The following is a 144,179-nucleotide window of genomic DNA, read 5'->3' as shown; positions in this document are numbered from 1 at the left end:
TAGAATTTTGCAATCCAAACAAATTGGAGGCCTTGGTACAAATACGTTGGTTATCAATCATAATTTGTGAGCAAGCACGTATATGATTCTTATGATATATGAAAATTACATGTGAATTCGAGTAATTTTATGAGTTCTTTCATTAGAGTAACTTTGTATACACAGTACTTGATCGAGTTTTACTCGAAGTGACAGCTCCATAGAGTAAAATTCTTTGCAATAGTCTTCAAGTTGCTAATTTTGCGTTTCACACATGTTAGTCTAAGATCCTGCTACGCAACGAACTTCAGCGACTGACTAATGAATGAAAGATATTTTTAATGAAATAAAATATCTCATTGGCTGATTTTTTTTAGACAACTCATCCGCAACTGACATATTTTGTTGGATAAAAAATACCTTTTATCCATTAAGTCCATTTTATCCAGTGAAGGTCGTTGTATAGCGGGATCTTAGACCATATAATTTTACTCGTGATCGAGTAAAACTATAGTATGGTGCTATAAGTGTGTACGGAGTATAATGTGTTATGACTCGTGAAATTAACTTGTTGCAATTGATATTAAAGTTTAATTTGGAAGATTAATTTGTTGATGATTTGGCGTGAAGTGTGACTTACAAATGTCTTAGAAGATTTCCATGATGTTATTCTTATTTGAATTTATAGCAGTCTTAAAAATAACCTTGAAGCAAATAATTTAGATCAGTTTTTATTACTGCTGCAAGGATAGAATAAAAGGATTTAACAAATGCTGTTTATTTGGCAAAGGACTAACAATTTATGACAATGTATGACAAAATGTATTAGGTCGGGGAAAGTCTTCGCATTATAGTGTGTATGAACTTGTAATAAAATCTCTTTGGCTTCAAGAATCACAAATGAGTACACGGTTCATTAGGTTTCTTTCAGTGAGCTCGTGAGGTACCCAAATATCGAGCTTTTGTGTGTAGAGAAAAGATTTTATTACAAGTTCATACATACTATAATGCGAAAAGACTTTTTCTCCGACCTAATATGTTTGTTAATAAACCAAAAGAAGTTTGTAAGAAGACCCTTGCCCGACAGTGGGACAGCGATGGGTAAAAAAGCAAGTTTGCAGGGATCGTAGCAAATGACGTTATTTCATCTCTGACTACATCTATGGGAAAAAGGTGTGGTTTTATGTGTGTTGCGATCAACACTATCCGTACTTTAACAAGCATTATTTTAATTAACTATTATCTAATTAAATAATGTCATAGTCCTGATTCATTTAAAAGGATAGGTACAGCTTATAATTGATGTCTGCAACCAGACCATATACAGTCAATAATTATTTCAACTATTTACTTTATTATGACATAACTACTTCCTGTTCGTAGAAAACTATATTCATTGTATTTGACATTTAGAAACAGGTGTTTTTCTTCTTATTGTAAAGTTAATCAAGTCCAATTATTTCGGTGCGTTGGCTAATTCATGTCGAGTTGCGATCTTCAAATATTTTAATTGGTGTGTTTATGTAATTTTGTCGTTAATTCTATAGTGGATTAAATTTTTGTGTTCGCAATACTGAAGCAATGCTTTGTGCACACACATTACTTTTATTTTGTTACATGTTTACCAAATCAAACGACCATTGAAGCAAGTGTAAGTTATTACATATTTTTATTTTTCCAGTACTGCTATCATAGTGTGAGATTGCATAAGCTTTTGGCCTAATTACTGAAATATCTACGCAAAATATTTGCAATCGTTTCGAGTATAGAATACTGTGTAATTGGTGCACCCTGTACCTACAATCGATTTAATCTTTACTTGGGAAAAGAGCCCAGTTAAAAACATTACATACCTTGCAATTAATTAAAAATAGTAATCGACTATGTTTTACTCAGTATCTTAAGGCAGAGGTTTGGCCAGCAAATATGTTTGTAGTAGGGTACTAAAACACAGTTTCGCGCATGCCTCCGGAGAGATGGGCTAAGCTGGTGACAGACTGGACACCACACGATGGACATCGTTGTCGAGGCCGACCACGACGTAGGTGGCATGATGATTTAACGGCATTTGCGGGTCCATTGTGACGGAGCATGGTACAGGACAGACAGATTTGGAGAGAAAAAGGGGAGGCCTTTGCCCAGCAGTCGGACACATAAGGGCTAATAAAAAAAACACAGTTTTCAAAATATACCACTTTAAAATCTAAAACAGACAAAAATCGCCAAAGCTTATGGCAATACAATAAAGTATCTCCTTGTCGCCAAAGCTGATTGGCAATAAAGTACAAAGTTCTTGAAATACACGAAGTATGAATACTTTCGTGTCAACATGATTGATATTGTGAATAATGTATAAGTTCACCTTACACTGAGAGAATTAGCATTGCGTCGTGATATGTAAAGGACGTAGGAATATCTGTTATAGTTTAATACTGGTTTGAGCTGTTCAAAGGTATTTTGATATGGCATATATTCGCTGGTGACACGGCCTTTGAATGCTACTTTACATTTAGTTTGTTAATATATTGACTATTTTCTGCCTGCAATTTTGTCCTATTGCAATGATTTTCCGAAGTAAAGTATCCTATGTATTCATCGAGTCTGTATATCTACTTGTATGCCACATGTTATCATAGTCTATTAAGGAGTTTTTTATGTACACGAGTAACCAAATTCCATTCATCCATTCTTGAAAATGATTTGCATTGGCCTGATGTAACTGATTAATTACATTACTATGAATCGTGAGTTTCCCAAAGGCAACTCAGTGATTTTTTAATGAAATCAAGCTCTCTATTGTAACCTTTAATTATGTTTTTAACACATTTCCAGTTCTAACATTAAAGATTTGAAAAAAAATGAAATTTGTGGAAAAAAAGCAGCTCCTGAACGGTTACTGCAGACGGCTGTATACTCGTATAAACATGATACATACAGTCCTTACGAACTTTTCCAGAGTTTTGTATTTGATGTAGGACTGCACGTACGAATAAACACCTCTGACTCTTATTCCCAAAGTTGAGATAAACAGTGTAAATATGATTAATTTAAAAAATTACATACTTTGTTTCGTAACTCGTTTGATCCTTAGATACTTCACATTGTTATCCATCTAAAATGACAACACATGAACTTCATAGAAACTTTCTGTTAATCAAAAATGTCACCGTATGCGACTTCGGTGGCAAAAACCTCACGTTTTGCAGTTAAACAATTATCATGTGCGGCATAACCCTTTTACTAATAACAATTTACAAACGAAAATCTACCTTAAAACTACTAGAACAACGTACAATATCCTACAGCAAATTATGTCGGAGTTTATCAAGAACTAAGGTGAAAAGTTTCTTGGGAAAATGGACTTTGTTGTTTTAGTGTTATGGTTTAGTTTAGCTTGTGTTGTTGTGAGATGAACTTTAGATAGGATATAGAGCACATGCCTCTGTAAGGTTGGTCCGGAACGACTGCTTCTATACGTTGAAAACGTTATAAAACCTTGACATGAAATAAAATTATAAACAAAATACATGATTATATTAAAAACTAGCTGACCCGCGCAACTTCGCTTGCATCATATAAGAGAGAATGTGTCAAAAGTTTCCCCATTTTTGTAACATTTGTCAATGGTACTCTGCTCCTATTGTCAGGAGCGTGATAATATATAGCCTATAACCTTCCTCGATAAATGGATTATCTAACACTGAAATAATTTTTCAAATCGGACCAGTAGTTCTTGAGATTAGCGCGTTCAAACAAACAAACAAACTCTTCAGCTTTATAATATTAACTAGCTGACCCGCGCAACTTCGCTTGCGTCACCTAAGAGAATGGGTCAAATTTTTCCCCGTTTTTGTAACATTTTTCGTTGCTACTCCGCTCCTAATGACCGTAGCGTGGTGTTATATAGCCTAAAGCCTTCCTCGATAAATGGGCTATCTAACACTGAAAGAATTTTTCAAATCGGACCAGTAGTTCCTGAGATTAGCGCGTTCAAACAAACAAACAAACAAACAAACAAACAAACAAACTCTTCCGCTTTATAATATTAGTATAGATAAGTATAGATATTTTTTCAGAAATTCACAGACTGTCTTCTGATTCTTATCTTGATGGTCGAATGCTCTAAGCATTCAGCTTCCACGACCGCATGGTCGAGGGCTCAGAACTGGTTTTGAAGAGAGTATATTAGAAATAACTATCCTTTACTTTAATGAGGAAGAAAGCCATAATGATGGAACCTTGCTGTCTGAGAGTACTTTTGCAAAATGTCTGAAGGAAAGTCAATTGCTAATTCCTCAACTAATCATTGTAGTTCTTTAACTGGTCAATATTGTAAACTAAGGTCTTCATTTATTATGGTCAACCAGGAGCTGCGCTAATAGGTTAAATAGACATCATCATAAAAATATTTCAAAATTGTTTTTGACATCACTTTAATGTGGCAGGCGCAGTTCTAAAAATCCATCGACCTCGGAATGTTTCAAATTATATTTGACATTTCTACTCAATTAGTCATCATTGACACAGTCACTGCCTCTAGTAGTTCAAAATTAATTGTAAAAAATTGTCTTCGCAAAAGGCCCGCTTTATTTCTAAAAAACAATAAACGGTAGCTTTGACATTCAAGAAGAATTTTTTGATTGTTAACACGCCTTCAGGAAGCCTTTGTCATTTCAACAATAAAATAACTAGATGCAGTTATTTGTCCTCTTTTAATAGGGGCCTTACAGCCAGCGTGGTCATCTAAAGCCTTACTGTATCTCAGAGAATCGCGATTCTCTACCACTATCGACTATCTGGCTATACATCGACAAATTTTGTATGAAAATCTAATCAGCACCACTAGCGGACGGCGGTAGAACTATTTTTGCAGAACATTTTGAATGTCAAACTCCCGATACTCAATAGTACCGACTGTAGAGAATCGCGCTTCTGTCCCCATTGCGCCATTGACTATGTTTGTCATAACACAAAAATCTATGCAATGAAGATTGAATGGAGCTTATAGAAACCTATAAGCTATATTCAAATTGACACGTGTCCAGTACAAATACAACACACATTTTATAATGAATTTATATGTAGTGGGTACACAAAAATGTACGAAAACATTTTTTGTTTGTGATGTTACGTGTATCTTATGCCACGTTATACACTTCTGTAATAAAAAACGGAGGATTAGCATGACCAATTTTATACGTCCAAATTACAAATATGGATTAATTTGATGGGCGACACGTGCTCACCTTTTCAATACAAGTGCTTTCAACCAGAAGATGGTAAACTATTTCACATAACTAAATAAATAAATCCACCAACTAAAAAGTTTGACAGACATTACATAAACTCGACATGGTTTATGCCACTTAACCTATTGCGTGGGTCTATGGCATGTGTATTTAAAAACATATGCATACCATAAACGATGATATTATTGTATGTAGTTATGTCGTTACCGAATTAGTAAATGTATCTGTCTGTCCGTTGCGCTCTTTCACCGAAACCGCTTCACCGATTTTGATGAAATATTAATGTTGAATTTTAAGAAAGGATACACTCAAGTAAGCCTCTTTGAAAATAAAATGGGTTGCTCTTTAATATAGATAAAATTTTCTCGTATGAAAAATTCATTTTTTTTATATAAAAGGAAGCTCACTCGATTTACAGAATATCTATTTTAATCGAAGTTTGGGTGGATTACGTCTTTATTCACACGTTCGTTTACGAGTATAATAATAGGCGTAATCAAAAATTTTGAAGCAAAATATATAAGATTAATTAACTATTATCCAAAGTTATTTTTGAAGCAACAATTTTTTTTGGATCGTAAATATTAAGTTCCGTGCAAGAAGTCACGGTTCAAAAGTAGTTAAGTTGCAAAATGATTGAAAGTAGCTATAAGTTTAATTGCAGGTTCTTTAAGTTCAACTTTGAACTATGTAACCGTAATGTAAAAATGGCATCATCTGCATGAATAGTTCAATCACTCTTTTTATATGTGATTATTTCTTTATTTTTCTATGGCTGTGAGCGATCGAGTTAAGTGTGCTACGTGGTTAAGTTTGTTGAATGACATTGCTTCGATTACTAGCCTTTAACGGATTCTGAAACTGAAGACCTTTGTAAAAAATGTATCCGATTCTACATAGAAATATCTTTTTATTTTTTCTTTTTTAACGTTTACTGTCGATGCAAATATATTTTTTAGCTACCTACTTTACTTGATTGTGCGCTAATTTCTGATTCACGGAAAAATTGACTTAATAAATGAATTCTATTCTGAAGGGGATAAATCAGTCTATAGAAACAGCTATATTACTACTGTACCAGTTTTCTAATGCAGTAAATTAATATTAAAGTGTCACGACCTTTTGGCCGTTCAAAGTTCGTGATATAATTTCAGCCTGAAGCAAACGAAGGCGTTAATTTTGTTCTTGCTTCCTGCTTAGTGAAATTAAGTGCAGTTTAATTTAAAACACATTACAACATGCCTTCGGGCTTTGTTTTGACGTGTCTATAACAGGCAGTGTTGCAGTTTGTTCGATACAATCAAGATTCTAATCATTTGTGTTGATAGAAATTCTCTTAACTAAGGAAACACACAGTTTGTTAAACCTTATCAGTTTTTGATTGAGTGCTGGATGTGATGTAGGCTAGCTTTGAATATGTTTTAATAAAACTCCAGAAGATATGATTGTTCTATGCCCGGTTTTTTGAATACATTTAGCGGTAGTTTATCTATTCAATAGCGTTTTTATATAAGTTTAAACGCTATTGAATAGATAAACTAAAGCTAAATGTTCTCAGAATGAACCTCAGAAACCGGAGGTTAGCCGACTTCGAAACAAAAGGACTCTATAATAATATGTTGTTCTATAACACTTTAAGTTTTTGTGATCCAAGTGATCACAATATAATAACGCTGAATTTACATCAATATCTTTACAAAATACATTATATTACCAACTTTTTACAACCGAAATAAAACACTTAAGATAACCAATATTAATTACTTCACAACCTCACCGATCATATCCAAATATCTTCAAAATCGTGAATCATTCAATTGAATTGAGTCATTACATTAATTTCTATCATCATTGCACCACTAAACAGTAGTTTTAAACAAAGGTTCAATTAAACCTATAAACCTATCAAAACTCGTACTTGAACTAAATATCGTTTTATTTGGAATATTTCAAGTAAGAGTTACGTTTTAATATTTAAGGTCATTGTTAAGTGCTATCGTTGTTATGCGAACATAATCGATTATTCTACAGCATGTTTGAAAAAATAAAATTTTGTGTGGATCAAAAACTGAAAAGTTTTGGTCGTATTGTAGATGTTAAATAAAAAAATGTGTGCCTTTTATTTGGCGTGAATTTGATTCGGTTGTTCGTGTCTAATTGTATGAGAGGATTCCGGTTTTATGTTTTTGACATAGTTTAGCCTGTATCTTTGCCGCTTAAAATATTATTTAACTTCGTGCAATGTGTTTTAATGTAACCGTTAGTAAAATGGCTTCTAAATTTACTTAATTAATTAGGTTTCTAACAAAAAATATAATGTGAGTACTTATTAACGTTTATAATATGAAAAAATCATCACTGGTATGAAGTAAATAGCAAAATCTGTCTTTATACCTATACCTATATTTTATTTGAATATTTACTATAAGTCCAAATAATAGAATGCTGAGATTTTTTGATGCAAGAAACGTGTCTAAAAACCTTTAACGAATTTAACATCAATATAATATACAACCTGTATATAAGGACGAGTGTGGTATGCGCTGCGCGGGCGCAAGTGGCAGCGTGCCTTCATCTCACGAAGCGATCACACGATCCAGATTCAATCGATCAATGTCAAATGTTTTACTCTAACTTATCACAATTAGGCAATTTTAGTTGTATCAGGGATGAGAGGTTTTTACCAATTTTGTTGATCGTAGTAAATGTTACATTTAGCCGGCTTTTCGGATGGGATTACATACTTTTATATCAGTTTTCTGAAGAAGTATATATTATGCCTAAAAATCGAAAACGAACAACGAGTGGGGAAGAGAGGGATTATCCGGAAGTCCAGAAGTATTTTCCGCAGTGGGGCTCGACACTTATTAAAACACCTTTATAATTCCATACTAATCAGTCTAACATCTATTTTCGTTGTGCCAGTTTTCGACCGGGCATAATGTTTATTATTTTAAGGGGTGCAATAGTAATTATACTCGGTGGAAAAAATACTATAATTTTCAATTCAAGATTCTACAAGGTTTTTTTGGATTTTAAGTGATCTTCACATAAGATTGATCCGATATTCAACAAGTTAAGATTGCGGTGCAACCCTAAAATATTTTGTAAGCGCGTATCACGCATAGGCCCTATTAATTTTATTACAAACGTTTATATGTTTGCTCTGAGAATTATGATCTATTAGTTTTCATTCGTGATGATATTATTGCGAAACTTGTTAATCTCTCTGTTTAAATAAGGACAATAAAACTCTTGTAAGAAATAATAACTGTAGTTGCCAAATTACGAATAACCGTCAGTAAACTAATTTGCTAAGTAATTGACCCTCGTTAGTTAGGTACTATAATAGTGTAAACTTACTTTCAATTTTTTTTTGTTTGATCCAGAACTCTTAATAATTACTGCGTTGCATACGAGTTGGTTTCTAGTCTCACTGGATGCAGTTAGATCGGACCTCCATAACCCATGATACCAATTTATGACACGATAGCCCTCAGTAAGACAGGTTATCAGACTTTCAAGTTACTGACTACTGGTAACGACTGTCAAAATCTTGTCAGAAAAGTGGGACACACAATTAAACGTATCTTCCGAAATTAGGAGGAACCCAGAATGAATTATATGGTCATCCATCTTCAGAACAACTTCGGCAAGTATAGCTTAATCTCTGAAATCTATACGCGCTCTACACTGGTAACAGGCAAAGTCAGCTGAAAATTTGGTTTGCATTGTAACCATAAATGATTTACTTTAAAAACACATAGCAACTTAAATACATAATACTTATCAAATCAGTAAAACAAACATCGCACGAGACATAAAGTATGTAATCGGCCTAAACTCTCTCATTGCATAGTAAAGTGACAGGTCGTTCACTCGTTAGCGTGGATTAGGTAATGTTACACACTTGTTTGACCGACCTTGGGTGTTCCTTGATTGAAAAGTATTTGAGCTTGTTATTGTAAGCACTTAGTAGATAAACGTCTGTGCTTATTAACTTAATTGGTAACAGCGGGGCTAAAATAAATAGGTAAGATAAAAATATTAGGGTCGGTAGGGGAAAAAGTCCTTTCGCATTATAGTATGTATGAACTTAATGTTTTTAAACTCTCGCGACTAGTACACATAATATTATAATGCAACGGGTCTTATACGCGATTGAAAATTTAAAGGTTTGGATACCTTATTTGCTGCCCGACGTTTCGATCGCATTACAACGACCGTGGTCACGAGCTGACTGATGTGGCTGCTAAGCGTCGTCTTCTTGCGGCGCGAGTTTCGACGCCTACCCTCACTTGGTTTTCACTTAATGTAGATTGTTCGGAATTGTCGGTACTTCGACACACAACACTAACGACGTCTTTACACTGGCGCGTTACGTCATGCCGGCGACGGCTGCACCTGCTGATGACAGGATTCCACGTAGATGATAAACGGTATCCCTCTTCACGGTTGAAATTGGGATGTTTTTTGATTTCAACCGCTTCTCGTACTATCCTGGAGTAATAGTGACGATCTGTGGAGAGGACCTTGACCTTTGTGATCGTGTAACATACAACCAGGCATCTCGTATTTACGATTTGTGCATTGCCCGTCACGATGCAAAGTTTGACAGATTATATAACCGTCGCGGGAAGGTAAACGGTACAACCCGAACACCGGCCACGTCTCAGCGTGATACGGTAATTAATTTGTCACGTTCGCCGATTGATAATGCCACACACAGTGTACTGAGCAAGGGGTTAAATTTCGCAGTAACTCCGAACCGGATTCCGTATGAAAATGTTATAAGTGGTGTTGAGGAAGTAATAACGCGTAACAAGGTGCCGTCTAACGATGCGGATACACTTAGACAGGATGTTGCCGTTATTCTACGAAAATCCAAGCCGCCGAAATCGAACGTTACTATGGAAGAGCGTCAAGCACTATCGAAACTGCGGGCTAATCGTGATATCTTAGTGCTTAAGGCTGATAAAGGAAACGCCACCGTAGTAATGGACTCAGAAGACTATGACAGAAGAATACGGAATCTGTTGAGTGACACTTCGGTTTACAAACCAGTGTCGTATAACCCTACTGCCAGAGTGACGAAACGTATACGTTCACTGATCAAGGACCATGAAGACCTTTTCGCGGAGGATGTGTTTCAACGTCTCGCAAGACCCAAGTGCGTTCAGCCGCCTAAGTTATACGGTTTGCCTAAAGTACATAAGGAGAGTGTACCGCTGCGCCCTATAGTGAGTCAAATCGATTCTCCCACCTATGATTTGGCGAAACACATCGCGTCAGTGCTGCAACCGTTAACAGGTAAGACTGCATCCTTCGTGAAGGACTCTCGTCACTTTGTCGATATCATCAAGACCATGAGAGTGGAACCGGATGAGGTTATGGTGAGTTTTGATGTGGAGTCACTGTTCACCAACGTTCCCATACAGGACTGTCTTGATGTCGTCGAGATGAAGTTGAGGGAAAACGGTCTGTCTAGTGAGTACGTCGTTTTACTGAAGAACTGTTTAGAAGGTAACTACTTTCTCTATCGTGGACAATACTACCTCCAGATCGACGGAGTGGCCATGGGTAGCCCAGTGGCACCGGTTATGGCCAACATCTGGATGGAACATTTTGAGCAATCCATAGATATGCAGGCATCAAATGTGAAGCTATGGAAAAGATATGTCGACGATGTGTATTGTATCATGAGAGGAGATAAACAGGACGTAGAACGGCTGTTGAACACCCTGAACTCCATTCATACTAACATCAACTTCACATATGAAATGGAGACAGACAGATCGTTGGCCTTTCTCGATGTCGAAGTAAAGGTGAGAACAGATGGTACCTTGGGCCACACTGTTTACCGAAAACCGACACACACCGATAGGTATCTCCACGCGAATTCGCATCATCATCCGCGACACCTGCAATCCGTGGTGGCTTCGCTGACAACTAGAGCATACGACCTTTGTGACCCTGAACACCTAGACGGTGAACTCTCACACGTTCAGGAGGTACTTAAGCGAAACGGATACAGGAGAACCGAACGACGTCTGAAGAGGCAAGAATGTCAGACTGGTGTTAGCAGAGTACCAGCTTTTATGCCCTACATAAAAGGAGTAACGGATAAAGTTGGAACAGTACTGAAGAAATACTCCATAAAGACTGTATATAGTCCGTTCTCCAAAGTAGCTAACCAGTTGCGCACACCAAAGGATGTAATTCCTCTTCAGACACCTGGCGTTTACAAGGTGGATTGTAGCTGCGGTAGTTCATACATCGGACAGACCAAAAGAACAATAGCTGAAAGGGTCAAGGAACATATCGCAGCTGTCAAGAACCGGCAAGTCAACAAATCCGCGATAGCTGAGCACTTGTTGGAAGCAGGAACCAATCACTGGATCAAGCTACATCAACCCCGGGTCCTCTCCACAGATCGTCACTATTACTCCAGGATAGTACGAGAAGCGGTTGAAATCAAAAAACATCCCAATTTCAACCGTGAAGAGGGATACCGTTTATCATCTACGTGGAATCCTGTCATCAGCAGGTGCAGCCGTCGCCGGCATGACGTAACGCGCCAGTGTAAAGACGTCGTTAGTGTTGTGTGTCGAAGTACCGACAATTCCGAACAATCTACATTAAGTGAAAACCAAGTGAGGGTAGGCGTCGAAACTCGCGCCGCAAGAAGACGACGCTTAGCAGCCACATCAGTCAGCTCGTGACCACGGTCGTTGTAATGCGATCGAAACGTCGGGCAGCAAATAAGGTATCCAAACCTTTAAATTTTCAATCGCGTATAAGACCCGTTGCATTATAATATTATATGTATGAACTTGTAATAAAATCTCTTTGGCTTCAAGATCACAAATGAGTACACAGTTCATTAGGTTCTTAATTATAGTGTCCGGGTGCGAATACCAGGTTAAAAAATTATGGTAATTAGCAATAAGCTCTCTGCTGTATACCAATATTAAAATTATGAAAACTTATACTATGAAAATGTGATGATAGTCCCTCTTTCTCCAAAATACTCTTATAACTTAAACAGCGCCCTCTAGATTTTTATGCAACGTTTGCTAAGTTACTATGATATTCAAGCACCTTGAAGCAAGCTTTGAAAGTATGTCTCTCTCTGTACAGTAACTTGATCTATTGATTACCTATGAAGTTTGCAATCTATTCGATAGATGGCGTTACTAAAAACATATTGAATTTCATCGTCCATGAGTTTTGTTCTTGTTTAATGAATGACTATAGCGTGCAGAACCTTATATTTTATCAAATCCATGAGGCGGGAAACTTTTAAGAGAGAGAGAAAATATTTGAGTGGAGTGTTTCATAGAGTAGTTTTGTCAAAGGCTCGGCTTTTGCGTCATTATGAAGTTTAAAGGATAATAGGCTGTATTTTGTCCATAATATCTGTATTAAAACATAATGTAGAATTCGGTTTAATGCATGTGGTAGATTCATTTAGCAACTATTGGCAAATAAAAAAACAGCATCAACTTATCAACACATTTTTGACACTTACAAGTTCCAATGTAACAAATAAATGTTATGCGCACACGCATCACTTCACGCAGACATGACCTTAAATATTGCAGAGATTGTCAACATTTGGTACCGTTACTTTTTTTAAGTAAAAACTTTAATGATGGTTGACAGAAACTTAATAATAAGTATGTGTTAATTGTGTACATTTACTCTTTCTACTGAAAGAAAATAAGGTAGTGCGACTTTTTTATGATGTCGAAAATTGTTTTTTTTACTACAAATACGGAACCCCAGGATCTCTGGTCACAGGTTAAGAAGTACTTACTAGACTATGGTAACATTAAAAGGTGGGAATAAAAACCTAAAAGATGAAAATTTCATAAAGGTATCATTTCTTTTATATTTGCGATTAGCCGATATTTTTACCCATATTATTACTTTTGTAAAACTGTAATGTCCCCTTAAGATCTGCGGTTCCTACTACCAAATACAAAATGTTATTGACACCTGATTCCATCTGTTAACACTGACAGGTGTACAACGCATACGCCCGTCACCTATGTGGGTCACCAATTCGATTCAGATTATGTAACTAATATTAGCGTACTTACATTTTTGTTGTAACACTTATCTTTTTTATTTATCTTTGCATTGCCTATTATAATTAAATGAGTCGTTATATCTTTTGGTATTTGTTTAGTTTCCACTCAAAACTGCAAGTCAATGGCAATTTTTTCTAAGATTTTCTCCAATTGGTTTCAAGTCAATCATAATTTTCGTATCTTTATAAAATGTGGGAGAAGAATCTTGTCTTCTCTCTTTAGTGATTAAATATTCGGTTTTTATTTTGGGATAATGTTGGCTCTGCGTTATTACATTACTAGATTTCGTAAACGTAAAGATTTCCCATAGTACACTATCCTATGTTTTAATGTAGGCTAAAAACCTATTTTAGTTTACCTATTTTTCTCTTGTCTACCAAATCTTAATATACAACGTGTAACGGAAACAACGCACATCCTCAGACACCCCAACAAGAAAATCCTTTTTCATTCACAATTAATGGATCAGTATAATAATTTGATTATTGTAGATATTGTTTATGGAACATATTGTTTTTAAAATATCCCGCAAATTCTATGCTCACAATAAACCTACGCACTCACGCACAGGCGCACACGAGTAGCGCTGGCCTACCTACCTAGGTATCTACCTAAACATGACTTTAACGTGATTATGAAGACAATGTCTACAATTTACTAACTTTCAAGTACATATTTCTAAACAAATAAAAATTTTTTTGGAAAGAAGTGGGATGGATTCAGCTACCGATTCTGAACTAACTAATTTCAGGATGTGCGTTAATTATGTTACAGGTTGTATATAATTCTTCTGTAAGTGTGTATGTCACTGAACTTCTCTTAAACGACTGGACCGATTTTGATGAAATTTTTGTGTGTGTTCAAGGGGATCTGAGAATGGTTTAGATTATTTAAAAAAGGTTTAAAATTTTCAAATTAAAGACGTGTAGACAGGACAACGTATGTCGGGTCCGCTAGTTTCTTTATAATTCGTTTAGTAGTTTTGGCTTGATTTAGTATTACATACGTTCATTATTATTATTTACAGTTCAGTATTATATACGTTTATTGAGACATCCAAACTAGCGCTCATAATATTAGTGGTAAGTTGCAAAATTAAATCATGCATAGCTTAAAAGCTATAAATAAATCTATAACGTCTTAAGTGCGTAGCTTGGGTGTGACCGTTAAGTCCTTTCAATAATTTATTGCTAATAAATAATTATAGCTAATATTCACACGATCATAATATATAAAAGAAGTGTAATTATTTCTTCAATAACTTCTATTAATAAATTATGTTCGATAATATCAAATATTTTGCAATAAACAGTTTCATAAAAAAATTAATCATATTTTTGTGATTTCAAAGTTGATTAAGGATTTATTATATGTTACTACATAAATGCTCTCAATTTGTAATTTAAGTAGATCACCAAAATGCAATTTAGTATTAACATTGAACGAGGTTATTCTTCGATATTTGAGTGAATATAGTCGCCTAATCACATCACAAAATAGGGTCCAATGGGTGCGAGTTCGATTCTCAGTCCAGATAAGTTTTACTATAGCTATTAGCTAATGTCATTCCTGATTTGCTCGTTGGCTACGGACAGCAAACCTCTTTAGTAAAAAAAATATTTTATTTTCCTGACAATTTTATTATTATACTCGATATTTAACTCAATAACGTCACTGCTGAAAATATGTTTCCTTTAGGAATTAAAGATGAGCTTGCTAGAACTGAATCCAGTACGCTGGCTATTGGCAGCAGCTGGTTGGAGATTTACTTATTTTACCTAAGAAATGATTATCTTCGGTCCTGTATGACAAAATGTTGAATATATATGATGCAAAGGAAGTTAGTAAGGATCGTAACGAGTGGCGTACTGTGGCCTCTGTCCCTATGAAAAAAAAGAGGCGGTTCTATAAATGTATGTAAATATTTATCCTTTGTCTAAACCTTAAAAATAATTTCTAGGAATACAAGCTCCCTAAACGAGAAGAGCGTGGGATTCAAAGCATCGAATCTCGATCTCACGATGTCTTAAAAACTGCATTGTTAAACTACATGTTGTAACTGAGCTATTATTCTTGTTAACGTCTCGGTTATATGGGCTCAATGAGTATAAAATGTGGAGAGGTGGAGTTTGGTAGTTTAGTGCCTATGACGTTCGGGCATCTATGAAGAAAATTGATTGAGGAGTAATGAAAATAATGGTGAGTTGGTGAAGATGATTGTGATTCAACTGGGTTGAGTTTCCTTTTTATTGAAGCAGGATTCTCTGTAAGATGCTGCACAAATTAGTTTAGCCTAATATATGCAGAAGACAATGATAGGTGATGGAGTTAATAGATAAAATGTATTTAAAATCACATTTGGTAAACCATGAGTGGATTTGCTATTTTAACCCATAACCCGTACTAATACGAAGTTTGAAGCAAGTGGAATAAAAATGACAACGTCTAACATCATTTTTCTTACAGTCAGAAAGATGCTGCAAGAAATATAGAAACATCATTTTAATGTAGGTACGACCAATTAACATCATACATACTTTATTACTATGTTGATATACCTAGATTGTATTTACGCAAAACTTTGTCGTCAATTTAAACTAGATTAATGAAAGTTTTTACTCCAAATTGCATTAGGAACAAAAAACCTACATTAAATTCCTTTCGTTCGATCAATCAAGCCCTCCCTAATCAAGGCGGTGTCAGTTCGCATATTATTATCGTTATGAAGACATAATATGGAAATGAGAAGCTTTCGTAAATGTCACTTGTAGGTCTATCCCATCGCTGTAGCGAATAAGATATTAAGTTTCATTTATGTTGATCCTTTGTTATACTCTAATGAAATTGTACCTGGATTTTTTAATGGTGAGTAAGCTATAGCAACTTGAGTATGGAGATTAATATTAACTTATGTTGATTTGCTTACTATACTCGTATTGTTATCGTTTTGCATGTATCTACTCAAAAAATTGTAATCCGACGAAAAATTTGATCATTCTCAAAAACATTATGGCCTGATCTATTTAGTTATTAAAAAAAGGCGGATTTTTAAAATCCTTCACTAACGATCTTTTTCGTATTAATCGGAAATTTTTATTCCACTTATAGATAAAAAACAGAAAATAGCACAATATAGGCATAACATTATAAACACCAGCCAAAAAATCCACCTGCTATTTTTTACTCTTTGCCAGGGTGAAGGCCAGCTATTCATTTGGAGAGGTCGCCCGCAACATGTCTGCTGATACTATCTCAACAACTAGGGAAATGTTATGATCAGAAAACAATTGAGATGTTTTGACATGTTATTACCATATACTTATTAAGGTGGCCTTTCCGAAGTGCGAAACATTTATGCAATTATGATAAGAATCGTCGCAAGAAGTAATTATGGCTCCAATTTTATAAGATTTTTTTTTACTATTTGTGACTTGAGTCACAGTTTAAGTACCTGTAGGTAAATATTGGTTAACGTGGGAAGATTTTTGTACATATCCTGTTATTTTATCTTACAGGTAGAATGAAGAAGAGCCTTTCCGAGATTTGTCTAAGCTATCCTATTAGCTTAATACATTTTCTCTAGATCTGAAAGTGACTTGGCTAGGTATACCTTACGCTTACATTGAGAAATGCTTGAGCTTGATGAATATTATTACCGTTTTTGTAACATTTTTCGTTGCTACTCCGCTCCTTATGGTCGTAGGTTAGGGTCGTAGGTCGTAGGTCGTAGGTCGTGATGTTATATAGCCTATAGCCTTTCTCGAGAAATGGCCTATCTAACACTGAAAGATTTTTTTAAATCGGACCAGTAGATCCTGAGATAAGCGCGTTCAAACAAACAAACAAACTTTTCAGCTTAATAATATTAGTATAGATTAGTATAGATTGATTCTACATTTTATGCGGTGTAATTTTTTTGGTGTATTTCAAAGCTCAATTTCAAAATACCAGTTTAAATGCCTATGTGATAGCTGAATATGGTCGCAAATCACGTTATTCATTCAGTAAGCAGTAGGTTCTATTCTTACACGGAACAAATATCATCTAGTCTCTGTTTTTTTTGTTTATTAAGCTCCTACGCAAGATAAATTGAAGTGCGGAAAATGTCTTCAATATGATTTATTTTATATTATATTTATTACCGGAATTACTCACAAAACTTGAGCATTAAGAAGTTACACCTTAAAACTGAAGGTTATTTGTATCATTACATTAAATATCAAATGATGTCCAAAATGTCAGATGTTTTGATAAAATTGTGTTATAATTGCAGTAGCTATTAGGGTTTGAACACAAAACTTCGAATTGGCGCGACTAAAATTAGCGCAGAGGCAAATCACTACAGTGCAACTATTGCTCTTACGTGCAGACTTCTTCCTTTCATAATATGAGCTCCCTAAGCATACTTCTTGTATAAAACAACATCGTAAAGATGCTCAATGTTTTTTGAACGCATAAATTACTATTATTCGTGTGCTGTATCATTTGGAAAATGATGTGGGCAACACTTTTAATTGGGATACTAGTAACAAAAGAAGTATGATTTAACATAAATCAGTCTTAGCGCTAAATTACTAATTACTTTTCCTTTAATTCTTCATTCATTAAGTTCATTAATCGTTTTATTAGTCCTGACACATAAATAAGATAAAAAAACATTGTTAGATTTAATACCAAATAAAACAGTAAGCAACGCGAAATCTCATCGCATATTTGTGTATTCACCTTTACGTTTTGATAATTACTCTAGTTTCAAATACGTCATGAATATTAAAATTGATGTTAAAGATGATTAGATATTGTAATGTTTTATGTTAAAACGTAATTGGATTTTACATTTGTTGGAAATAAACTAGTTTATAAATAGGTAAGATAAGGAATTATTCTTAATTGTAGTAGTCTGGTCAGTTAATCTTATACCATCTTAATTTATATCTCAAATTAACAATGGTTGTCATAAGGATAGCACTGTTTATGCCTTTGATCAAATTTTAATATAGTTTTATCTGAATCTCTTTCAGGATCTTTAAAATATCTTTTAGGAGCCAAGGTTTCAAATCTGTGGTTAACTGTAGCCACTTTAAGCAATTACGATCATGTCTCTAAAATAAAAATGTGTTTAAATAAAACTTTTCTGTTTCTGTGTGACTATTACTGATGGACAACGCACAGCCGAAACTACAGAGCGTAGAAAGTTAAACTTTGGTATGAAGATTCCTTAGTAAGTGTAGAGGAGCACTAAGAAATATTTTTTGGAAATTCAACCCCGAGAGAAAAATGTAGATAATATGTGTAACTGAGATAAGCATTAAAGACCTTGAAACTCTGTACTGTCTTTGCGGCTAAGATATGAATACCACCAAGCATTAATTGCAAAAATCAATTCTGATATTAATACAAGCATTGCGTATTTCAGTTCCTGTCTGGACATCAACTATTTAAAAAAATGCTTAAATATACAAACAAACCCGCAAACATAAACTAGTAAACCTAACTGACGTGTTCCAATCATAATCACTAAATAATCCATTATATCACAATAGATCTTCTATAGAACCCTCATTTGTTCCGCGTACAACATAATACGAATGAGACCTTTGATACCGACGTGTTGTAATTACAAAATAATTGCATTTGTATAGTAATTTAATTAAAGTATGCCTGTTATGTGCCGCGGGCGGAACGGGTGGTGGTTTTGTGATAACCTGTAGCGAGAGCGGAAGCGGGTTATAGCAAAAAACATAGACTTGATAAGGTGAAATCGTAAAAGCTAAGTATTGATTGTTATCACAGCGGTTTGGGGTCATAGATCGTATTCCCTCAGAAAATAAAAATATTGATTACCAAACATAATTATACTGATGGTGTCATTTTTTGTAAGATATGTTTGCTAAACTCACTGGCGCATAATATTAAGTTTTATTGGTTAGAAAGACAAATCCGTTTTTCCTTAATTGTTTATGGAAGGGAAAATTATTAAAAATTTATTTATGACGATTATAGAAACAGTGTATCTCACTCTCTCTCTGTTTAACATGTACACTTACGATAACAAAACTCGTTCCCCGCTCCGCTCATTACTTGAACTACAATGCTATAAACAACTAGATCACATACAACCTATCTTCAAATGCCACAACCTTGCGACCGGTACACTCGCGACATCTGACTCTTAGATCGTGGACTCTATCAAACTGTCCATACTCTTAAATTATTATTAATGCAAAAGTCTACGACGTCTAAGACGTTTATACGTCTAAATCCCTTAACTCGTTTTGTATAAATGTGGCTCATTGTAGAAGTTGAGTGGTAGAAATTGCCTACGATTTTAAGTGAAGTATGTCTCCATACCAAATTTCATGCAAATTGGTTCAGAAGTTTAGGCGTGATTGAGTAACAGACAGTCAGACAGAGTTACTTTCGCATTTATAATCTTAGTATGGATGTAATATGAAAATATAATGAAATATGACAGAAGGTATGGCTTAATAATCTCTATTAAACCTTATAGGTTAGTTATAAAGGTTCAGTTAATAATGCCAGCGTTCCAATCTAACTAACTTTGTAATTATAGTATTCAATGGTAATCAATTGTGATCGACTGATCGTAAGCGTTTAATTTCATAGAAGATAACATCTATGTAAGTTCATCAGCAGTTCAACACCAGAAAAGTTAAGAATTCTTTTTTTGGAAAATAAAGGAAAAAGGCCAAGCATTAAAAAGATAATGCAATTTAAAAAAATGGTAAAAAATAGTTTATACACAGGCTTTTTATTTTATCAAAGCTAGCCTACCTATGATAAAACATATAGAACAACAATATTATTGCCTTAAACAAGGCTGTTCTTTGACGATCCAAATCCAATAAACTTGAACCTAACTAGGTTCAAGTTTATTGGATTTGGATCGTCAAAAAGAAATACCTTTTCAATATTCAACCTCTTATTCATAAACTCACTATAAACCTATTTTGGTTTAGAAATTACTATTTTCATTTCACTAAGTGAAAGAAACACAACTCTATAAGCCTTTCATAACTTCATATATTTTTATGAATAAGAGGGTAAATGTTACTTGGATACAAATATTATCAAACCCCTTCATATAATGAACGAAATCAAGTGATCTTCACATCACTAAACAAAAATACTTAATTTACTGCAATTTTTCATTTGTTTAGTTTATCTGTAACTCCGACCTTACACACTCCCTATATTATTATTACATCAAGATTATCACTCAAAAGGTATCGCCTCAAGCGTATTTGTTTTATTACAATAATACATTTTAAACTGATTCTGTTTACGGATGCTTGGTTACAAAACAAAGTTCAACCAGGGACAAACAATTTCATCTTTTAAGTTAGAGATATATAGAGCTCAAAATTGCATGACAAATATCGTAGACTTTAGCCATAACATTTTCAAAGTATTACAAACTTTATCTTTCTGCAATAAGAATTGAAATCGTACAGCAATGTAGACTATCTCATGTCGTAACATCTTAAAGAAAATTTCACCTTATTAGATACCCATTAAAGTAGAAAATTGCTGAGCAAAGGTAAAATTCATGGGTGACCATGGTACACTGAACTTAAAAGAATAATGTTTTGTTGAACAATATGTTAATTTCTGACAGATCCTGGTCATCATGAGGTTGTTGGAGTGGAAGTGTTTATTTGACAAGGGTTCTTCATGGATCATAGGATTCTCATAGATTGTAAAAGAAACAAAAGGAAGCATGTGATGTGTTGATAATTTGATCATTAAAATTATTAATCATCTAAGATTAATAGTCTCACTTAAACGCCTTTAAAAATCTGTTTTGTTTTCGTTTTTAATTTACTTATTATTTTGATTCTATGAAAGTGGCCACTAATTTTGATCTTAAAGAATGCAGTGAAAGATAATGTCAGGTATTTAATTCATTACCGTAAAGAAAAAAAATTTTTGTACGTAATATTTATCCAAAAAGCTCTCGCTACAAACGTTTTCTGAAACACTGCACATCAGCAAACTGAGATTGAAAAAAATGCTATGTTTGCGTCTATTATACCAAAACGATTTAAAATTTTTAGATTGGTCATCTTACAGTAAGCCTATCTGAAATAATGGGTACAGTTTAATTCCAAATTCTTGTTGCATAATACCAAACTTTATCCACCAATGACATTTAGAAGCGTTCAACTAAAGCAACTTTGAACGCGTTTGAACTAATTTGTGATCATACGATAAGATAGCCGATGGCTATTTTCTTGCAATATTTGATGTTATTAGATTGCTATATGATTACTATACGTTAGGCATTTTATTTGGCGTGGGTCAAGTTTCAGGGAATAGTCTAAAAATGTGGTCTTAAGAAAAATAGACTTTTCAAGTACAATTCAGTGTTTTTACGAGACCGAAAGAGAACTAGTAAAATACATAATCCTTACGGGATAGTACCTATCAAAGAGCTATTGTTAATATAATTTTGAAGGTATGTTGAAAGATATTCTGCATTTTTAAAAGGTACATACGAACGTAGGATGCATGCTTATTCTTTATTTACTTTGTTAAAAAAGACGAACAAACGAATATCGTAGTCAAAAATAGCGCAATTCTTTACAGTCGGTACTATCGAGTATCGAGAGTTTGACATTTAAAATGTACTGCCAAAGTAGTTCTTACGGAGCCCAGTAGAGGCGCTAAACAGATCTTTGTAGAGAATCGAGCTACAAAATTGGAATTTGGACACCTTGTTAAGGCTAAAATATTCTAAGACACTACTTACTAGTGTAGCTTATTAAAATAATTTAGACTTAACCAGAGATTTTTACAATATTAAACCTCATTTATAGAGAAGACTAGCTGACGTTTGCGTTACATAAGAGAGAATAGCCCATAATTATTCCCATTTTTGACTATTACAGAGTAATAGTCAAAAATGGGAATAATTTTCCCATTTTTGACTATTACTCTGTAATAGTCAAAAATGGGAATAATTATGGGAAGGCTATAGGCTGTAGCCTATAGGCTACAGCCTATAGCCTTCCCATTCCCCTTCCCTATTTATGAGGAAGTCTATAGCCTTCCTCATAAATAGGCTATCTAACACTGAAATAATTTTTCAAATCGGACCAGTAGTTCCTGAGATTAGCGCGTTCAAACAAACAAACAAACAAACTCTTCAGCTTTATAATATTAGTATAGAAGTATAGATTTGTTCTACCAAACACACCTAACTTAAAGCTCATATTCATTCTCTTTAAACTAATTTATAAATGCTCTGATCTTAGATTAGATATAATAAATTACCCTTGGTTTCCCTCGCTATACTATTAAATGTTTGGCAATCCGTGGGCTCGTCTTTGAATGAATTTGAAGCGAATTTCATGCTAAATTAGTACGTAATATGATAGATATTTAATGGGATTCGTAATATTTTGTGATGTATGGATATTATTCGTAAGATTATAGGTATATTTTTTAAATTTTAGTTGTTTTTTTTTAATATTATAATGTAACGGATCGTAAATGCGATTGAAAATGAAAGGTTGGAATACCTTATTTGTTAACCAGTTAACATTATAATATTACTAGCTGACCCGCGCAACTTCGCTTGCGTCACATAAGAGAATCATAATTTTCCCCGTTTTTGTAACATTTTTCACTGGTACTCTGCTCCTATTGGTCGTAGCGTGATGATATATAGCCTATAGCCTTCCTCGATAAATGGGCTATCTATCACTGAAAGAATTTTTCAAATCGGACCAGTAGTTCTCGAGATTAGCGCGTTTAAACAAACAAACAAACAAACTCTTCAGCTTTATAATATTAGTATAGATGTGTAAGTACGAGTCGCGACAGTTTTAACTTGTTAGTTGTATATTTATGCGATAGTACGTCTACCGATATGATAGTCTTCCAGCTAAAATGTTGAAACTATTTCTATAAAATTATACGTGGTAAAAAATAGTTTTAGACCCAGTTTCCAAATACTAGGGCTAGGTGGTACTATTTTTTTGTAACAGTCACGTATAGCCCTAACATAAGATAAGCTTGCGAGCGGATCCGCTCTGTTCATCAAGTTTTCTTACAGTCAAATTTTAAATGCAAATTTAGTGCAGTAATATTTATCACATTGAATTGATTTACCAATGCAGGCTTACTAAATAAATCATTTTAAAAATAATATGATTTTTAAATAACAATAACAGACTAAATATTGAACCTATGTGTCACTTGACCTAAACAGATGTTTCACAAAAAGGTCACTTTAGACAGTGTTATTAACTGAACAATAGATACGTAGGAAGGTGCATCGTAGGACCTAGTGTTTTGTACACCTGACTAACACTGACAGAGATTGACAACATTTTTGAGAAGAATGACTACTCTGTTGCTTACGATTTATCACGAATCCCGATTTCTGACAAAGGCAATTGTTTCATCCTTTTAAAAGTATTAGAATTCCAACTACAATTATTTTTTTTAAATCACTGTAAATTCGAAATCGTGATACCTGTAGCTCGATTCTCTACTACTATCGACTACCGACAACCGACCAGTCATCGAGAAATTTTGTATGAAAATCTGATCAGCGCCCCTGACAGGTGTTGTAGGAAATATTTTGGCAGTACATTCTAAATGTCATAATTTTGAAATTTTGATACTCGACAGTACCGACTGTACAGAATCGCGCTACTGATGATAATTATAAGAATACTATATATTGCTGTCGTGTGTAATTTTGTGTGATCGCGTTGCAAGTAGTGTTACTAATTACACTGCTGCCCTGATAAAAAAAAATATGGATACTGATTAAAATTAAGCAACAATCATAATAATATGATAAATTCTCATCACAATAAACATAATTTTACTTCAAAACTACACGATATTCCCTCATCTCCATCTCAAAAATCATAATTATATCCAATTTCAACTCATTACAAACATTAAATCTGCTCAAATATAGATTCGATTTTGATTACGATTTTTATCAAAATAATTGTACGAAATCTTGTAACCCAAGGTTGAGAGCCACTGGCGCCGCCATATTTGTCGAAGGACACGTGTAAACACAAATTAAATTACTTTAATACGTCGGCCTTATATTAATCAATTAGTTGGCTATATTTGGAGTAAGCTTGGAGTTATTATTAATGATGTTCGATAATACATTTTATGTCTTAAGTATAGATCTTTTGTTATTTTGAGGTAGGCTTTATGGGTTCCGGAAGTCGATAAAGATTCTAATCCGTGTAACACTAAGCACTTGTAGTCAGTTTTACTCATCGAGTATAAAGGGCTTGATGTCTCACATACATAATATGTATGTGTGTGTAGACAGACTTTTACATCAGAAAATGTTAGTTACAGGAGAAATATTTCTAGCTATTGCGTGATTGATCAGCGCTAAGCAGCCGTGCTTCAAAAGGGCAAGTCTGAATGTTGACTGTCGATCATAACATCAGTAGTTGCGTCAAAGTCAAAAACTACCAGTAAAGTCAGCTTTGACACGAGTTTAATAACTAAGTAATTTTTTATCTTTTATCTGTAATATGGTAACTCTAAACAAAATATTAGGCGGTATTAACAGAATCTTAATTTAAAAAATCAGAAATCTTGGCCTGACTTTAGCCCTCTAACGACTGTTGATCAAAGTAAATCTAGTGATAATGCCATTCCAGTCTCTTTTTCCAAGAATACCGAATAATAAACAAAAATACACAACTGAGCAGTCTTATGTGTTACCAAAAAGTGACGTTTTCAACAGTAAATACAACATTTTATACCAAATTTTTAGCAGGAACTAACGCAAATGAATTTCAAAATCAACTTTCTGCATACATTTCCTAGGAACCCTATTTATTCTAATATATACAAACATATTCTTGCTATTTTCGTACACCACTAATTAGGAGAGTCTTCACTGTATAATTGCTTTATAACTATGTTTCATGCTTTCTATCCACAAGCAACCGTGACGTGATGTAACTGTGTGTAACAGCCTTATATTAAATAATTTAAATATATTATTCAACTCAGATTATAGTTATTTGAGAGTTGGTAAGAATCTTTTGTCAGCACCTTAGTTTTATAGGCGTGTTATAGTAGTTTTATGTCTGGTGTGAGAATGGGAAAGCAATAAAAATATGTTTTTTTTGTGTTGAACATTAAAATGACTTTTGACTTTCTTTCAGTGTTTTTTTCAACATTGTTACTTAGTGGACTGGATTATTTTATTAATACCAAAAAATTTTTACTGTTTTGCTTCTAACTTCTTTCATTGTTAATTTAGGACAAAAAGTTATGAAACATAATTTGTAGGCAAAATGATTTGCTACAAATTATGCTTCTACATTTTTATTGTAAGACGCATAGTTTCCGAGATATAGCAAAAAAAGTGTTTCCATCCCCTTTTCCAAGATGGCGGCTGGGGGACAAGGGTGGCGACCCCACAAACTTCAAGTTAAGCCTCTATTGACCCCCCCTACATGTCCCAAAAATAAAATTGCGTCCTCTAAGAAATGCAATATTCGGCCCGCAAATTGTAACATTTCAATGGACTAAGTACTTAATGGATTGATTTATATCTTCTGCTTCTTCCCTACAACTAGTTCCGTCATGTTTATGTATAAGTTAGGTTATTCACGTAAATTGTCTTAGAAAACGATGACATTTGATCTATTTACAGATAAATCCTGTTACTTTATTATAATTTTATTCTTAAACCTTTATTTATATAGGATAAAGTAATAAAATTTAATGACAGCCGTTAATCTCACTGCGATGTGTAAGCAGATAATATGAAATAAATGTCTTAATATTAAGTGCATAATATATTAATTATTTAATGTACAGTGTACGTAATTATATGCATTTATGTTGCGAAAAGGATATAGAAGGCTTTTCAAAATTATATATGGCTGGATTTTATTTGTATCTTAATGTGTTACTCCACTCTTCTTCTCTAACGTTATTTAACTATCTAATTTCATAGTTATATAAATATAAAGATTGTTAGTTAAAAAGTTAAACAACCCCATAACGATTCTCGCTCGATTCTCTACTACTATCGACTAACGACAACCTACCTGTCATCGAGAAATTTTGTATGAAAATCTGATCAGCGCCTCTGACGGGCGTCGTAGGAAATATTTTGTCAGTACATTCTAAATGTCAAAATTTGGATAGCTAGCCGGTTGTCGGTAGTCGATAGTGGTAGAGAATCGAGATACAGGTCAATAAAAAGATTTCCGGAAGCTCCTACCAACTGTAAGAAAAAGTCCTTTTTAACTATAGGACTATGGTAAAAATAGTCCATGTAAGTTCTTAAAACAGTTTTAGAAGTGGGGTCAAGTTACCAATACGAATTAAACGTGGTTTGACTGTATTTTATCCCAAGCAATAAAGTAGGGCTCAGATTCACATTAAGGAGAGATTACAATTGTATTTTTATATCTATTTTTCGAATTTCCTTCTCCAGAACTGAATGATTTACCTTCCCTAAAAATCTACTTACATTCTTCAACCAACATATCACTGCAATTCTGACTCATCACATTCATTACAGGTGCATCCGCGGGCGTAACCTTCCTTAATGACGTCACTCAGTATACCATTGAATTAATTAACGATTATTGTGATACAAGACAGTATAATCATAGGATCAATCATATTGAGATACTGATGCGATTTGTCTGTCTGTCTGATGTGTAGTGTGACAATGTTAGACTGGTTATTCGGACAGTAGCGCAGTTATGTACAATTGGTACTATCGAGTATCGAGTTTGACATTTAAATTGTACTGCAAAAGTAGTGCCCACCGCGCTCACTAGGGGCGCTGATCAGATTTACCACCGACTACTTGAGCTGCTATTATTGACTGTGCTATTGAAATCGAGATGTGTTTTAGAACCTGGGGGTCTATGATGTATCTCAGATGATATTTTTTTAAAGCCACTATCAATTTTTTATATTGGTAACATGTATAAGATATAATACAAGAAATAATGGCAATAGAACTGCCCCGTTTCTACGGACCAACATTATTAATGGCGAAACGTGGCTGTCTTTCATACACATCTGAATACATCTTCTCGTATTACAGGCCTAATATTATGTTCAAAGTCAAATATATTTAATTTCATACATTTTAAGAAGTATTTGAAATGGTCATAATATTTGTATCTACCACCGTTTCAGAAAAGCTGTTGCTCGTCAGAAGGAACGGCAAGAAACTCACGGCTTGCTCTTTTTACATGTCAATATTTTCATATACGTGAAGTGGTCAAAGATCGGGCAAAGTGGCGTTCTCTCGTGTCGGAGGCCAGAACACAATTTGGGCAGTTGAGCCAACGGAGTAAGTAGTAAGTATTTTCATATGCAACAAATGTCATATTAATGATTTATTGTGTGCAGTGTTGCTATGTATTATATCCTCTAATTCCTTAAACCCTGGTACTCCTAACTCCAAGACAGGAAGGTGTAGTAACATGATGCTTCGCCCACGCCAGCTCATCTGTTTACAAAGTAATATTAATTATTATGTATGTATTATATTATTGTATGAATGCGTATGAAGTAAGTGTGTGATTTTGGAAAGTCAACGTCTCAGTGGATAACTAGGTTTTAATTTTAGAAATTGAATTTTATATTTTATCTAAGTTCGGTGTTGCTCTGAATTACGTATTTATTACTTAGTATTAGACGCTTCAAGTTGTGAGACAGTCGTATTTGTGCTAAAAACTAAAAAAAAAAAACTAAAAAGGCATCTGTCTGGTTTACTAAATCACAAACGTTGTCCCCGGCCATCCTATGTTGTGTCCTGGTTTTCAACCACGTCCATGCTTAAATTCCATGCAAATCTTGTCAGTAGTGAAGCTGCTAATTCGTAACAAACAGACGAACGGACAGACGTTTGCATTAAAAAAATATTTCCACCTTAAAGACAGTTTAGAAGTTCGAAAATTCACAGTTCAATTAATCAAAACAATACCCAACTACAGCAGTACAACATACATACATGCAGACAAACATAGAACATGTCAAAATAAAGCTATTTACATACATTATGTGTGAATCAGTGCCTCGCGCGTGGGAGTAACAATGTTCGGGCGTTCGACTATTATGCTATTGTTTGGGTCATGAACAGTGGTTTAATTATGGTGTAGATGACGGTTTAGACGGCGTTATCCGCTACCGCTTGCTGTTATGGTAGTTACTCGGTATTCCTTACTGTTAACTATGTTGACAGCTTCTATGGTTCCGGGTAAACTACTGCTGATCAGCACAATACTGAGCCCAATTCCCAGGTGTGTAGTTTGTTAGGTTTTTGCTGAAATATATTTTCGATCATAGTAGCCTGGGGATTGGAATGGAAGCAATGATATGGCAATAGACTCGCTCCTTATTGTATGATATGCTATTCTTAAAAATATAACTGTAAACGGCGAAACGTATTCTATACGTGGTAGATAAAAAATATTTTGACGATTTCAAATACTTGTTAAAGTTTATGAAATAAAGAATATTTGACTTTGACTTTGACTTTGACTATAGCTCACAGTTTTAAGTTAAAAAAAAGTGAATTTATGCAGAAAACGAATGCTTATCATCAATTTCTAACAAGACGATTTTGGTGATACCGTTTAGGTACATGATTTTTTTTAAATGCCTGTTATCAAAAGTATTTTCACGTTCGCCACGATGTGTTTCGTAAAAATCAACTCAGCATTCAATGAGGAAGCTACTTCTCTTAAAGATTTGCCCTTATAAGGTGTTTTAGTGTTATGATATTATCTAAATACACTTTAAGTATTCTGCCAACAATCTTTTATTTTTCCCCTTCATTTACGACTTAAAGATTAAATTTTAAAAATAAATCTTGTTACATATTACATTTCGCGCCAACAAAAACGGACCACCTTTGGAAAATTTCTTATATTATTTTAATATAGTAGCAATAACATATTCTTATAAGGTTCTTGGCCCCACTGCTGTGCAAAGGCCAGCTTCCTGGTTTTCTGAAATTTACTGTAACTAATTGTTCCTGATCATTGTTCCTGGAATTCATCCGGATAATCCCGTAGTTTATTGATTGTTATACAAAAAATGTATAACAAACAATATTCTGATAAACTAACTGAAAATATGTGTTGTTTTTTCGACGCGAAGTGTATTTTAAAACTGTCATACTATGCAAATAGCAGATATGAAGTTTCACAGTAGTTTATCAGAATCATGATCAAGCTACTGGTTTGTATTTTGTACGTTTCGCGTCCGGGATTCAACTCACGAAATCACGATCGTGGTTTTGTCAGATCGCTATCACCTTTTCTTAGATGTTCACAATGGGATTATATCACTATGGAAATTACAAATTTGTTTTACGCTTACGGCATTTTACTGTGAAACATTTGTGATGTCAATTCATGTTTCTGTTTTATGGTTTACTTAACTTTTTTTATTGTTTATTTTTTATAGAGTTGTTGTTTGAAGTGCCATAGGATTTTAATCAAGCCTGCGTATTCCTTAGCTTTCTTTTACACTCGAATTGTCTTATCAGACTTAGACAGCTTGTTTAGAAGTATAAGTACACATTAAATTCACGAATGGCATACCAAACTTCTAAAATAGTTTAGGGTCTTTAGAACATTTAAACACAACAATAGGTTTTTAGACTTTGGAGATTTTCCGTAAATTGCTGTACCATTTTTGTTTAGGTGTATATGTTTGTGAGTTATGTGAATAAGTTAATGCAATCTTTCTTTTTTTGCGCATATTGTTTATAAATGTATATAACGCTGAACGTAGCACCATAAAACATCATACGGATGCCGAAGCTCGTATTATGGAAACAATAACACAGTCTTTATTCGTAATTTATTCATAACCCGGAATAAATAACCACTATTACAAAACACTTCCGAAAACACCAAAAAAATAAATATATAAAACTATAATAATTGAAATGTATAAAAACTGCTCATTTCAAATGAACTAATGGAATCAATTTACAGAATTATCTAAATATAAATCATGTTGAGTGCTCTTTTATTACTTAATCACGAAACGGCTGCATCGATTTTGATAAACGGGGGACATTTTGAAGAATAATACTTGGATTATAATAAATTATGTACAGAAGCTTGTTTGTGTGATGTATGGGTGCAAAATTGTGAGCTTCAGTTGGTATTTGGGTCAATTGTATGATAAATGTGATTACTAATCCTACTTAAATACTGTTTTAAGCATCAAATTTTGAACATAATTTTCGAGTGAATTAGACAAATAGTTCCCCATGCTATACAAAATAATTATTTAGTATAAAAAAACCTATATTATTTTATGTTTAAAAATATCGAGTTCTACAAATACTTTTATATTTCTACCTATTTCACCACCTCTTAATGAATTAGATTTCTGGAGATCCGTAACACAGGGATTCCCTATGGACTCCAATCCCTCTCAAAGGAGCTTGCTCTTTAAATTTATTTGTTAAATCAAAGTCTTAAGACACGTTTTATCGTAAGCTAACCTTTGTGGAGAGATAATAAATAAATTTATTTATTACAAGTTAGTTGGAATATTGCCAGATTTGCTATATATTTTCTATTTCTCAGTCGTAGGTAAAACCCACGCTAAATTTAGAGACACTGGTAATTTACAAATACGCAAATGAATACAGAGTAAACCCGAGATAATGACGTATCTAACGATGCTTATCAATTACACAAATCATATTTAAAACAATCAAGGTTTTTAATTGACAAAAACTTGTAATTGTAAATTTATACAGTTAAGAAGCAAAAACTAGGTTTCAGTGGTTAATTAATTCTACGAGTTTAAAATCCGGGTTTGATGTCGTTTTTTGGCCATTTGAAATTCCATGTAGGCATCCACTAAATGGTATAAATAAATAGACTGTATATACCTAAATACTTGAATAATGCCAAATTAGAAAAAAAATGTAGGTTATTGAGCATTGCGATAGGAAAGTTCAAACATAAAATATTAATATTTTGCAAAATTACGAATACAAAGTAAAATAAAAAAGCACAAGGAAAACCTGGCAGCTAAAAGTTCTATACAGTTTTTGAAAGAACACTATTTGTCCTAGGGGTACTTGTTTAGCGTAGGAGACACAATATAACCAATCTTTCGCTCCGAGCAGACACCCTTCTCAGTATGTTACAAACGTCCCATTTGGTGAAGTTATGTAGTAGAGTAGTATCTATCATTGTTTCAAGTCCTTGCTACCGTTAATATTAGATACTAGCTTTTGCCCGCGACTTCGTCCGAATTAGAACAGAATTTCCATACAAACTTTTATCTCCAATTTATCCCCATAGGGGTAGAATTGATCAAATTCCTTTCTTAGCGGATGCCTACATTATAACATCTACCTGCATGCCAAATTTCAGCCCGATCGGTCCACTAGTTTGGGCTGTGCGTTGATAGATCACTATGTCGGTCAGTCACCATTGAATTATATATATTTAGATTTAATAATTGCTACTGATTTTTGAGGTTAAATATTTTCATTGCCAATGGATGGGCAATACTCATGTTATATGCTAATATTTAAGTGTTAACATCCAAACTAGATCAGTAAGCAACACGCAATAATTCATTTTATAGATTTTATTATAATTTGCGTAACATTGCCAACTAAATTGATTTGTTTTTTTGAAACACATGTTATATATGAAATCAATACATCACTATGATATATGGGTTCGGACTCACCTTTTATTAAATTGGATTTTTGTAGTGATAGCCTTGTTAGTTATACGATTGATTTCTTAGGTGAATTCTTATGTCGCTTCAGGTATAACGCAATTTATTGTATGCATTAAAAGGTTAATTTTAATGCGTGGATGTAGAGAATACTAGGTACTGGGAACATAATGGTATGTCTCGCACGTGAGCAAAGTATACATTAAAATCAATTTAATCAATAATAATTGCACGTGACAATTGGACCATTTGTCCTATATAAGAAGCTAATGTTATACTAAATTCACTGTACCGCAATATTACGTTATTATTTCAATTCCTGGAATCAAAGAAATCAATATTAATATGTACATACATAAAATCAAACTTTCCCATAGGGGTAGACATGAACCAGATAATACCACTTGGTGCGATGCTTCCTTTGCTTCATTCACATCCATACATCTTGTCATACAGCCAACATTATTATTGACTGTTTAATACAATAATATGTCAAAAATACAACAATAAAACATTAAAATGACATTTGATTGTAAACACAATCTATTTCCTATTGACTAACAACAAACTTGGCCCCATTTCTCACAAAAACGATCTCAATCTGACGTATTCGGACTACTACATTGATTTATCTTTATTTTAACATTCATTGCGTAACGATTTGATTAGAAATTGTTATTTTAAGCAAATTTATATGTTAATTTGTTATTTTATTTGATTCGCTAGTTCATATATTTTTGCTGTCGAGTTTTGGAGTATTGTTGACATCGAGATGTACAATGTACCACAAAATGAAAAGCTACAGATATACAATGTCTATGGTATAGTCACTGGTCAGACTTAGACTGGTTCGAAAATACAAAAATTACAGGTAATGTTCTCAAATAGGAACACGGCCAAGTAAAGATATTTACTTTTTCGGAAAGTAAATTAATTGTTTCGTATCATAAATGTCAAATTTCAAATTAGTTCAATTAATCAATTACAGAATCCTTTAAACTATAATATTTCTTTGTGATTGATAAACCTTAATCAAAGTGTAACCTAAGAGAATGGGTCAAAATTTTAAAAATACTTGATAAAATATTATGTGAAATCATAATAATTTGTAGCCATACATTTTTGAAAAATGAAAGCCGTCTACGAAATCCTCGTACGTGCTGGCTTCAACCCCACATATGACTTTCAAACTCAAATTCCAGGACTTTGATATCCCGAAATATGAAACAATCTTAAATACTACTAAACCAAACTAAAACATCACTACCGATGCAAGAAAAAACAAATTGAAGTGCGACTATCTGATGCTGTCCATCTGTTAAATTCAATTTTGGGACAAAACTACACAACAAAGAATTGGTAAAGTATCAAAGAACGACAATAAATTGGTTCACAATAATATATCTTTATGGTGATGAAGGTAATATTCTATTTTTAAAGCGATCAGACCCATATAGTATTGGTAGTTAAATCTTGTTATATATTGCGTTATCATTGGTGTCAAAATGACCAAAATTTAGGCCTGTGACTATTTATATATTGATTTGATAACCTTCATTCAGTTGGTAATGACTTCGGAAGCCCTCTGGCGTTTTAGACTGGTTAAAGGTGTGAATCTTTTTCGCTTTTGTGGCTCTTTGTGGACAAAAAATGTGTAATATAACCTTCTTATAAGTAGAAAATAGACTTCTTAGCGAAGACAGAAGGCCTACGACTAGATGGTCGGATATCATCGTGAAATGTGGATTACTGTAATGGATGAGACAAGCGCAGGATCGTAAAATATTTCGTGCCTACTTGCAACAGTGGGTAAAGTGAATAGACGAATAGTAATATAGATAGATAGAATAAAACCGCCTCTATGGTGTGGGATAGGAGTGCATGCGACTGTTGATCAAGATTCGATTCCCGGATAGGGCAAAGAGTTACTGGGTTATTGTGACTTTTATTGAAATACCCTCAATAGTAGCTCGGAGTTTGGTAAAGTGCTGGTTATATTATGACAATAGATTCGTCTTATACTGTATGGGACTAACATTATAAATAACGTTTCGTGTGTATTTCATATACCAGAAGTGTTCAAATTTGGCTAAAAAAGAAGTGAACACTAAACGAATTTCCTAACAAAATACAAGTAACGCATTTTTGTGCATTAATAATGGACATTCTACAAATAAAAGAGATTCAATGTTCTTACCACAATTTATATCAAATCTTGTCCCAAGACGCCGTAAGAATGACATCATATTTTTCAATTTATTCTTACATCCTGGTTTAGAAGGATAGAAGTTCAAAATGGATTGATTTTATCCGTTAATTTAGAACTCAATTTTCAATATTTTCATAGAATGATACTATTATAAAGTTATATTAAGAATATGTCTGTCTATAAAGAACAGATTGATATAGCTGAAAGAGTGTTAACAATCATTTCAACTATTGTACAATGTAAAAAAGTACACAACATTTTAAACGTTGTCAAAAATCTTTACGTACAGAAAAAATACAAAACAGATAACTAACATCTGCCCGCGACTTCGTCCATGTGAATAAATTTCCCGGGATAAGAAATATTCCGCGTTAATCCAGGTTATAGACTAGTGTATAAAATGACATGAAAATTCGTTCATAACTTTATGCGTAAAAGAGTAACAAATATACACACATCTATCGTCACAAATTTTCGCATTCATAATATTCTTGAAAAACACAATGTATACCTTGTGCCTATTTGATATTTGCCAATAATAAAATGCTTATTACATTTTAATAGGGCTTACACTACAATCAATTGCGAGGTACGTAAAACGCAATCATAGTTATAGAAGAAGTTGCTTTTCCTAAAAAGCAAATATCTATGTGTCATATGTTTGTGAGTATTTATGTATTGCTTTGGTTTTGAAGCTTCATATTTTAAAACAAGTGATCGCCTAACAATGGAAGGTCGATAGTAATTCATTATATTTTATTTTACCTTTAACCCAAAGCTGTCCCACTGCTGGGCAAGTGTCTCCTTCCAAACGGGGACGGTTAATTCTAATACACATATATTATAACTTCGAAAATTCATTGGTATGATGCCTCGGGTTCGAACCGTCGACCATTTGAGTGGGATTTGCAATTGCATTTTCTATATGAACTTTTACTATACCAAATCATACAATCCTTCATGCGCACAATATGCTTAGTAATCGTTATTTTATCTTTACGAAATATAAAACAGAATAGAGTATAGGCAATGCCACAGGAAAAACATAGTCAACAAAACCATAGCATTGGAAACAATAATTTGCTTTTTATACATAAAAGACGGTTTTACGATATTTTTATTGTGTTTAATTAGTTTTATTCAACATCCGAGCTTTGAACTCTTGTAATCTATCATTATTGATGTATTTATTGAGTGTAAAATAGACATTTATATGTAAAGTTTGTCTGTATGTCAATGGTGAATTGAAAAACGGATTTAAGATTGATGTTAGGCTTAAGAAAAGGCTGTAATTGGCTGATTTGTGTCAAGTCAATTTACATTGATTCGTATAGTATTCGTATTAGTTTGATCACTATATGCAGTAACTATAGTTCTAAAAAATACCTACTGTAGCACGATTCTCTGTTACTATCGAGTATCGACAACCGGCAAGCTATCTTCAAATGTTGTATGATAGTTCGATCAGCGCCTCTAGCGGGCGCTGCAGGAAATATTTCTGCAGTACATTTTAAATGTCAGACTCTCGATCCTTGATAGTGCCGACTGTAGAGAAACACGCTACAGATTCTAAAATTATAAGAAAAACCTAGGCATTTAGTATTGACTACATGTTTGGGTGTGTGCGATGTTTAAGTTCAGTAAAAAATTGGGTTTTATATTATGCGCTTTCAACAAAATTGATTTATATCACATAACTGTAGACAATTTACTTTTAACTGTCTATACACAAGCCAAACCGCAGTAAAGCTATAGTTAACAGTACAACATTTTTCGCAAGATTTTCCTTGAAATACCCATAAATACTTATTGTTCGACATTAGAAATGATTATAACAAGAATTGATTGTTTATAATGTGTATGGTATTTTGAAAATACATACTAACATTACGTTTCTAACATTATTTATTGAGAATCAAATGATAATGCTTTATGCAATACACCTACTAATGTTCGTATCAATGCCTTTAATAATAATGATTAATCATTCATGGTGATTTTGTATACTAATGGGATATTATGTTCAAAGCACCATGTATTACACTGTTAGGACTATTCAGTAACTAAATTATAGTTAATTTGTCGTTTAATTATGGTATCCCATCGATTAAACCTCGTAAAAGATGGAGAGACGAGCTTGACTCCTACAACCCGAAATGGATACAGATCGCCGGGGATCGCTTGCAGTGGCCTTTGCCCAGCAGTGAGACAATATAGGCTTATAATAATAATCATATCGATTATGTTATATTTTCATGACTGTCTATGGTTAATCTTTACGAAATAGCCAAGTGGTCCAGGCGTTCGCCTTCGGTCGTGTCAGTGGTCGCTATACACGTAGCTGAATACTGGGCTGGCAGTGTATAGCAAGACAGAAAGTGTTATACACTATTTTAAATTAATATTATAATTTGTTTGCCATCGACACGCTAAGAAGAAGAAGAAGTGGTCGAAGGTTCCAACCTGACGCACACCAATAATTTTTCGAAATGTCGAGTCAAAAAAATATTTCTTTAGCTTACGGAGAAGAAAAACATCGTGATGTAAACTTGCTTACCTGAAAGTTCTAAATTACAGTTTCACTGAAAAGTCCGCTGTATGGGACGCAGTGGGACAGGAACGGCTTAAATTAATTTAGTTTTGGGACATATTGATTTAATACACAAAAATTTGTTTAATGCACTTATTGAGGGCATGCAAAGTCCCCAACCCGCACTTGGCCAGCGTGGTGGACTTAGGGCCTAACCCCTCCCTCATTACGGGAGGAGACCCTTGCCCAGCAGTGGGACAGTAATGGGTTAAATTTATTTATTATTTTACATATTGATTGTACATAACATGGTCAATATGGTCATTCTTTGGCCTCTTATTTACCATGCCTATTGCATTGTAAATAGGTATCTCAATAAATTAATGACAATGGGCCCGCCCTCCATTACACAATATTTAAACTTAAATAATGCAAATAATCTAATCTTTTGACAATTATTTAACATAACATTAATCAAATGAATTACGTAGAAGGTAATAAATTGTTTATCGAAATGAATCCGGAAACTTATCCACTGAAATCTAGAGGCAACGATTAATTTATAGGTATGTAAAATGTGTATGTTACCTAGGTCTAGTATACGACTTTGCCTGCATACAATTTTAGTTTTAAAGTAAGATACCATAGCAATTTAGTATCTTTTCTTTCCTAAAGATACAGCATCAACCTTTTTTGAGCTTGGTTACATCTGCTCGACTTGTAGTTGTTTTCCATTTTTTAAATATTAATTGAGTAAATGTGCAGTTGCAATTCAATGGTAGGGACATGTTTCGAATCAGTATCAAGAAACTTAAAAATACTGTCTTGACTAGTAAACGACTCTTATACTTACTCTTGTTCCAATTATAGCTATTAATGATTAAATTACCACAAAACACTTGCCATTCGTGCGTTCCAATGAATACGAGGAAAAACCCTTCTTCTTTTCACATACATCAACTATCCACTTACATTTTAGAGGGACAAACAGACGTATACTTACAAATTTTATTAGTATAGATCTATTTTATAGAAGTCAAATTCGTAATTTATAACTAGTCGTAATTTACAACTAGTACTATTAAAATACAAGGATGAAGTTGATCTAGTTGACATCTACATAATAAATGATTTTGTATGACTTTGTATGATCTATTTTAAATTTATTATCTTTAAAATTAACATTCATATTGTATGGAATGCAGCTGGCTGATTTGCAATTTTTTGTACTTTAAGTTACTTTTTATTAATGAAATAGAAAATAGCTAGTCAAGTTTTGACGCCCTGAAATCTTTTGGAAGACTTTTTAAGTGTATTTTCCTAATTAAATATTTTTTCTTTGAATATTCTTGTTTATTGTGTAAGAAATTCTCAAAATACAACTAATAAATATTTCAAAAGAGTTAAAATAGCAAAAAATAGTTATTACCAGATTGAAAATTGAAATTTTCATCATACACAAAGAAATCATATTCAGTTATATTTTGATATTCATCTATCCAGAAACAAAATTCTACCTATGATCTCACAACCAGAAAAACAGATCCTACTACGACCTCATTTACAGCTAATTACAAATTAATTCATACATACACCAAAAACATATCGACAAACGCCTAAATAATTACCCTACCTAATTAAAAACACCTTATCTCGAAAAAAAATATGATCAATTTGATCAGATTGTGATCAATTGTCCTTGACATTGTCGATCATCTCTCGTATATATACTGAACCGATCTGGCTGATCAACATTCCACGATCAGCAACTGAACAGATAGCACCATGAAACTGGTACGTTGATTGTGCCTAAGTGTTGTAGAACGGTAACGATTCGTGCTTCGGGAGTCTTTGTTGTGTATTGTGTTTCGACAGTGATTTTTATTTTTTTTCGAGTTTTAGTAATTTTTTTGTGGTTATTTTTCTATAATGTTGAGTAAAAAGAGTAGTAATGTTTTATTAATACTAAAAGGGATTTTGTAAAAAATATATACGTATAAGGGTTGAAATTAAATTTAAAAAAGAGTGCATAATTTTTTGGACTTTGAATAATTAAGTATTTAAATCGTCTATGATGATGATATAATCAAAAAAAGTAGCACATTAATGGTATCCTGTAAAGCTTTCGGTGCTAAGTAAAATTTATGAAATGAAAAGGATTGATGCTACTTTTCAGAAAGTGCTTAGTGCGAATAATATGCATTATTCATTTAAAATAATCTATTGTTTTTATGTTCTTGAGATGAGTAATACTTTTTAAAGCTTAGCCGTGAGTTACCACCCACTTTTGCAAGCTTTCAAAGCTTGTAGATGCATGCGGTGTGCCTTTATGATTAACTTACAAGTTAATATTGTTATGTCCTTGCATCAATCTTTCATAGCGCAAAAGTATTGTCAATTTGGAAATATTATTTTCGTGATTCATGGGACCTTTTTTATGTGCAATTTAAAATAAGCTCAACAATCTGTTAAAATGAAAGGGAGCTTGAATTCAAAACAAGATTCTTTCCGACATTTCAAAATCAAATTTCATTATCACCCCACTTTTTTCATGTTACATTTTGTATTTATACTAAGCCTCACTCATCAAGAAGAAAACTTCCACCTCGAATTCTTATAGAAGATTAGAATTCAAATGGTTTCGATAATTCCTGTATTCTATTATATAATAAACATGCAACTCGAAAGTTACAAACTCACATAAAATATCCACTAACACCATGTTCCACTTCCAGCTCGTCCTCTTCGCCATCATCGCCACTTGCTCAGCCGGTGCCCTACCCGGGTACGTGGCCCCTCAGTACCGCTACCCGTACTACGACTACCGTGCGAGAGCCGGCCTGGAGAGAAACGCAGCTATACTCCGGTCAGAAAACGAAGTCAATGAGAACGGGTACCATTATGCCTATGATACTGAAAATGGTGAGTAGAAAAATTATATTTATTCTTCAAATACCTATTAAATATAATATCCTTTGTTAGTAAAAAAACAATGTACTTACCACTGGACAAGAGTTTCTAAATTTCTACTATGAAGACAGGGTTGGGTCTTGAGCTCCAATATATTTGAGTATTATAATAATATAAAAACTAGCGGACCCGACAGACGTTGTCCTGTCTAATAAATTAAAAATTAATTAAAAAAACATTGTCCAGCGGACCAAAATTGTGAATCTAAACCATTCTCAGATCCCCTTGAACACACACAAAAAATTTCATCAAAATCGGTCCAGTCGTTTAAGAGAAGTTCAGTGACATACACACTTACAGAAGAATTATATATATAAAGATTTAGAAAAATGAAGATACCAAGTTTTGGAAAATTATAAATGACTAGATTGGCTACAGAAAACAGCCTTATTTGTCTAACAATGTCCTCAAAAATGCATAATCCTAATGTTATTTTGCGTATAAAGAAAGCTATAGATGTTTTATCCATACTAATATTATAAATTCGAAAGTAACTCTGTCTGTCTGTCTGTCTGTCTGTCTGTCTGTCTGCTACTCAATCACGTCTAAACTACTGAACCAATTTGCATGAAATTTGGTATGGAGATATTATAATACCCGAGAAAGGACATAGGCTACTTTTTACCCCGGAAAAATGACGCATTTCCCGGGAAAATTCAACGAAGTTGCGAAAAATCAATATTATAATGACATTGAATTAACAAAATTCCGTTGTCATGGCAACTGTTTTAATGGCGGATATGCCTTTGCGCGACTTCGTTATACTAAGAGATATAAATAATTTTGAAAATATTTTTCGTGAAAGAAAAGCATATTTTATATCATCACGCTACGACCAATAGGAGCAGAGTAACAGTAAAAAGTGTTACAAAAACATGGAAAATTCTGACCCATTCTCTCTTATGTGACACAAGCGAAGTTGCGCGGGTCAGCTAGTATTAATACATTTTAATAACAAAAAACAACTTGCAATTTGCCACGAAATGCATTGTCTCGACTAAGTATTAAACTAAAGAATAAGACTGTCCACGTTATTCTATAGTTTATAGTTCTTACTATAAAAAACAACAAACGAGCGATTTAACCTAAAATAACACGATTAATATACGCATTTACCTACTATAAGTGGATCATTTAAACTAATACAATCTACATTTCTGAAAGAGCGAATTCAAATCGAATTCAAATGATATGTTAATACACTAATATCATTAGTTATATATGGAGTTTATTACACCTACGATGATATTTGGGTGGTCTTTGCCGCGCCTATCAGACTATATACATACATACAAAACTATAATAGTTAGTTATAACATAATAGTATGTTATAACTACCTAATATCACACGGAGATTAATGTAATTAGGGGTCAACTTCACCTCTTATAGATAAGTATCAGATACATCTATCTAGTAGATAAAATGATAGCTAATTTGAGGTCAATTACACAGTTAATGAATGTGTCAGATAACGTTTTTGCTAGTTAAAGGAATAATGAATGTATAAAAGCACAGTTCAAAATTCCTCGTGATAAGTTCGTTACTCATTCAGATTGTGAAGCTAGCTAGTATGATTATTTAGTTTTTTACTGATGATCTTTAATCTTTTGTTTTTCTACTGATAAAGACGCAATCTAATTTACATATTTTTAATTAATAACAGTCCATTCAATTGTTGGGTATATTGTTTGTATGGTAAGCAGGTTAAATTTAGACCAGTATTTACTGGACTAACATTTTGATTCGAAAATAAACATGGAATAAAAGCATCATTTTAATAAAAATATTATGCCATCAAAAACATTCTGTAAAAACCTCAAGTCTCGCCGTAAAAAGTTGTGAGATCTATATAATACCAAGTCGATTAATCTATTTAGTCTCTACTAAAAGGATCTTCCGTCTTAAGTTATTACGTATGTTATTATCATGCCAATTTAAAAAAAATCCTTTGAAACAAATAGACCGACCTGGCCATCGCATGATGTGATCACACTACACAGCACGATGAGAAGTTAATGCTCCTGAAATGTTAATGACGAATTTGTGTTTTCCTGCGATGACCAAGTCGATCTATTTGTTTTAAAGGTATTTTTTTTTTAATTGGCATGATAATAACATACGTAATAACTTAAGACGGAAGATCCTTTTAGTAGAGACTAAATAGATTAATCGACTTGGTATTATATAGATCTCACAACTTTTTACGGCGAGACTTGAGGTTTTTACAGAATGTTTTTGATGGCATCTCACTTCTTTTTGTAGAGCGAACATAAGTCCAATTTGTATGGAAAGACTTTTTTTTTCATAATTCAACATATTTTCTTATGGGAATGTTGTTCAGTTTCATGGGCTAAACACCCTTACCCACCCTTTACCCCCTCCCGTTATGCCTCATATAGTAGGTACCTATTTACACCTATTTATTTTTATTTTATTTTCTACAGTAATAATAATAATTCATTAACTGCAAATGTAACCTTGTAATCTTATACATTTATATGGGATTACAAAGTTATTGTTGCAGTTGGTGTATTTAGAAAACTGGACCGAAATTAGAAAATATTAAATTTTTCCCATGATTAAGACACTAAACCCTATTTGTATTCTAAATTTTAAGCTTCTAAGTCTGCTAGAAGTACCTTAGACTTTTGATGATCGGTGAGTCAGTGAGTCAGTGAGTCAGTGAATCAGTGAGTGACAAAATTCAAAATTTTAACAAGTTGTCATTCTTAAACTACTGGTTCAAATTGACTGAAATTTTAAATATATCGTTTTTATACAATGACTGATTAGTTGCTGAAAATCCAGGCTTCTTGTTTTATCCACAATGAAATTATAGGGGTGTCAAAAATAGCCCGAATTGCTTCGAGAAAAGGATGTTACGGCCGTGCCGCTTTTTTTTTGCTCGACTTGCGGGGGCACTTCCGTGCCCCCAGATATAGAACTCTTTCGGTTATGCTTGTATAAAATTTTCTCGTGCATACATTTGATCAGCATACACAATAATTTCCCTTCGTGGCTCATAATTTTTAAGGACAGTATAAAATCCCTCCCATTTGGCTTGTTTTAATACTGGAAAGTTATGTTGAAAATTGGACAGAAACAAGGACGTTATTTCGCAAACACATTACTGTTCCCTAGAATTTGAACCCACGATCCACGGTGGGAGGTGAAATATTAAACCACTAAGCTATAACATTTACATAATTCAATCGAAATGCAGATCAGTTGTAGTAAGATGGTTATCTTATTGCTTGTGACTTTCGACACATGAGCGAGTTTAAGCAACATGTGTTACAAATTGTAATATTTTGATTTTAGTTCTTAATGGGGTGTGGAATTTTGCACTCGATATCGTGGATTAAGACATTGATTGTTTTGTATTTAAAGGCTTGTTTTTAAGCTAAGTCAGGAAATCCATACGCGATTTTGTTATTTTCTAAATAATGCAACTCCCGCTCTAAGAATTAATTGCTCTTGTATCGCGGGGATTTTTACAATTATGCAAACAACGGACACAGGGTGCAACCAGAAAAAAATATTAAAATTTGTTCATGGTAGGTACAAATAATTGTTTTGGGAATCGAACTCACGACCTCCCAACGCAATGGTGGCGGGGCGTGGCCTTAACCACTGCTAATTTAAATAAAAAATAATAAGCAATCCTTCTCTGAAGGAGACTTTAGTTAGCTTTCTTCCTACGACACTTATACAACAATCAATGGCTGAAACAGAACAACTTTAAAACAGAATTCATACTGTAAGAGTACCTCATTGATCTACATCTAAAGAGATGCTGCGTATGGAGTCTTTGTCTACGATTGGATACGCTTATCTTTGTAATACAACTTTTGTTTTTATGACAATGCGTTTTCACCCAGTATTGCTCAAGATTCATACGCACTTTGGTGAAAATGTATGAACAAATGGCTTTTAAGAAATGTAGTAGTTATATGTTACATAACTATGGTAATCTGAGGTTGGAAGCATGAGTGAAATATGAAACTAAATAATTCATAACCGGAGGTCTTTGAAATGTTACAGCATCAATCTTATAACTACAAAAAAAAACTATTATTTAAAGAATAGTTCTCTGTAGTCTGAACTTATTTCAACAAACATACGTTTACTCTCAAATAAATATTAGGTATCATAAATATCTATCTAAAACAGCGAAAAAATATTTACTAGAGCCTCATATTCCTCTCTCACATTACTGAAGTGAGACCCACGAATTTACTTTAACTCATATTAGAAACAATGCAAGATTTTCAAAAAATTATATACAGAGATCTATCAATCGTCTCCACAAGTAGTACTCCTTAAATAAAACGGCTAGAACCTATATACTCGTTGCTTATATCCTCCTGACTTTCTTCCAGGAATCCAAGCTGAAGAAACTGGTGTAGAAGCCAACGGTATCCAAGCGGCCGGCAGCTATTCTTACACCGGTGACGATGGCCAGGTGTACTCTGTGAGGTATACCGCTGATGCCAATGGGTTCCAGCCCCAGGGTGCTCATATCCCCACCCCCCCTCCTGTACCTGCTGCGATCGCGAGGGCGTTGGAGCAGAACGCGAGAGATGAGGCTGCTGGCATTTATGATGATGGTGAGGATATTTTAAATTTTGTTTTATTGGAAGAATATAATAAGAGTCAGTAGTAGGTTTTATAATAATCAATATTGAAGTAAACTCATAAATAATTGTAACGAAGATGATAGTTTTAATGGAAGCCGATTTGTGCATTAAGTTATGTGACGATAGAAAGTCATGGGTAAGAAAAATAACTAAGTGCAAGAAAATACTCAAAAAATTATAAAAAGTTAAATTTGTTTACATACTTTCGAATAACATCGTGGTAGAACTTATAAGTCAATAAGTAGAAAAAATCATTCTAACAATTTCGAAACGTTTAATTATTTATTATCCTTTTAAATAGTACTTCGGGAATTTTTTTGTAGGTCAGAATAATCTACAACAATTCTTGAACTAAGCTAGCTTGAAGAATTTTAATGACATGCTGCTCAAAATTTCATTAAATACGATTGGCACTTCAAAATAATTAACTAGGACAGCTGTCAAATCAAATTAGTTTCGCGATCAATATTCTCTCACGTGTGATAATCTAGATGTTTAATAAATAACACAATTATCGTACCGGCCTACATATAGATCGATTATATAAATATTCTATATGCATGTTGGAATCTGGTAGTATAATGAGTTGAGGCATGTGTAGTTTTAATTAGAGCATTTTATATAGTTAATATATTGACATAAATCTAGTTCAAAGATTTCCACTTAGAAACAATATGGAAAATACTTTGCAAAAGACATCAGTGGTTGTATGTTGTACACTTACTTAAAAATAAAGCCCGTTTAATTGTAGGCTATAATAGAAAAGGAGCCTAGGTTATTGAACTTCGACTTAGAATAGATTACGCAACTCATTTCATGGTACACGCAAACTACGACAATTCGTTTCTAACATAATATTTAAGCGTATTCCAGATAATAATATTTAGTTAGCTTCGTTCAATTACATTTTTACACAGTGTTACCTTCACTTTAGATATACAAGAATAGAAAAAAGAAAAAAAAGAAGAAAGATTCCTGCAAATTACTTTCTGGAAAACGTAATTTGTATTTATTTAACATTTCTGCAGATCTTGAGATTTCATTTACAAGACACTAATTCTTGCATTTAACCTTTCCAGGAAGCTACCACGAGGCGAAATACGCGCCCGGAGTAGTCGTAGCCCGCAACCCCTACAACAGATACGTGCACCCCGCCTACCGCAACTACCGCTTCTAAGCAAGACAGTAGTCAAACAAGACAGCGAGACGAAACAAGAATCTGTACAGTGCCATTGACAGTAGAATAAGTTTGTACATTGATGCAATAAACTTGCGATATTAATTTATATTATTGTTTTATTTATATTCGACCACTATTATAATGATTCCCTAATATGTCTTCATATTATAGATTAACAAACTTTCGTTACTTATGTAAAGCATCCTTTTTTATAAAAGTATAAGCTTAGCTACGTTTTTTTTATCAGTAATAGGCTTTAAATGTCAGACAAAAGCTGAGAATTATTTAAGTAAGTTAATAACATTTTAAATAATGAACAGGAGCTTACTTAGCAAGACAGTAGTCAAACAAGACAGCGAGACGAAACAAGAAACTGTACAGTGCCATTGACAGTAGAATAAGTTTGTACATTGATGCAATAAACTTGCGATATTAATTTATATTATTGTTTCATTTATATTCGACCACTATTATAATGATTCCCTAAATTGTCTCTATATTATAGATTAACAATAATTCGTTACTTATGTAAAGCATCCTTTTTTATACAGATACAAGCTTAGCTAAGTTTTTTTTTATCAATTCTAGGCCTAAGATGTCAAGCAAAAACTGTGAACTATTTAAGTAAGTTAATAATATTCTAAATAATGAACAGGAGCTTACTTAGCAAGACAGTAGTCAAACAAGACAGCGAGACGAAACAAGAAACTGTACAGTGCCATTGACAGTAGAATAAGTCTGTACATTGATGCAATAAACTTGCAATATTAATTTATATTATTGTTTTATTTATATTCGACCACTATTATAATGATTCCCTAAATTGTCTCCATATTATAGATTAACAATAATTCGTTACTTATGTATAACATCCTTTTTTATACAGATACAAGCTTAGCTAAGTTTTTTTTATCAATTCTAGGCCTTAAATGTCAAGCAAAAGCGGTGAACTATTTAAGTAAGCTAATAACATTTTAAATAATTAACACGAGCTTACTTTGCAAGACAGTAGTCAAACAAGACAGCGAGACGAAACAAGAAACTGTACAGTGCCATTGACAGTAGAATAAGTTTGTACATTGATGCAATAAACTTGCAATATTAATTTATATTATTGTTTCATTTATATTCGACCACTATTATAATGATTCCCTAAATGGTCTTCATATTATAGATTAACAAACTTTCGTTACTTATGTAAAGCATCCTTTTTTATAAAAGTATAAGCTTAGCTACGTTTTTTTTATCAGTAATAGGCTTTAAATGTCAGACAAAAGCTGAGAATTATTTAAGTAAGTTAATAAAATTTTAAATAATTAACACGAGCTTACTTTGCAAGACAGTAGTCAAACAAGACAGCGAGACGAAAGAAGAAACTGTACAGTGCCATTGACAGTAGAATAAGTTTGTACATTGATGCAATAAACTTGCGATATTAATTTATATTATTGTTTTATTAAGTTCCCGACCCGCAATTGGCTAGCGTGGTCTCCCCTCTCCCTCGTTGGGGACGAGACAAGGGGCTCGTGGGGGCAAGGGCCCAGCAGTATGTATGGGTTAAAAAAGCAAAAATAATTGATTCAAGATCGTAAATGGACGTCAAAATAGTTTGTCCTAAAACTCACTGTCAAAAAAATAAGTTGGATCAGAGGAGAGTTTGCCTTCCACAATCGACTATCGACAAGCGAGTAGCCAACTAAAAGTTTTGTATGATAAATTTATCAGCAATTTTTTCAAGTAACTTTAGTTCCCACGCTCGGTACTATACATATATAGTACTGAGAGCACGTTGCAATCGTTAATGACGTTATTTTGAAATTGCAATGCAAGACAGATGACAAACAAGAAAGAGCGTCGAAGCAAGAAAACATACAAAGACTAAAGAAAATTTTATTGAAACGTAGTACATATAAGATTAATATTATAGTCGAGCCAAAAAAGAAACTACACACAATTTAATAACAATAAAACAACTTAATTCACACATTAATGCAATATATTCGCAATAAATTATAATATTTTTATTGAAGCAATAAATATTAATAGACTAGTTTATAGTAGGTCTATAGGTGTTAACTACAATAGTTGAAATAGAAGTAATAAAGTTTTATGTAGGAAATTGACCTTCGGTTCCGTTTTACAACTAGAGAAGTGTTTGAGTAATTTGCATAGTTTAATTATACACATACATTCATAAATCACGCAAGTTATACTCGACGGTATGGACAGACGTATGAAATATGTCTCGCTTTATACTATGTTAATCCCATGTATAGTTTGCGTGACCCAGGAGTCGAACTTGAGACCTCCTCATAATTATTAGTCGTATGCACCACATAAGCAGTCAGTTTTTATTTTATCATCAATTTGAATTACTCATAATATTATCTATCAGACTAAGAAGGGTTCATACAGTTACAGGTCTAACACGCATTACTTCAATATGTCCGTACAGACACGCTGTCTTAGGGTATCTACTATCTAACCAATATAAAGTATACTATAATATATTATCTGTCTTAAAGACCAGTGAGTACTATCCTCAACTCGTGCTTGACCATAGCAGACTTAAGGTCAGAACACCTTTAAATTCAGTACCCTAAAAAGCGGGAAGCTGGTAAAACAATTATTCGGTTTCCACTTGGTCAAAATGTAGCCTTTGATTTGCTCTTCAAAACACGTTACTTAACCAAATCAAAAACTATCACACAGCGGCCGTAAATCAGAGCATTGCTAAAGGGCTAACATTTAACAGTATATAATTACAATAATTACTTTAATAATTAACTCGAATTATCCGGCGCCTATTAACACGGCGGCTTGATTAATCTTTGGGAAAAGCAATTAAGTTGTAATGTGATAATAATTATGTTATCTCTTGACATGATTTTATTATTGATGTATATCCGTCTTCGAGAATCGTCTTGTTCCTGTTTATAGCATCCAAGCTTACGTACCTACGCGTAATTTAAAGTGATGCGTATTTGATACATCTGTGCCTGTCTTCGGGAATAACAGGCGTGATTTTAAGTATGTGTTATCTATATTCACATTATATTACATTATCATTATAATCATATTAGTTTAATATGATAATAAGATAGAAATACAGTTGTTTTTGGAAAAGACGCAGCAAAAATTTTTAGAAATATTGGTTAAAGAAAAGGTGTTTGAGTAAAAATGTCCCTTGCTAGGTTTTGGTTATGGACAGCCGAGCTGTCAAATCAAATTAATTTCGCGATCAATATTCTCTCACGTGTTATAATCTAGATGTTTAATAAATAACACAATTATCGTACCGTCCTACATAATAATATAATCTGTGCCTGTCTTCGGGAATAACAGGCGTGATTTTAAGTATGTGTTATCTATATTCACATTATATTATATTGTCATTATAATCATATTAGTTTAATATGATAATAAGATAACTTTCGTAGTTAGATCGGTAATGAAGGTAAACTATATGAGCATTATGAGGTCTAGCATTCAGATTTCGAGCCAGGGAAGGCGCTATTGGGCTTTTCTTATTCACTAGATGACCCGCGCAACTTCGCTTGCGTCACATAAGAGAATCATAATTTTCCCCGTTTTTGTAACATTTTTCACTGGTACTCTGCTCCTATTGGTCGTAGCGTGATGATATATCTAGCTTTTCTCGATAAATGGGCTATCTAATACTGAAAGAATTTTTCAAATCGGACCAGTAGTTCCCGAGATTAGCGCGTTCAAACAAACAAACTCTTCAGCTTTATAATATTAGTATAGATATAATAATAATCTTAGTAGTATCTCAAAGTGCATACGGCAATAGACTCACTCTCTATTATCACATGGGACTAACATTGTCAATGGTGAAGTATAGACTTATTTCATGCATCTCTGCCTGCATTTTCAAGTGCAACAGGCTTGTTGTAAGAAATAAAAAGAAACTTCAATTTAAGTAATAAAGAAAATCTATGCAATACTAAGAAAAAAGCCTGTAAGAAAACATGAATTAGCTAGTTAAATTGTAGTTCACAATTTAATCACTGTACCTACAAGGATATAAAACACCTTTGATCTACATATTATAGTAAACAAATTTAAATTTTGCCACGCTCCTAATAACATAAATTCACAAACTACATCGATTTATCATTCTTCACTTATAATCAGAACGTATTATAACATCTGTCAACTCGATGTACTTACGACATTAATCATCTGAGTGACGCATGCTGAATACGGCATATTATTGGTCAGTCCAAATAATGTTTTGAAAAGGGATTGAAATTGATGTAAAGGTCTTGAGGGTGCAAAGTTAAATAGGTATTGAATTTATTGACCTATGAGTTATTTCTAGTCAGAATAAAGCGCCTACATATCTACGAACGGCTGATTTTATCGATTTGGAGTGTTGAGGTTCGATTACCAGGTCAGCCAAAGTAGTATTTCACCTTTTTAATTTACGTTAAAATATTTCTCAATAGTAGCCCGAAGTTTGGACACGTGCTCGATAAATGGCATTAGGCTCACCCCTTTTTCATGGGACTTACATTGTTGATGGTGAAACGTAAGCGTATATCAAGCACCTCTGCCTGCACTTTCTGGTATAACAGCCGTCAAATTATGAATAAAAAATAAATAAATATAAATATCATTGAACAACTCACACATGGTCATTTGATTCCAAATCAAGCCGAGCTTGTACTATGGTAACCAAATAACTGATAAACATATTTATATTTTTCTAAATACATACTTATATAAAAACATACTTATATACACCAGGCTCAGAACAGAACTCGTGCTCATCATACAAAGATTTGTACCGGATAGGATTCGAACCCACTACACGCGGCGCTACGGAAATTGCAGCGAGATGACCACTTTAACCACTGCGCCAATCGTTTAGCTACAATGTTTGTACATTTTATATAACCAATGAATAAGGCGACTGTTTACTCAAATTCCTTGCAAATTAAAGCCAAAAAAAACAAAGAGCAATAATTTCGTATCAATATCACAATAGAATTGAACACAATCGTAATTATTACAATTACTACAAAATGATTACACTTAAGTAGAAACAAACGTATTACTTAATACAAAAAGATCAAATGGTTTGATGTTCAAACAGTAAATCATTACGTTAATATGTTTTGGCATTCTCAAGGTTACCGTGGAACATTCTGAAGTGTAAAGGTAACGATCCACTGAAAGATAAGCTAAGCTTTTTAAATAATATAGTATACAGTGACCGTCTGAACACTTATGAATACCTTTTCGTACAAGTGAGTCGGTGTTGTTATTATATTAAACGAGCTGACAAGGTTTTGCCGGCTGACATAAGGACCTATTTTTTCCGGGATATTTCACTACCCTAACCAATTTAATCCCAATTGGTTCAGCTAGTTTCACGTGAAAATTCGTTAGAAAAGCAGAAATAACGGCACCCAGATAGCACTATTAACTATACTATAATAATAAATATTATAAATCGGGATTCTGTCCGTGTCTGTGTGTTGATTCGTGACTGATTTATGAATCATGTTAATAAGAAGAACTTTATTTAACAAATCTATTTTATTTCAGTGTAAAATATTTCAGTATAGTTTCTTATTTAAATTGATCTTACATAGCATGCACTGTACCGCTTCCCTTTGAATAATTGAAGATATAAAATTATCTAGAACAAAAAATACAATTTGTCAGTCGATAATTCATTAGGTACAAGTATAACCTATAACTTTATTATAATATATGACTTATATGAATATAGTTGACATTTTCAATCGTAGATCTGTTCATATCTACAGGCACTCTACATGACTGACCCACGGCCCGGAGTAAAAAATAAACTGTCTTTCTAATAAACGTACACCAGCGCGATTCTCTACCACTATCGACTATTGACAACCGGCGAGCTACCGAAAATTTGGTATGAAAATCAAATCAGCGCCTCTAGCGGTTGCCGTATGCACTGTTTTTGTAGTACATTTCAAATGTCGAAATCTCGTTACTCCATTATAGGTACCCATTGTAGAGAATCGCGCTACTGGTCAGACAGGCTTGACCCACGCGTAACGTTTGAAACATTACATAGGTAATGTTCTTTTTTGTTTAGACTGGACATGACGTGTTTCCAGATTTAAAGATATGTATAGCTTTAAACGAAAACTGACCAACAAGGATGTTCTGTCTTTTTTTGTTGAATAAAACTGTATCAAGATTGAGATCAATTTAAATAGGTCTTGTTTTAAACAACGGTGAGCTTGTTTTTTGAAGCGATATGATGATATAAATAGAATATTTTTGCTTGTTGTCAGTTGTAAAGGTTTGATATATGATAAAGTTAAGTATAATAATATTTTTGCATTTCTTGTCATTTGAAGTCTGCACAATTGAGATAAAAACATGTTTTCTCCCAGTTTCAACTACGTTTTTGCAAAATTTTATGAAAATCGGTTCAGTAAATTAGCAGCTAAAGCGTAACATACAGACGTTTGCATTAGTAATTATAGTTTTATGAGGAATGTAACAATCTTTAAAAAATGTGTTAAAAAAGACATTAACCCGCGAGCACACGCGCTATGAGCATTTCCCTCACGGTGAATAAAAAATTTCCGCAATTTATTGATTTCTTTGTCTACGGTTGTCATTTGCCCAATAGCTGAGTTTTATACTTCCCCTGTCCCGTGCATAACGGTTTTTTTATGTTAGTGTGCATCAATCGCTTAGTGGAGGTGGTTAGTTTCGGCGAGTCTCTTCGCGCGGCATTTTGCTCATCGCGCGACTAACAGCGTAAGTATTATTTTTTATTGCTATTTTTTTTTTCTTACCGTATTATACCTTATTTAAAGTCTTTATTTTTATTTTATTGTTGAATACTGGTGCAATATGAGTTTATTAAGCAGTTTACTTACAAATATAATAGTTTTTTTTACAGATGGATAGACAAAACAACAAATTTATTGAAAGTGATGGAGAGAGTGAGCACAGCGATCACAACACTGATACTGAGCAGTCATCTTTCTCATCCTCTTCAACAAATTATCAAAAGATTCACAAATGAACCTGGCTTTTCAGAGGATGTGAAACCTGACGGTGTGCGACCTGCGCGATCTGTCCATGGCGTAAAATTAGCAAGACAAAAAAGACATGTATTACATGTAAAAAAAAATTATGCACTGAACATGCTTTTACTTTGTGTGACATGTGTAAAGCTCGTGCATTTGATGAAGATCAATGATTTGTTGGTAACTCCTTAATTTTTTTGACAAAAGTTATTTTTTTTTAGTTTATACCAAAAGTGCATTTAAGAAATGCCAATTTAGTTCCTGTTTTTGTAATTCAAATATTATAGTATAACGAATGTTAAAGATTAAAAATAAATATTTGATTTGATTTATCACTTTCTTTTTATTATAATTAAGCAGTAAAATGTATAAAAATACTATAAATTGTGTACTTTTTGGTTATTTGTAAAACGTGAGCAAAATGCTCTATACGCGAGTGGTCGTGTAAGTTTTAAAGGCGCGTGTGCTCCCGGGTTAAACTTTACATTTAGTAAGTATCTTTTCAGACAGGCTTTTACACATTAATTACCACTAACTATCAAATACAGAGTTATTATCAAATATGGCTGAACGAATTGCTTCAACATGAATATTATTTACGTTAACCAAGCTGTTTAAGAAGGTACATTTGTTTGTTAGTAATTTATTTATTTTTTCACCCATTACAGTTCCACTGCAGTGCAAGGGTCACCTCCCAAACGAGGGGAGGGGTTAGGTCTTTAGTCCACCACGCTGGCCATGTGCGGGTTGGGGACTTTGCATGCGTTCAATAAAGTTGTTAGTAAATACTAGTAAATATAATTATGTTGGTATCCACAAATCTTACTCATAGATTTTGTTTAAACATGAAATGAAAAATGTCTTTATTGGACACTTAAGTACATGACTCTTGTTTTAAATGCATAAGCAGACCGTCCTATGTAATAGTGGAAATACCATTGGCCTCAGGTGTCCCAACGAGACCAATGTCTAAATTGTTAACAATCATATTTCCATAAATTTTGAAAAATTTCAATCATAATTTCCATGACTTGATAGCTCAACTCAATGGTTGCTTAACTTGGTTTCGATTCTCGACTCAGTATATTAATATTAATCTTCTAAAGACTAATAGCAGAGTTACAATAAAACGAGTAAAGTCGTGTGTAAAGTGTAGTTAGTAATAAAGTCTTGAGCTAATTGTCGCAATCATCATATTACTCAAAGTAAATTTATGAATATGTATTATGTTGGAAGACGGCCATTATAAAAGATTTCTTTACTAATTATATACTTCTGTAAAACTGTAACGTGTAGAGAACAAGCTTTGTTCAAATGGTTGTAATTAAGTAACATTTAGCTGTGTAATTAAGAAGCGACTATTTTGCGTCGATGACTATATCATTATATATTATAAAATAATATCCCTAGCAGCGTCCATCTGTTTGTCCGAGATAAACTCAACATCTGCTATCATGTGGCTTTCATCGAGAAAGATTTTACCGTATAATTTGTTGAGGCTTACCTGGTTTCAGCAAAGCTGTTACTTGAATATAAAAAAGTATTCAAAAGTCGCGGAAAAAATCGTTAACAAGTGGTAGTTATCAGAAACTTTTAAATAATTTTTGATTTTAATATGAAATTACAGAATCCATTAATCATCGTTGTCAGCCCTTATAAAATAATGCTGTACCAAAAATAAAGAGAGAGGTTATCATAAGAAACTAAATTAGGTTTTCCCCAAGTAAAAGTGCTCATAAATAGATCTCATTAAAGACAATATATCTGTATCATTAAGTCACGTGCGTAACTCGACCCACTTTTCTAAAGCACTGCATACCATTGCCGTAATTAGATATCTTTAATTTAATGATACAAGCTTGGCCTCTGTACAATTATAAAATTATGTAGTTCAACATTTTGAACTATATTTAGGCAGACTAGAAAGTAGTCAAGCACGTTCGTAACAACGCTATTAGGTACCTTATAAGGTAATGAAGCAATCATTAGGTATTATAACAGAGCTTTTATGATCAATTGATCACGATCTGATAAAATCAGATGCTATATTATTGATTTCATTATCTTCTGTTAAATAACTTTCTAGGTCGAAGTTTGTAAGGATCGTACCAAGTGGCGTTATTTGGTCTCTCTAACCTTCTCCTATGGGAAAAGGCGTGACATTATGTATTTACGCATAACGCCTTTTAATATAACTACTGAAAACGTAACATAAATAGGTGTAACTTAGATAAGTCATATAATATTTTCATATTTTAAAATCAGCTTCCAATCTCACTGGATGCAGTTAAATACCAGTATTTTAGTTATTTATTATTTTCATGGAGCGACTGCTTCTTAGACCTCAATAACCCTTCGGTAGGACTGGTTGTCAGGCTTTTAAGCTTCTGAGTACTGCAGTTAACGTCTGTCAAAGGTCTTTGAAATTGACTGCCGGGACCCACAATTTAACGTGCCTTCTGAAACACGGAGGAACTCGATATGTATGGGACGGTTATTCGTCCACAGAACAACTTCGGTAAGCATAGCTTAACCACAGATATCGATCTATTAAGGGGCATAATAACTATTAATATCTTATATATAACATTTCCAGGTCACAATGTTACAACGTACTCCACCGAAACGGCTTGACCGATTCTCATGAAATTTTGTGACCATATTGAGTAGGTCTGAGAATCGGCCAACATTTATTTATCATACCCCTAAGTGACACCTTTTTTTTTAAAATTTATATAGTAACAACATTTGCCGGGTCAGCTAGTAAGTTATAACTACGGACTATTTAGTTCATATATCGGCTTAACCCTAATCCGCAAACCCTGCAGCATAAACGTAACATACAGATATACAATAATAGGTGTGACTTACATAAGTAGGGTATAAGAAATCGTCCCTGACATAGTATTCGATCATGTTACATTACATAATTAGTTGATACCATTGTATTGAGTATTAGTTGATACAAATATTGAGTGTTGATCAAATGGACATGCTGTTGTTTAGATTTGGGCTCGTAGAGCTGTGAATGCGCAGAGTCGGCACGAAATTGATATATAAAAACTTGCTGCTAGTTAAGGTTGTTGAAGTATCGAGTAAAAAATTAAAAGATTATCCTATAAATGTTTTATTGATATATCAACGGTATGCAAAACGTACTGTTTGGCAAAGGTTTTCATTATCAGAATAAAAACTACATCATAAACAATCAAAGCTTAAATACATAATGTCTTTCCCGAAACTACTTCTCTGATCGGGCTATTAATATTTAGACCTAAAGATCTGTAAGCTTAATTCAGACACCTAGGATCATATTTTAACAAGCACAGACTTGGTGTCGTAAAAAAACTTTATTCGGCTGTTAAGTATACAAAAAATATTTAGGTTAAAAAATTAACAATGTTGTATATTCAATACAGTCATTTGTCTGACATGAGAGCACATTTCAAATTCCTTTCTAAATCATAGAAGTATTTTAAAAAGGGATATAGAAACAGCAGCTCGAGTTTCTACTAGTTTTGACTACCGGCTAGTTATGGAGAAATTTTATATAAAATCTTATCAGCCCCTCTAACGGTCGTCGTATAAACTATTTTGGCAGTACATTTTAAACGCCAAACTGTCGACACAACAGTACCGACTGTAGATAATCGCGCTACTGTAATAGATTATACATTCAAAAACTCTACTTTCCTACACCCGTTCTACGCAGGTAAAGCCACATGCTAAAGTCAGTATCACCATCAAACTATACATCTATACATTCTCCAGTCTATACTAACTGCTCTACTTGTGCAGCGGGTGCGCGCATCTCGTTACTCACTGTTACCTAACAATGCTCTCGCACTTGAATCTCGACCAATAAACACTAACACTGTAGAGTTAGGAACAATTTGAGTTGTGGTCGAGTTGAGTGACAGTTTTAAAAATGTAACTTGAGAAATCAATCAATCAATCAATCAATCCTTTATTTGCTATAAATAGTAGTGGGTACATAAGATGAAGTGGGTACATAACCATGCAAGTCAACTTAGTATAAGCCTATTTAGCTAGATATTAGTTTATAAGTTAGTTATATGCTTGTATTTGGGTCGGAAATGGCAGAAATCCTAAATTATTACTGGCATTTTCAACTGTCATCATGTTTGTTAAAGTGATTTCAAAAATACCTAGGCTTTTGTCAAATGAATTAAACGGTGTGTGTAAGATTCTCAAAGCGACCTAAATAAAGCCTTGGCCAAATGTTTCTGAATTGCCACAGTAAAAAATGTAGCTCTTGCATTAAATGATAGAGTTCCGATTTTATAATTACAAGAACGAAATAATAACTATATTCAAATAAAGCAATCTTTGAAATACCAGCTAGCAGGCAATTCTGGCGTTTTATTTGAACTGCGTTGCCGCCACTTGTCGATAGTTTGACACTCAACTATATAAATTAAGCTTTTATTTCTTTGTATTATTTATTAAACACACTATCAATTTCCCGCAAAACAAATATCAAAGGCGACTAGACAAGTTAAGTTTCCTAATATTAAAAACCTTCTCAGCAGACTAATGACAGTATTCAACACCACAAAAATTGTCCCAAGTCCAAAGTCTACGCACTTTTAACTATCATAAGTGTGACTTCATACACCTGTGCGTACAGGAAATTTTCGGCTATATAAACCAACGGAGAAATTATCAAACTCATTCCACATTCGGTTGCCTGCCAAGTACCATTTGTAATCGCAAACATGAAACTGGTACGTTAGTAAAACTAATTAGTTAGAAGACTTTTACTTTTCTTTATTTTAGTTTCAAGTGATTAGTGGTTTTGTGATTAGTATTTCTCATTTATTTTTCTTTGTTTTGATGTGATTGATTAGTTTTTCTTAGTGTTTATAAGTGACTTTTCAATGTTTGGGATTTCGGGATAACTGTCGAACTAGTTATTGATTTGCTATCGTTATTTTTTATTTTTTTCGTAATAGCCCTTTAAGTTTCCGATTCTTTGGAAAAAGCTTTTATTTTTTCTTGTCGATTTCATTTATTGTTTTAACTTTTTTCTTCTTTCTATTAATTAAATATATCGCGGAGAGTCGACCAAACTATTCCTTAGCTTATTCCAATGTACTTACACAAGTGACAATATTAACAAATAATAAAAAAGCTTGTCGTTTACCTTATATCGTCAAAATTACAAAAGTACAGTTTTAAAATAATTACAGCATATACTACTGATGATAGTTAAGGGCCTACTTTAGTACCAATGCCAATTTAGTAAACAAATAAATAAACAATGAATTTTAAACCTTCCAGTTAGCCCCAATTGCCGTTATCATCGCCGCTGCATCAGCCCGCCAGATCTACACCCAATCAGTGGAGAACTATGCTAACTCAGCCGAGCTCTACCAATCAGGGCTCGAGCATCAGCAGCGCGGGCTATATTCTGACCAATCACAGGGCCACGAGGGATACGAAGTAGAGAGCCATAGGCCTGAAGGAGAGAAAACCGCTAAGATTTTGGAATACCATTCCGAAAATGATGGCCATCATTATAAGTACGCATATGAGACTGAAAATGGTAAGTAGTCTTATATAATATAATTAAAAAATCTATTTCAAAGTATTCTCCCAGAAACAAATGCAATGGGTGACTTGATTTAGTGATCTATTGCAGTTCTGGATTAAAAAAAAATTGAATGCGATATGTTCGATAATACGATTAAAAAAATACTATATATAATATACTTATTTCACCATAAAATAAAAATAGTAATACTTTATAACTAATGCTTAAAGTTTAACATCTATTACTAGCAAAACCATTCAAATTACTCACACCTATTGATCGCGAATAAAAGTTCAGCACACACACAATAGAGGGCGTTGATTATATGTAGGTCGTACGATTCAAACGCCATCTATTAGTAATCTATTAAACTACGCAAAGATTTAGAATGTGTTATGAACCATACAATTTATTCAACTCTGTATAAAGTTTATTACTTTATTACTAGACGCTTCATGGAGAATATTTTACATCGTAAATATAAGTCACTTTTGACTAGTTTTATAAGCACTGCAAGATGGTCCATATTAAAGCATTTAAAAAATATTGAACTTCTTTTCAGTAGCAATTTAGAGTTTAGTTTTGTGATCAATCAATAATACAATACATTCACTCTTATAAATTTTACTGGAAACTTTTGTTATAAAAGCCACGAACATAGTGTAGGGTTTGCTATAAACACTGTATTGTTTATGTAGAACAACATAAATAAAGAGAATACATTACAGCTTGAAATATTGAAAAAATCTAAATGCAATCTTGAATTTTCCAGGAATAAGAGCCGAGGAACAAGGAGAAACCCTGGACAAAGGTACTTCAGCCCATGGTGCCTTCTCCTACAAGGGCGATGATGGCCAAGTGTACTCCATCACTTATACCGCTGATGAGAACGGGTTCAGACCCACCGGAGACCACCTCCCAACCCCCCCTCCAGTACCTGAAGAGATCTTGAAGAGCCTGGAACAGAACGCCGCGGAAGAGGCTGCGGGTATTTTTGATGATGGTGAGTATCATATGAATGCGTATCACATATCTCAGTTCACACTAGTGTACGTAAAATTAATGGTCACTATTCAGTACATAGCTGCTTTGACGTAACATGTTAATGACTGTAATGTAAGAGAGAAAACAATGAACGGCAAGGTGGCTTTCAAATAGTTGTCAATTGAGATACGTGATAGCCCCCCATTAGTTAAAAATATGACATTAGTGACATCTACTATACGTATATTAAAAATGCGAAAGTCTGCTAGTCTGTTACGGTTACACAGCTTATCTCATTAAACTTCTGTATCGTGAAATACATTCAGTAAAGGTATTTAAGGAGTCGGCAGTAAAATCGTTTATACAATTAGATGATATTTCTGAAAATCTATGTTACAATAATTGAATCTTAAACATGTGCAAACATACCTTATTGAAAATTATTCATCTCTACGCGTTTTATATTTACAAAATAATGAAAATTTTCGCAGCTATTGTGCCATCTACGGTAACTTCTGAGAACTAAAACATAATTATTTTACAAAAATGTTAATAATATAATTATTTCTTATATCCAAATATTAGCAAAGAACATTGTCACGTATATCCGAAATTAATCATATATTATTTGTATCTTCCAGGAAAATACCGCGAATACCACGAGCAAGGTCATCAGGACCTCCGTCAGTTCGACGACGGCCACCAGTCTGAGGGTTACCACTCGTCAGGCCACGGCTCCTCAGGTCACGGCGCTGAACTGGCTTACCACGCCCATGCCCCAGTCCACACTGGCCTCAAACTGGTCCATCATACCACAGGACATGGCGGCCATTCTGGACACCACGCTACATCTGGTCATGCTAGCTCTTCATACTTCTCTCACGGACACAGTGGAGCCAGTTCAGGACATGAAGCCAGTTTAGGGCATGGCTCAGCCAGTTCTGGTCATGTAGCCAACGTTGGTCACGAAGCCTCTCATGAGGAACACCAATCTGGCCACGAATCTGGTTCAGGTCATCAGTACATCCATCACGGTGTGCACTTCGGTCACCATTTGGACAGCCACGAAGAAACCGTGGGTCATCAGTCTTTCGGTCAAGAGGCTAAGTCGGGTCACCAGGGTTTGACTCATGGAGTTCATCTGCAGTCTGGTTTCCATGCATCGTCAGCGCCTACTGCTAACAGCTACACTTATCACTCTCCCTCAGGCTTCAGTGCGCCTTCTACCCATGGTGGAATTTCAGGTCACTCTGGATTGAGCTACCTTCCCCCTGCAAGCCATGGATACCATGGTCATTAGTGGTTTTATAAACAGTGGATCAAAGACATTGGAGGCAAAGTGAGTGGAATAAATAATATTAAAAAAATAGCTTGGGCAGTGAAGTAAGAAAGCAGTAAAACTGTTTTGTGTTAACTATTGGATAAGTAAATTATAAAATTCTAGTGTCGAAGATTTTAAAGGTAAGAACCTGTTATAGTCTTTTTCACTAAGAACACAAAAAAATATCAGTACCTAGCTAAAGCCTGAGCAGTCTGTTTTTGAACATAAACACTAGACTGATTTAAATCACATTACATTTCAGAGAAAAAACGTTCAAATGAAAAACTAAAAGTTTTTTAGGCCAGGAAATGTTACTTGCAAAATAAACCGTACCTGCTAATAAATTAGAATTAAAATTGTAAAATAATATTCTAGGGGTAAAAAACATTCCATTCAGCATTTTCCTCGTTGATAACAAAACTAGGCATGGAAATTTCTCATCATCACAAAGAAATGTACTGTGAAAATTTCTTTTAGAGCACAAAAGTTGAATTCGAATGATAAATGATCTAGCTGACACTTTCTAATTTCACTGAAAGGAAAGAGAGCAAAAATTCATAATCATTTGAAAGCGTTGCTTTTGTGAAATGAAGCGTTAAACTAGTTTAGTGATATGTTCAGAGTTGATTTAAAGATGCGTTGAGACGATCAAACACCTAAAAAAAGTCATTTCACTTTTGTGAATTCCTGAATAGATTTTTGTGACGGCCCTATTGTATGCAACGATATTTGTATAAGTCAGCCAATGACCACGGTCAAAGAAATTCGATCGAAACGTCGGGTAAACAAATAAGGTATCCTATCCTTTCATTTTCAAATGCGTTTAACACCCGTTGCATTACAATATTACGATGTCATTTATGACAAAATTTTCTTCTATCACCAAGATTAACTTTACGGTTGCTTTTGACTAGTTTCCAGCTTTTTTTATCAGGATTTTTGATCAAAATGTTTATTTGAATTGACGTTTCAAAGGCGATTGTTTAGTAAATCTTATTGAAATTTTATTTCAGTGGTTTGTGTCAACGCAGCTTTAGACCTAAAAGTTTCAAAATAGTAAAAAACCTAGTCAAATGAATTACTATGCAGATTGCTACGTTTTATTTGTTAACCGTGACTAATAATAAAGTCTAGTATTTAAGTCATTGTTGTTCGGAATTCTTAAGTTATATTGTTGCTTACTTTTTAAATAAATGTTTTATAACATTATTTTTTTTTTTTTTTTACGGCCTATTGTGTTGTTGTCGAGATTATTGACCTTGTAAACTTGTCTAGATTTTAACACTAGTATATTTTTGAGGTCTGTAGTATGAACTTCTGATATCATTTTTGTGAGGAAGGAATAAATCATATCAAAAGTAGTGGTATTGATATTAAATTTAAAACACATTGTCTATAGAATTTAAGCAGAATCAATTAACAATATTGATTATTTTGCACAAAGGTGTATTTTCTCATCTCAAAAAATTCAACTATTTCATCTCAATATCAAATCATATGGTATTATTAATCAAAAATAATATGGTATTAGTCACAAATTGGGCCAATCTTTTAAGTAATTTCAGTAACTCTCATCATTATTTACATTCCTAGATAAAATCTATCGAGATGACGAATCTAATTCATTATACAAACGACCACTCCTACTGAAATACATCTTGACTCGTTAGTTTAATGAGTGAATATGAATTATATTAGTATTAGCCTTGGTAAGGTGTGGATGAAATGCTGAGAATTAGGTCGAAAGGCGTACTTATCTCAGATATACATAATGCTGAAAACTAAGCTGCTGTCTACCTTGTCCTTGTATGGGGAACCCCCACAAAATAATTATGTTTTTTTTAATTGTTGGTATTTGTTGTTATAGCGGAAACGGAAATACGTAATTTGTGCAAATTTCGGCTTTCTAGCTATGACGGTTTCAGATACAACCTGGTGACATGCGGAGAGTTCCGTTTTCTACCTTTGAGTACGTGACCCTAAAAATGACGATAAGGTCGATGGTCTTATACGCTTTATTAGAACTAAGTGTTCTTTAATCTACTGGTGAATTATGCCTCTCTTGCACTTAACGGCCACCTATCGCTAAAAATGTCCATAAAAAGGTTGCTTTCTCCTCCAATCAATTTATAAAACAACAACCAAATCTGCTAAAATACGCTAAATATATAAATATTACTAAATAATTTACAAATAACACCTTATTTACTTACCTAACCTTCACCTATATGATTCACTATTCATGTACAAAATTCCTTGTACACCTTTCTCTTAGTACAGCACTCAAAATTAGTCTCATTCACACTATTTCAATCTGACAGTGACGTAACAGATATTAAACACTTACAACCTACGGGTGTATTGTAACATACATACTAGTCCATACTCATATTTAAATGTGTTTGTCTGTCCGTCTGTTTTACTTTCACGGCTTAAGTGCCTTGGACCTGGGGTTAAAGAAAAACAACAATGTTTGATTAAAATTTAGTCTTGGACCTGTTAATATAATTGGAGAATTTTATTGGCATGGAAATAGATGAAAACCTATGGTAAAAGAAAGGCTTTTCTTTTTTATTAAAATTAGGTCCGTAAGCGGCTGATGACGTAGGGGATTTTTTATTTGGCGTAATAATAAATAAAAACATTAGGTTGAACATAAGCTTCAGTTTCGAAAAAAAAATTCCACAGTATCAAATAAGGGATGAAACTTTGACAGCGCGCCACGCGGGTCGTCTAATACGACTAATATTATAAATACGAAAGTTTGCAAAGATGGATGTAATTTTTTTACTCTTTTACGCAAAAAATATTGTCTGAACGATTATCTTCGACAGACATTTTATTTTTAAATAACACATTGAATACTGTTTAACGCGAAGAATCATTTCACAGACGAAGTCACGTGCAGAGGCTAGTTCATACATATTGTTACAAAAGGTATACGCCACTTTGACCTAATGACATTCAGTTGGTGCCCGCGGGTAATATGTGGTTTACTTTTATTAGGTAATAAGTTTGGTAATATAACTATTGTCTGTCGTGTAGTTTAATTGTGACTTAGGACGTTATTATATTGTGTTATGTAATTTTTCCGCGGGCGATAATTATTGGTCTATTTTAGGAGTGGTTTTAGTTGCGCCTACCACGCCTATGGTCGAGGGTTCGTACACGAGGCAACACACCAGTGACTATTCCAAGTTATGTGTGGATTAAAAATAATAATCATTTATTATTTTTTAAAGACAAGTCCTGCACTAAGAATTGCTCTTGTGTCGCGGAGACTTTTACAAACACACAAACAACGGCACAAAGTACAACCACACCCGAAACAATTTGTGGATCGCTCAAATAATTGTCCCGTGTGGGAATCGAAGCCACGACCTCCCGACGCAATGGCAGAATGTCCCAAATGTTAAAAGAACACACCATGACACAGCCTTGAATATCTAAGTCTTAGATTAGTCCTTGAAGGTATGCAAAGTCCCCAACCCGCACTTGGCCATTGTGGAGAATTCAATTCCTTACCCCTCCCTCGTTTGGGAGGAGACCCTTGCCCACACTTACATGATTTTAAATGTTAAGTCCTAAAATCAATTGACTACACAATATACGTACTAATACGAAGGACATGATCAGACTTTCCAATCACCTGCTCCTCACAAATTGATATTAGATTAGTGCGTACACTGGTTTCGTAAAGAGGTAAATGAACAAGTTGCCTAACGAATCATTTGATTACAACTTTAATAGATGTATTTTGGCCTTTTGGGAATGATATTTAACTTATTATTTGTGCCATTTTAGGTAGTCTTTTTTGCGGTGCAGTAATAAAGTTTAATAGGCTTAAATCTTTTTTTTACTCATTTATGACATGTATAGAGTGCTCTGAGGTCTCTAATAGACTTGTATCAAATTTGAAAGCACAATTTTGAGAACCTATTTCAATATGACAAATAGCTCTTAACACCGGACATAACTGATACCAGTTTACTCGGACTTAAATCTATTGCATCCAAAAATAAGCTTGACTACCTCAAATATTTTTAACAATATACCACACACAATGTGTAAAAAGCAAACAAAAAATCTTATAGCAAACCAGATTTTACTAAAAACCTAGAATAATAGCGCGATTCTCTACAATTGAAATCAACGAATATCGAGAGTTTGACAATTAAAATATACTCCCAAAGTAGTTTCTACGACGTCCGCTAGAGGCGCTGATCAGATTTTCACACAAAACTTTTCGATAGCTAGCCGGCTTAGAATCGAGAACAGTATCAATTCAAATGGCTCAAAACGCATCACACCAGTATCAAGGACATTTATAATGTACGATCATCCTGCGCATTATGTATTACTCACTGCTATTGTTACATACCGAAATATTTGATACAAACGACAGGTGATGCTTTGTTCATGTTTTAAGATGAACTTTAAGATTTTGATATTGAATTGTTTAATAATACGGTTTGATGACAGAATAACTGATATTGTTATAGCTAAATTACCATTCAAATGGTTTTATTTTGTTAGGAACTAAAATTATTTGAAAAATATAAATTATTATATTGACTGACATATACCAATTGTGAAACGCAATGTGTCTGTACCGTAGAGCGATTTTGAACTCCCAATACCATGAAATCACCTTTATTTTTACATAATTACACTTGAATTAATAAAAAATAGGTCAGTTTCATACCCCCAATCTTTTGTTTAATCCATTACTGCCTACTACATCCACTGCTGCAAGGTTCTCCTCCCAAACGTGGGAGGGGTTAAGGCTTGAGTGTACCACGCTAACTAAGGCTTTACATATCCTCAAGAAATTTATGCAAGGTTTTCATTCACCTCCATAAAAAAAAAACAAAAAAAAAGTATTTAAATTAATAATTTGTGGTTCGGTAAAACCCCCTAGTTGACTTCACCTCATTATTCTTTTTTCATCTTTTTTTTTCAGTAATATAAACTTTAAACCTCTCAAAGTAACTACAGATCTTAAATACCAAAACACCCAGAGCAGCACACTTAACAAACATTGCAACAGATTCGACCGCAGAGAATTAAAGCGAGATAATGGCACAGCTATCATTAATCAAGTCCATGTCAGTGAACAAATTCACACGGTGTTGCCAACGTGACATTGCCGATTGAATTTGGACAATATAATGCATCTATTTTTATTTTTAGTGTGGGCTACTTTCTACTTGTATAGAACCTCTGGGGTTCTAACAGATTTGTGCGACTATCGATCGTTAGGTTTTGGCTTCAATTCTCAGGCAGAATTGGATGTTATCAATTTCTATTGGAATGTTTTCCCTAATAGCCCCGTGTATGGTTATATGCCTGGTATATGAAAACAGACATTCCTGTTAAAGCTTAGATTTTTTTTACATTTCCCATATTTATTAATTTCGTAAGAGGGAAGCCCTGCTGAAGTATTTATTCACTGAAAAACATAATTTATATGTTTTTCGTAAACGTAGTTTCTGCTAAAGTTAATTTGATTATCTCCACGAAACAAAATTAACTTTTTTATCCATTTAACTTTCGGTATAAGAATATTTTCGTTAGTTTATCCATTTTCATATTAAATCCTGTTCAAATCCGTAACAATCTTTGCTCTAATAAAGCACCAAACCTACGACCTTCAATAGCCCACAGACGGACATACCACGGTAAAAGTGTGATACATTAACATTTAACCTCTGTGGTCCCTACAGCCCTTGATCTTCAAGTAGACCTTTAAGAAGATATCTGCAATAGATATTTTTATTACTATACTAGGTTTGTGCTGCGGTTTTGTATGATGCAATTCTACGTAATAACATTTGTGTATATTAAAATTTAAATTTGTGTTTTGTGGATGTAAAAATAGATTTTAAATGAGATTCAAAGATACTCTTAAATGCAAGTTCAGTTTTCAGTCTAGAATCGAGTTTTGCTAAAGTGTTTTATTTAAAAAAAAATCAAAGAAAAATAACGCTATTGGTTTTTTACAACCAAACATGATTATCTCATGATGATTTGCGATCATTTATGTTACAATTAGTCTTACTAAAATTTGTCTTTGGCAAAATAAATAAGAGTAATTTTTTCGGTGACCTTGACCTCCGACCATTCACGTATCAAAGTATTTAGTAAGATTTTTTGCTTATTGCGTACGGGAATAGCCTCTAGTTAAAGTTAAAGTCATGGTGATTTATTGCTTTACATTCATATATAAAACGCCTATTGTACTTGAAAGTGCCTACGTTTTGCTATTGACAACGTCGGTCCCATTCATGAGGGGTGAATTGCTTTCAGAAAAAAATATGAGTAAAAGTTTAAACAACCTTGATATTAATATTTCACTACTAACAGTGTATCAAACGTACCGACAGACTTTCTTACGACATAAGGATGAATCTCACCTTATGTAAGGAATGTGACCTTTCAACGATATTGTTATGTGCATCAACAGTTTTAGCGAAGGTTGTAAAACATTGTTTGAATTGCGGTCGATTTGTTTCGGAAATTGTTTCATTGGTGTTGGGAAATGTTAGCCCTGTCTTTGGTTATGATGTTGAATGTTTTGGTGAATATTGTGTAGAATATTTTATTATCATACTTGCGATATGCTTCCTGGCTTCACCCATGTTCCGTTTAACAAATTATACACTTAATCCTTCTTTCAGACTTAATCAATCTATTCAAATATAAACTGTATTATGTGTGTGTCTGTGGGTACCGTAAATGTATGAATATCTTTTTAGAACAGTTGGACTTTATTGTGATCTGACTGACAAACACAGATTTGCGAGAATGTTTCATAGTCCATATTATAAGTTAGGAATAAATAAATATTTTGTGAATGTAGTGACAGGCTGATTCTCGCGGCCTCGCCTTCAAATTTTCCTCCCCGGTTGAGCCCCTATAGATGTGATTTTTGGAGAAGTGTTACCTATTTTTAAACCCAGGTCTTGTTATGTCTCTAAGTAATCTAAGTATCCATATGAATAGTATAACTATTTAATGATTCTTAGGAACGTTAATAACTTAATAATTTACAGATACAATAATGTTTGTAATGATTGTCAATGTATCATTATTATTAAGAAGTATAATCAGTATCTAATAAGTGAATTTTATTAAAATTGTACATTTAATTAGTTTTGTTTTATATCTAGTTAGTTTCTTTCCACGTCTTTCTGTTCGACTTTTACATGAATCTTTTAAAATAAATATAACCGATCCTATACTCAGGGTGAACACTGTCCGTCTGTTACAAAAGTACGATGAAGATTGTATGGTGCGACGACTTGATCTATCTATCTAAGGTGATAAGAAAGTGTTAGCTGGAGATAGATACGGCTAGAATAATATGAAAGAAACATTTTCTTAACTGTTGACGAGTAAAAAATAATCTTTAGATAAAATATTTCACATTTAGACCTAAGTTTAACAGTGTCACTGATTTATTGCTATTAATTTTTGATCGACATAATTTTTTGGTTAATGATTTCTTATTCCATTAGACAGACTGACCGACATTTCCAAACATCAACGAGTTATCTAATGAACAAGATTCCGTTACGCATTGTGCGTGTTAATTCTGATTATATATTACAATATATAATGTAATAATGTTATTATATTATTGTCTTGTCATAGTAATGGTGTTTGCATAGTTTACGAATTGTTATGTGAAGGTTATTGATTATAAAGGGACTATTAGGAGTATATTGAAATGCTTAGCTTTGGAACTAGCTTGAACGACTAAGCATTGCACTAACAATGCATTGTTTTTGTTATGAAGCGTATTCAAATAGAAAAAATAAAATTGCGCTCAATTAGGGAAACTCATTGTCATGTTTCGCTCAAACCTTGAACGTAAGGATCTTTCCGATATTAAAAACAATATTCTCAAATTCGGAAGAAAAAGTTTTAATTAATTACGAGCTTTTCTTTTAAATCATTCGATGATTAAAATGGTAAGAAAATCGTTTGGCATATTTTGAGCTGAATGCAGTTTGATACATGAACAGACACTATGGAAGGGACAATTAACATTCTTAATTCATAGGTAACTACTTATTAATAAAACCTAGTGAAGTTTAACTTTGTCTGTTGTTTGTTATAACAGGATTACTGGACTGGTTTAGTTCAACTTAGAGGCGGGAAGGACTGTATCCTGAGAAAAAACCTCGCCATATTCTAATTTATTTAACATCCAAACTCCGTTTATTAATAAAAGCAAGTGAAATTTAACTTTGTTCGTTAACCTGTTATGCTGTTACAACAGGATTACTGGACTGGTTTGTTCAAGTTGGTAGGGTGAAGGTTAGTATCCCGAGGAAGAACCTCGCCATATTTTTTTAAAGCCAAACGATGCACACCTTCTGCTGACTTATAAAATAAAAAATACGTACAGCCTAAACAAAGTTCAAAATTAAATGATGCAACAAATTTGATGTACGGCCTTCTTTGAAATTGGACTGAAATGACCGTTGCGTAATAAATGTAATTATAGGCTTTGTCATTTATAACTTTATTTAAAACTCGGATGAGTGGTGAGAGGAAATTAGTTTGAACACTTCCATTTTTATGTCTTCCGGCTAATTCTGTTGTTTACTGAGGTTTTATTAATTTATGGCTTAGCTTTTGAGCTGTTATATGGATACTCGCAATATCAACGTGGTAATGATTTTGACAGCCTCGGTGGCGCAGTGGTCACCACGCCGCTACCATTGCGTCGGGATGTCGGGGGTTCGTTCCGTTGATCGTATGTTTGTAAAAGTACCCGCGACACAAGAGCAATTTTTAGCGCGTGATTTTTCTTAAAAAAACCACAATGGTTAAATTGAATGTGGGTTCGATTATTGAACTATGCCAAATTTTGTCGATCGTATAACGCGAAAATAATAAAAGTACAGTGACAATTTGCCTTTGTTGCATTTGGTCAGAAGTTCGAACCGAAAACAACTCAGTAAAGACCTTTTGAAGCAACGCATGTATGATAAATACATAAATATTATTTTTAATGGTGACAAATAGTCAGAAGACATGTCCACAAGCGGTATTTAACCAGAGCATGCTGAACTTCATTTTTAAAGCTTTCCTTATTCTTGGAGGACACTTTTGCCCAGCATTAGGACAAGATGGGAGGTCCTACACCCTTCCTATATCAAGAGGAGGCCATTGCACAGCATTGGGGACGATTTTAAATCCTGCTAAATATTCACGAGTCGTTTGAGTTATTGACCACTGCGTCATTAAGGTGTTCCTTCACAAAAAGACTAAACAAATAATGATGCAACCTTCAAAGCTCCGTTATATATAAAATACAAGTACATAACTATTAATGTTATTGGAGTAATTACTTTTAACTTTAGATAAATTATCGTTTCAAGGTTTTTGCGGTTTTCTTAAACATTTATTTATTTGTTTAACTAAAAGAATAACGAGTGTCAGACTAACCTGTTAGCGAATCGTTAGTAGGTTAAGCAACTTATGCCGCGGACGCTTTAGAGATGGGTGGCCGTTTGGTGACCTTAGAGCTGAAACCCTTATGTATTCGTAAAGAAATGGGTCCAGTAACAGTTTTTTTTACCACTAACCATACAAATAAAGAAATAGAATTGTAATTGCTGTAATTTATTATGTACAAAAGGAAAATCAGAATCAAATCAAACTGTCTTTGCAAGATTACATTTTCAATGCTCCGCACGTATTATCAATAGATAAATTCACTGACTTCTTAATATAATATTCAAATTTAACTGCAATGCAATCAAATCACGGAAAATTACGTATTCTCTTCAATAACATTATAAGATAACTATTTATAGGCAGACTAGACAATTCACATGACTCGCCTTCAAAATTTTATCCCTTATCAAAGCCGATTAGGGGCTATTTTTGAAAAATAATTACGGCTTAACCCTGGTTTGTCCTATTTATGTCGATGTTTTCAAAATTTGTACAGGAGTTATAATGTACAGATACACAGATAAACTAACGCTAGTTTTATTATACTAGAAGCGTGAGTATTCAAAAACAATAAACTCACGTTAAATTATGTATTTACTTCAATAATATACGTATGCAAATATAAAATTGACACTGAAAGATGATGCGTGCCTATTATAAGACCTTTCTTTATTGGCAATGAATGTAACATATCGCTTGTACGTTAAAAGGTTAGGCAGAGGTGTATCACACCTACGATAAGATAGTCATGTCATTGTTTTATATCCCACGTGAGATAAGGAATTTTTATTTGCAAAAATGCGTTGAAGATTTTTGAAAGCCATATATGTACCTACGATTATAGTTACGAGTATTCCTTATTAAGCACCTTTCAGCATAGTAAAGTAATATTAAGTGTTTGTCAGTCTCTCTCGTGAAAACAGCTGCGCCGTTATGGGTGAACTAACGATAGTGCATAACGTGAAGAAGCACACAGGCTACTTTTTTTAAAATCGACACCTAAACTTGTGATATATGCTACTTTTTAAAATTAACCCCTAAACGGCTGGAATAGAACATACGATTGCAAGTGGAGCCATAAGTCAGCTAGATGTGTTATTTATTGACTGCCTCCGTTGCGCATTGGTCTAGGTCGCCACGCCGATACCATTGCGTCAGGGGGTTGGGTTCGATTCCCACACGGAACAATTATTTGTGCGATCCACAAATACTTAATTGTTTTCGATATGGTTGTACTTTGTGCCCGTTGTTTGTAAAAGTCCCCGCGACGAAAGTGCAATTGTTAAGGCGCGAGTTGTATTGTTTTAAATGAAATTCAGTTATAATATTCATGACATCAACCGACCGAGAAGGTTTAAACTTATTACAAATTAAATTATTACTAGTGACATTTTATAATATCTATGACTACTAGTTGGTAATTTATTGCTATAATAAATAAACTTATTGATATATAATTATTTGATTAATATAAAACATGCTTATATTGCTTATTCAAATCATATCTTAACAAGCGCTTGACTGCAAATGTAGGAATAAATGTTTTGGAAATTATCCGACTAAAAGTTCAAATCCTGGCCGAGACAATATTTTTTACGTAATGGTTAATTGAGAAAAATAATAAAAATTAATGGCTTTTTGTATGAGAAACAGACCAACCAAACGAATTTAAAAATACATAATATTCTTTATATAACCTACAAACACAAAAAAGCCATAACCTTGCACTTGAACATTTCATCTAACCAAAATGTCATATCTTTATGACTTACGTAAAAAATTCAATGTTTGTAAAACATTAGGTACGATCTGCACTGAATTTCATTGTTACACTTAAAATTTATATTTTTTAATATAAAATACAAGATTACAAGTAATTCGGAAAAATACTGAAAAATAATGTATATTATATAAATATTTAAAAATCCGTCATATTCAATTCGGTTCGTTACCTTATTTTTTTATGTCTACATCAATAGCAAATATTCTTACAAATTAAAATAAAAAGCACTAACATAATTATTATTTCGAACATATTATTATTAACATATTATATTATTATAATGAATAATGTTCTAAAAAGCCATAACCTTGCACTTGAACATTTCACCCAACCAAAATGTCATATCTTTATGACTTACGTAAAAAATTCAATGTTTGTAAAACATTAGGTACGATCTACACTGAATTTTGTAACCGTCAGATATGCATATATATAGAGGAGGAGACGATTCTAGTTACATTCGTGAACTCAACTCCGACCTACAACCATGAAACTGGTAAGTCGAGTCGATTGTTTAGACGATTATTTTATCGATATTATTAATCGATTGGGAAGTGTTAACGATTTTTGGATTGTTTTTTTTTTGATAAATGTCTAAAACTATTTATTTATACAAACTGAGAATATATGAAGTAGTTATTATTTTGTTTTTATTATTTAATTTAATTTTAAAATTTATTGGGATTTTATACATTAATATAGAAAAAAAGTAAAAGTGATTAAAATAATATTTATTTCATAAATTAAATCTTATTCTTAGTGCACTTTAATGTAACTATTTAGTGATTATTTTGTGTGTCTAAGCGGTTATTTTATTTATCTAATTCATAAATTAATGCAAAACTTAAAATAACTACCATAACAATAAAATACCATTTATCCATTCTTAAAAATACTTATAAAACATTTAAAATAAATTCAGCACTTTCAAACATATACCTACTTATTAGCATATACTTCTATATAATTAAATTATCACTAACATACAGTTTGTATCAATTTCTATTGAGTGTAACGTGTTGTGCAAACAATTGTCGAAATTTCACACGAACTAAACTAACATTGCTTTGAAACTCATCTTAGAACTAATTAAATATTATCTAGTCATCGTTTTTTAAAATAATATGTGCTCGTTTTAAATTAAAATAAATATGGAGCTGATTTTCTTTTTGTAAGTCATTTTGTTAATTTTACGTATGGTCAAAGTGTTTGTTGATCGTCTTATGTATAGAATATATTAATTCCTCGATTGCTTATAAAATTAAAGTTTACAAGAAATCTAAAAATCTTGTTCAAAAAATTGTTGTTGTAAAGTGCGCGGACATTTTAAAAAGTGAATAATTGCAGTAAAAACATACTTAATTTATAACAATCAACTTTTTCTAACTAACTTCCACATAGAAATTCAACTACAACTAAAAACAAAACAATCGCTATATTTTAAGCAAATCCAAAAGTTAAACTAGCATGTCACAAATGTGTTACTATTTCACTGACACGCTAGCGATGAGTCTCAAAATACGAAAACAATGGACATTTTGAGAAAATAAATCTGTTTGGAACTTTTTTAATCTATGATTGTTTCATCAACTTTTTAAATAGGACTTAGTTCCGTACAATATAAGATTTCGCGTTAATCAAATATTAATTTATAGGAAATTTTCCCATAAAAAATCAACTAAAAAAACTAATGAGTACTAATTATATATTATTTATTGTCAATCAATCTGAAAGCTATTTGATGAAGATAATATACATATATTATAGTACAATGGTTTGAACTATAGTACTTTTTATACATGTTTCCGTTCTTTTGTGTATGTTATAACGAGTCTATTGTTTGTTATTATATTGTGGGAAAATTATAGTAATTAAATAATTTTCTATAATATAATAACTCAGATCTAATTACAAAAAACTCATGTGCATTAATTTACTTCCTCATTAAAAAAGGATTGCATTAATATTAATACTCATTAATACTCCTGGTGACACAACAAAGACTAAGTTATAGGGTCCTGTTTTTACCCTATGGGTACGGAACCTTAAAAAAGGGAATACATGTTTAATTAAGACTTATTATAAAAATATTTGACTTATTATAAATATACAAAAAAATATTAACTTTTTTGTTCCAATCCTTATATACTTTTAAAACTTTCAATGAAGTCTATAAAATTATAGTTACTACACAATATCATAAGGTATAAGCATGAAAACATTTTATGTCCGACTACCTGTTAGAGAGCCTTTACACGCAAAATTTACCTAGATTATAATAAAAAATTCTGTGTCTTTCCGGAGTAAAATAGTAGTTGTATCAAACAGCCACGGTCTGCCACATAAGTAAGTTGCTGGACTATAGTCTACAAACCCATTAACCTTTACTTACAAAACTTCAAACTCATATTTCACACATTAATCTCGATTTCAGTAATGATCAGCAGACCTTAACAAAAAACCATTAAAAACTGATCAAATTTTGATAAAATACAAATTAAGATTGAGATAAATGAATGTAATTGAATCTTTGTAAGATTGCGGAACCCTAAAATTTACGCATAACTTTATGGTGTAAACTTAGTGAATAACAAATGTTAATTAATGTTGTATAACATTACAGCCTATGTAATTATGTAAAGTTGTTGCATAAAAATTGAGTTAGAAGGTTTTGAATTCTTGTTTTATCTATACCGAAAGGATCACTTGACTGATGATTTAGTAACCGTTTGTATAACTTCATGCTGGTTATAGCCAAACAGAGAATCGATATACACCAAATTTTAGCCATTTGTCATTTTTGAGGACGCGTTTTTTCCAAAATACCAGGCTTATAATAAACATCAAGACAAACGTTGAAAATATTTCTACAGAAATGTAAAAGTATATCTACTTGCTTAAATATCACTTTATATACTACATTTAGGACATTTACTATACTATATTTGGGAATTGAACCGAAACGCAGTTACTATAGATATAAGCATTATGACCTCGTTTACTACAGGCGTGGTATCAAAGTGCCATAATTATAACGTTCATCTTTTAAGCAACTCACAAGCCAGTACTAAAAACACTCTTTTCTACAGCTCCTGATCTCCGCTCTCTTCGGCATCGCCGCCTCGGCCTTCGCCCCCGCCTACCCTGAACAGTCCAACCGTCCTCAGGCCTCCTTCGAGAAGAATGCCAGGATCATCGCCCTGGACTCAGACGTCAAAGAAGACTCCTTCAGATACAACTATGAAACTGAGAATGGAATTAAGGCTGAGGAGCAGGGCCGTGAGGTGAGTGAAATATTCACTTAAATAATCACCTTTGAAATTGTTTCTGGAAGGAGGTTAAATAACGACTTTATAAGATAATTGACCATAAGCAAAATATCATGCGTATTTAGAAACAAATTTAAAAAGTTGTTCAGGTAGATTTATGGGGGTGGTACATCTTGCTTATTATTGAATGAATGCTAAATATTCATCAACAGGGAATAATAGATTTTGTATCGAGTTAGTTAATACTCAAAGAGTTACACGTACTATCGAACTGTGCCAGAAGTGACAACTTGAAATGACCATACAAATTATAATACTATGACCATAGAGTAAACTATAATGGATATAAGTAGTACAAGTGAAGTTATTATTAGACCGCAATATTAAAATATGTAATAGGCTGCAAGGCATAAATGTTTGGTATAATGATATGCAGAGATTCACAGATGGCTTTCAATGTGGGTGTACGTTGGTGTTCGATAAGTCAGGACTTTGGAATTTTGTAGTAATTGTTCGTTTGAATCATAATAAGTTGAGGCATAGATTAGCGTAGTTATATGACAATTAAATATCATAATATATGTCGGATCTTTAGATTTAACTATTATATATACTTAAAATCGCTTGATGTTACAGTAAAGTACACACAAACTGATTATAAATAGTTTTACGCACTGAAATTAGTTCTGCGTCGTGAGGGCTTTTACAGACATACAGACAACAGACACAAAGTAAAACTACACCCGAATTAGTAAATTAGTGTATCTCACAAATTGTAAGAGTCAGACCCCAACCCCTTCGATATTGCTGGATAGTAGCATGCCAGCCACCTTAACTACTGCACCAAGGACGACAAAGGGCTATAATCTAATTCCCTTTATCCTAAAATAGAACAACAATGTTTACCATAATTCACACCCTTGACCCTAAGGTCATAGACTTCAGAGAACCAGTAATAGTCTACGTGTGGCAATCTGCCATATTATGGCAATATCGAGACAAAATAATTGTAGGTCTATGAAAATGAACTATTGTGTAGTCTAGTACATGAGACTAAATGATAAACTATAGTGTTTTAGACGGTACGATACGGGAACGACACGACGTAAGAAGATGTCAGTGCAGTTATGTAATAAAAAATATTTAAATATAAATTACATTAACATTTTTATTTTATGGTTAAAATTCTAGCCTATCAATTATTCTGAAGTTACAAAGCATTTTACATGATAATGGCAAAATGATTGATATTTAACTCATTCCCTTAACTTTACTCTTTTCTTTATCTTTCTCATCTGCTACTACGAAAAAATTTCCGCTTACCTAATAAAATTAAAATAACTAAATCACTATAATTACTTTCCAAAAAACAAAAGCTGCATAATCGTAGTCGTCACGGTCTCACTTCATCTAAATGCTCCAACATTTGCAGATGACCTAGTAATCTTTTTAGTGACCTACCCACACGAGTTAAAGGGTACTGACCACCACAAAAGGTCAGTTAGCGTGATTTATAGTTAGTTTTGTAGATTATACTTATCGATAACTTAAACTTAGTGTCGTAATGTTAATGTGTAGTTGTAGGCTTTATTGCAAGTATTAGAAAGTTGATTTGTGGCTACTTTGATGAAGATCTTCTTTGCAATTACAAAAGTCTATTTCATTAGAAACTAGCCGACTTCGTCAGGATATTTTTAATTATTCTGTTGGTTTTATTTCCGTGGGAATTTTACTCTAACCGATCCCATACAAACCTTGTCCCGACAGTTAAAAACATAGGTATTAAAAAAATCCAGTTTAGTTTAATTGTTTAAAAGACACTCTGGTAATCAAGAGCATTAAGAAGAGTGTTCTCTTTAAAGATAGATGTTTATACAAAAGTAGAGACGCTTAGAGAAAAATATTACTAAACAGAACTTCCTTTAGCTGTCACCATTGCAAAGACACGTTAGGTAATCGTAAAACGATAGCATCATGTTATATAACCAATTTCTTTCTTAATTGCCTTTAGCTTTATTGAATCGATTAGCAATGAACGTAAGCGAGAGCTTCTTTGAAAAAAATATTTGAAAATGATTTTGCCTTAACCTTAAGTATATTTTTTAGTCTAAACTTACTTCATAATTTATTTTACAATCTTATTTTTTTCTATGAAAATAGTTTCATATTATCCATTTATTGAGGATATGCAAAGTCCCCAACCCGCACTTGGCCAGCGTGGTGGACTCAAGGCCTAACCCCTCCCTCATTACGGGAGGAGACCCTTGCCCAGCAGTGAAACATTAATGGGTTAAATTTATTTATTTATTTTATTATCAGTTAACCTATAGGAAACTGAACACGGATACCATTTTCTTTGACTTTACACATAAACAATCTTTATTTCCATCTAAAATTAGCACGATTACTTTAAACACGTTCTCTCTAGACAGTTTACTACAAATTCTTACAAATTCAAGTAAAATGAACACATCTAAGGAAAGGTTAACGCGTCTAAATGTTAACATCATCAATTTAACATTCACTCCTTCAGTGTATTAAGTGTCAAATGACACTTTGACACTTTAGACATTTGACATGTCAAATTGACGAGATTGTTTGTGCAATTGAGTCGTTAGCGACGATTCATATTGGATATTAATGTCAGGCTTTTATAGTTAGTAACCTATGCACTTATGTGTGTTGATAACCGACTGTAAAAAGGATGGTGTGCCTGCTTCGTCGTGCTTTCTGTGTGTATAGTTTTGTATGCCTATTGTAATATTGCTAACTTGATTGACACCGATTTCAAAGGGATCGATATTTTTTTTCTATATTGTGTGGATTAGTGCCAGATTTCAATACTTGTGGGTGAAGAGTACTGGGAACAAACTTGAAGCCGTTTCAATCGCAAACCAAAAAAAAAATAATTTATTCTGAAAACTATTACATATTTTGAAAGATATGCAAGGACAAACATTTGGCACCGCATATCTTTTTCTTGTATGCATGAAAGGGTTATCACGAGTATTGTCTACATAGAAATAAAAATGAATTATTAAAACGACGAAACTTTTCGATAATTTCTTACGTTAAATTGATTCAGTTTATAAAGCTATAATATCTAAACTATACAGCACTTACATTCCTAAACATAAAATTTAAAACGCATTAACATCTTTCAAGTAACATCAGGAAGCTAATAATGCAATAAAACTGTTATTACAGTAAAATTAAATGTCAACTTGCAAAACTTATTAATTACGGCCTATCACTTATTACCTGTGGCAACACTCATGGGTCATTTGAATTTCATTCGAGATGAGTCTCGATGTTAATGGATGCAAGACGATAATTTAAATTGATTTATCCTATAATTAATCGGTAATTAAATGTTTGTGAGATGATCATTAATGTATTATTTTTTTTTTAAAGACAGCTTAGAACGCTTTTGTGTATTTCGGGAACTTTTACAAACATATAAAATACAAACCCGAAACCATTATTCGTGGATCGCACAAATAATTGTTCCGTGTGGGATCGAACCCATGATCTCCCGACGCAATAGTATTTTGGTCGTCAATCATTTTTTTACCAAGAAACCAAGTGAAAAAAATACATTATGATTTTTTGATTTTCATTATGGACTCTGTAAATTATCCGTATAAGCTTGAATGAATCTGCTAGTATAGAAACACGTGAATAGTACAATTGGAAATCAATTAAACAAAACTGGGATTTGAACCCAGAACTCTGCGATTGTAATGTCAGACCCTCCTTCAAGGAAAAGTCATGGTCAACAACTAGATCAATAACAAACTAATTTATTAAACTAAGTAAATCCTACTCATCATTTGACCTTTCAACCTTTCAAGGTTTAAAACAATACTATTTCATTCAATTAACCTCGTTCTTTGAGTGAACGGAATTACAAATAATTTGTCTGACATTAGTTTGACATTTGTTTAGTTTAATAACTGTTTGATACATCCATCTTATTTGATTTAAGTATAGGTTTTGATTATATGTTAATAGAGCTGTTATTTGTAATTGAAGATCTATATTATTAATCTTAAGGTATATGCAGCTGATAAAGTTGAAGTATTAATTTTGATTTACAAGTCAATTACAAAGTATACTTTACAGAAAATAATTAATTCGTGGAAGCTGAAAAAACTAAGTCATCATTAAAAAAAAACTCATATTTATTCCCATTGAAAATTTAAAAAATATAACTGTTTGACCGAATCTATTCAGCCCTAATTTGTTAAACAGTTTGTGTTAGTGTTTAAGCAGTCTCATCAATATTCTTCTTCTCCACACTAACTTTCCTCTCTCCTCATTTCAGGCTGACGGTATCGAGGCTCAGGGCGGCTACCAGTACACCGGTGACGACGGTCAGGTCTACTCCGTGAGCTACGCAGCTGGACAGGGTGGCTTCCAGCCCCAGGGTGCTCACCTCCCCACCGCTCCCCCCACTCCTGAGGCTATCCTGAAGGCTTTGGAGCAGAACGCCCGTGATGAGGCTGCTGGCATCATTGATGATGGTGAGTACTAGCTACGGTTTACATTCAGTCATGGCATCCATTTTTACTCAAATTTTACTAAGCCTTTTATTTATCTGAAAGGATAAGGGCTCCGAATAGTCATTTAAAATGCTTTGTAGAAAAAAAGGTAAAATAAGCTTTTGACTTCACCACAACTTGATACTTCATCCTCTTCACTTGACAACTTGAATGTCTTTCTTTCCGATAAAAATAATTTTAAGGATGATTTACGAAACATTAACCTCTCTTCTAGAATGGTAATAAATGTTCTCAGAAATCTATCTAAGGTAACAAGATAAAAGCTTGTAAAACATAATTCCACTTAAGAACAACACGACAACGAGCCTCAATTTGTCACATTATTAGCCAACGTATGGTAAATACCATCGTAATACAACATAACAAGCAAATTGCGGCACCCAGACATAGACTAATGACGACTATTAGATATTAGATAGGGCACTTGGTGGGAAATGTCACTGCTTGTGGATTGCCTAGTCTATATTATGTTAAAGGCCTATGATAAATGGTTAAATTTGTCTTTCTGGATTGAGCTGCTAATTATAAAGCCGTAAATACCCACATCGAACACATTTTTTTCCGTCAATTTTTCGAACTTGTTCCCATCTAAGTTCTGTTTCTTCTTCCTAGACTACTTCTCAAAAATAAGGAGCAATTCAATATACTGTTTAAGTGCCTAAGCAATATCATCAAAATTGTCGTTGCTCCAACAAAATGGATTGGTGAAAATAATAATCACAATCGTTTGGTTTCCAATCAGTAAATCAATCTATTAATAGGAGCTTTGATAAATATTGTCATACAAAAACTGAACATGAAATTACCGACCAAGCTTTAAATAACTTGACTCACATAAATTTAATTCACTTACAATAATCTAAAACTGAAAATCCAACATCATTACAAAATTTTCTCAACACTTATCAAATTCAAATCATAATGACATCTATTTCTCAAACATCGCAATTATTTTATTCAAATAAGTGTCATTTTACCTTGTCGAAACTGAATTAGTCTAACATTCCCATAGTTCATTCTAATCACCGTTCATGAACGAATGACCTTACTCGTGGGACTATCCCTTCACTGCATTGACCTATTGTTCACGAAAACAGTAGCTATTATCTCATAAAATCTTTAGTTCATTATCCTTTGCAACCTCAAATTACTGAAAACAACCAAATATCACCTATATTTCTAGAGCACTAAAGACTATTTTAACCGCACATGTAAAATTGTACTTTCGAGTAATGGTTTAGACAGAACCAATATAGAAAAGTCAACTTTATCCTATAAAACATAGAACACAAAATGCTCTAAACTACAAAATGAAGAGTTCATTATCACGAAGAATCATTTTCAAACATCTGCCAAGCGACTTTAGACTGTATTAGTATAGTTTTAAGGTGTAAATTCGTATTAGTAAAGAACGGTCACGGTGAAAGGTCATTGGGTAATCATGTAAAGGTCAGTGTACCAGTGCAAGATGCAAGTGAACATGTAAATTAGTCGCGGTCTTATTTGTATGAAGCGTGTATTCTTTTGTTAGAACAAAAGATCTAGATTTTAAAGACAATTACTAGATTTTACGCAATAGATAAAACAAGTGACGTTAAGCAACTCTAGCAAGGTCTAGTCTTAGATGGGTGACATTAATAAAACAGTATTATTAAATCTTTTTTTTTAAAGACTACTCCCGCGCATGGAATTGCTCTTGTATCGCGGGGACTTTAACAAACATGCAAACAACGAACACAAAGAACAATCAGACCCGAATGAACTAATTGTGGATCACACAAATAATTATTCCGCATGGGAATCGAACCTCTCGACGCAATGGTAGCGGCGTGGCGACTTTAAGCACTGTGCACGGAAGCTGTGGAGTGATGTTAGACCGTCACTGATTCAGCCATTATTTATTTTTACGTTTTTTCATATCTAATGTAAATTTGTTCTTTCGTTTACAGGTCAGTACAACCCTGGCAAGTATGGCGACGCTCCCGGCTTCGCTCCTCAGCCCCAATACAACGCCAGAGCACAGGCTTCCGCTGGTTTCAGACAGCCCTACAAATTCTAAACATTGACATAACAAATCCTAACTTAGTTATACACATTTAATACAAATCATTAGTTAAAGTAGAGCATATTTCATAGCGTTGTAATTACACGCACACATAAATCCGAGCGATTTGATTCGTAATTGGAATATGGTGTGTACGCACACTAGCGAAAAAATGCAATTGATATAATATGAATTATGCTCTACTTTATTTAATTTTGAAACTTATTCGTGAGTATGTTTTGATTGAAAGAAAGATTTGTGATAATTTAATTCTCTAAGTAATTACGAAACAGATTCTATTGTGCTATATTTTAATTTTCTTATTGTTTTTAATCAAGATATACTTGCAAATAAGTAACAGTACTAAACATCGAATAATATGGTGAATAAATAAGAAAGTGATAATTATGCGTAATCTGTTGTAGTCATGATGGTTACCAGTGAGAAGACGTGAGATGAAATCTATTTATTCTATGAATAAAAATATATAAACGATATTTTCTATAATACTGTCTTTTTCTTTACACATTACCCAATTAATGTCAATTTCCTGCCGAATAAAATAAAATATAATTATAACAAAATGAGGGATACCCATTAGTTTAAAAATCAATCAATTCAACCTTTTTAAAACATCGTGATGAAACATGCCTAAAATTTGTTCAACACATTTATTGAGGGCAGTCCCCAACACACACTTGGACAGCGTGGTGGACTTAAGACCTAATCCCTTCCTCGTGTGGCAGGAGATTAGGTAACAGCACAGGACACTTAAAGGTAAAAAAGTCTTTTTGATGGGGAAAAGATTCCTTTCTGGAAAGGCCTTAAGTTCACCAAGGCTAATTACGAGTTGAAAACTGTTAAATTTCGTTTACTTAGCTTAACTTTAACTTTTCTTTTAAAATTTTCAGGCGTAATTAAATCACGATGTTTGTTCTTGACTGTTAGAACAAGTGATAACCATTTTTAATACACCCATCACTTGAAAAATACATTGGTGTATTCCCTTGAGTTCGAACCCTCAACCACTACCCTGGAAGGCAAGCACTAAGACCACCCAGCTATCGTTGCTCTTCGCTCTCGCTTATACTTTCAACACGATTTTTTTTATCTGTGAGAATTTTATTGTTTAGGTAAAAACCAAATTTAAATAAAGATTTTTACAAGATTTTCTTTCACTATTATTCGATATATTCGATATCGTTGCAGTAATTCAATGCAGTATTGAGTTGTAAGAATACTTTTTTGTCAAAGAAAATTTTGTGGAAGCCATCTGTAAAGATTTTTCGTAATTTCAAATATTTTTTGACACTGTTTATTGGTTTTTCAATATATTATTGCAGACTTTGCATAAAGAGTAAATTTAATAGATTAATGTTTTTATTAAGCGAGTATTTAGACTGTTTGGTTTGCAAGGTATTTCGTTTTGGGCAAATTTCGAAATAAATATATTTACGCTGATTAATTTTAAACTAATTTTTACACTACAAAGGATCAGGAAAACAAGTGTATATAATATATTACCTGAACCAAAAACGTAAACGAAATACCCAAACGCTACGCGTTGATGTCTTTTCAAGGCGCTTACTTATAATTCGCCAAGGCACCTTGCCAAGAGCGTATGATCAGGCGTTAGCGAAAAGAGTAAAGCGTTGAAATAACGAAAGCATAATAGCACTTAATTACATTTAATTTTATAGTAAATTCACTAAATATGAAAAGTTACGGCTGAAAAATAAAGCTTGTTATGAGTACTACCACAGAAATAAAGTCTTTTAGACGATATTCGGCCATGATGGTTGCTGAAACCATAAACAACGCAGAATACATACAAACATGCATAAAATCACGCTTTCTTCCCAAATGGATAGGCAGAGACCAGAGAACGCCACTTACAAACTTCCTTTGCTTCATTCGCATCCATAAAATTTCGTTTATAAGTATTGTTTTGTATGGCACTTCAGAGAATTAATAGTTACTGTAGCCAGTGACAAAGACTTGATAGCGCCTTTTTTATGTATTTGTCCTGTATGGAAAAAAAAATCCTCATATTCTAGTTTTGATTATTATCGTTATACATTTTCCTATTTTAATATTCCAGAGAGACATATTATAATGACAAATTCCCGCTTCCTTTAAATAAGCATTGGTATATAAAGTCATAACCAAATCACATACACCAAAGTTGTAGGCGCTTTGATTTCAAAGTTTACCGAATTTTTCATGTTGAGACTCTTACTTTGTAAAAGTCACAGTTTAGTTGCGAGTGGCCAAGCACTGTACATACAATTTGAGAGATAATGGCACAAGCCACGCAGAGCTGTCAATACCCAGCATTACCGCTCGAATGCTAGGAACAAATAACGCCGGCACGACACGTAACCCGCTGGCACATAAAGAAGCACGGTCGCCGGCGGGGCGGTCACGGCTGCCGTGTTGCCGTCACTGTGTGTCGGAGTCCTAATACAGAAGACACATTTCTAAAGAATTGTGTACCAAAGCGCTTACAATTTAGTTTTGTTTATCACTATCAATGAAATTGCTAACACTAAAAAACAAGGCACTCGTATAACGTAGCATGTGATGTTTAGTTCTGATATTTGCAATCTAGATGGCACTACTGCCTTGTATTACTTGCTTCACCATTCATTCATAAAGTGAATATTGATGAACCAAAGTTCTTATCGAAAGCTTACTTAGTTTATCTTTGAGCTCATAGGTAGCGTTAGTGTGGAAAATTTAATGGTTTGGTCGCTCTTTTTCTATTCATAAGGTGTTGTATTAACTGAGCATTATTAACTGAGCAAAGGTTTCAAGTAGCTTTTGAGACATAAGAGATGCTTCCAGAGTGGGTTTGGTCGACCACGCTGGTTTAATTGTGCAATATTTTAAGGCCAAATAAAAATCCATAAGTATCAATAAGCTGTGATCTTCTTTATTAACATAACATACAAACTTATAAACTAACTAGTCTAGACTATCACTTGATCAGTACTTGTAACCGCTGTTACTGTTGAAGCTGCCCTGATGGTTGGCGGAGCCGAAGTGGCCGCCGGAGCCTCCTTCGTTGGGGGAGGGGTGGTATTGACCTGGTGGAGAAAAGAGTAATTTGTTTTAAAAAAATGTGAAGGTTTTAGGTTGAGTATGAATTTGGGTGTTAAAAGCATAATAAATTGGAGTTTTAAAAATAATAACAATGATATTTTCGAAACCAGAACAACCAACTATTGCATGTTCTGGTTTCGAAAATATCTTAAATCCACACTTTATACAACAAGATTATATTTTCTAGTCTCTTAGATTTCAGACTTAAATCTAACAGTCAATTTTTCCATGTAATTAAATATTGACAGTGTGTAATTTTCTTTAGTCCCTGTCTACCCCTATGGGAACACGGGATCAGGCATGTAGGAATGTTTTTAGTAATACTTATGAGGTAATTGAATTTAATTGATATTGATTCACTAGGAAACTAAGGCCACACAATCATGTGTAAAAGTTATTAGGCTTGCTTTAAAATACCAGTAGAAGGTTCTTTATATCTTTTACCATAACATGTTACCCACCATCATCGAAGATACCAGCAGCCTCATCCTGCTCATTCTTTCTCAAAGCCTCCAGGATAGCTTCAGGAGTGGGAGGAGCTACCGGCAGATGTTCACCCTGAGGTCTGAAGCCACCTTCTCCAGCAGTATATGTGATGGTGTACGTGTGGCCATCGTCTCCTTTGTAAGCGAAGCCTCCTTGAGCATTGACGGGGTTGCCGGCTTCCTCGGCCCTGATGCCGTTCTCTGTTTCGTAGCCGAAGTGGTAGCCTGGAAGAAGAATGTTGGTTAAAACACGGAGAAGTTAAAATTAAAATATTTTTTATGTATCCTAGGTGTAGTTATAATTGTGATAGCAGCATTAAAAAAAACTATATTTTCAAGTTATTCTGAAAAGTTTTAAACTTAATAGCTGACCGTGTATTATAAAGTCCGTCTATTGTTACCTACTGAAGTGTACTATGTATTATCAAATTTTTTATTTGTAGGATATTCTCAGGTTATCTTTTTCCTACAGGCTTCCATTTTCTGCTAGATATGCCTTTTTATTTTGTCCTGAGAACTTCCCTTTAAGCAAGATATTGTTGCAAGCAATATACCTCTATACCTATACGACCTTGAGTATATATAATATATACTAGACAATAAAAAATCAGCAGCCTCAATGAAATGAACAGGATGTAATACAGTCGCATCTTCCTTGTAACCTTACAAGTGCAGTCTAGTGACAATTGAATGCTTAACGCATAAGTACTGCTACATTTATTATATCGATATAATACTGCATCTACCTTGACATTTAGTTCCAATACAATTACTACAATAGTGCTTTCATATTCTTAATTCAGTATTCGTGATTAGCTGATAAGTAAATGATTTTAACTAGATATATGGTGCATCTAAATTGGTACTAGCTGTCCTAGAAATGTCTAGGTGTTTTAGGGTACTGTTTTACGTTACCTATGTTACATTTACAGCATTAAGACCGTTAGTAAAATATTGAATGCTATTTAACTGAGATTACTTATTGAAATCAATGTTTTGAATCCAAAATTCGATAATAGAATTTAGCTTTTTTTTACGTAAAAACAAATGCAAGGTTTGACGTTATATTTCGTCAAGAAATGGATGAAGTTCTGTATAGTTACAAAGACTACTCTGGTGCTATTCTCCTTTTGCTCCATTTAAAAAGCTGTGAAAACAGCTTGTTTTAGTTAAAATCTCGAAGTATAATTAATTGCATTTAAGGAGTTCACATCATGAGCTAATAGCCGGAGTAACTTGCTCTACAAAAAGGAACAGCAATGTGTATGCAACGTTATGTATCTAAATTAGTACTGATAAAATCGTGACATCATAATATATTCTGAGATCATTTAGGATGCTCTTGATCGTGTAAAAACTTGCTACCGATATATTTGAAGTAACAGGATCTAGTAGCGTAATGATTGAAGACGAGTCACGATAATCAGTAATGTGCAATTAGTTTGGAGGTACTAATTACGTAGGTATGAATTTGTATGATTTTAATAATCTTGCTGAAGTTTAAAAAGTAATTAGGTAGATCTAGTAATATCTTTCAACTAATGGTTTTTTATTTTTATAAGAGCGAATTCCATGATTTTTTATATTCTAGTTCTAGGGTCAGTTCTTGTGCAGTGTCATATAAATTACGTATAAATTTTTATAAAAAGACTGTTGTGAAGCACGCGCTAAATAGCTTCGTATACCTGAATGTAGCAATACGCCAAAAGCAAAAAAAGTACTAGTGACCAAATGGATAGACCCCGTCGTTGTCATGTCATTAAACTACGTACTTTACCATGATACTCTGTATTTGCTCATGAAACTAAGAGATCACCTATTCTCAAACTGATTGTGCCAACAACCATGTAACTAGCTGATTCTCTACTGCTAGTAAACTTACCAAATATTTTAGTATCTTACACAAAACAAAGTCTTATCAAACTTACTTCCATCCTCCTCAATAGCCTGATCCTGCTTCAGAATAGCGGCATTCTTTTCAGCATTCTGCTGTGATCTTCTGTTGCCCGTATCTCCAGATTGGAAGCCTCCTCCAGACTGGAAGCCGCCTTGACCTCCGTGACCTCCTTGGAAGCCTATTTGACCTCCGTGACCTGCCGGGAAGCCTCCTCCGTGACCTCCCTGCCCTTGTCCTTGTGGGATGTAGCTTCTCGATGGCAACTGAGCGGCTGAGCTCAGTGCGAAGACGGTTGTAATGATGAGCTGGAACAAGGAAATTGGTAAAAGGACTTTCTACTGGAAAATATGTTTTAGGTGTTTAGACTTCTAGCTAGAAAGGCTTTTCAGCTATAAATATTTTTGTTGGGACTTTATTCATGACATAGACAGGCTCTCCGAAAAGTTAGCAGATTCTCTAATTTTTTTTAGTTATTGACTGTTGTTTTTGAATATTTGACCTTAAAAAGGTATCTGCAGAAGGTAAAATGTAAGTTAGATTTTTGTATTCTAGAACCGGAAAAGCTTTAAGTCTAGTTTAGGAAAACGAGTTTAAGGTAATACAAGATTAGTATTTTGGATTCTAGCCTAGAATTAGACTTTAAAATAGTCTAGATTTCTTTACCAATTTCATTGTATCCTGAGAACACTGGAACTTCACAACACAAGATACAAACTGTACCTTCTCATAGAATCCCTGCACTTTTATATGCGTACAAAAATCATTGATTTTTACATTAATATCTGTTACTGGATGACATCGGCGATAATACGGACCTTGAATGTTTAATCGTTTTGTTGTTCTTGATAAAGGTTGTGCACTTTCTATTTTAAGGATTGAGATGAGTAGATATCCTTCGATTGAATTATATCAGATTTTTTGCCAAAAAATGACATCAGTTTCAAAATTTCCCCTGTTGTGCAATAATAGGCTAAGTAAGTAGTATGTAAAAAAAAACTACAGCAATAAACTACTCAGAACTATCTCTTCAGACTGTTACGGAAAAATGTCTAAGAAGAAGCTTTACTAAAATAAGAATTAAAAGGAAAAAGACAAAGCATTATTATAATATGACCTATATAGAGTGGACTGTTAAGACAGTAATGTACCAACAAATTAAGCAAGATGCCATTCAATGACTTAATAAATGTTAGGACAAAGAACCTTAATTTACAAAACCCTTTACCACTTAAAGTAAAGATCCGGGTTGCTCTACATTTAACAACAACATATATGTTGTAACTTAGGTTAAAAGTTAAATTCGTAAAGGCCTTGTAACAAAATTATTGATTATTTTACGTAAATTACACATTTTTTTCCTACAACATTATGGAGTTCTATGTTCAGCTGTAGACTACTCTTGATAGACATTTTCCTTCTTTGTCTTGTTCTTATCCCACGTTAAGTAGGGTCGATACTTTCGTTCCCAAAAATGTATGTATAAATAAAAGTAGTTGTAAAGTAATTTGCCTGATGATGAGTGAGTACTTTTTCGACCAGCATCCTGCCCGACGGTATGGCATACGTTATAATGATAATATTCTACAATAATTACAACAAATGCAAGAACCTGTTCATAATGCTATCAAAACGTATTTCTAAAGTTATAATCCTCCCAAAATTATACCACGATTATTTAAAGACCTGCTCTCAAATTACAAACATACCAATTTTAGGGTTAAGAATATCATACATTTAATGTATCTTTCGTGTAACTACAGTTATTTAAACACGCCTTCGCATCATAATTATCAGAGCAATATCATTTTAACTGAGCACTTGTAATGAAGTTCCAAATTACTTGTGAATGAAAGTGATCGTCAAGGTCGGGTCAAGGTCATGTGTGGTGTGATCTTAATAAGATCAAATTACTGTATATATTGTATCGGTAGTGATTACTGTTTGGTGTTAGTAGGTTAAGCAACCTTTGCCGCGGACATTTTACAGATAGGTACCGTTATTTACTTCAGTTGAAGTGAGCTTAGTTAACACTTTTGAAAGGTAAAATCTTATACGGAATGGAATCCTCCTTGATTTATGTGAATAGCTTAATTTAAAATCTTGCTTTCACGATTCCAGAAATAATAAAAATATTTAGAGAGCTATAAGAGCGCTAAAAATCGTTTTGACATCTTGCAAAATCCTAAAAGTCCTTTTACACGGAATATTTAATGAACACAGTCTACACTAACATCTTTTCAAAATTACTTGGTGTCTTAATAAACAAAATTAATATCATAAAAATCCTTTTAGTTGCTATATCGCTGAAATTCAGCGCTGTCAAGCGCTTGCAGCATTACGCTAAGCGATCACCATTGTTTTTGTGCAGCTGCATCAAGTGCACCTACACACACTAATTCTTGTTTGTGCATCTAATTTTGATTCTTTTTTTTTGTTGTATGTTGCAAAAGCATGTTGTGCAAAAAAAATGTAATAAGTTTTTTGCGTTGAGACAGCTATAGTCACTGTGGATGGCTTTATTTCATAATAGGGAGTAATACTTTACTATATATTAACTAGACCTTGGTTTCTGCTTACCTCATCATGCAAAAAGACGTGATGACAGACATCTGCATGATGTAATAAATCAATTAAATCTATAACGGATCTCAGGCCTAAGTGATTAAATAAAAAATATTTTATAAAACATTGTCCGGAAGTTTTTGTTTGGAACATTAAGCGTATCTAATACTTAATGGATATAAAGGGCTAAAGAGTTCAAAGATTTATCTACGGAAGTTTCACTGTATCTAATCCATATTTATATATAGACATTGTACATAATATTATGTACATAGGAGTCCGCATATTAAACCACACGTTCTATGGGTGGTGTTAAGTCTCCTCGTATACAATGACTAGTTGACCCGCGCAACTTCGCTTGCGTCACATAAGAGAGAATGGTTCATAATTTTCCCCGTTTTGTAACATTTTTTACTGTTACTCTGCTCCTATTAGCTATAGCGTGATGATATATAACTTAAAGCCTTCGTCGATAAATAGGCTATCTAACACTGAAAGAATTTTTCAAAACGGACCAGTAGTTCTTGAGATGAACGCGTTCAAACAAACGAACAAACAAACTCTTCAGCTTTATAATATTAGTATAGATTAGTGTAGATAATGATCTGTACTATCTTAGTTTATAGCGTACTAGTGTGTACACTTCACCAAATATTGACAAAGTGAGGTATGGAATTTCACTAGAATGGTATTTAGACGCAACCGGCAAGAAAGACGCGGTACCGATGATGTAACTACCAAAGTACAAAGAGCTGAATTTTCAACTCCTATACTTCCATAGCACGTGCGAAAGCTGTGGGTTATAAGTGTCCACTCATAGCCAAATTCTGGTGCTTATTACCGGAGATGTTTTTCAAAGGTTAAGTTATACATAGTTACATTAAAAAAGGTCCCAGCTAAAAGCTCAATTTGTAGAAACACCAAGTCGGGTGTTATTGAAAATAATATTATCTTATCTTTATAAAAACCGGCTTCTATTCAATTCGAATCAATTAGTTGTGCCTTTGCTAAAACATTGAGAATCAAACCAATTATTTTACTTAAAACATTCTCATACATAATCGTCGTAGGTAGAGTTTTAAAACAGGTAAACTTTAAAATTTCGGTTCGTATTAAAAATTGTTAATTTTATCATGAATATAAAATGAAATTCATCCAGTATAATTTCATCAATATGAAAGTATTCCTTCAGACAAAATATTAGTTATAAAATAAGTAAGTATAAAAAACCTTTTTTTATAATATATATTTTTTTGATTTGTCAATATTTATAGATAATTTTAGTTTTGATTTTGTGAATCTAAGTTACGGAGCTACTTACTTCCGATAAAAGACTTCCGATATAATTGTGCATAATTTAATGTAATTTTAACGCACAATCATTAGATTTTTTATTTAGTATCTAATACATTTTTTAATAAAAAAATCATTTTGTGGCCTTTATCGATAACCAATGGCTTGGCGGCTGCTATATTATTTCATCTAATAAACCACCTTTAATAAATTTATTCCAATTTAGACACTATCCAAAAATCCAAAATTCTTTACACTCAACAACATCAGTCTTCAATTAGCTTACTTGAAAGTAGTTCAGAATGTAATACAGCGATGTACAGTCAACTACAAAAGTCGCTGAACATATTTAATGTTTCGAACTCTTTATTCTGAAGCTTTAATTCCATCTAAAATAAAAACAATTGGAATGTTTTTTTTGTAACTAATTCTACCTAACTCGTTTTCTTACTTAGATAATAAAGAAATTGAAGAACAGTGATAGCCGTGTGGTCCCGAAGGTCCACAACCACAACTCTAACACACCAACGACCAGAATAGATATGAATTAGAAATAAAAATCACTTGCTCTAATTAATAATTAGGAAACATTACGATGAAACCTCGCATGCCTAAAAATTTTTTAACGCATTTCTTTCATGCAACGTCCACAACCCGCATTTGGTCAGCTCTCAAAGCCTAACCCGTTCCTTAATTAAGGAGGAGGTTCTTGCTTGCCAAGTGAATGTTGCGTGACAGTGACGAGTAATAAAAAAAAATCTTAGTTCGTATAAGTTACTAGCTGACCCGCGCAACTTCGCTTGCGTCACATAAGAGAGAATGGGTCAAAATTATCCCCGTTTTTGGTAACATTTTTACATTATCATTACCGGTACTCTGCACCTATTGGTCGTAACGTGATAATATATAGCCTTTAGCCTTCCTCAATAAATATGCTACGTAACACTGAAAGAATTCTTCAAATCGGACCAGTAGTTCCTGAGATTAGCGCGTTCAAACAAACAAACTCTTTAGCTTTATAATATTAGTATAGATTAAGCGATTTTTGTAGCTGACTGTACATTGAACATAAACCGCAAGCCGCACGTGCTTTACTCAAGGATCCACTCGTCTCTTGCGAATATACATCCATCATGTGACTGTGATAGCCTGATTCTATGAGTGCTTCATGTGAAGATGTTTCGACTTAATTGTATAATTGTATTTACTACTAAAGCCTTTTTGCTGAGTGAATATCAGGAACATTGTGTAGTAGTAGTTAGCTTATAGGTAAGCTTTTAAAGCTTTTGACTTTCATTTTCAATTACTTGAAATTTCGCCTTAATAATTGTGTAACTGTATTTACTACTAAAACCTTTTTGCTGTGGGAATATCAGGTACATTGTGTAGTAGTAGTTAGCTTATAGGTAAGCTTTTAAAGCTTTTGACTTTCATTTCTAATTACTTGAAATTTGATTAGTCCTCGTAACAAAAACATTTTAAAGATATGAAGTTATTAAGCGACTTTTGTAGCTGACTGTACAGTGAACATAAACCGCAAGCCGCACGTGCTTTACTCAAGGATTCACTCGTCTCTTGCGAATATACATCCATCATGTGACTGTGATAGCCTGATTCTATGAGTGTTTCATGTGAAGATGTTTCGGCTTAATTGTATTATTGTATTTACTACTAAAGCCTTTTGCTGTGGGAATATCAGGTACATTGTGTAGTAGTAGTTAGCTTATAGGCAAGCTTTTAAAGCTTTTGACTTTCATTTTCAATTACTTGAAATTTCGCCTTAATAATTGTGTAATTGTATTTACTACTAAAACCTTTTTGTTGTGCGAATATCAGGTACATTGTGTAGTAGTAGTTAGCTTATAGGTAAGCTTTTAAAGCTTTTGACTTTCATTTTCAATTACTTGAAATTTCGCCTTAATAATTGTGTAATTGTATTTACTAGTAAAGCCTTTTTGCTGAGTGAATATCAGGAATATTGTGTAGTAGTAGTTAGCTTATAGGTAAGCTTTTAAAGCTTTTGACTTTCATTTCCAATTACTTGAATTTGATTAGTCCTCGTAACAAAAACATTTTAAAGATATGAAGTTATTAAGCGACTTTTGTAGCTGACTGTACAGTGAACATAAACCGCAAGCCGCACGTGCTTTACTCAAGGATTCACTCGTCTCTTGCGAATATACATCCATCATGTGACTGTGATAGCCTGATTCTATGAGTGCTTCATGTGAAGATGTTTCGGCTTAATTGTATTTACGACGAAACCGTTTTGGTTGTAGGAATATCAGCTAGATTGCGATAGTAGGTCTAAGCAAGTAATAAGCTTTTAAAACATTCGGGTCTGTGTTATTTATAAAAAAAAAATATTTGGCATTAATGCACAAAATACTTCAAAACGATTAAAGATTTTTTTTAATTTGAACTCGGTGTAGAGAAAATAGCCTGTTGTTTCACACTGCTAAAAGAAGATGTTGTTTTAACTATAATTTACAGTTTTATCTTTGCGGCATTTCGTTTCATTAGTTTTGGTTTTAAGCATTATGAACTTTGCTTATCGACTGCATTTTACATATTATAACAAACGACTACGATTGACTCAACGGAGACAATACATTTTATGAAAGGCGACCCAATTATCTAAACTGCGTTTCATTGCGTGTATACGATTCATTTATGGCATACATAAAGAGCATTTTCAGTGAGGAACATGCGATGTATAAGGATGCGATACAATCTTTCCGAAGCGTTGCCGCAATTGCGCGATTATCGCGACAATCACTCAACTCACATGAAGAGCTTCTAATAGTATCATCTCACGATCCCAATTGATTTACAATCTAACAACTTTATAGCAAAACAAATATTTCACAGTCTTACTTAAACTGTGAATAAACAATAAATCTACTGATGAGTCGTGACTATCAGAATTACTTGACACACACGATCACCCGTTCGATGCCTGACTGAGGTAATGTTGCACAATCAACTTATATATAGGCTTCATTTAACCTCGTTTTACAAAAAACCCTGAATTATTTACTAATTACTGCAATAGGAAGTGTTTAACAGGATCTGTTTGTGATCTAGAAATAAATTCTGAAACTTATTTTGTGTGTTTTGGATTTTCCCGATATTGGTTTTTCTTGGTCCTTTGTTCAACTGTTATAATTATGCCGCTTAAATACGAAATACTAAAACAAACTCAAAATATATTTTTTTCATTTTTTTTGTTGGAATTAAGTCAATTCAGAAAGCGCGTATAAGAAATGATAACTTTAACCGTCTCAAGTAATACAATACCTACTGTAAAAAGAAAAATGCAGAAAATCTTATTTATGTCTTCACATAATGATTCTCACGGCAAAAAATATTAAAAAAATAGTTTTTGGCCAAATGACATATTATTATTTCTCAGGATCTATTTCTATGTCATTCTGTTTCAGGACACGTGAAAATTCTCAACTTTTTGTCCATAAAATACTCGGGGAAAAAGTAACGAAGCTTAATTTTCATAATTTATTTAAAGAGAAAACATAAGGGCAATGCTGTGTGTATAAACTAGTAAATAACAGGCATCTTCTCTGAAATATTTCCACAGATGTTACTTTCTAATGATTTAAATAAATACAGTAATAAAATTTAGTTATAAATTACCACATAGCACATTATAATAAGCTGTATACATTAGCACCAGTTACTTAGAATTTACGAGTAGAATTTATTAAATTTCGCAATCAGTTAAGATTGTACCATTGCACCGGATGTAGTGGGATCGATACCTAAGCATAATGATTTTATTATTAGAGATAAGATAAGATTTTGGAGATTATCTATTTATTTATATTATCACGCCTGTTGTACCCAAATGAATAGGTAAAAGTGTATAAATTGCGCACACGTTAACTTTTGTTGGTTCTACTCAGTTTTTTTTTCGGGTAGAGTAGTTGGTTACTAGGGTCTGGGCTAGTGACTAAATAGGATTGAATAAATTTGAATAGCTCAGCAGCAATTTGCCTAATCCTCGTCACAGTACTCGCAGAAACAAAAACGTTTCGTCCACACAGGCAGATAGTTTCGAGATGTTAAAATTAATATGAATTTTAACAGACAACTAAACCCTTTATGTTATAACTACACTCACACTAGTTATAAATAAATCTAACCCATTAATGTATTACCCATTAATGAATTGCTTGCTGGGCAAGCAAGCAAGGGACTCGTCTCGTAATTAAGGAGGGGCTATTCATGAGAATTGATATTTTCAATACACGTTTATAATTTACACTAAATATGCATTTCACTTTATTTGACAGCAATTGTTAATCGATAACATTTCTAATCACCAGTTTGCCCTTAACACTGATATTTCACCCAAACCTTTAAAAACAAAAGCTCAGAACAAAACAATACAACATCGTGGCTCAATACATGTAATAACTATCAGTAACGAACTACAATCGTAACGAATCACAACACAGATAGGGTCACGACATACATGTGTTGTTGTTTGATTCTGTCCATGAAAATGTGTGGATAGATCGTACATTAGAAATTAATGTTAGTAGGTACTAAGGTCTTACTATTTATTATCAACCAAAACGAAAATTCGTTGAAATTTCATTAGTTTGTTATAACAATTATATCTGTTACAAAATGTCGCTAGAACTATGGCACAAGAATATAAGATGTGCTTATCCGATAATGCCTCTTCCGTTTCGAAATAGAATACGAAAATACTTAAACAAACACGTTCAATATTTGACGAAATTTCGTTTTCACGAATCATTGTAAGTTTTCTGTTTTTTATGCTCTGTGGAAGGATTTTCTTCCAGACAGAAGTTTTAATTACTAGAAACTCTCTATATGCTTAGGTTTTAAAATACTTTAATTTGCAAACACAATTTCATCATGATTGATAAAATTTAGACGCTTGTCTTCCCAATTTCGTCTTTCCTAGTTTCCCGCTAGTGATCTTAGAGCATAACATAAGTCAAAAGTTTCTAACATTTTTAGAGGGACACCTCAGCATTAGAAGTAATTCAAAAGAGAAACTGTAACTTACACCACCCTTAAAGTAGTTATTAGGATTCCTTTTGTGATGTGATTTACTCATAAAATTTCTTATTTTAAAAAATATCATTAAGTTACTCCACTACAGAAGCTATTAAGGAGCTGAAAGCTCTTTAACAGCTTCCTTTCACAGTTTCATCTCGATATTTATCGTAACCTGACAGTAATGTTCGTGTTCTAAAGATTTAATTAATCACTGAGACATTAACATGCCCATAACTCTAAATCCCATCCTTTCAAATTATAAAATAATTGCATTAAATTAAACTTGAATGCAATACTAAACATTCCAAAACAAACAAATTACCAACCGAAAACTAATTTTCTATAATTCGAACCCATAACCCTCCACTCAACACGACTGTCATGACGACCATGCTTACCATTACGCCATATCATATACCGATTCAATTAATCATATCCTTGAAAAATTACAGATAGATTTGACAGACGAGGTCGATCACGTTCGGTAGCTCAAAAAAGCCTCTAGCTAATTACATGGCTTGTATCTTGTGACGTCACGATTCTGGATCGCGATCCAACGTATATATAATAGGTCAGGCGCATCCGATCATCACAGTATCACTTGAACCTCATTTGAATCTGGTTTGAATCGTGTTCCGACGAATTGCAATAATGAAACTGGTAATTTTTGTTTTGATTTTCGCTACGGGGTTTTGGTGGTATTAAATTATAAGGTTTAAAAAATATTTAAAATTAATAATATTTATTTGTATATTTTTTGATATTGTGTATTTTTATGCATTCCCTGCATTTTTTTTGTGCATTAATTGCAATTAGCATTGCACTGAAATTTCATAATGCAAGCTGAATAGAAAATAGAAATTTTATTCTAAAGCATATAAATTTTCTCATATATTTTTCATATTTCCATAAAAATTATAAATACTCATGTCTAAATTGGTAAAAGGAAATGAGTGCAATAATTTCAAATGTTCTAAATGGTCCTTCAGTGTGCAATAGCAAGAAGGATCGAAAGGCTAATCGTGCATAAAATGTAATAGTTAACGTGATCGGTCCATTACTTTCATTGCACCACGTATTATTTTCTTTGTTGTGCCAGCCGTATTTATTAGGTACTATTCCCACTTGAAACATTAAATTTGTATATTTTTTAACTACTCGTTATTATTAAAATATTAGTTTTATGATATATATTTTTATCAAAATATAAATTTATTTAAACATCGATTCATTATGTACATTCTTTAATCATACCTAATTCATTTTTCACACTAACAACCGTTCTTATTATCACTATAGTAAATTTCTTTTTTTTTTATCCACCTATTGCACAAGGGTTCTCCCGTAAAGAGTAAACAACTGGATGAGATTTTTGTCTACTTTTAAGTTAGGCCCCAAAAATTCCTAAAAGTATATTTTTTTCAGACTATTAACATCAAAAATTCTAGTGGAACTTTTGACGGGTTTTATTATGTGTCCTAAAATCCTGGTCTTAAAAATCTTTCGTTTATAGTTCGTGATAGCCGCCCTCATCGCCGTCAGCGCAGCAGGTCGCTTGGAACACCTGGAGCGCTCCTACCTTCCTCCTGGCAACTCCATCGGTTCCGCCAGGTCTGGATCTGGAGGCTTCGGCTCTAGCCATGGGTCCTTCGGAGCCAGTGCTGGTGGATTCGGTGGAGCTGGTGCTGCTCAGCCAGGTTTCAATGCCCGTGCTTCTACCCAGTACTTGCCTCCTTCTAACGGTGGTTCTTCTTTCGGTGGATCCCAGGGTAAGAAATTAATTATTTACCTATTTTTGACATTAAGCCACGATATTCAAAATTTTGAGATATGTTTTTTGTTCAATTGTAAGGCAATTATTTTTGTTGATTATACATCTAAATGCTGCAAACGGGACCTTCTTAGCAGGAAACGTAAAATCAAGCCTATTTACCAATTCATAATTCATACCAGGGATAAAATATGCCACTTGCTGAAATACGTTTCCAATAAAGCTTTGCTCTTCAAGGAAGGCCTAAGAACCTCAATAGTAGCATATACCTTCGGAACAACTAATGTTTTGTTCCGTTAATTGGAAGACTTCTCATTAATCAAAATCACAACAATACATCTTGATTAATTTGAAGGTTACTATTTCCAAATTTTACTTTTAGTTCTGATTAAGCTCGCACGTTTAATTGGTATATTTTTGTACTGTTGCCAATTAAAGTAATGTATCAACTCGATTATGATGGTACATGAGGGCCTTCGTTAGCCTCTCTTTACGAATTCTTGTGATTAAAAACGTTCGTTCCGGCCTAGTGTCGGTTTCGTTTGAAATTCTAAAAATGCTTACAGTTTGTCTGTACTGACCTGTTAAGTGACAAAAATTGCATAAGTGATATAATTGCTATGAAAAGTCTCTGTTTCTTGCGAGACTTTACTTTGTCCATTCTTAATCAAATGTCCCATGCAATTAGTTCTAACTAAATACCACTAATATTTCTAAGGTTTATCTAAAACCATTCTAAGTTACCAATGACGAACGTCAAAAGTAGAATGTGATGTTTTCAATATAATTTACGTTCATAGCCGTTCAAATTCGTGAGCTAGATTTGAAATGCTGGTGGCAATTTACTAATTGCGTGCATCGTATATTAACATAACGCATTCGATTCGAATATCACGAATGGTTTAATGGATTATTAGTTGATATAATCAAATATAATAAATTTTAGGATTATGAGATGAGTTTAGTTTAATCGATGATTTGCAAACAGTGGCTAAATTGCAGTCGATTAAATACGAAATTTATACGCAAAGCATAATGCACGGTTTAATATTATTGGCTAAACTGAGTAGCAGCTTCTATAATTCTATAGTCAGAATGCAAGCACAAATAAGCTTTTACTAAGACTTCCCAAAGATATCATCAAATAAAGTATTTGTCGAAATATGGAATCGATACTGTTTACTCACTCTACTTTTATTTACTTTTATTTCATAACATAAAACTTGTTTTTTTTACTATCCAGATTATTTAAAGCTCATAATGTTAACAACTGCTTTTTTTTCCAGGATTTGGTGGTCAGAACGGCTTCCAGCGCAGCTCTTCTTCCCCATCTCAGCAGTACAACATCCCCAGCACTTCTTACGGCACTCCTCAGGGCTCCGGTTCTTTCAGTGGTCAGGCCAGGTCTAACTCCCAGTCTGGAGCTACAAGCCGTCAGTACCTAGCTCCTCATGCCAACTCTGCTCAGGGAGGTCAGCAATTCGGATCTGGTAGCCAAGGTGGTCACTTCGGTGGTGCTAGCCAGAATGGACAGTTCGGAGCTGCCAGCCGTCAGTACCTCGCTCCTCACGCCGGTGGATCCCAAAATGGAGGATCTCATTTCGGTGGATCCCAGAACGGAGGTTCCCAATTCGGTGGTTCTCACGGTGGTTCTCAGTTCGGATCCCAATCTGGAGCGACTAGCCGTCAGTATCTGGCCCCTCATGCCGGTGGATCCCAAAATGGCGGTTCCCACTTCGGTGGTGCCCAGAATGGTGGATCCCAATTCGGCGGCTCTCAGAACGGTGCCGCTAGCCGTCAGTACCTTGCTCCTCACGCTGGTGGATCTCAAAATGGAGGATCTTCGTTCGGTGGGTCCCACAACGGAGGTTCCCAATTCGGTGGTTCCCACGGTGGCTCCCAGTTCGGTGGAAGGTTCCAGTCTCAGTCTGGTGCAACCAGCCGTCAATACCTGGCTCCTCACGCCTCCTCCCAGAACACTCCTCAGCAGCCCTTCGACGAACAAACCGGCTACCAGTACTAGAGGAACAATATATAACAATATATCAGCCAATTTGAATTTTGTAAATTCTGTATATAATAAATAGCTGAATAGTAATTTATTTGATGGTATTTTATTTATTTCTCGTGATATGAAACGTTCGTTTACCTATTTATATTAGGACACGAAGAAAAAGTGTTGTTAAACCTTACACACATACAGGCAGATTCATCAATTCCTGTCTTCCATAGAAATGAATTGACATGCAACGCGAAATTATAAAAATTTTGGCAACTATCATAAGAAAAACTAAATGGAAATATCAAATATTAGATACATTCCGCAAGGAAGAGTACAGCATCATTGCAACATCTAAAAGTACATCTACATAACAGACTAAAGTGCTCTGATTGCAAATTAATTGGAACATGTCTGATGCTATCTGATTATTATGTTTTGATACATCTATTGTATAGATATTCATATATTTATATTATAAGTTTGTTACCTAAAAAATATGAATACGCTCATCAGCTTTTCAGAAGCACAAATAATATAAATGACGTAAAAAATATTGCGAATTCCATTCATCGAATAGTATAGAATTCTATCAATGGCTATGATAAAAAGTTTGCTTGATATCACACGTAGGCCGACTATACATTTTTCATTGTTTAAGATTTGTATTTCATTGATTTATGTAAAAAAGTGCGTATCGTCTTCAATACATTTGAAGCTGCAAAAAGTTTGAGATATAAACCTATTGTAAGTTTTTCAAACATACTCAAACTCACACAAATAATTTATTTGCTCAAATATGGTGTACATAGATGATAGTAAGTGTTAAAGATTAATATATTATATAAAATTTTATTGAATATTTTACCTGAAGCATTTTACTTATACAATCGATTAGCCAACACTTCAATTATTAAATAATCTACACTTTTTATTTACTTTTAAAAACTTCCTTCCATCTATATCAGTAAAGGATATTAAACTATTGTAGCTCCATTTATTTCAACACAATCAAATAATTAATAGTGGCCACGTCGCCATTAGATTTGAACCAACCTGGCCATTAAGACAGATTTCTCAGTTACTCAGAATTCACAAAAACATAAAAAAATGTGCGAATTAGGAATCGAATCACAAAAAAATCTGCAGTTGCAATCAGCGGAGTTCAATGTAACTATGAGCATTGACCATAATACGCATAACAAATGATATGTGCCATTAGGCCAATATAATAAATGGTCTATTATAGTTTTTACATACTAATGCGGTCTTTAAACCCGATGAGTTTGACTTTGTATGACTTTTAGTAATGTCTAGTGTAAATTAGTTTAACTTATTAGGTGTCTGATGTGGAGTATTTGAACGGAGGTACCACGGTCTGGCCACTTTATGGTGACCGCCGGAGGAACACCGTCAGATTTTTTGTCTCTGGCCGGGAGCGCTTTGTGCTCCTCTCTGGGCGCAGGGTATGCAGCAATACTAGTTTATGACAGATATTACACCCTGTTTTGTACTATTTGATGTTGTTCTTCAATTCCTAGTATATTATACTAGCTGACCCGCGCAACTTCGCTTGCGTCACATAAGAGAGAATGGGTCAAATTTTTCCCCGTTATTGTAACATTTTTTACTGCTGCTCTGCTCCTATTGGTCGTAGCGTGATGATATATGGCCTATAGCCTTCCTCGATAAATGGGCTATCTAACACTTAAGGAATTTTTCAAATCGGACCAGTAGTTCCTGAGATTAACGCGTTCAAACAAACAAACTTTTCAGCTTTATAATATTAGTATAGATTTTAGTTTGTTTCGGGTTTTAAAAAGGGAACTCATAAATACGGATATTTGTAGCAGATATTTTTAATATTGATGTGATCATCAATATAATTGATTTTCTCTAGCCACCCTAAACCTACTTCCATTTAATCCTGCTATATCATCCCAATTCTGTGCTACTCATCCCGAAATAAATATAAAATGTTTGAAATATAACGAGAGGTCTGAAGTATACAATAATAAAGACATCTATTATTCATTAGTAATTTTATTATTTTTTCTAAAAGGTAAGTGAAGTAGGTACCTGTCTACATGTTCAATATCATACAATAGTTATAAATGATTAAACAGACCAAAGCATGTTCAATACAACTTTTGACAATCATTGTTAATTAAGTTTAAAAATAAATACACTTAAAATAATTATTTTAATAGGAATTAATCGCTTTAATACGGGTGTAAACGATAACCGTTACTAAAATTATCGATGCATATAATAGTTTCCTACATAACTCGATACAAAGCGAGCTTTAAGCTTGTATATACGGAAATCTTTAGCATATCAAATGAGAGAATAATTGGTTTCATATAAAATACAAATATTTGGGTTTAAATGCAGTATTTTAATAAATAATTTAATTGTTCCTATGTAGTAAATAATAAGGAATACATTTTATTTTTACGGTCTCTATTTAGAGGTGTTGTAGGGTATGAAATTGTAAATTAGCTGGGATATTCTTGACTTGAAAAGTCTTTGTAAGATGTTAGTTTATACTCGTAAGTATCGTAATATTTTTATTTATGTATTTTTATAATTCTTTGTTTCCACGCAATTCTCTTTGAGCTTACTATATTAAAATAAAAAAGTAAAGTCATTATTATTAAGAAAATTAAAGGCTGTTTGACATCACACATCGTGTAAAGTTATTAATATAAAGTGAGTAAAACCGCGGAACACAGTTAGTACTTACTACTATTGTACTTACAAATATTCACATGCAATTGTTTTATTACCCCACATCCCCATTAATTCATAGTTTCATCGAAATTATGGTAATTCCTCCATAAAATTATGGTCCATATAACCATGACCATGAACTAAAGCAATAGATCAAATAAACCATACGTGTTGAAAGCACCGAGTAGCGGGTTCAGTGTCTGGGTTACGAACTTGAATATATAATTGCGTTGCGTGAACGAGCAGTCATTATCATCAATATTCTGTCAGTTTTATCAAAAAACTAGTTTTTTCGGCCATTTTTTGAAGTTAGACTATTAAAATGAAATGATGATTTGGCTATTAATGTACTTTGTTCGTTGTATGCTGGTATAGTTGGTGTTATATGGAAGGTGTTAATTACAATATGGAGAAACCTTTGAACTATAACTTCAATAAAATAAGATTTTATTGCAGCGTTTTCCTTCCTCAATGCTTTAGTAGTAACCCGGGAAACACATACATACTGTACAGAAAGAAAAGACTTATTCATTATCAAGATTTGAAATTATTCTTGCTAAACTACGTCAAAAGGTTGATTATTGTCAATAAAAGGGGGTATAAAATGGATAGGAAAAAAATATCAATGATGATGGTTAAAAGGTAAATGAATATTGCAAGTTTCTTGTAATAAAGCTTTAAGTAATTGCTTACGGAAATAGTTTTTGAATCCGAATAATTCCGTCTTTAACCATATTCCATAGAAATATGAAGAGTAAAATTTATCATTAAGATACAGGAACAAATTGCCAAACAAATCAAAACACCGGTTAAACTACACAATATATATTTATTCACACATATAAACTACAACTACATTATAAACTTAGTAATGGTAACCAGTACGGGCATCAAAGGATTGCTGAGGAACCTCCTGGGCAGAGTGACCATGAGGACCAGAGGGCTGGTGGCTGCCGGAGTGAGAGGGAATCTGCTGCTGGTATCTGTCGTAGGTGTTGGGGTTTTTAACATGAGGGTTGAGGAGCTGGTGGATGGGAATAGCTTGGGGAGGGATCTGAGGTTCGTGGGTGTTCTGGGCGATGTGGGATCCGTGCTCGTGACCTGGAGAGAAATAATAAAAATTAATATTAGAAATATATAACAAATGCTGAATGTAGATACGACTACGACAGCTGTTGTTGTGGCAATAGTATAGTTAAGTGTAATTGCGATCTAAGCTACTAAATGATTTTTATGCAAAGCAGTTTGAGCATCTAGATTTATTTAGAGGGATGTCATGCATTGAATGTATGATAAGTATAAAATTGAAAAAAACTAAATAATAAAAAAAATAATTCATTAACTAATAATAACTTGTAGATCATTGACTTAAAATGGCCATTATTGTCATTAACATTTTCCAAGTAATATTATTTTCTAATTGCAATGAAATAAAAGGTTAAATTTTTTGACCGTGTTAAAAATTAAATAGGTAGCACAATAACCAAAGAAAAACCACTCACCATGTACAGCACCATCGAAATGAGTTTGACCAGCAGAAGAAGAAGCCGAAGGTCCTTGATCAGGAGCAAGATACTGGTTGGAAGCACCAGGGAAGCCGGCTACAGCATGAGCACTGGGTTGACCAGCTCCAGCTGAGGCGAACGCTCCTGGCTGACCTCCGAAAGATCCTGCATGACCATGGGATCCAACATGGGCCGCGTGGGATCCAGCATGGACAGCGTGGGATCCAGCAACGGCTCCATGGGGTCCCGAGTGAGCCCCAACGGCATCATGAGGACCGAAGCCAGAGCCATGGTCAGGGGGAAGGTATTCACGGAGTTGTTGGTGGTGTTGATGTTCTAAGTGCTCCAAGCGCGCAGCTGAGCTGACGGCGATGAGGGCGGCGACTACGAACTTTGAAGAAAATTGGTAAGGTTATTGATGGTTATGGTGATTTTAAATAAGGGAATTGATTTTATTATTAGTATTATTGTATGAAAGGCAAGATAAATTCGATTGATTTGCTCAAGGGTACGATCACTGAAAGGCTCTGCTAAGTACTATTTTCAAGAAAAAGTTGTAACTTTTTCTAGATAATTAAATGTAAACGTATATAAAATTAAAATGTTAAGTAAAGTTTGTACACAATTTCAGAAAAATACTTTTTATAAATGTTGAAAGTGCCAACGACCCATGTACGATGATGCTATATTTCAATTCATATTTATTGCCTACAAACTAAAAAGCAGCTCTATAAAAAGCAAAACCACTAACAATTTTTTATGTTTTAAACCACAAAATAATAAAAATAAAATTTACCAGTTTCATCTTGTTTGTTAACAAAATCTGCAAACAAAGTGTGGAGGAAGATGATCTTGTACTGTGAAGTTTCCTAACGTTTGACCTATTATATACAGTTGTTTCATCCTGAATAGACGTACTATGACGTCACTTTATTGCTAACATAATAAAGCAAACTTCGCCATGTAATTAGTCCGAGGATTTTATGAACAAACGTGAGCGACCTCGTGACGACTTGATGCAATTTTCAAGGATTTCTATCAATTTGCTATGGGGATGTTTGTTCGTTCCTTATTTGTTGTAGGAAGTACTTGGTTGAACGTTACATTCGGTTTTATATTTGCTTTTGTGTAGATTTTGTTGGTTTTATGGGTGTTAAATGTTGATTTTTTTAATGGTGCTTACGCTCTTTTGATACTATTATGTCGTATTTATATGGAGTGTTTGATATTTGACAAAGATAGATTTTGCATTTCTAGATATATACTTAATACATTCGATAGCAGTACACAATCATATTGCTTAAAATTGATAATATAATTTACATGGTGTATCTGTATAACATTTAGATTTCTCGTACATACGTATACTATGTACTTTTCCAAAAAAATAAAATGTAGCAAATTAATTAAAAATCGCATATTCCTTTTTAAGTTGTATATCAGCAAAGACGAATCACTGAAAAAATACGATCTAATTTAAATACTTTTCAATAGCTAATTTCATTTGAATAGACCTCTTCATCTTTCTTCCAACACATTAGCATAAATTAATAATATATTTGTTCCAATATAAAACTGTACAATAAAATCGATTAAAATTCAAATGAAAGCGTCAAAATAAATCGATAACATTCGTTGTCTGGATCGTGATGTTAAATGTTTTAATTGCTTTTCGTGAGAGCATCGTTATCATTGCAGACGATATTATGTCAGAATTTTATTATAAATAGTGAAGTCATGTGATACAAAGGAATAAAGGAACAAAGTCCTTGAGTAATTTACCATTTTGAAAAAACTTCAAAAGTTGCTATTTACATTAATCGAAAACTATCCTCAAAAAGTCTTATTCAAAGAAAAATATCAAGAGTATAAAGTTACTAAAGTTTTTATCGAAAACATAATCTGACTTAAGAATACAGGTTGTTAACATATTGTTTTTATTGATAACACGGCCACTCTAAAAATGAAGCTTTGTTCCTGGGATATACTGAGTGTTACGCCTATGCCATTTGGACAACTGGCTGCCTAACGCAATTTATATGGCAGTACAAGTTTTCAGTTTATAAGGTAAATAAGAAAAATAATTAAATTTTTGACACTCGAATCTGAAATTGTTTATGCATGAATGTAAGTAGTATTACGAAAAATTTGCGCCTATTTAGTTAAACAACAAATTATTAATAGCCTGTAATTTATTATGACACGGGAAGCTATCTATTTCAGTATAGTAATAATTCTTTTACTAAAGTTCAATGCAAGTATTGCACTGATCAGTTATCTTAAATGTAATCTAGTATAGCTATCAGCAATGCATGTTGATGGATCGATCAATTAAGTTTTAAAATAGATAGTCTTGTTTCAGATTATGTTGTTGCTCTTGAATGTTTTGAAAGATTGATTGTTATCTAGTTCTTTATTATAGAACAGTTTAATATACGCACTCCATTCACTAGGTAGCGCGAGTCGTGTATTGATGTATGTATGTATGTATATCTAAAGTTTATTATTAAGCTAAAATAAAAAGGTAGGTTTTTTATCTTGGGTTTACAGTAAGTCTTCATTCAATTATTCTAGGTATGTATCTGCTCTGTGAGGGACCCCTAAATTGGGGCATTCGCGTGGCGTGCGGCTTGCGGTACACGCTTCGGCAGTTATCCCGCCGCTCGCCACCACAAGCGGCCGTGAGGATACACGTGGCGGTTTAGTGGGTATGCCCGCCCTTCTGGCGGGAGAGCCCCACATAACCCTGCACTCAACCCAGAGTGCAGGTGTATGCATAAAACATTAGCCACGTTAAAAAAAAAAAAAAAGAAAGGTATGTATCTGCTGAATTTTCAAAAGTAGTATGAAATGACTTTCAGGCTTGAGCAAATATATTATAATAGTATTTTTTTTTATTCCTTATTGAAAGTTACATTTCTTCTAAGTGTAATCGCAGATAAGATCCGGCGGCATAAAGTCATTTATTGCATAATTATGTAGTTATCTGCATCATTTTGAGAGGATACGTGGATACGTGGAAAATGCAAAAAAAGGGAAAATCCAAATTTGAGGAAAACTCCTAGTAGCAAGAAGAATGATGACGTAAATTCATACTAATAATTACAATTTTGCTTCTTCTCATAGGTAGAGGATATGGATGCGGATATATATCACATAAAGGCGACCAATTTGGATGAGATTTATCATGGAGATCGTTTGTGTCCAGGTTTACGCTATACCTTTGTACTTAACGTTTTAAATAGAATAATACTAGAATACAATTGAACAAAATATATTGCTTATCCAACTCATCAGTGTTTAGTATCATTACACATACGTGCCGACCCTTCGGTACCGAACATTCAGCGATGGAAAGACGGCGATACGTTGAACGCGACGTTATAAGAAGTATCCTGTAGCTCTACCATGAGTTGGCAACTATAGTCTCCCGCAGACACTGTAGTTAAAAAAATGTATGAAAACTTGAACAGCGCCTCTAGCGGATAGTTGAGGTACCAACATTGCTACCATGAGTCGCTATAGTTAGTAACATGTAGTTAAATTAAACGACAGTGAATGTAGATTGGCTTTGTCGTTCATTCTTTCCGTACGATAATGGTACCATGAGTTACCAATTTGACAGATGCTATAGTAACGAACTATTACTATAGTAGTTACGGCACTCACCGACATTTGGCTTCGTGAGAGCGTATTGTTTTAAAAGCAATTGAAGTTATTTTCGATTAAAAATGTTTGGTAGAACATATTTTGCGTTTAATATGTTTGAAACTGCTGCATTCGAGGATGAACGACGAGAACAGAAAAAGTTGCAAAGTGATATGCGTGCATTAATTGGAAATCCTCTGGATAATATGAGTGATACAAAATTTGTTAAACTATATCGGCTACAAGTGTGATCATTGTAAAAGTTACTTCAGCTTTAAACCATGCTTTAAATCATGCCAAGTTTTTGCAAACATGTTCATAAAGTTTCCTAAGACGCGGCAAAAAAGAGGATTATTTAAACAAAGCTGAAAATAAAATTAGTTGTTAATTAGAATCCTTGCACTAGCACTAAAACGTAACTGAGGTGTTTTGTTTTGTCCTCGGCTGACAATAAACAAAAAGCAATAACACAAAATCAAAAATACACGAAAACGTACCAAATTACATGTAAGCGACGACTTCCTATTTTTGTTGGTTAATACTACCATATCAATTTGAAACGTGTGTCGTATTTTCTCTCTGTCTGTCTTATGTGAATAGAAGGAGATAGAACTACAACACTCAAGCTTAGTCAAGTTACAGATTGAATGTTGACATTATGTCGCAAAACCACAGATTAAAAATCTTACTACGAATGATATAGTTTTAACTATAACGTGAGTAGTTTACGTCAACACAACTCATGGTACGAACATTTAAGCCCACTGTTGTAGTTGCGTTCTCACGTTAACTACTCTAGTTAAGTAAGATGTTTTTACTACGCCAACTCATGGTAGAGCTACTGTGCGGTTCTATTACGCACGAAATTACGTGTTGCGCTCCACTTAGGCATTCCAAAGATTAAGTGTCAATGATTTGTCTAAAAACTAGACAATATCACAGTCCAATAAAAAACAGGGACTAGCACAACCAAAATCATATTAATTTAGACCAAAATCGTGATAACGATCTTCTTTAAGTATAAGAGTCACCTTGCGTGCAATAAAAAATATAGTTTATTAAAACAAAAAACTGTCCAATTACTAGATGATGTTTTGACACTAGGTTAGTACTGTAGTCAATCATTACATTCATAGTTAAAACAAGAAACTTGGACACTAATTACCTAGGGTTAGGGGCAATGGACTAACAAATTAGAGGTCACATACATTTAAGTTTGGACACGAAGTGACGTCATACATAAAGCTTACTGGACATACATATTTACATGTCATGCGTACTGGAAGCCAAATACAGTCACACTTGGCAAATTACATTTTCGGCAACCATAGATTATCAAGTCTACTCAGTGGCGTAGCAAAGGGGGGGCGGTGGGGGCGGGCCGCACCGCGTGTCACCTGTTTTGGGGTGACACCCCCCCGGTCTCTCTCGTAGGCCATTTCTAAGTTTGAATAAGCATGCAAACAAAAAAAATCGCTAGCACAATAATTTATTTTTCGGGGATTCTTCCACTAGCACTACTCGTATCTCAGCTCTATGTATATTTCGGGGATTCCCGCAAAAGATCTTGACGCTGTCGTGAGGGATTCCCCGTCCCATACTCGCGATCTTTGACGTCTCAGTCGCAACATTTCTCATTTGTTTCGTGAAGTGTGTTGTGTTTGGTTGGCGTGAATTGTTAAATGTGTATTAAGTATTCTATAGTGATAGATAATAAAAAGAAAAAAATCTGTTTTAGAAACTTAAATGCTGTTTTGTGCAGATTAAAAAGATTGATCGATTCATATTCATTTTTTAAAGTTTATTGTAGAATGGGATTTTATAGAATCTCTTCCAAATCTTATGATTGCACTGCAATTGTTCTTGACGGTTTGCGTGTCCGTAGCTTCATGTGAGAGGAGTTTTAGTAAATTAAAATTAATAAAAACCTATTTGCGGACAACAACGACTCAATCGCGGCTAAGCAATCTTGTTATATTAGCAATCGAACACGAGGCAATACAAAATATAAATTTCAATGAAGTTATTGCCGAGTTTGCAGCTGTCAAAGCTAGAAAGAAGAAATTTTAATTGTATAACAATTCCTTTTCTGACTTAGTTATTATTGTGTTTAATTATTTCTTCAATATTATAAATAATAAATGATCCATGTCTTTATCATATAAAATTTATTGCGTTTTTCTTTCCATGGGGTGACACCACCAACTTCCGCACCGGGTGCCACCCAAGGTAGCTACGCCACTGAGTCTACTGTATCAATTCCTTTGCAAACTTGAATCCATATTCAGCAGCTTTTTGAGCTGTTTGTGTGTGGTTTAAGCCTTTTAGTTGTATTATTACAAGTTTGAGTGTAATACATATATACATATAATAGACGTTGAGTTTTTAAACCTATTAACAGCTACCTAAGAGTTTTTTTGACTAGATTACGTTTAGAGCCGATTTACCCAAAATTAAATTCTATCTTTTCCTCCTTGAGTTCACAGACCTATAAATTGGAGCTCAATTATTTTTATTATATAATAGTCTGTCTTGAAATTGGTAGGGAGCAGCTTTTTAATTATTGAAATACGATAAAAGTAATAAAAACTAAACGAAATGCGAAGACATTATTTGTTCGTCATTTTCATATACCTTAACGCAGTAGGTTTATGAAAATGACGAACAAATATTTAATTTTTGTATCAAATTTAACAATTGCTAAACATTAAATTCATAATATTGTAATTTTTCAATGAATACAAAATTACAATATAAAGCTGAAGAATGTATTTGTTTGTTTGAACACACTAATCTCAGGAACTTCTGGTTCGAGTTATAAATCATTTTAGTGCTGAATAGTCTAGAGTTTGTAATTTATTGAAGAAATTTATTTAGGCTTATATAACACTTGGTAAGACTAATAGGCTTAGAGCTATAAACGACGTGATCAAAGTCGCGGACGGCCGCTAGTGTCAGAAAAATCAAAGTATCAATTAAATAAAAGCTACTCATGTGAGTTCAGTGTCTGGGTTGCGATCTTGACCATTAAAGTTTAATTTAATTGTGTGTGTGAATGATCAGTTGCTATGCCTGTACCGTAGACAATTGTGGTGTTGTTTCCGTAAATTACGTTGTTTTATGGATATTTGTATTGTTTCAGTTTAATTATTTAGAGTTATTAAAATAATCAAGAGACGATTCCGGTCAACTTTAAGCGATTAATCAATATTTACTTAGTTCAAAACTAAATTTGAAAGTTTGTAAGGATCGTTTCAAGTGGCATTCTGCTCTCTGCCTTCCCTATGTGTATACACATGTGCGTTATACTTATGTGTGTACGTATGTTAAACTAAATTATGTGATTGCCAGATTAACGTGCTACGTTGTTTTGGTACTTTACAGCCTTTTTAAGATTCTAGATATATATTTTCATACACCTAAACATATATCTAGGTGTAGCGTGGGTTCTTATTATACGAAAACTGAAAAAGTTATTGCAGCGTATATGGAATTGATAATAATCTTTAAAAAAATTTTTAACTAATCGTACCTACTCATCCTATTTTTTTTAATATTATAATTATAATAAAAGTGCAAGTAGTGTCAGAGCAAGAATTAAATAAGCTTAAAAATGAAATATCAAAAAATATTCTAAAATATATTTATTTCTACAACTAAACTACATCACAACATTTAGTAATGGTAACCGGTCTGCTCATCGAAGGGTTGCTGAGGGATGTTCTGTGAGGAGTGAGGAGCGAGGTACTGGTTGTTCAGGGCTGGCTGGTAGTTGGCTTGAGCTCCGAACGGACTGGATCCTTGGGGAGCAGCGTCTTGAGGACTTAGCTGCTGGACGGGGGCTGCGCCGAAACCTGGTAATTAAATAAGGATTAGTTAGACTTAATTCGTAGTAAATACCTAAGTGAATTTTTGGAATATTCATGACTGGTTAAAGTTATCACACAGTTTCATATGGATTTCCTTCATCAGTAAAAATTTAAAATTCAAAGATTGGTTTTGGAATAAAATGTATTAACTATCGAACCACGTAAATTTCACGTAAATTACGATTCAAAATAGAATAAACAAATATTTTGTGAATAGGTTGAAAATATTCATTGGATGGCCCGCTATCATACATTTACATAAAATCATATAACAACATTCAATGTAAGAAAAATACTATAAATCAAAACCTCCACCAAAATACTGGTAGAAAATGGTCTCAAAAGAGCAAAAATTAATAATTTTTGTACTCACCGTTGATAGAACCAGCGAACTGGGGGCCACCAGCAGAAGGTCCATGGTCAGGGGGCAGGTACTGGTTTGAAGCACTTGGGAAAGCGGCATTGTAAGTAGCTCTGGAACCAGAAGCTTCAAAACCGTTGGCTCCGAAGGAACCTTGGGCAGCTCCGAAGTTAGCAGCTTGGTGGGGAGGAAGGTAGGCACGGAGTTGCTGCTGCTGTTCCAAGTGTTCGAGACGGGCAGCGTAGCTGATGGTGATGAGGGCGGCGAATACGAACTGTGGAGAAATGGAAACGGTTGAGTTTTCTGTTCACTTTTTGGCGTAAACAGGTATAGATTTTCTTGAAAAGGTGGCCAATAATATAAACAAGTCATACTGTTAATTACAGTCAGATAAAACGAGCTCTGTAATGATTATTTACTATAAGGGTTTAAGGAGCTTAGATTTTAAGACTAGACTGAAGTAATGTAATAGTTATTTACTTAAAAATTATTACACACCTAAAACTACTAAATACGCAAAATGCTAGCAAAATCTAAAATTTCTTTGATAAAGGGTAGCCTACACCAGTACAAATTAATTTACTATTAGATAAACCTAGGGTACAATAAATTGTAAACTAAGCCTTACAAACATTGCAAAAAATTAAAACACCAAAGTAAAATATTCAAAAAATTACCAGTTTCATCTTGATAGTTGTTTGATGGATCACCAAATGTAGAAGAGGTTCAAATGGTACTGTGCCGTTTGTAACAACCTGACCTATTATATATACACAAGTTAATACGATCCTGAATTGCGTACACTGACGTCATTTTATTGCTCGCATAATAAAACAAAGTTATGATACGCCAAGTAATTAGTGCGAGGATTTCAACTACCGAACGTGATGTCGTGTGTCTAATTTTTTTCAAGGATTCGCTTAATTTGTTATGGGGTGGTAGTGGACGCTAGACAAAGAATACTACGCAATGCATAATTCAGAGTATGTAGATGGTAAAAAAATTGAAAAACCGAATATTGACTTTAATAAGAAACTGTCATAACGTCTGTCAGTTTCTCCTATATCTTAGTGAAATACATATATTATGAACATTGTGTTTTCTTATGCGCATGCATCGGCAGAGTGCAGCAGCATTAATTTGATTAAATTTTGAGTACGAAGCAAGAAAAAATATTCTCTCTTAAAGTATTAAATACAACATTAAAGTTTATACTTAAGTTTTTCATCAATAATTTGATTTTCACAGACTAATTTGATTACTCTCGTTCAAAATTTTCAAGGGATATGCTAGGAGAGGCCTTGGACATGCATTAATGAACGACAAATTTTATACTATTCGGTTGTCCTGCTGTATATGCACTGTACAATGGCTTAAGTAATCTTAAATCTGGTAGATTGTCTTATCCATAGTTTTTGTTCACAAAAACATATCTGCCTTATCCTAATGACTTGTATCATGGCTACTTCAGTTGCCCATAGTAACTGCTTCACCATAAAGCAAAGGTTAACGTACAATTTTTTACGCCTATACCTATGGCTAATGGATTCTATACGGGTACCTTTATTACGTATAATAAATAATAAAAAATGTGCTTTTATGTTAACAGGTGTTAACATGAATTGCAGATATTTTATTTAATTAAGATGATTAAAAGAACTTGAAAATAGTTAATGAGAAAATGATGGGAAGCGCGCTACGTGTCGTAGTACTTCTCAACGTCGCTGTTCACAGGGAACGTACCCAGAATGCAGCAAAATTTGTTGTAGTAGTTAGAAAAATGCTGTATGCAATATATGTAATGTAGTAAATATTCTTATATTATAAGAAGAAAAATAAAGATTATGGTTTTTCACTGCCTTTGAAATGCCAAGGTTTTAAAAGTTAATGAGTGAAAAATGTTACTTGCCAAAAGCTTTTAGAATTATTTTCATGGATTCATTTTAGTATATAGGTTTTCAATTACCATTTTCATTTGATCTTATTCTCGCATAGTTATCATGTACGTAAGTAGTTTACAAAACAGGCATCAGAACTAAGCTTAAACCGTGCAACTTTAATACTTCAAAATGGATAAACCGTAGAAAGCTCTGCAGCGCGGTTTCGGTTTCATTGACGATCGAAAATTAACTCTTAGAATCTATCATCTATTCAAATATTTGCCCTATGGATCAGGCTGGTCAGACTTTTGTAAATAAAAAGTCAATTGTTGCTCGGTGGATGATAGTGGTAGAAAATTGTCTACCCCTAATAACAGTAATATTAGCTACGTACTTAAATTGGCAAGTATGTGAAACTAGAGAAAAACCTTCTCATATCGGATTTTTTTTAACTACAAAATACCTGAAGTTTAATCAACGATTAAACCAATACGATTGTACTATTTACATTTTTGTTCATTTTTACACAATGCTCTGAAAAAAATATTTTATTTATCTCGTGACAGTTAGTTTTATTTACACACGAACTAAGCAAATCTTGCTTTTTATGTAGTTAAGTTAACAAGAGTTACAGAATAAACCTTCCTAGTTTTTTTGCATAGGCTATATACACTTCCTTCAAGATGAAGAGGAAAATATCGTCAAATATTATAACTCTTTGCATGCAGTTTATGAAAAGCTAATTTTTCCAAATTGACTTGAGCACGCAAAGCATATTCTAATACGCTTATACATTGACTCTGGACTTTGCCAAAAAATAAATAAAACTTAAAAAACAAACAAATATTTATTGATACAGAATCCAACATCCTACAATTCGATCGCAAGCAATAATGAGCATCCGCTTTTTTATAAAAATCAGCAATTATGTAATTCATTAAAGATTTTTACGATACTATTTATAAACATTACGATTACTCTTAACGATCGGTACAAAAAATCAATATCAATCTCCATTAAACGAAACATCTTCTAAACTTTTTCAATTCATAACTGTACTGTCAACAAAACGATTTTTTTTATCGATAATCGATTCTACATCAAATATCGTAAACGAATCGATTTCCGCATGTGTATGGTTAATTAAAAGATTTTGATGGGTCAATTAACGATTTTTTTATTGATCATCATGATCATGACTTAAAGTGATGACGTCTTGAACACCTGAACTGTCAGTATATATTTGAGTGCTGATTGATTTTTTAGGCATTTTAATTTGAGGATTTTGCAGAGACAGGTAAATAAAAATAGTTTGCGCAAGTTTAGGATAAAAAATAGTCCATTACCTCCTGGGGCTTAAAGCCTAAGCCTCTATCTTGATGATCAAACGTGAAATAGAGATTCAGTTAAAAAGTAACTCAAATATTCTTTTTCTTACTCCTCACCTGGTCACAATTGTCAAATTTTACACTTAACAGGTATATTGTTATTGTATACCATGCTACAATATTTATGAAAGATCTGAATTTTTCACGCTTGGCAGCAAGACTCTACATTGTGATATTTTGCGAGCATTTTATATCAGGCGTTAAGATTTTTAAATATAACACTGCTTGTACACTCACCTAAAAGAAGCTGTGTTAGAACATTGGCAATGGATATTTTTTTAAGTATACATCGAAGAAGAAATTATTCTTATGCTTAAATGTGCTTAAATATAATTCAAAGTAGTTTGAGCAGGTCAAATACTAACATGATCGTGTTTATCTTTTATTTTAAGGAGACAATCGATCAGCGAGCCCACCTACTACTCATCTTTGAACCGACTATGACAAAAATACTTTCCTTATCATTTAATGGCTCATGCAAATCTAAACCCAAAAATAGCAACAGTTTCCTACAAAACATCAATTACATTCGCAAATCAGATAACTTAGTTAATAAAATCTATGTTTATTCTATTTGACTCAATTAAACTAATTTTGTTAGAATCACGTTCGTTGTCAAGGCTGAAGGACGTACTTGATTGTTGCAATAACTTATCTTTTGAGGTTCGCATGTGACTGTTTTATCGAGGTCATGATAACTGTTACATGAGAAAACATGTGTTTGGTTGATGACTTAACTAGAACAGTATAGCCTTAGGGTTTCTGTTTTAGAACCTTAGAGTACCTACAAAACAATAATAAAATACCTAATTAACGCAATGCTCAGTTTTTTTTAATACCGAAATCAAATTTTCATCTAGTTTACAATTCCTGTCTTGTAAAATCATCATCACAACAACACAACAAGGAAATATTGAATCTCTCCCAAACTTCGCAATGGTGCTGCAATTTGGCTTATTTTTGACTTAAGCATCCATCAACAGAATTGCGATGGCAATTCATCGATTTGGTTCCACACTACGATTTCGCATCTATGCTACATGATTTCAAATAAAGGACTAGAGTCTGCTTTAACAGACAATAATTTATTTTTCCGACAATACTTTACCATCATGCATTACGTATGTACGTTTTGGAGTTCTAATATTTTGACGTCATCATAGGAGTTTTATGACTTTAATTATCTGAAAAATAGGACCCAGAAACTAAAAATTCACCACGACTTGTATACCTTCCCTTAAAGCTGTACTCTGAGCGTAGTCAATCATAATGTATGTGTGTATGTGTAATGTGTATTATAACTAACATCTATACTAATATTATAAAGCTGAAGAGTTTGTTTGTTTGTCTGTTTGAACGCGTTAATCTCAAGAACTACTGGTCCGATTTGAAAAATTCTTTCAGTGGTAGATAGCCCATTTATCGAGGCAGGCTATAGTCTATATATATCATCACGCTACGACCAATAGGAGCAGAGTACCAGTGAAAAATGTTACAAAAACGGGGAAAACTATGTCTTTCTTATGTGACGCAAGCGTAGTTGCGCGGGTCAGCTAGTCACCAATAAATACTAATAAAGCTTTAGAACTGTATCAATAAAGACATACCTGTCTCAAGAACACACGTAATGGGATCGTAACAAAACGTATTGTAGAATCGTGTGTGCCCTATCAGATGATAACTAATGAAGTCTGCAGATAAACCTTCGCGTATGACCTAGATAGGGTTCCGTGAATTGAGCTGAAATTAGTATGTTTTTTGTCAAGGTTGTTTGTTTGAAAAATGGAGATTAATATCATTAATAAGTAATTGTCGGCGTGAATATGATAAATGCGGTGGATGATTACGTACTTGTGTGAGCTAAAAATAGAACATTTTTTAATGTAGGAAATCTATTTGAATGTACCAACTATATGTTTTTTGGTTTAGACTCGTAAAAACTTAACTATGCAAAGACTATAAGACTGTTATGTTTTTAACAAGAAAAGCAGATTTTCTTCGAATTTCTCTTAATTAAACAAAGTTGATATCTGTGTTGATTCTTGAGAGAGTGGTTTATGTATAGTAAAGCGGTAAATATATTAGGAAGGAAAGGAAAAAAGATTTCATAAATTTAATGCCTAAAATTAAAAAAAAAACAACTAATGCTTTAATAAAATAATAAACTTAACACACTAAGCTAGGCACTATTAAAAAAATATTGCATAGAATTAAGTGAATGTTACTGGTTGAAACAAAATGTAGTAAAAGGCTATACTTTTTTTTAATAAATACTAAACAAATTACGATACATCCGGCTAAGCTTGTAAAACATTTATAAGTAATGCTTCATCACAAATTCAAAATGGTCAAACATCCATAACATCACAGCTTCATTCAAACCTTATATCCTATCAAACACTCATTGATGCCGTGCCTTATCCCATAAATAGTGATGAAGACTCCATACCTTATAAATAAGACAGGTTTTTAAAACATTAGATGCTAATTTGTTACTTGTTGACTCCTTTTAAAGTAAATGATGTTCGTCTTCATTATTCAGTAGGTTTTTGCTGGGTCGAGTTTTAGAAAGGACCCTTTGAGAACGCTTGGCGACTGTTGATTTAATAAATAAATAAATGTAGCCTATTATTACTGGCCCGTGGATGGCCACAGGATGAGGAAAGGCTTAGACCGTGAGACTATGTGCGAGTTGGGGAACTGGCATGCTGTGGAGAACTACGCAAAGATTTTTCAGTTTGTTGTCGTTCATTATTAATATTAAAAGCTTTTATTTTTTATACTTACACTCTTAATATCGTTAAGGCATTATTACGCCATGGATTTAAACTTTTCATCAGTTGTGTAAATGGCACATGCTTGTATTCACACAACTATTAGACCTGTATTTCAAAAGGCAGAAAGACAGCATTTTGGTACAGCTCTGTCTACACCCTCGAGAAGTACAAGCATGTAGTTTAAAAAGCTTTAATCCGAAACTTCATAACTCGCGCAACAGTAACGCCATCTATGGCTTGACACCTGAACTACGAACACAATGTGATAGATCATTGTATAAATCATGCATTCGCTTCGGTATAATTTTCATTTAACCACACACCATTTTAGGTAATATAACCGATGGATAAAGATGGGTTCCTATTTGAAATATAGCTGTGAGAAACAATGGAATGTACTTATATTGCTTAATTTAATTTACTTGCATATTGGGAGAGGGTGTTTCACTAACCCCTGGTTTCTGAGTACATTTAGCGGTAGTTTATCTATTCAATAGCGTTTATTTATATGAGTTTTAACACTATTGAATAGATGAACTACCGCTAAATGTACCTCGGAAACCGGGGGTAAGAAGAGTAATGTAATTGACTTGTCTTCGAGGTCCTAGCGCGCGGGATTGCGAGACCGAAAAGAGACCTCGGATTTAGTTCCCGGGTCATGCATGTCGTTATAGTGTTTTTCAGAGTCAAATTTCAGGCGTTTTCTACAGCCAAATTTTATTTTCACTTTGTGTTTTAAAAATAATAAGATTTGTTAATTGTATTGAATAGTTTGGGAAGATTATTATCTATTGCTATTTTTACGAACTAATTATACTAAATCATTTATTCTGTCATGGGTAAAGTTATTCTGAGGTTCTTAGTTGGTCGTATTTAAGACAATTATCGGTTGAAATATCAATTCAACAATCAAATTTTGGGAAGATTTTTGTCGACACTTTATTTTATTTAAGAAACTCTTTAGAATTTTTTTGACAAATAGTCTAGGTATAGAAAATCTATTAAATACTAACGTAGTATGTTATTCTTGAATTAAAAATACCTGTTTGTAGTAAGTTAGTCTATTATTTTAGATGGCCTAGGTACTAGTATATAGAATAACGAAGGAATAAACAAAACCAAAACCTTTGCATTAAGTCGTATATTCGTTGCTTCATTTCATATTTACAATTCTTAAAAACTAAATGTAACTTTTTTTGTACATTTTCCGTCTTACGCTATTACTGTCCATGCGTTGCCGTATAAAATCCTTAACAACTATTACTTTAACAGGAAAAATCAATTTTATAACAGAAAAAAAGAGATTTATACAAAGATTTGAGATCACATTGCAAAGTGAAGAGAGAGTTTTTATTTCTATAAACAAAACTTTATAACAATAATAATTAAACATAATCATCACAAAACAGGTTCACAGCTATATTCGTTTGTACATTCACCTGGCGTGATGCGGAGGGAAAACTCGAGAAAGAATCGAAATAGAATATCTAATAAATACAAATTCAAACAGACAGACAGTTGTTTCAACGAATGTGCAAATTAAAACAAAACAATCAATTTGAGGCATCACTTCAGTAGCGCGTTTCTCTACAGTCGATACTATCGATTATCAAGAGTTTGACATTTAAAATGTTTTGGGAAATAGTTCCCACAACGCCCACTAGAGGCGCTGATGAAATTTTCATACGAAATTTATCGATAGCTAGTCGATATTAGTAGAAAATCGCTCTTCAGTGATTTCGATTTTGTTTATTTTTCCTTGTTCTGAATTTGCACAGTCAATTGCCTCTCACATCACACGATATCAGTTCATTTAATACCGGTAGCCAGTTTGGGAGTTGAAGTTGCCTGATCCGGAGCCTCTGGGTCCAGCGTTGGGGGCGAGGTATTGGCGGGAGGCGGCACCACCGAAGGAGCCACCACGGCCGCCGGCACCACCGAAAGCACCACCGGCTCCAGCGCCACTACCGCCGAAAGCTCCCGCTCCAGCACCAGATCCAGCACCACCGAAGGCACCACCGGCACCGCCGAAGGCACCACCAGCACCAGCGCCGGAGTATCCACCAGGGCCGCCGGAGGAGTAGCCAGCGGCACCACCGTTAGCGCCCTCACCGCGGTAGGTACCTGGAAGATGGAAAAGGTCTTGGTTAGAAATGTAAATCAAAAGATCTTATACAAAGATATATTTCTATGATAAGATTTACGGTGTTCCAGGTTATGTGGACGAATAAAGTGGCTAATGATTCAATCATCATTGAGTGATAGTTGGATTTTAGATAAAAATATCTTAAAGGTAAAGGCAGAAGTATTAAAGTCAATAGCACTAGTCGGTCCCACCACGAAGAGGCATTCACAAACAAATACCTTTATCTAAATCCGTAATACATTGAACCGGCACTAATAAAATAAATTGAATGAATTACTGTAATTCGAGTCGAAGTAGCAATGTATATAAAATGATGAGTCACGCGGTAATGTACGCTTATCTTGCCGACCGTTCCCAGGGCATTTCACGCGATCAATTCTCGAGTTAAGAAACCTAACGATTGTATAAGCACTAAGTTACTGTGTAATCTTACAAATGATCGGGGTTTAATGCACGAACTTTTAAACTGTGTACTATAAATACTATAGAAATAGGAATTTTGATAGTGCTAAACTGCTCTATTATAGTAAAGATAGCATCTGGTAATTGTATTTGAATAACAGAAATAAAGAATTTGTAGAAATCTTTGTAGGTGTAATTCATTGATGATGGTTTCAAGTTTTTTTAACCCGTTGCTGTCCCATTGCTGGGCAAGGGTCTCCTCCCCGAACGACGGAGAGGTTAGGCCTTGAGTCCTCATGTACTCACTTTTAGAATAGTCTAAAATACAGGGACAAGGTACGAAGCTTCTACAAAGAATGGGCCGCTGACATAACAATTAGCTAAGAGCAATTCCTGAGACAGTCTTTGCAATAAGCAACGTCATAATTAGATGGAATGAAGTAAGTACTGCATCGCTTTTGAAACTACGAAAATGAACTACATTTAGCCGTGCCTCAAGCAAAATTACAATGATTAAACATTCAAATGATTAAAATAATATTAAAAATGACCTTTGAAAAATACCGTAGGAATAAGAAGGCATATAATTTAAACAGTTTTCAGTTACAACATTGTTTCATAATCGCGATCACGCACATATTTCTGTATTGTTCGTCAGAGGCCACGAAATACGCGACTTGAAATAATTATGGGCAATTATAATTATGTGTATTTTATTTTAAATTGTCGTTTGTAATTTTGTTATTGTTCTTCAAATTATGAGAAGTTTATTTGGTAGATTGGTTAGTAATTATGTTGGTAGCATTGACCTCGTAAATGAGTTATTAAAAGACTAAAAATGCAGTTTGTACTAAAATTTGAGATACGTTTTAACGCGTGCGGCAATTTATTGAGTAATGTTAAGGCCGCACTATCGTTTAATTCCTAGAAAAACTAGACCGCTTTTCATATTAAATACACCTGCTAAATTACCGCCAGTCACTAATGTTGTAAGTATGAAAAATATGACAGAACGGTTCGCGTCCTAATTTCAAATATTTAGTAAATCAATATCAATTTCACTTAATAGTTAAGTAAATAGTTTAAAGTAGTTTTACTGGTGTACGGAAATTGTTGAGAATTTTATAATTTGATAATGTGGTAATATAACTCTGTCATTTACTATCCGTTGGATCGGAATATTAACAAAAAATCTTATTTCTTAGTTTTTGACAAAAGAAACCTATATGCCATTCGTTTTAGTTGCTAAGTGGTTTACATTGTTTATATTAAAAATCATTTATGGTGTTCTAAATAACAATATCTATATTAGTTTTTAGCGCATTTAAGACCCAATCGCAATAATTTAAAGACTTATTTTATCGAATACCAAATATCCCGAAAATTCCCTACATCAAATCGCTCGTCAAAAAATCGCTATACCACCGCCTAGTAGCGAATACATCGCTGTTTTTATACCCACACGCGACCCATCGAAAGCTCCCAAGGCCAGCGATGAACGTTCTCGTTAAGTCTCCAGTTATTTAAATTGTATTGAAGCTATTTAGAATGCAGAGATGACCGTACTGTATATAGATACTGCAAAGTGGCTTGTTGAGACTGATTGGATGAATCATGATAATTGTTTACTAAGAAAACTTAGTAGCGGTTGTATCTTAGATTTATGTATGCGGTTGTATAGAAATACTAATGGCTTTAAGATAAAATTATATGACGATGTTTTAAACAGTGACTTGAAAACTATTTTTTAATGACATGTTATTTTTTATCTCATATAAAGGGATGCTCTAAAGATGACATGTGATTTTTTCTGTAAATTCGTAAGATTTTTTTAATGGCGGACGAAATTTTAGTGATTTATTTTATATTTTAAGGGTGGAAACAATCGAGGATTAGGAAACAATGAAGACATAATTAACTAAACTGTAGAACGGGCAACCAGAGTAAGAAAAATATATAAGAATTTTGCGAAATCATTTTCTTGACCAATGACATTGCGAGTAATAGATTGCGTTACAACATTTTATTCAATTAAAACCCAACAAAATCGACAAGTTTAACAAAACAAACACTGATGTAATAATCACCGCTTCTAAACGAAAGTACCATCTCATTACCTTCCTTAAGTTACTCAACGGCTAATCTGTCTGTCTGTCTGTCAGTCATGTTACGAAAAATAGCCGTCACTTTATTGAGATGTTTTATTTAATTCATAGAAGCTGGTTAGTGGACATCAAACGATATTGGTAAAGAATCAGTTCTATGAAAGGAACTCGATGTCTTAGCTTTTTGCGTGGAAAGTTCTGGGCTGTTTAGAATATATAGAATAGATAGTGGGATGGTTATATTAAACGTTATAAATATAATGGAAAAGAAAACTACTTGTAGCTAGTTATAAGATTTATAGTTTAAATTACGCAATTGTGTTGACAAAATAAATGCATTTTTGCTTTAGTAATGATCGCATAAGAATTTCCCTTAGGCCGCAAGAGCAAATGACAAAAACAACAACCAGACCCAAAAATCATATTGGTTCCGCGTGGGAATCAAACTGCCACCCTCGAGTACCGTGGCAGTGGCGAGGCAAACTAACCATACTACACGTTTTTAGCCAAAAACATACACGTAGTACAGAATATAGGTATAAAAACTTGCCTTACATAGCGAATAGTGAAAGATAGTGACAATATGCAGTAAGAGACTGGCTATCTAAAGGTCGCGGGGTCTTAACCTACTAAACTGTTCCTTAGCAGAGCAAGTACGTTTACTTATAAACTTGTATTTAGTTGTATTACTATTGAATAAAATTTAGTTAGAGTTCTGAGGGACTATTTGATACTACTGTCGACTAGCAACAATCGAAGAGATAAAAGAAAATTGTGTTTATAAAAAAAATGTTCTCTGGTGTCTGCCTACCACTGTAGGATAAAAGCGTGATTGTATTTATGTATTTATGTAAACGACGACTGCGTATTGCGCAAAATCCTATTTTAAAGTAATTTTAAATGAGAAAAATTATAGTTCTGATCATTCATAGCCTAAGTTTACATTATACTTAAATAGTACATTTTTATTTTGGTAAATTATTTATTATCTTAAGAGTAATGTAAACTAATTATCTGTGTAATCAAAATGATATAAATCTCCGCAAAAGTAACAAATTCATTAACAAATTCATTTTTCAAACAATGGAGATTAAATCATTATCTTAAAATGAAACAATTAGACAGATAAAATCTCGTTTAAATAAAAAGTGGTTGAACACGAAAATTTTACTAAGAACTGAATTTGTAACTTTCAAACTAGACGTAAGTCCGCGGTTTTTCTAACTACCAATATTAACCTCTAATTAAATTTACTATTCAAAACTTAAAGTTTGATCAAAATAACGACTATAAAGTAGTTTCAAGGGGGAACAAAGCAAAATCAAATTACAAACTGTCAAAGAATTCGTGCAGTTAACTTGCTAATTCATCAAAATTTACGCAGCTATTTAGCGAGTTATTCACACAAACAGACACACAAAACGTACAATTTAAAAGTAATTAATATAGTAAGAAAATATCTTAAGATCTTCCGTTCCCACATTCTGCAATGTGAACGTCCAACAAAGCGTTATGACAACGTGTTAAGAATAAATATTTTTATTCTGACTTAATAATATAGTTTTTTCATGTGACTTATGGCCTTTTGTATCTATGGGATATTGTGTTTTGTTTCTGTCGAACAATTGAATTTGATTGTACGGTGTATTTGAATAAGGCTGTAAGATACGCTCGTTAGGTATACGAAATATTATGTACAGAAAATTTATTGAGTGTAAAAACTCAAACAAAGTAACTAAGTAGTAAAACTAATTATTTTTCACGTTTGGTTAACAAATTAAAATTACTGTATAAGTACCTAAACCTTCCCACGTTCGGGGGAAGACCCTTACCTAGCAGTGGAATAGTAACGGGTTGAAAAAAGAAAAAAGTTATGAAATGAAAACTACTGTTTAAGTACCGAATTTCGACTTAAACCTATTGAGCATAAATAAAGTAGAAAAATTAAATACCAGTAAATACAAGTAAAAACCGCTATCAATATATAACAAATATATAAACTTTAAATGATTCTGAGATCATTTTCCGACACTACTAAATTTAAAAAAAAATCACACCCAAATTAAGTAACTAGGCACAAAATTATAAAGTTCATTCTTCACCACTGTATCTACGTTAAGAAAGTACTAATATAACCTGGTAAAGAGTTTCAAAACAAGTAAAGCTCAGTACACACGATGTGGCAACACGTCATTATCTAGATGAAGCCTTTATTACTGTAGCAGAAGTCATTAATATTCGCGATTATACCCGTCTGTGTGTAAACGTCATTATAAAATGCTTTTCATATGTTTTGTAATGTTTACGTTAGTTGTGGTCTAGAATTTTGTGAGAAACTGTTGTAGGTAGTTTTTGAAGAAATGTGGGTTTGACGACTTTTTTAATAGTAAGTCCAGAAAGCTGCTTTTTGGGGTAACTATATTGAAATTAAGTGATACTTATCAAGAGCCTATAAGGATAACCTGTTTGTTAATCTATGTTATTAGTATCTAGGCAGTCTAAATGACTTAGTAGCGATAATCGTATTTTTAGCTTTAGTTTCCTTTACGGAATGACAATTTACAAACCTTTTTTTTTCAATTCCTCCTTTCTAATGATGTGAATATCAATTTAGCCAATACGTCATAATTTTAATGACAATATCAAAAATTAACAACATTCAAAAAATCGAATAAATGAATCATTTCTACTCTAGCCTATATTCCCTTACTTTAGCAGACAGACAGACTGACCTTTCTGTACGTATCATGATCGACCACGCCTAGCGAGTCGAGTCGAATGCGGTCGAAACGTGACCGGCGCCGGGGCGTAATGCTAGTATCCTAGAGTTAGTAGTCTATTGAGTAATATTGGTCATTCCGAGATCCGTGTGAATCTGTTTAAAGATGTTGCTTTTATTTGCAATGAGTAATTTAATGGACGTTTATTTAGAAAGGATTATGCGCCTTGAAAAAGGGCAGGTGAATTAAAAATCGTAAAAAATATGTCAAAAGTAAAATGAATAAATGTGCAATATTGACGAAAAAAACGTTGCTTTGATTAGTCTTTTGAAAAATCATACCAATTTATAACGATTTAAAAAAGACTGAAATAAAAAAAACGGAACATTACTTCTAAAAGCTCTAATCTTATAGAAAAGTTTATCAAAATAGAATCGAATAGCTAAAAATAAACAAATAACTATTTAACAAAGATCTACAATAAACATTATCATAATAATCACAACGCGTCACAAGCTTATTAACGCACAACTGATCAACAATTCAATCTGATCAACGCAACAACGAACAATTTGATCAACTGACGCTATCTCTCCATCAATGCGTTGTAATCAATCATGGGACTCGTCGCTCACTTAACGCAATAGATAAATTCAATCATATCTAGATTTTAGCTTTCAACTGTGAATTTGTATTGACGACTTTAAATGTCAAGTTGTGTTCGTGTTAAGTGAATTTAGTATGAATTTTGTTTCATATTATTTTGTTTAGAAGATGATTTTTGTATAAAAAGTGTAATAGAAATTTGATCAACGCAAAGAGATTTGGGTGTTTGAAAAGCTATTGAAATTATGGCTACAGTTCATTGACTATAAGACTGTATTTTTTCTAAGGAAGAGACCCTTACCCAGCTGCGGGACAGTAGTAAAGAGCTGAGATGTAAAAAATAAATGTAATATAGCATTTATAAGTTTTATATAAGGGACTGAAATATAGGATCCTCTAAATTAATGAAGACTAAATTGTTCTATTACCTACTTATACCGAAATAAGGCGTGATACTATAAATGTATTTATATCAGTTGCACTATTGCACTCTAATCACCATCGTCTATCTGTCAAGCTTCAAATTTCCCACGGATTCGCTATCATTAAGCACGATTTCATTAAAGAATCATCATCAAACATCAATTATAACAAACTACGTATTTCCGTGATAATACTAAGTAAAATATCAATCATTTCACAACGAAATTACATTTTTGATTTATGACTCGTTTGTAACCGTCTTTAACGCGGTCAATCTTGAGTGACAACTTCACCTTAATTGGTTAAAACCGTCTAAGATGTTTCAACATTTACAAGCAAATAAACGCGCGAACTGTTGGCAAATAGAACAATAGAAAAAGCTAGGAACAGTTTAAACTATGAACCAAAAGCACTAACAAAACAAAACTAGTCACGCTTAAAGGAAACCTACAACAAAATTCTCACTATCAATAAATAGTAAAGTTGTGCTCATCGGTCGGTAAACAATCAGTGAGTTAAGTCAACATAAGCGCGGACATTCCATAGATGGGTGGCCGCATGTTGTGTTTAAACTGAGCAACTCCGTGCTTCGGAGGGCACGTAAAAGTCGGTTCTGGTTGTCATCAATAAGATAACAGTCGTTAAGCCGCCCGAAGTTGTTCAAGCCGCCCAAAGGCTTTTGACGTTCAAAGGTTTTCTGGCGGCTTGAACATCTTTGATATAGGTCGATCACTAACTACACGAATAATGAATTAATGATCAAAACAAACGGAATACCTATAAATAATATTGCAACTGACCATTGCAATGAATAATTCGAAATATGTAAGATTACGATTTCGCAAGGCAGATGTTACTTTCAAATAAGGCGGTCGGTCCAACCCAATTATTTACATTCAAACGGCTATGTATAGGTAATTAAAGGACATGTTTTTTATAGGTGAATCTGCTTTTAATTTAGATCTTGACTTTGGTTTGACAAGGTTGTATTATGTCATAGCCGCAAAGGGCTATGAAATGATCTGTATGTAGCATTGCATTTGTCAGCCTTAGATGGATTGATTCATGCGCCGCCGTATTTTTTATATACCAATGTAGGTATGGTTTTTCTTAGATATTAGTAACAAGAGATATCTATTCTTTTGATCTATAACAACTTTTAATATCACTAAAAGGCAGTTAAGTTAGTAAAACTCTTATGCCTGGTTTTTGAGTACATTAAGCGGTAGTTTATCTATTCAATGGCGACATCAAAAGTTTTCTAACAAAAATTTCATTATTTTTATCAAATAATTATTTTACCTATGTTTAACAAAGAAATGATTCTGATGCCGATTCTATAAGGTTTTGAATTTGTCCCTACAACTTTCGTCATAAAGAGTAGTTTGATAAATCGTTCAAGAATTTTCAACGGCAAATTTTCCTTTAAGCTTTGCAAACCGTTATGCTCGAGCTGTGAAATCAATTAAGAGTCGACCTGTAGTTCTGTGCTTCCAGAGAGATCACGATGTGTGATGCAACGATCCCACGTCATTTTGTAACTCATCAGTGCTCGTGATCCTAAGGTAATGTAAGACTAGACAAGATTAAGTGTACATCTAGTGTTCAAGTGTTTTGTTAGTAAATTCTAATGTATTTGTAAATGTAGGGTTTCTAATACAGTTAGGTTTAATGGTTTTGTGTTGGAAAATTGATGGATTTGTTAGTAAACAAATAGTGTATTAGAAATTGAATAATATTTTGCAATAGAAATGTAATAAATGTCTATCACTCATGGTTAATAAATAGTTTATATTATGAAGATCTTTTTTTACTTTTTTACTACCCCCAAGATCTGTGAAATGCTCGTAAATGTATGCAAAGTTGCTCTTGGTTAGTGTGTGTAGTTTTGCAGTGGGACAGTAATTGGCTATTTTTTTAATGGCCTAGTCGTTTTAGGTATGCTAAATGATGTCCATCAACTGCATTATGACAAGGTCAATCAGTGGTTACCCGCGTATTTAAGAGCTCACGAACATCTTAACGATTTGCGGTGCTTTTTGTCAACCCACAAAACATCAGTCGTAATTATTTCTTTACTCAAATTTTCAACTAATGGCTCTAATTTATTTGATCTTTTTGCAGCTTTTTTGTTTATTTTTTTAGTTATAATTAGATTGAATTTGTATTCACGCGATTGATGAATTAGTCAAAGTGTTATATAATTTTGGTAATTGATTTGTTCATCCGTCATTACTGTACTTTGATGTACAACTTAATTGGGAGTTACGTTCTGTCGTTATAAAATTATGGTAAAAAATCTTGAATAGTTGAGTCACTTTTTTGGGACAAATGGTTACTTTGGGAAGATTGTAAAGATATTGCATGTATTACAATTTTGGGTGATTTATGTCAAAAGCTTGGTAAATATAGGCAAATTGGACTCACCATCATCAATGATGCCAGCAGCCTCATCACGGGCGTTCTGTTCCAAAGACTTCAAGATAGCTTCAGGGATCGGGGGAGAGGTGGGCAGATGGGCACCCTGGGGCTGGTAGCCGTTCTCATCAGCAGTGTAGGTAATGCTGTAGTCCTGACCATCATCACCCTTGTACGCGAAGCTGCCAGAAGACTGAACACCGTTGGTGGCAACGCCGGACGCATCAGCACGGATTCCGTTGGAAGTTTCGAAGTCGTAAGAGAAGCCTTCAGCGGTGACGTCGCTGTTCAATCTGAGGATCTGAGCGTTGGCGTCAGCGGAGTTAGCACCACGGCCTCCAGCGTTGTAGCCGCCAGCGCCAGCGCCAGCGTTGTATCCGTTTCCAGCGTGTTGGGCGCCACCGTAGCCTCCAGCGCCGCCGGCACCGCCACCGTGGCCGAATCCAGCGGCACCGCCAGCGCCGGCTCCACGGCCGAAACCTCCAGCACCTCCGGCACCACCATGGCCGAAGCCACCGGCTCCACCGGCTCCTCCATGGCCACCGCCGAAGCTAGGAGCTCCAGCAGCACCGAATCCTGGGCCGAAACCACCGGCACCAGCGTTTCCTCTAGGAGGGAGGTATTTGTTGTCAAGACGGTCTGCTAGGCAGACGCCGAGGACAGCGGCTACGATGAACTGCAAAGAGAAAAGCAAGTTTTATTATGATCATTTGACATTATGAAGTCAGGTCAAACCTAGTTAGAAGTAAATTGTTGGTTCTATAAAGCTATGTTTAGATGGTTTTACTTCAAGATGAGCACCATTGACACATCAAATGTATTGGAAAAAATTGTTCAATATTCAACCCTGCCCCAATTCTTTTTAACCCAGATTTTTTCGCCTCAAATGGCAGTTACCTCATTGAAATTCAAATCGATGATGAGCATGTTTTAATTATAGACATTTTGTTTAATTGCACGCGTAAGTTTAGCTCGTAAGTATGTAATTACTACGAAATGTCGATTTCAAATACGAGTGATGGATGTACTCATACATTTTTAATGACCTGTGCAAGATTTTTTGCGAATATTAAAATTAGGACTTAGAAAACGCTTAATAAGAAGCCTTAAGGAAAATGTGTATAAAAGAACACAAAAGCTTTTGAAGCTTTCAGTTTCTTTGAAAGAAAGTTCGATAAAAGAAATTAATTAATGATCGCCAATTAAAGGAAGCAAAGTAATTAGTAATTACAAAGGTTTCATGAAAAATAATTCTAATGGGACTGTCTACAAAGATTTCACGAAAAGATCCTAAAGGAATTATAATTACCTCTATAGATCACTTTACAAAGTTGTACTTGATAAATAGGTTATAACTAATAGATATACTAAGTTGAACTATATAAAATAAAAATATAGCAATAAAACATTATAAAAATAAATTTAACAAACTGAATTTTAGCGTCTTTTCTAGGGCGTAAAAGTTTAAGTCCTAGAAAATAAAATGAGAGATGTCTCTCATCAATCAATCAATCCGACGTTTGACACTAACCGTAGCAAAAATGTAAGGCAAACGCACTTACCAATTTCATTATTATATAATAAAACAAATAGGGAAGAAGACGACTTGTTTGTAAGACGAAGCTGAGTTGAATGTGATGTGCTTGGGCGATCCGACGAATATATACCTCCCAGTTGAGCGAGAATGATTCTGAAAATGATATCACGGCCGCTGCAATAAGAAGGTTGATCTTCCTTTATTAGAGAATGTGGGACGAGAGGTGCATTTAATATTTTTTTTTACGTGTCGACATCCGTGTTCGGGCAAACCCTTTGACTGATGATTTTACAGGATTTATTCCGTAAATAGATCACGGCCAGTGGCTTTTTGGATCATTTGAAAAATAATAATAAATGGTATTTAGGTACTAACTTTTTATACATTTTATTATGATTTAGCAATATGATAATATCGAAAAATTGCTGATAGAAGAGAGTTGAAAAATGTTTGTTGTGTTTAATGACGCAAAGTAATTTAGCTTTTGTGACACTCGAAAATAATACGCTTAGAAGATTTTAATTGAAGTGTTTTTTTATGTAATTAGTATTATACCTATGTATTGATAGATAATGATTTTGGAAATGATATCACGGCCGCTGCAGGGAATGTGAGAAATTTGATATTATTTTCTGTGTCGATATCCCTGATCCGACAAAGGGTTTCACTTACAGGATGTATTGTACTCCGTATATATGTAGATTACAGTGGCATTGGCTTTAAGGGTCATTTTTCAATTTTATGTGTGATTAGGATTGCTTAAAGTGATTAGCGCATAAACTCATTTTATTGATATTTAAAAAATGAATTTTTAATTCAAAATAAAGAAGAATTGCAACTAATTTTATCAGTTCGGCAAATTTAATAAGCTTGAATTTAGCAAAAACCTTCGGGGGTTAATCGCTTGACAAAATGCTTGAAAATGAGTGCTCGGTTCAGGAATCAAACCCAAGACCTTATGTTGGACAGTTGTTCTACGAATGTAAACTAAGATAAGAAAGGATTATAAATTTCTTACAATATACGAGTAGTAAAAGCATTAACACTATTACATATTCCTATCACCGTCCAGTCAATGCAATCTTTGATCTTAATACGGACATGTCAACGGTAGACTTATAATATACTCGGCATTAAGAAAGTAGGCTCCTTGTGGAAATTATTGCAAATATTGTTAGTCACTTGATTGATACTAATAACTAAGTTAGTTTGTGTAATAATGTCGCACCGATTATAATTCCGGCGAACAATTTCAATGGAACCCGACATATTATGAACGGATGTTTAGTAATATCTAATTAAGGATGAGCCGAAAGAACAGACACTCTAGTCTTATATTCCGCTAGCTGCTGCCCGCGACTTCGCCCGCGTGGATAGATTTCTTGGAACAAATAGTTCTATAATAATATGTTAACCTAGGTTTTAACCCCCGACGAAAAAGAGGGGTATTATAAGTTTGACGTGTCTGTGTGTGTGTGTGTGTGTGTGTGTGTCTGTCAGTCTGTCTGTGGCATCATAACTCCCGAACGGGTGCAGTGATTTTTTTTTTTTTGTATTATAGGTTACTTATATGCACTCGCATATAAGTAACCTTTCATCCGATTTTCATCAAACATGTCTAAGAACGAGGGTTCTTAGACATGTTGAGCCATTAAAAAGTTGTTGGGGGTGAAATTGAAGGGAGGAGAGGTAATTTACTCGGATGGGGTCTCAAATAGCTTCGTATGATGTGAAAGTTGGTGGTGGAAATATCAAAACTGCTTAACCTAACTAGCGAATCTATAAAAGGTATAAAATAATCAAAATTTTTAATTAACTATCTGAGTACTAAAATTCATAAAAATCTATTCAGCAATTTTGGCATGATTGCGTAAGAAACAGTAAGCTAGGCTTACCGGCCCGGCTGCACTCGCGTAAACCACTTCGGACCCAATGTATGCCGTTAGTGGCTTTTTGTATTTAAATGAGCTAATATTTGATACCCGACCTACATTTTCCAAGCCGCATTTCATGAAAATTATTTTAGTTATCTAACAGTAGAGCAGTGATAGCCGAGTGGTATAAGTTGACACCTCCCACGCAAGTGGTCGCAGGTTGGAACCCGAGGCAACACCCTAATGACTTTTCGAAGTTATGTGTGTATTTGAAATAATTATCACATGCTCCAACGGTGGACGAAAACATCGTGAGAAAACCTCGCATGCCTAAAATTAGTTCAATTATTTTATAGCGAGCATGCAAAGTCCCCAACCCATACTTGACCAGCGTGGTGGACTCAAGGCCTAACTCCTCTCTCATTACGGGAGGAGACCCTAGCCCAGCAGTGGGACATTAATGGGTTTAAATTATTTTATTTATTTTTATCTAACAGTAAGGGTAACAAACAAACACACAAACATTCTAATTTACCATATTATTCTATTACACTTAAATGCTACAATTTTCTAACCTATAATAAAATGAATGAAGTAAATTACATTTAAACTATGAATAAAACTATTGTATTGTATAAGGTCAAGAACCATGGATCTTTCAATTGTATGTCGATGCTCGCATTGATAACTGACATGACTTTTGGGAGTAACCTTGCTTAATATTATTATTACGTGGAATTATTAGTATTGATTTTGATTTTGTACTTTAATGTTTGACGTTTTCCTCCTAAGCTTTTTTTGATGTTATAATAATAAATATCTTTGAACTATGTCATTAGCGATCAGGCAATAGAGCTTCTACTTTAGTATTTAGGTAACTGATGAATCTCCAACTATAGTTTTATAACTCAGTAAGCAGCCAGATGCAAGATTTGTTGCTGAGTGACCCGCCAGGCCTATGCAGTTCGATAGCCTGATTGTTACAGCTACTTCATTTTAGAAATACTCATAATTATTCATCACAATCTAAATAAATCATGTATGATAAGGCTCTCAACTAAGTAGTCGGACTATAATAGGTTGGTACATGGTAAAGAAAAAAAATACAATTTGACGCAGACTACATTTTTGTACTGTAGCGCAAATATTTTGTTTCTATAGAATGCGAACCTAGGATACACCGCTCAGCGGTGATAATACCGATATGAATATGAAGTATTATCGTCAAGTTTTAAATGCCTTCTAATCTCTCTACTCAAAAAAATATATAAAACAATCCAAAATAAACAATTCCAGAAACTAAATCACTTCATTTCAAACAGAAGACTCAATTAAAACAAGTAATTAAACTCAAAAAAATCTAGACTACATAATTCACTTAACTTGAATCATCATCATCGTTATCAAAGATCTGAGGTTTTGTTCAAAACACAGACTAATAAATTAAAAATAATTTGAACAATGTCTGTCTAAATGATTTAGTCTCATCATTAATCATTTAGTAGTTTTTAGGGTTCCGTACCGAAAGTGTTAAAACGGGCTCTATTACTGAGACTTTGTTGTCTGTCTGTCTGCCTGTCTGTGTGTCTGTTTGATTGTCAGCAAGCTGTATCTCATGAACCGTGATAGTTAGAGGTTTTAAATTTTCATTAATTATGCATTTTTGTTGCTATAATAACAAAATACGATACAATAAACGTGATTTTATGCTTAATTTTGCTCGATATTGCTAACGGCAAAGAGTAAACGCTAGGTATTCATAGAATAATATTATGTATTTATAAATTATCTTTAAAAATGTAGATGGTACAGAACCCTACGATCTCATGTCTGACTTCTACTTGACCGGTTTTTAGAAATGAATCATCAGTGTTTATATTTGAGAATCGGATATTAATTTGTCATTCATGGTTGTTGAGGTCGAGAGGTCAAGTGAATACGCGATGTGTAAAATATGACAGAAATAGTTTATGTAAATAAAATGTTTGTATTTAAAGAATATACAAAAATGCACATTTTTTGCTTTAATAGCTTTTGTCCGTGTATTTAGTCGGCTTTTTCAATTTTTATGAAGCACGCTAATGCGAGTAAACAATGATGTGTGGAAGAATGGAAATAGTCAACTCAAACCACAAAATTACTTGACACATTAATGTTTTAAATAAACCATTTCTACAGAAGCATTTACCTCCCTCACTACCTACGAGCTTAAAACCTGCACAGCTAACTTATGGGCTATCTCTTCTTTCGTTTCGGGAAGACACCAGTAACTGTACCAGTTGCCACCACACTCGTCAATTGCAGGACTTTAAGAACTCTCAGGTCATTACGAATTTACTTCCTAAAAGATATAGGTGTTTTTAACCCTAAAAGATATATTAGGTCGGGGAAAGAGTGTTTTTGTATTATAGTATGCTTGAACTTGTAATAAAATCTTTTCTCTACACAAAAACGCTCGATATTTGAGTGCCTCACGAGCTCACTGAACGAAACCTAATGAATCGTGTACTCATTTGTGATTTAAGGCCAAAGAGATTTTAATACAAGTTCATACATACTATAATGCGAAAAGACTTTTTCCCCGACCTAATGGATTCCGAATCTTCGACGGAGGAGCAAATTCTGAAGCCTCTAGGCTGTGGCTGATTGTTCTATTACTAAACAAATATTCCATTAAACAACGTGTCGTAAGCGCTATAATTTAAAGCTATTTGTAGCAATAACGGCCAGGTTTAACACGTAGTATGTGAAATTAGCCTATTGTTTAGAAACATCACCGTTTCTCTAAGACTTGCTAAGAATATCTTGTAAATTTTAATACTAGCTCTTTTGATATTTTAGATTTAAAACTGAGTTTTCTGGTCCTATGAGACTGAGGATCGCGAAGTTCTGACTTCGATCTCTGAGTTGAAAATTGGACCTTAATGTGGTAAACAGAAGTGGCTTATTATACGACGACTGTGCTGGACAAATTGACGTTAGGTAATCCAGGTCAAAAAGTAGGAAAGACTTCAGATTCAATGTTAGCCTGAAGGATTTAAGGCTAACTCTTTTCTCATTTTCTTAGGGTAGCGTTGCCCTTGTGCGACGATTAGCTGTAAAGAAAGGAAAAATCAATTCCCTCTCATTCTACCTTTCCCAAAAGCCACTCTTATAATCAACTTTAAAAAGAGGACGCATTTAAGATAATTGCTTCTAGACCTAAGATTAAATCATTAACCCTCGTGAGCTATCGTTGCTTAACTCCACTAGGTCAGTAGCGTTATGTGTATGACCTGGGCTCATCTCATGTCTTTGTGCTATGTGCTATCCGTCCTTGTTATAAAAATTTTATTTAAATATTTCTGAAAAATTGCGAAATTTTTGTGAATTAAAGTTTAAAAAAACTTAACCCCTAACTTCGGGTTCTGCCCACATTTTCACGATCAAGTTAATTAACGTCCATCTTTGCATTATTGTCTATCAGCCTGTCAAATTTTATCAAAATCGGCTAAGCTATTTTGGTATGAAAAAGACACTCAGGACAAAAATCATGACATGGTTCGAAAGAATATAAACATTTAACATAATTGCTTCTAGACTAAGATTAAATCATTAACCCTCGTGAGCTATCGTTGCTTAACTCCACTAGGTCAGTAGCGTTATGTGTATGACCTGGGCTCATCTCGTGTCTTTTTTGCTACCTGTCCAGTGTCCATCAAACACAAAGTGCTTATTATATCATATTAGAATTATATGCTAGCTATTATTTTAGAGAGTTCCGTATGTTATTTGGACTTTGAATCGTGTTTAAAGTGGCTTATTCTGGTGTGAAGCATGTGTGTTTGATTCTATTCTTGAAATAGTTTTCTAATTATTATAACCCTAATAGCTTAGGTGCCGACTTTTTCTATATAAATGAATTCATATATAAATGATTATATCTGTCATAATATAACTTAAAAAATCATTTAATAGTGCAAAAATTGCAAGTTTGGTAATATTAACAAGACACTTATTATTTGAAATACCTGAAATATAAAATACTGAGAAAAGGTTATCGACTTAAAAAAAAATTGGCACATTCTGTTTCATTCTTATAGGGATCCTCTGCCTAGCAATAAACATTATGATACATTTTTTTTATCTAATTGATGTGCCCTGCATACTCCAGATTCTTATGTATTGGCAAAAATATCTAGAGCACATAAATAAATAATATATTTCAATAAAACTTTACTTGGAATCCGTGCAATTATCTCAACCAGAAACCTTGAGAGGTTCATATTATTTCGCTTTAGTACTTTAGAAATAGCTTTTAAACTATCAAATATCTATAATTCACTCGGATCTGAACCCGAGACCTTTCGATGGCTTCTCGTTCGTTTTGTATTTTGTCACTTTAAATCAACAGGAGCGAGTTTGATATGATAAATTGTTATTAAGTGTTACGGAACTTGGAATAATGTAGCAATAGTTACTTACAAAATAAAGTTGTTTTGTTTGTTTGTACTCTTTTATCTTCGAAAATGCTAGTCGAATTTCAAAAGTCCTTTTTGTATATGAAAGTTACAATCATAAGAAGCGGATAAATCAGAATATAAGCGAGTGAATCCCTGAAGCTGTTTTTTATATTGTATAATAGTCTAGTTTAGTTTATACCTATTATCTCGGGTGCATTGTTTTTTCTTGTAATAGCTTAGTAACTTCCTTGTTTCCCAGACTTGATTACCTGATCTATCACTACAATTTTTATCAAGATCGGTAAAGTCATTTTTAAAGGATAACAAACAAACCTTTCATCTTCATACATTTTGAACGTTAAGTATGCGTTAGTTGCTTTAATTTATGATAAATTAATATCTTTCAATCGTTAATGGAAACGAACTTTACTATAAAATTAGTATGACATTATAGCTCGGTTAAGAAACTGAGGCACTTTGAGCTTGTTGCACTTAAGGGTCAATAAACTGTATAGAAGGTAAGCAAGCTCTGCCGCGGACAATTTGTGGATAGGTCACCACACTTTTCGCAGTGGTACTTTACTGTAGTGTTTACTTAAGTGCCTTCAAGCTTATTAGTGAAGATACGAAGTCCAATGAATAATTCGGCGCATCAAACAGTTGGTAGATTCAGTAATGGTGTTTTTAAATTCCGACCTAAGTCATTTCCAAACTCTCAAGATAATTATATACTAAAGTTTATTTTCTTTGTTTTATTGCTAGACTCACAAACTAATTTATATACGCAAAGTCAACTCGTCTTATTTGCTCAGAAAAGCCTATTAACTACTAATGTACCCAATATAAAACGTTTTGTCATTAAACAGAAGGATCTCTAAAAATAAACACCCATTACAGACACGTTAGGAAACAGCGGAGATGCGAATTTGTGTTATCTATTATGTTATTGTGAGGACAATTTATGCTCGCTTTCAGATAAAACATACGGGAACTAATTCTGTTGAACAACACTAGCAGTTTCTACAAAACGTGGTTAAAGTGCTTAATATATGAAACTACCACTGTGGTCTAGACGCAAGTTGGAAGTATGTAAGACAGTCCGATCTCGAAGTTCTAGGTTCGATTCCCAGGTCGGGCAAAAGTGTTCAGTAATGGTCAGAAATGTTCATTCAGAAGTCTAATATGCTTTTCTGTTATAATAATTCAGTGCTTTGTATTTGATAGGGAATGGATAATTGAATTACCATTGAACCAATTTTGAGTATCATTCAATTTACAATTAACAAGATGATTTTCCGACCTTAAACTCATTCCATCGAGTTTCACACCACATAATAAATCAAGTCACTTAATCTAATACAATTAAAAGCCCACATGAATGAGTTACATTTGATGAGATCACAGTACATAATAGAACCTTCACGGGATATCCGTTACAAGAGAATGGTAAGGCTTTTATTAATAAGTATTTGTGCCATCTCGGTATTTACCTTTTGAGGAGTGGAAGGCTGTGAGATGATTAGTAAGTTTCATTAAGAAATGGTAATAAGCTTATGTATTGCAACCATTGCTTACATTTTTATATCATTCCTTGAAGAGCAAGAGACGATTTTCTATTCTGTTTTGACGGCTTCCGGTTAAGCTATGCCAATACCACTGAGTCGACAGGTTGTGGGTTCGATTCCCACAGAAACAATTAATTATTTGTGTGCTCCACAAACAGTAACTTCAAGTTGCTCTTTGTGTTTGTGTTTTGTATGTTTGTAAAAGGGGAGTTTTTGTAAAGGTGACAGAAGATATATTATTTGTTTTTTGTATGTTTGTAAAAGTCCCAGCTACACAAGAGATATTATTGCGCTTTGACCAAAAAAATTCGTAATGATAAAAGTTACACGCAACAATTCTAAGCTCGCTGTAATTTCCTCCTGTATGTTTCCAACCGTCGTGAGAACACTAAAGGTTTTGAAACTCTTTTAATACTCATCTGTACTATAATTACTTACTCAGTAGCCGCTCGTGAAATATACTAGAAGTTCAATATTGATTGATACATTGACTTTTAGTCGACTGTATACTGTGTACGTTTTTGTAAACATTAATTACTTATTAGGAAAGCTTTTCTTGATACTTTGTTGGTTATTAGGTTTTGTGAAATAAAATTTACATGATACACAAGCATTCCATGACTTCTCTTGTTTTGTTTTTTTTCTGTAATTTTGTAATTTGTGGAACATAATTTACATGATACTAAAGCATTCCATACTTCTCCTGTTTTGTACAATTTTACTGTGATTCTCAAAAAAAATCTTCTATTTTTACCTATTCAGGTTAATGTTATATCCCTATGCGTTGTGGAGCTAACGGTAGCGTATGTATTTGCTGATCTTGAGGTTTCAGGTTTGATCCTGGATCGTAGTTACTAGTGCAATTTTATAAATCGATAGATTATCCCTTTTTGTCACGATTTTAGTCTTAGAATTCCAAAGTAATTGCATTTTTCCATCTTTAAATACATTTCATAAATAAATGAGAATCATCTTCATCGTCATCCGCAAATTATTTTACTATGAGTGTAATAAAATAGTACAAATACCATACAATCCCATACAACAATAGAATTAAACGCGTCTGTATGACTCACAAGTACTAAACGTGCGATATTTGAGCTTATAATTTATCTAGTCCGTCTTAAGAGCATTATAAATCTTACGTATCAAAACTTCATCTCAATTTGGAAATTGTTTAAGTTCGTGTTACTAACAAATTCTTGTCTAATGTACCGTAAAATGTATTAATGTAAGTATCATGTTTTACTTTATATCACTATTATTTATGAAATATTTGTGGATCTATCTGGAGGAATTGGCTTCAAGCTACTTCCGAATCATGGGCGATTTCAATATAGATTTAAAGGGAAAGTAATCTTTTAAAACTTTTACAAGTGGGGACTCTAACAAACACAAAGTACCAATGAGTGAAAATCGACGACATCCACTCGAAGTCTCTGATTAACTCCAGTCTTTGACGTAGTGACCACAATTAATTAATTTACCACAGAAAAATATATAATACAGTCAAGTACATATGTGTTTTATTCATAGGCAAAATTGAGGCCAAGGTATATTCTTTGTTATATTATGTCTCCTTTTTTCCAATTCCAACACCACGATTTAGAAAAAATATTCACTATTTTAATGAAGTCAAAAATTGCCCACATTTCACTTTTATCAAGAGATTAGTTAGTATTTCTTAATTCTGGCTTTAATCAATCTTTCACCAACAGTATAAGCTCGCATCGCTGTCATACCAGTATAATATCTAACTTAAAATCTAAATATCAGTTACATCAGTTACATATCACTTCTCATAGCAAAATTCACGAGATACCCAACATTTATCACTAAAGATTTTAGTACAGGAATGTTCGCTACTGGTTGTGTAACTTAGATCAATGGTGTATCGTTTTAGATAAGTACAGTCACGCGTAAAGATAATTATATTAAATAACTAGCGGACCCGACAGACGTTGTCCTGTCTACACGTTACTAATAAATTAAAAATTAATTAAAGGAACATTGTCCAGCGGACAAAATTGTGAATCTAAACCATTCTCAGATCCCCTTGAACTCACACAAAAAATTTCATCAAAATCGGTCCAGTCGTTTAAGAGAAGTTCAGTGACACACTTATAGAATTATATATATAAAGATTTTAACCCAGTAATGTCCCTGCTGGGCAAAGGTCTCCTTCCATAATCAGGGAGGGGATAGGCCTTGAGTCCACCACGCTGGCCAAGAGCGGGTAGGAGAATTATAATCACTGCGAGAATGTTAAAACATCTGTGATAGTAAAATTTTGTGGATATTAATAAAATTCAGTAATTTTGCTGTTTTTTTTAATTGGTAATATTACACTAGATCTAAGTAGAACTTTTGGTAGCGCATTTAGATTTGTTAGTCTCGTTTTTTCTGCCTGCCCATAGCCATAGCCTGAATCAACGCAAAACTATACACTAACTAAAACCAATAACAACTTCTTTACTTTCTTTCTTCTAACTAGAACTCGCAAAATTATAACCCAATATTATTTCTCCCAACTCGGCCATTGAACTTCTGAAGTCATATAAAAAAGCTAGAAAAGTTTACATATTTTTACTCACGAATGTACATAATATTTAATAAATTGCCTATATCGCCTGTTAACATTTGACCGGTACCACAAAAAGACCATTTGCAAACATCTCTTTTTACGATGTATTAGAAACTAGTGATCGTAATAATGACATCTTAGCTAAAATAGAGGCTATTAAAGTTCTTAAAATAGATAAATAAACACCTTATATCGATCGTAACACAAAGTTTACGATCTATATACAGCAACTATGTTAAGGAATTTATTTGTCGTCAAGTTTTAGATGGGTAACCATTAATCTTATATTTGTTACAATATTAGTAGTTATAACTGTAACCTGGGTTTTGGCAGCATGGCTAATATATGGGACTAATTATAAGTAATGCATTAGTGGCATAAGCTGCATCTAAAATGCGATTGGACTCTTTAATTTATATTTAGCTTTTAGTTTGATAACGTGCCCGGTTTATAGCAATGGAATGGTACCCCTATTACAAGGGATGAACATTGTGACGGCTAAAACATGGGTGTATTTTATACACCTCTTTTGACTAACCGAATAGATTGGAATACATTTCTCATTACCACTAAATTACGAAAATTAAGCAGATATTAATTGCGAATATCAAAGTCAGCTCTTTAGCGAAATTTTATAATATGAACCTTTTGATCTCACGTACTAGTAAGCTACCGTAAGTTTGCGTGCAAATTAATTACGTGTAAACGTTTGTAGATAACAGGTAAGGTGTACTTTAAAGCAGAAGCTATGGGGTAATTTGAAAGTATCATTTAAGAGGTAGTCATCTCTATTGTTAGTTCTAGAATACTGTACAAGTTTTAGCCAAGCCTACCTTTTAGGGAATTAATTTTGAGAGAAAATTGCTAAGTTGCTGATAATAAAGATAACTTATGTTAAACCAAGTTTTGATAGGTATTTCCTGCCAAATTTCGTCAACATCGGCGCAGCGGTTGACCCATGACAGCTTGAGACCAGGCAGATATAAATTTCGCATTTGTTATATGTATATTACATTAGTATGACAAAACTTCAGAAATAAGTACGGAAAAACCATTATTGCCGTAGGTTTGAACTCTCGACCACTCGCGTGGGAATTGACCATTCAACCACTCGGCTATCACTGCTTTAAAATTAAATAATGAAGAATTTCATCTCATCATTCACTATTTACACATCATCATGTATTGCACTAGTTACAATTCACGACTCCACTCGCAGCAAATCGGAAAGGCGTTTGCAATAACGTAACTGACGTTAGCACACCGATAGATTCCTCTATCTAAGGTCAAACGGTGGTTAGTGTGTAAAATTAACGGTAACCGTCGTGTCAGAATGCTAATGTACTTCGAAATACTAAGATAATTTATAATATTCGACTTAATAAGATTCACGTCTGTCTCTGTGGTTCGTGTTTATGAGGTCTTGCGTTCGATTCCCAAAACATTATGAAGATTATAGCATAAATTGGAAAATCATGAAAATTGTTTGCTTTGTGAAATAAAGCGGGTCCTTGGTTGACCCGGAAATCAAACTTCAACTAGTCAAACTCAACAGCCACATAAGACACAGCACCTACCTACATCTTAAATACGGGTCAATTCATAAAGCAAAATAAAAAAGAATGTAAAAGGAGTTTGTAGGAAAGTAGGAATCACGGTGTTGTTTAGTTCAGAATCTTCTATAAATGCATAATTTAAACTTCAAATATGTACTTGAATTTCATATCTTAAAAATTGAGAGAAAGCTCATTCCGGGAATGAGGAGATGCCCAGCAGTGGGAAGGTTTCGGGTTTCTCACTCTTTCTGGGATTCAGCCTTTTCAGCCTTTATGAATCTTATATCTGACATCGTGCGCCAGAACATTGCCTCTGTCCACGAGGTTTTAGATCTTTCTCTTGGTGATTTTCGGATCGAACGGGCTTAGTATCTAGGTGAAGATATTTTCGGGTTATTTTTTTCAATTCTTTAATATTTGACCCACAATATCAGGCACAGTAATAGGTAAAATAATATATGTAATACAAAGGTTTCATACAAACAAAATTACTAAAGTAAGAATCATTATTGCCATGATAATTATGTTGCTACCGTATAGTTTAATAGCCACTCTCGGTTCTTATGCCAATATAAGTGGGAAGTTTCGAAAATAACGCATATAAAGATGTTCGGGCAATATAATAATTATTGTTTTATTGAAGTGCCAGTGGCCTTGTTGGGGAATGTTTTATACATGTGAAATATTTTAACGGTGTTGTTTACATAGGTAATTAGAAGAACGATATTAATCTAGGTTTTATTGAGAGTAGTTAGAACTCTAGTCTAGTAGTTCAAGGTGAAACTCTTACCTAATACCTAAAGTAGATTCAGGCTGAAATCTCTCTCTCATTCTGGGAAAGATATTGGGAATTGTTAAACACATGTTATCGCTCACTAAACAACTGCTTTATTTAGTAAATAATACTAACTATACACTTTTGTGTACTTAACAACTTCCTTGACTAGAAAGTAAAAAAAATAAAAATAAATTAACTCTACTTTTACATAGCTTTCAGAATCCCTCCTTTTTTAAAGTAACTCCTGAAATCATCTAAATTATAATATGTATCAAACGTTCAATAACTAAATCTCACATCATTACCGCTAACCTTTCAAATCACAACAAACGCAGCTCAAATATTTCATCTAAATATCATTCAATACAATACATTTGTATGAAATAACAATGAAGATATCGTTCAATGGAACAGCCGGTAATAACACAATCTAATACATTTGTTACAAATACTTGCATTGCTGTTTTACTACGCATTCTATTTAGGCCCGTATTGCATGTAGCGTTTTAAAACGCTCTATAATTTACGCGGCACATCAATATCAAGTTTACTGAATATAATTACCACCTATAATATAACAGTAAAGGAATCTTAAGGAAACCTGGCTCTCCTACAGTTCTTCTAAGTGTCAAAAAAGTCTCAAAGTGAAGATGTCCTCAAACCACACTAAATCGGCGTATTGTACATTAATCCTATCTCTTTACGAAATGAAAAACATAAAGTAAAAAAATTAAGAAGTATAGTGACATATTCCCAACCCACACTTGGCCAGCGTGGTGGACGCAAGGCCTAACGCGTCCCTCCTTTAGGAGTAGACCCATGCCCAACAATAATGGGTTACAAAAAAATCGGAAGAACTAAATTTACAGAAAACATAACTGTATTACTATTTTGTCCTAGAAAATAGTCCTCTGTTCTTTGTCTTCTAAACCAAAAAAACAGAGCAGAAAGACAGCAGTTTCAGTACATTTCTGTACATGAAGAAAAAATCGACCCGCCAAATCCATCCAAGCCCTTAACAAAAAGTTCTTTGTGCGTTTACATGTCACCTTCA

At 33.6% G+C, this 144,179-nt stretch overlaps 9 protein-coding genes across 9 annotated transcripts; 5 read left to right on the top strand and 4 right to left on the bottom strand.

Annotated features, from left to right (window-relative positions):
• The first annotated feature begins 10,594 nt into the window (after positions 1 to 10,594).
• On the top strand, positions 10,595 to 15,354 carry LOC142980174 (uncharacterized). The gene is made up of 2 exons (XM_076125506.1): positions 10,595 to 11,025; positions 15,285 to 15,354. The coding sequence occupies exons 1-2, from the start codon at positions 10,595 to 10,597 to the stop codon at positions 15,352 to 15,354; spliced, it is 501 nt and encodes a 166-aa protein (XP_075981621.1).
• Positions 15,355 to 38,541: 23,187 nt separating this feature from the next.
• Positions 38,542 to 45,689, top strand: LOC142980063 (cuticle protein 3-like). Its single transcript, XM_076125344.1, has 4 exons — positions 38,542 to 38,586; positions 39,528 to 39,714; positions 44,146 to 44,373; positions 45,483 to 45,689. The coding sequence occupies exons 1-4, from the start codon at positions 38,578 to 38,580 to the stop codon at positions 45,578 to 45,580; spliced, it is 522 nt and encodes a 173-aa protein (XP_075981459.1). The 5' UTR covers positions 38,542 to 38,577; the 3' UTR covers positions 45,581 to 45,689.
• Positions 45,690 to 57,341: 11,652 nt separating this feature from the next.
• LOC142979844 (uncharacterized) lies at positions 57,342 to 61,715 on the top strand. Its single transcript, XM_076125035.1, has 4 exons — positions 57,342 to 57,392; positions 57,949 to 58,213; positions 58,974 to 59,204; positions 59,827 to 61,715. Exons 1-4 carry the CDS (start codon positions 57,384 to 57,386, stop codon positions 60,483 to 60,485), a joined length of 1,164 nt encoding a protein of 387 aa, XP_075981150.1. The 5' UTR covers positions 57,342 to 57,383; the 3' UTR covers positions 60,486 to 61,715.
• A 10,503-nt stretch (positions 61,716 to 72,218) lies between these two features.
• LOC142980121 (cuticle protein 3-like) lies at positions 72,219 to 82,142 on the top strand. Its single transcript, XM_076125430.1, has 4 exons — positions 72,219 to 72,259; positions 74,853 to 75,047; positions 79,360 to 79,558; positions 81,547 to 82,142. Exons 1-4 carry the CDS (start codon positions 72,251 to 72,253, stop codon positions 81,654 to 81,656), a joined length of 513 nt encoding a protein of 170 aa, XP_075981545.1. The 5' UTR covers positions 72,219 to 72,250; the 3' UTR covers positions 81,657 to 82,142.
• Positions 82,143 to 83,977: 1,835 nt separating this feature from the next.
• Positions 83,978 to 87,824, bottom strand: LOC142980173 (pupal cuticle protein 27-like). Its single transcript, XM_076125505.1, has 5 exons — positions 87,792 to 87,824; positions 87,160 to 87,433; positions 85,208 to 85,456; positions 84,637 to 84,730; positions 83,978 to 84,101 (listed from the first exon to the last, which is right to left on the bottom strand). Exons 1-5 carry the CDS (start codon positions 87,798 to 87,800, stop codon positions 83,978 to 83,980), a joined length of 750 nt encoding a protein of 249 aa, XP_075981620.1. The 5' UTR covers positions 87,801 to 87,824.
• An 8,804-nt stretch (positions 87,825 to 96,628) lies between these two features.
• On the top strand, positions 96,629 to 99,911 carry LOC142980084 (uncharacterized). Its single transcript, XM_076125382.1, has 3 exons — positions 96,629 to 96,698; positions 97,552 to 97,807; positions 99,096 to 99,911. Exons 1-3 carry the CDS (start codon positions 96,690 to 96,692, stop codon positions 99,830 to 99,832), a joined length of 1,002 nt encoding a protein of 333 aa, XP_075981497.1. The 5' UTR covers positions 96,629 to 96,689; the 3' UTR covers positions 99,833 to 99,911.
• Positions 99,912 to 103,350: 3,439 nt separating this feature from the next.
• LOC142979885 (uncharacterized) lies at positions 103,351 to 104,907 on the bottom strand. The gene is made up of 3 exons (XM_076125105.1): positions 104,843 to 104,907; positions 104,044 to 104,437; positions 103,351 to 103,642 (listed from the first exon to the last, which is right to left on the bottom strand). Exons 1-3 carry the CDS (start codon positions 104,849 to 104,851, stop codon positions 103,407 to 103,409), a joined length of 639 nt encoding a protein of 212 aa, XP_075981220.1. The 5' UTR covers positions 104,852 to 104,907; the 3' UTR covers positions 103,351 to 103,406.
• A 6,416-nt stretch (positions 104,908 to 111,323) lies between these two features.
• LOC142979868 (uncharacterized) lies at positions 111,324 to 112,696 on the bottom strand. The gene is made up of 3 exons (XM_076125080.1): positions 112,602 to 112,696; positions 111,937 to 112,198; positions 111,324 to 111,548 (listed from the first exon to the last, which is right to left on the bottom strand). Exons 1-3 carry the CDS (start codon positions 112,608 to 112,610, stop codon positions 111,370 to 111,372), a joined length of 450 nt encoding a protein of 149 aa, XP_075981195.1. The 5' UTR covers positions 112,611 to 112,696; the 3' UTR covers positions 111,324 to 111,369.
• Positions 112,697 to 119,095: 6,399 nt separating this feature from the next.
• On the bottom strand, positions 119,096 to 130,504 carry LOC142979776 (pupal cuticle protein 36a-like). Its single transcript, XM_076124939.1, has 3 exons — positions 130,352 to 130,504; positions 128,799 to 129,465; positions 119,096 to 120,093 (listed from the first exon to the last, which is right to left on the bottom strand). Exons 1-3 carry the CDS (start codon positions 130,358 to 130,360, stop codon positions 119,783 to 119,785), a joined length of 987 nt encoding a protein of 328 aa, XP_075981054.1. The 5' UTR covers positions 130,361 to 130,504; the 3' UTR covers positions 119,096 to 119,782.
• Positions 130,505 to 144,179: the final 13,675 nt, after the last annotated feature.

Source organism: Anticarsia gemmatalis, chromosome 17 (genome assembly GCF_050436995.1).
Source record: "Anticarsia gemmatalis isolate Benzon Research Colony breed Stoneville strain chromosome 17, ilAntGemm2 primary, whole genome shotgun sequence".
NCBI classification, from domain to species: Eukaryota; Metazoa; Arthropoda; class Insecta; order Lepidoptera; family Erebidae; genus Anticarsia; species Anticarsia gemmatalis.
Note: the sequence above shows the minus strand (reverse complement) of the source record. Positions and strands in the feature narration are given on the sequence as shown.

Coding starts and splice junctions, on each gene's coding strand:
- LOC142980174 (XM_076125506.1), top strand. CDS start 10,595: ATGAGAGTGGAACCGGATGAGGTTATGGTGAGTTTTGATGTGGAGTCA. Junction 11,026..15,284: donor GAAATGGAGACAGACAGATC/GTTGGCCTTTCT, acceptor AATAATTTCTAG/GAATACAAGCTCCCTAAACG.
- LOC142980063 (XM_076125344.1), top strand. Junction 39,715..44,145: donor TGCCTATGATACTGAAAATG/GTGAGTAGAAAA, acceptor ACTTTCTTCCAG/GAATCCAAGCTGAAGAAACT. Junction 44,374..45,482: donor TGCTGGCATTTATGATGATG/GTGAGGATATTT, acceptor TAACCTTTCCAG/GAAGCTACCACGAGGCGAAA.
- LOC142979844 (XM_076125035.1), top strand. Junction 58,214..58,973: donor CGCATATGAGACTGAAAATG/GTAAGTAGTCTT, acceptor TGAATTTTCCAG/GAATAAGAGCCGAGGAACAA. Junction 59,205..59,826: donor TGCGGGTATTTTTGATGATG/GTGAGTATCATA, acceptor TGTATCTTCCAG/GAAAATACCGCGAATACCAC.
- LOC142980121 (XM_076125430.1), top strand. Junction 75,048..79,359: donor CTGAGGAGCAGGGCCGTGAG/GTGAGTGAAATA, acceptor TCCTCATTTCAG/GCTGACGGTATCGAGGCTCA. Junction 79,559..81,546: donor TGCTGGCATCATTGATGATG/GTGAGTACTAGC, acceptor TTTCGTTTACAG/GTCAGTACAACCCTGGCAAG.
- LOC142980173 (XM_076125505.1), bottom strand. Junction 85,457..87,159: donor GGCTATTGAGGAGGATGGAA/GTAAGTTTGATA, acceptor TTCTTCTTCCAG/GCTACCACTTCGGCTACGAA. Junction 84,102..84,636: donor AACAGTAACAGCGGTTACAA/GTACTGATCAAG, acceptor CTTCTGTATTAG/GACTCCGACACACAGTGACG.
- LOC142980084 (XM_076125382.1), top strand. Junction 97,808..99,095: donor TTCTTTCGGTGGATCCCAGG/GTAAGAAATTAA, acceptor TTTTTTTTCCAG/GATTTGGTGGTCAGAACGGC.
- LOC142979885 (XM_076125105.1), bottom strand. Junction 103,643..104,043: donor TTTCGATGGTGCTGTACATG/GTGAGTGGTTTT, acceptor ATTTCTCTCCAG/GTCACGAGCACGGATCCCAC.
- LOC142979868 (XM_076125080.1), bottom strand. Junction 111,549..111,936: donor GTTCGCTGGTTCTATCAACG/GTGAGTACAAAA, acceptor TTTAATTACCAG/GTTTCGGCGCAGCCCCCGTC.
- LOC142979776 (XM_076124939.1), bottom strand. Junction 120,094..128,798: donor TGCTGGCATCATTGATGATG/GTGAGTCCAATT, acceptor TCCATCTTCCAG/GTACCTACCGCGGTGAGGGC.